This window comes from Neopsephotus bourkii, unplaced genomic scaffold (genome assembly GCF_033783945.1).
Source record: "Neopsephotus bourkii isolate Nb327-2 ecotype Australia unplaced genomic scaffold, CSIRO-AGI_Nbou_v1 NB_1292, whole genome shotgun sequence".
Taxonomy (NCBI): domain Eukaryota; kingdom Metazoa; phylum Chordata; class Aves; order Psittaciformes; family Psittacidae; genus Neopsephotus; species Neopsephotus bourkii.
This window is the reverse complement of record NW_026901776.1, coordinates 2,177,954-2,322,132: the sequence shown is the minus strand read 5'-3', so window position 1 is coordinate 2,322,132 and position 144,179 is coordinate 2,177,954. Positions and strand designations below refer to the sequence as shown.

General features: G+C 38.8%; 1 long non-coding RNA gene across 1 annotated transcript; it reads right to left on the bottom strand.

The window, feature by feature from the left end:
• Nucleotides 1-35,861: 35,861 nt before the first annotated feature.
• LOC133219011 (uncharacterized) lies at nt 35,862-91,113 on the bottom strand. The gene is made up of 4 exons (XR_009727327.1): nt 90,809-91,113; nt 48,882-48,971; nt 40,547-40,720; nt 35,862-36,138 (listed from the first exon to the last, which is right to left on the bottom strand). It is a non-coding gene; the product is annotated as an uncharacterized LOC133219011 (long non-coding RNA).
• Between the last annotated feature and the right edge of the window lie 53,066 nt (nt 91,114-144,179).

Sequence of the window (144,179 nt, the reverse complement as noted above, 5' to 3'; positions counted from 1 at the left end):
GAGCACCTCCCGTATGAAGACAGGCTGAGAAAGTTGTGGCTGTTCAGACTGGAGAAGAGAAGGCTGTGTGGAGACCTCATAGCAGCCTTCCATTATCTGAAGGGGGCTATAAGGATGCTGGGAAGGGACTCTTCATCAGGGACTGTAGTGATAGGACAAGGGGTAATGGGTTAAAACTTAAACAGGGGAAGTTTAGATTGGATATAAGGAGGAAATTCTTTCCTGCTAGGTTGGTGAGGCACCGGAATGGGTTGCCCAGGGAGGTTGTGAATGCTCCATCCCTGACGGTGTTCAAGGCGGGGCTGGACGAAGCCTTGGATTATATGGTTTAGTGTGAGGTGTCCCTGCCCATGGCGGGGGGGTTGGAACTAGATGATCTTAAGGTCCTTTCCAACCCTAACTATCCTATGAATGATTCTATGATTCTATGACTTGAGGCCATTACCTCTTGCCCTTCCACTTGTTACCTGGGAGATGAGACTGACCCCTACCTCACTACAACCTCCTTTCAAGTAATTGTACTGAGTGATAAAGTCACCCCTGAGACTTCTTTTCTCTGGACTAAATAACCCCAGTTTCTCAGCCACTCCTCATCAGACTTGTGCTCTGGACCCTTCACCAGTTTTGTTGCTCTTTTCTGGACCCCCTCCAGCAATTCAATATCCCTCTTGCTGTGAATGGCCCAGAACTGAGCACAGGATTCAAGGTGTGGCCTCACCAGTGCCAAGTACAGGGGTATATATATGTGTATGAATAGCCTCTTCTCAAACCACAAGTATTATTGTACATTTACTATTCATAATTATTTGGGGAACTGCTGGCAACCTCAGTTGAGACAAGTAAATTGCCTGTGACTGATTGCAATGAGTATTGTATATTCATAGCGAATTATGTGATCATCAAATCACTCTGTATGTGTTCATAGAGGAAGCCCCATCATTTCCTTTGGATTATCACTGAATATTGCAATTGTGTAGGTTTCTTACATGAATAATAAGAAAACCTTTCAGTTTTGCTGTTCTGTGAACTTGAACTAGAGTATGGAGGGCCTCTGACACTAGCAGAAAATTCAGCAGGTTTCACAAAAATTTTCTGAAATCCCATTATGCTACATTCATCCAGCTCTGGTCCCAGAAGAATGTTGTGCTTGCAGTGTCGTCCACAGAGCTGCCATCTGCACCAGCTGTTCTTCTACATGCAAACACTATTTCTGATTATGGCTCCATTTGCAGTGCTGTGTCTGCATCAAGGCATCCTTTGTAGTGATAAGAAATATGACAGGAAGAGTTACAAATACAAGGCACATAGAGGTAGAGAGGCAGGTAATCCAGGTAAGCTTTTGGTATGCATTAGCAATGCAACCAATCTTCAGTGAAAGACAAATACATTTTCTTCAGGAAGGCTCTGTTAGACCCTACCCACAGAATGTGTTTCCCACTGCTGTAGGAAATCTCTAGACTAAGTTGGCAATAAAACTTAGAAACCATAATCAGACAATACCTGTATCAGCTTTATAAAGAAGTCTTTTTGCTTTTCACATACAGCCAATTTCTAGCATACTTCAATGAATCTTGAAAGAAACATGGTAAAGGAAATATGAATCCTTTTTAAGACAAGTCATTTTTTATGCCATCTTTAGACCTCATCAGTGGATATGCCATGTGGATATCAAGGTAAAAATGCCTTTAAAATAAGCTGCAAAAAATATTTAGCCAGCACAAATATTTTTATCATGCCTGAAAAAATAACCGATTTGGGAGCAGGCAGGAGCAAACTATAATTACAGTGTGTAATTTAACATAATGCTAACAGACACTTGAGGAACTGGTAACAGTCTGCCAAAGATCATTTAAGAGTACATACAAATGCTAAAATCCACCTACAGTGTCGAATCAGGCTATAGTAGTTGCAACCTTGATGAACTAAAGGTGGTTTTATAACACTGTCAAGCCTAGTAATTACAGAAATCATCATTACATTTTGGGCTATTTTTAACAGATATTTTGAAAGCAATCAGTTTCTTGTGATATTTGAAGGAAAAACAACTTGAAAAGCAAAAGAGTGATAGGGAATTTCAAGAAAAACATCACATTGTCTCCACACTAAGACATAACACACCTTTCTGCATTTGGCATTACTTGCAATCCTGATTCCCATTTCAAAAAGAATATAATAGGATTTCAGAAGTGTAAAAGACGACTGACAAAGATGACCAAAGTTATGCAATAGTCTTCACAAGGGGAAGTATTTAAAGGATGGTTGCATTTTAATATGAAAAAAAGGAGACTGGTAGGGAATTCTGCAGTCCTTGGTGCCACGAAGCAGATGGATAGATAACAGACAATACCTGCTCACTGCCTGTCATCCACGCACTTGCATAACTAATTCTACATAAATAAATGTAGAAGCTTTTTCCACAGAGTTGAACTGAGCTTTCTTGCCACAGAATATTGAGGATGTCAAGAGTCTGCATAGTTTCAAAAGTGATTACAGCCAAAGCTGTTAAACACAAAGATCTACTTCTGGCCCAGCATATCCCTAAATTACAATTTGCTCTTTTCTACTAGTCTTCAGTCATCGGCCTTTCATTGCTCTAGGAGGGTCAAAGACTATTTAAATCCTAGCCACCACACAGTTCTCTTCTCATCCCCTGATAAAAGCCATCATCCCCATAATGTTCCATGTTCCTGCTCTGCACAACTATGTTGACCTTGTCCTTACTATTTCATAGAAAGCCTAAGCTTAATCTTATCTCCTCTGGTGAAGTTAACAACTTTTCCTTCCAAGAAAGGACTGTAGATATGTGACCTAAGAGAGGATGTTTAGAGTTGCATGGGAAAGACAGTTTCAGGGAAATCTGTGATAAGAAATGAATAGAGTATAGCATAATTTCTTAATGATTTGAAGTTTTTTTAAGCCTGTGTCTGAGAATGGGCTTGGATGTATGTGGTGCCGTTGTGATATGAAAATTTGGGCTGGTCGCTATATAGAGAGATGTATGTAAAATTAAAACTTTGGTTAAAAGATCTGCTTTGACTTCTGATTTCATCAAAAGTGGCATAGTGATGGCTTTAAGGAAAAAAAAAGAAAATTATTTAGTTACAGTATTTTATATTGTTTTCTTCAGGTTTATGTATTTGATTTAAGATTAGCTTAAGCCTCTTCCCAGAGTCCTCCTGCACAGAAGCCTTTAGAAATACATAAAAGAACTAAATCAAGATTCTCACATAGTTGTAAGGGCTTGTCAGAGTATCATGAATGGGGAACAGGACTTAGAGGTTGATTGTATGAATCGAGAAACTTTAAAATAAAAGGCTATCCTGAAATGTGAGACTTTTTACACTTACACCTATTAGTGATATGTAGAGCATATGCAATACACCAGAAACATTCAGACCAAATGACACAACAGTCTTAATTCGTTATGAGTAGCTACTTTTCTTTCTTTTTTCTTTTTTTTTGGAAAAGCATCAACAATATTAAATATAGAATAGATAGTATAAAATTGTTCTTTGGACAGGGAAAAAATAAGGGTGTATTTTTAGAACAGTTATTATTTGTCTTCTGTATATACATTATACAGAATCAATTATAAAACTACGCAACAAAAGTTCTCACTTAAAAATGAGCAGTGGCTGACAATTCTTGGGAAAATTTGCCTCAAATTAAAAATCACAGTAAGAGCTGGTCCTTCAAATGCTGTTAGTGGCATGACACTAAATGCTTCTACATAACGTAACTTGGCACACACAGCATTTAAGAGGAAAAAACTATTTCTTTTTGCACAAGGGATATTTCTGCAAGATTTTATTTTTTTTCTGCTTGGTTAAAAATTAATACTGAAATAATAACTGGCTGAAAGTTTATACACTGAAATAAAATTTTACTTCTGTCCCTGATATAAGGCCTACAAATTCATTCTGGGCGGAGTAGTCTTTTCACCATTTCACTTGCAAACTGAAGCCTTCTGCCATGGTAGATGCTTTTTGATGCATTGCAGTTAGGACACGAGGGTAAAATGGAAGAGAGACAAGTAAATTCAAGTTGGCTCCAAATTCTGACTTGCAGAAGTTTGATGAAAGAAGTGTTTCCTTGAATACTCTGTCTCTCTATAAAGCCTATATTTAGTTAAAAAAAAAAACCCAAACAGCTGCCTTTCATTTTGGCTTACTTAGTACCCCTGTGAAAACACTGACATGAGTTTCCAGGTCACTAGTCCCCTTCCATGGAGATAGTATGCAGCTACTTAAAGGTTGCCTGCCAGTGTCAAACAAATAGACTCATAAAGGGGCTTTCGTGTTCAGTTTTATCCTGAACTAAATAGTAATTTATTATAAGATAAGCAAACAGAAATATGGCAACTACTGGTAAAGCTGCATCTTGCCTATTAGGTTAATGAAAGCATGGTTCCTGCCTAGAGTAACGTATTAGCTGTTTGCTAGCAAAGGCAACACACAGACCTTTTTCAAAGCAGCTATTTAAGACCAGCTGCCACTTCCTATAAAACAGTGTTGAGTTCATTAAATGAGTCCAGACACCCATCTATCAGCTTGCCTTTACGTAACTCACAGACTGCTAAATCTAGAAGCAAGTTTTTTTTTGTTGTTCTTTGTAAGTGCTGCATGATGAGCTTGGAGACAGAAAGTCCAAAAGAGGTATATCTGAGCACTGAAAGTGGAATATATGTGGGTTGTTCAGAGCACAGTCTTGATTTATTATTTAATTCTTCCAGAAGACTTTTCTTTGGCAGCACTCTGGAAGCATTATCTAGCGTTTTAACCATTCTTGTGTTCATGCAGTCACCTACTTGTGTTGTTATATGGCCTTCCTCTCAGCTAGCATATACAGGAATCCATTAACACTAGCAATGACCTGAGTCTGAAAAAAATATGCAGGTATTTGACTCAGTCAACTTCAGGTAAGCAAATGACATGCATGCACACATAATACTAGGCTCATTTTAAATGGTACAACAAGTAGAAGAAAGCCTGTAGGTTTCAAGGCTCGAGACATGTATATAAACCACTTTCAAAGCTTACGGGTGCGTTAGCGAACAGTCGTAACACACTGGTGAAGAATTCAAAATCTGTGAGGTGCAGAGTATGAAAGCTTCCACTGGCACATGATACTGTTTATATGTCCTGACTGGATGTCACAAGCTTTTGAAATATGAAAACAAAGAACATCAACAAGACATTTATGACATTTACTGAATTTATTTACCTTTTTTAGAAGTGGTTTTGAACAGCCAACAGCCTAACCCCATGAGAAATGGGCATTATCTCAATATTTAGATACAAAAATATTTCAAAACGAATTTTTGTATCCTCTCACTCGGGGGAATTTAGTTCAGAGGAGGAACAGTCAGTCTGCTACTCGCAGATGTTCTTAAGAGCAGTTATAGAGTTGCAAAGTAAGAGTACAGCATCTCAAAAATTTAGGTTGGAGGTGTGGAGTGGTTTTTGAGCATTATTTTTTGCAACTAATTTGTTTATGTTTCATTTGACATGTAAATATTTTCCTTTACATTTAACATCACAGATTTGGATGCTTACAAGTTTCTGGTGTTTTTTATATATTGTTTCTTTCCATATCTGTTTTTCAAAGACTATCAGTGCAGTTATGAATGCACATGTAGAGTATAGCTTGTTTTTTTCTTCATCATGATGTGAAATTTTGAACTCATATTATTGATGGGTTAAGATATTAAACCTCTTAGAGAATCCATTCTGTCATCTTATTTGATTTTTAAATTATTTTTCCACACTAGCATTAAATATGATTTTAATCATCATAATTGTTAAAGAAAATATGATGTTCTAAAGTAAGGTAAAGATATACCTTGACAAATATTTTTCAACTTGATATGTAAATGACTGTAAGTGAGAAACTGCAAAATAAGCTGGAGAGTATCGAAAGGCTTATTTTCATATATTATACGGATATGGAAGAAAGCAGAAGTATAAAAAATTGAAAAGGTATGAAAAAATAAAGGTAATAGTTCTCTATTTTGACTGACGTGCCATTTTCAATGTATATGTTCTAATACACAAGATTTAATAAGTAAAGTTCTGTGGGGAAGGAGAACTTTTCCCTCATTCAGTTTTAAGTATATGAGTCAGAAAGTTTCCTGTTATGAAGTCTACAGCCTTTGAGGAACATGCATTCTTATTTCTTTTTTCAAGCAGAAAGTTTCTGGGAGATAAAAATGTTAAAATTAGTACACACTATCCAGATACATATTGAAGGAAATCTGGAGTTCATAAGACAGATAACATTAGCATATTCTCACTGTCATGGGCAAGATTATGTGATTCTTTACAGTTTAAAAAAAAACCCCAACTTTTATCTATAACTTTTGAAATGCCTGTTTTCCAGAACCCTGAACATATTTCTGGAAGTTATCCTGCTATTTTTGGTGTGAAGAATGCAGAATGACTTGTAAATAAATGGAAGGTGCCTTGAATCCACCTGTATATATCTCCAGTCCTAAAGTTAAATTACGTTTGCAAGTTTTGTTTACAATGCTATATCCTCTGGTGTACCACCTTTGTGATCAGCAGCTTTTCTCTCTCAAGTGACTGGCCAGCACAACAGAGAGCATGTCTATCCTGCATATCAAGTTGGAGCCTTTACATTACCCATATCAAATAAATTTCCTTTCTCATTTCCTTTCAGTTATTGGGTTGGTGTTTCTTTATGTTACTTAAATTCTTCTCCAGTACAGGTTTCCTAGAGACTGGACCTCTCCTTCAAACTCCCCAGAGCTAGAGCAAGCCATACTACCAATTTTCATTTCTCCTTGATAACTCTGATTTATCCATGTCCCCAGCTTTCTCCCATCCTAGGCTCCGAAGCAGCATGACTGAAGCTTGCCCCACAGAAGCTTTCTTTGGAGCATCCTACACCAGCTCTAGACACCCTCCTCTTGGAGCTGACCGACAAACAGAGGTACTGCCTGACACAGAGAGTGAGGGTAACAAAGATCCATCATTAAGGAAGACTAGGGTTGGTGCATCTTTCCTCAAACAGCATGTTTTGTGTGGCCAAGATACTGAATTCAGGTTATATTTATTAACAGTGAAAAGAATTCACTGTGTTTCCAAGCAGAGCTAACATCTAACAGATTTCTGGTAAATGTGGTAAGCTAAAAGCTTTTGCACAAGGTGCTGCAGAAAGTTTTTTCTTACATATGCCAAACAAGAGAGTGCAAGGATGGGCTAACATCGAGTGACTCTTTGCAAACTGACTTTTGCAGATTACAGATTTCTTCAAATATTTGCATGGGAGTAGCTGCTGCTCTTGGTTACTTTGCACCATCGTGCTCCATGCTTGATGACTTTATCTTTCCTATCTTTATCTTTTTTTCAATCTTAGTTCATGTTCACAGCTTTCTGTGGCCACAAACACAAGATTTAGTCATCTGCTTCCACAGTCTCTTTGCCAAAACCTCCAGCACATCTTTCTCTTTAGCGCTTCTACAAGTTCCTTTATTTTTCAATCTCAGTTAGAAGTACTGTAAGAAGCGCCTTTATAAGACAACCAAAAGTAAAATTAATGCTCTAAAGCATGAATATTCATCTAAATTACTTGCTTACATTTTAATTTTCCTATTAAAACATTCATTTTTTTTAATTAAGATGGCAAGAAATATTAGTTTACTGTTTCTTCAATTCTTAAGGTGCCATAACTACTCACAGCACCCTGACTATGTCAGAAAAGTCCACCCACAGTAAGAAGTGCACACACACTACACACTCAAGTTTGGCACGGTTTGCAGGTTTATTGGTTCAGGTGTATCTAACTCCAAAACATGCTTAAACTGGAGGTCCAGTGGCCTACAACTGCAGATAGATGGAAAGTATTATAAAAAAGATAAGCACATCCCAGGAAATTGAGTTTAGCTTCTCTGCTGGAGAAGAGGCATCCAGCTAAGGGCATGGGGAAATACAAAAGCAAAACTGCTCTATGGGGATTCATATTTCATCTGCTTGCAAAGGTTTTTTGCAGAGGTTTTGTGTGATGTACCTAGCAACCTCTGCTACTTCACAGCTTTATCGCATGTATCTGTGTGAAAAAAGTCTTAAACTGTGATGAAATGGATACATAAATCCAAAATGTTATGTGTAAGTCAGCAGTGGATTGTCATGTCTCCTTTCATGAAGTTAGTGAATGATCAGGTCATTTGTTTGGATCATATTATGTTGTTTTCTTAACATAAGATTGATCCTATCTTAGATGCAGATGTGGGCGGCTGCCTCTTTCTGACTCAGACTCTTCATCTCCCACCACTAGGCAGGAATAACTCAGCAGGCTGCACTTTCCTGAAGCAGATGACAGGACACCTCGTTACATATCAGAATAAACAGAAGCCTTTTCTAGAACATGCTTTTGAAAAAAGGTTAAGGTAACCCAGAAATCCTCCATTTTCCTCCAGCTGTTTTCTTTGTGCAGGTGAAGGAGGACCTGCAGCTGTCCTTGCCAACATGACCCCTGTGCTAATATTCTGACACTGAACTGATTCATTGTTATGGTCTATATAGCAAGGAAAATAATAGATAATAGAGCTCCTGTGTTAATGTACCAGCAGGATGCCAGAGGCTTAGGGTACCAAGTACTTAGCATTAGGCATTTTCACATTTTACAAAGGAGGACATATCACTGTGTACCAGTGCTTTTGAAATGCTGTCATGAACACCTTGCTTTTGACCTAACTTTATGAATCTGTGATTCAGCATCACAGGGACATAAAAAAATCAATTTGATGACTGTGTGAAGCCTTACAGCCTTCATAAGCTCTACTCTGCTCTCAACTATATGCTCTAAAACCTGGTCCTTGAGGGACAATAAGGTAAATTTAATGTCTTACTCCGGGAGTGGTTGCTATAAATTATAGTGATGACAGGATAATGCAAACAAGCCATCTGCTGGCACTGCCTGGGCTATATATAAGGCCTGTCTGCACTCGGATCCTGTACTAATGGAAGAGTAAAATAGGAAAATGGGATATGGTTGAAACATAAATTAACTGTTCCCATGGGTAAGGGGCAGCAGTAAGAAAGTGCAAATACAAACACACTGGCAAATGCAAAAGAGTTGCTTCCATTGCTAAGGCCTGTTGCATTTTGGTTTTGCTCCATTCAGCAATAGCTTTTTGTGTTGGTTAAACTTTGTAATGAATGGACAGTGAGGAAGGACTCCTGGATTTAAATGATTATGCAAATTTCTGTAAACAAAGCCTTTTTTGTTCCTCCCAAAAATGGGTATAAATTCTGAAAAAATTCCTTATTCCCTTTGACTTTGATTTAAATAGACACTTACAATTGCTTCTGCTTTCTTCTTTTTAATTTTTATGGGAAGGTAACTTGCATTTAAATTTCCAGCTCAAGATTATTTGAGAAGCAGGTTTCCCTCCTATACAGGATTAAACACGCAATGTGCGTTTTCTTAGTGAACAGCTTGAGAGGTTATAATAAGTAGATCTCCAGATTTCATTTGAGACACAGCTACCTATACAAGAAAAAAAAAAAAAAAAAGAAAAATTTACTTATTCTTTCTATATAGATACATAAATGGCCTTGAACACCGCCAGGAATGCAGCATTCACAGCTTCCTTAGGCAATCCATTCCAGTGCCTCACTACCCTTAAAGAATTTCTTCCTTGTATCTAACCTGAACTTCCTCTGTTTGAGTTTTAACCCGTTACCCCTTGTCCTACCACTACAGTCCCTAATGAAGAGTCCCTCCCCAGCATCCCTATACGCCCCCTTCAGATACTGGAAGTCTGTTATGAGGTCTCCACGCAGCCTTGTCTTCTCCAGCCTGAACAGCCCCAACTTTCTCAGCCTATCTTCATATGGGAGGTGCTCCAGTCCCCTGATCATCCTCGTGGCCCTCCTCTGGACTTGTTCCAACAGTCCCATGTCCTTTTTATGTTGAGGACACCAGAACTGTACACAATACTCCAGGTGGGGTCTCACGAGAGCAGAGTAGAGGGGCAGGATCACCTCCTTGGACCTGCTGGTCACACTCCTTTTGATGCAGCCCAGGATACGGTTGGCTTTCTGGGCTGCTGGTGCACACTGATGCTGGCTCATGTTAAGTTTCTCATCGACCAGCAATCCCAAGTCTTTCTCTGCAAGGCTGCTCTGAATCTATTCTCCTATCCTGTAGCTGTGCCTGGGATTGCCCTGACTCATGTGTACGACCTTGCACTTCGCTTTGGTGAACCTCATGTAGATGTCAACTGATTTGCTCCTATCCATCAGTTCTGTAGCCCCATCATAAAAGGCCACCAAATTGGTGAGGCAGGATTTCCTCTTAGTGAGGTTATGTTGGCTGTTACCAACCACCTCATTGTTTTTCATGTGTTTTAGCATGCTTTCCAGGAGTATGTGCTCTACGATCCTGGAGGCACAGATATGAGACTGACTGTCGTTTCCCAGGTTTTCCATTCTCTCCTTCTTGAATGTAGGGGTTGTATTTCCCTGATGTTTAAGTTTTCTATTATATATCATTATCTTTTGGGTATTGAATATTTTCTATAAAATATTATGTCAAGCCTTGGTTGAGGTGCTTTTCAGAAAAAAATAACATAAAAAAGTAAGTGGAGGAACTGCAGTTAAATGGGAACTTTTTAACTCTGCTTTTATTCTGGTAAATATAAGGCTTATTTTTGTTCTGAACATAACAATAGCAACTGAAGTAAAAGTGATGTATACATTACCCCTTTTATCTGCAACACATGCCTCTTACAAATGTGTATACATTACACTAAACCTGTATGGTTCAGTTCTTTAAAAGTAATTTTATTGGCTTTTAGACATTTTACCTTTATGAGACTTTTTTCCAGGACTTGTAATCTATGTAATAAAAAAAGAAATAATTATGCCAGCTGATGATTAATTAAAACAATAAACAGCTATTATTTTTTTCCTTCCAAGGTAATCAGGACTGAATTAAAATATGACGTGTTATATAGAATTAAGTACTGAAATACCTGAAAGTTAAAATTGTAAAGACAAAATTTATGATTATAGTAGTAGCATAACATGATATATGTCTAATTTTTCAAGAAAAATAAAAAAGGGTCTGAAAAGAATTTTAAGATTAAAAACATAATGAAGAATCAGAAAAAAGTCTATAACACTGAAAAACATAATGCTTGATTTCTTAGATCTACTGAAATTCCTATCTTCCAGATATAAATAGCTAACAGTTGCCAAAGAAAAAAATCAGAATAAGCAGTTCAGATGTGACAATTACACTACAGAAAACCAGGACCTCAGGTTTCCCAAAAAAATTACAAACTGCTCCAAAATTATGTATAAACCCTGATAGCATTCAGAAACATCTTTTTGCTTTTGTTCGGAATGCATTAATATGACAGATATGCAGATGGTTTTGTATTTTTTTTTCAACGTGGGTTCTGAATTGCAAATGTTCTACCTATTGACTCTGTGAGGGGAATATCCTATGATCTGAAACATCAAAATGTTAGAGTTGAAAAAACAGCAGGCAGTTTGTTACAAATTGCAGGTCAGTCCTCATAATATTTACTCCATAGAAATGAAGAAATATATAGAATCATACAATAGTTAGGGTTGGGAAGGACCTTAAGATCATCAAGTTCCAACCCCCCTGCCATGGGCAGGGACACCTCGCTCTAAACCATATCACCCAAGGACTCGTCCAACCTGGACTTGAACACTGCCAGGCATGGAGCATTCACAACCTCCCTGGGCAACCTATTCCAGTGCCTCACCACCCTAACAGGAAAGAATTTCCTCCTTATATCCAGTCTAAACTTCCCCTGTTTAAGTTTTAACCCATTACCCCTTGTCCTGTCACTACAGTCCCTAATGAAGAGTCCATCCCCAGCATCCCTATAGGCCCCCTTCAGATACTGCAAGGCTGCTATGAGGTCTCCACGCAGCCTTCTCTTCTCCAGGATGAAAAGCCCCAACTTTCTCAGCCTCCCTTCATACGGGAGATGCTCCAGTCCCCTGACCATCCTCGTGGCCCTCCTCTGGACTTGTTCCAAGAGATCCATGTCCTTTTTATGTTGAGGACACCAGAACTGCACACAATACTCCAAGTGAGGTCTCACGAGAGCAGAGTAGAGGGACAGGATCACCTCCTTGGACCTGCTGGTCACACTCATTTTGATGCAGCCCAGGATGTGGTTCGCTTCTGGGCTGCAAGCTCATGCTGTCGGCTCATGTTCATTTTCTCATGGACCATCACCCCCAAGTCCTTCTCCGCAGGGCTGCTCTGAGTCTCTTCTCTGCCCAACCTGTATCTGTGCCTGGGATTGGTCCGACGCAGCTGTAGGACTTTGCACTTGGCATGGTTAAACTTCATGAGGTTGGCGTCAGCCCACCTCACAAGCATGTCAAGGTCCCTCTGGATGGCATTCCTTCCCTCCAGTGTATCAACCGAATCAGACAGCTTGGTGTCATCGGCAAACTTGCTGAGGGCACAGTCAATCCCACTGTCCATGTCAGCGACGAAGATGTTAAACAAGACCGGTCCCAACACCCATCCCTGAGGGACACCACTTGTTACTGGTGTCCAGCTGGACATTGAGCCTTTGACCACAACTCTTTGTGTGCGGCCATCCAGCCAGTTCTTTATCCATCAAGTGGTTTATGCATCAAATTGATGCGGGTTTGTTGGTTTTTTTTCCCCCCATAGTGTTGCTTTGCCCACTCCACATAAATGACCTAAATTAATGAGTATTAACAGAGCATTTTCTTGCAAAAGATCCTCTGTTCCCCAGGTACGTTTGCTTGTATCCTGCCCGTTATAGTGTTAAGTGTTTAAAGTGAAGACTGCATGTGGAATCTTGCGACTCCGAAGTATGTAAGCAAATGCTCTTTTCTCCTTTTTTATTTGGGGATTTGGGGCTTGCCCATATACCACTCAAGTTGGGGTGCTGTGCAGTCAAAGTACTGCTAGGGAAAAAAGACAGTCTGGCTTATGGAGGTACCTTAGGTGGTTTATTTCTTTACCAATATAGATTATTGCTTTCTGAGGCAGGAAATGCTCTTGACACACAATTAGGAATAGCTCTGCCAAGACAGAAAACAGCGATAGTAAAACCTGATAGCTGGCACGCACAAGCCAATAGTCAGCTCTTTGTCAGGGTCACCCTGTTTGTCTTGACTTTGGGGATTTGCTGGTGATAGAAGAAAGAGTGACTCTAAGGAACATTTTAATGATGAATTTTCAACTGTCAGCAGTTTGTGCCTTCCCAGCTAGCTGCTAGGGCAAGCCAAGGTGTGGCAGGGTTCTTAACTCCTGCCTCTGGCTTTGGCAGTCATGTAACATTTTTAGAAATGTACTTGGTACCGACTTGTGCAAGACAGAAAAGGATGGAGAAGCCCTCAGAGGTCATGCCAGTGTGGTGCAAAGGGACAGGGAGTCTCTGGCCCCACTTATTCACAGGGGCCACAGCAGGGAATCTCCAAGGTCTCTCATCATCCTCTCTCTGAGCTTGTCATGCAGGTAGTGGTTGCACCCTTATCCATGACTGAGGGACAGGAGAACTCTCCCTGCCATCCCCCTGACACCATCCATTGTTGCTGCCCCTTCCTGGGTGTCTCTCCTGCCCTGCTTGACCAGGTGTCCCCAGGTGGAAGGAATGCTCACCTCTGCCACTGCCCTGATGGTGGCAGAGCTAATTACAGTGTGGTGGGGTATTTGCATGAGAACTTGAGGGGCAAAGAGGAACAGGGTGGCTTGCTAACTTAAAAAACAAAACAAAACAAAAAACAAACAAAACCCCCCACAATTTCTAATGTCTTCACATTGCCAATATAGAAATTGAACATTTCCTCACAAATTAAGAAAGAAAGAAATGTTAACAATATATACTGATAAAAAAAAATAATATTATGGACTATGACAGGTATTATGCTTATGTTTACTCTTATTCTCACATAAGCTGGAAAACACGTTATAAAGTGAAGCTATATCTCTGATATTTTACTCACTTTTTTTTAATGCAGATACCCTTATGGTAGTTTATTACAAATCATGCAGTAATCATTGCTTAGGAGTCCTCCCACTGGATTTGGAAACTTAATTTGTAAAATTAATTTGGCTTTTCAGTAGAAAAAAAATGGGTAGTTATTTCCCACTGCAGGTAGATAACCTATTAATGTTGAATTAAGCATCTTGTCAGAGGAAGAAAATATGAATTTTATAGGATTTACTGCTGAATTTACATGTAACAAATAGTGTTACCCTATAGCTCTATAATATGGAATTGCCACTGCTAACAAACTGCTGTAAGTGTTGTACTGTGCTTGCAAAACCTCAGATCTGCTCATTCCTGCTCTGCCTGAACTTTTACTGACCTGCCAGCAGCTTTACTTTAATGTGGTTTAGCTGTAACATTTTTCTTAATTGCCAGGTGTCTACAGCTAATTTGTTTTTCTTTGTTCTGTCTTGGTATGGTACCACCACGATTTAATGATGTCACACAGAAATACAGGTTGGTAAGATAGCATCCTTGGGAAATGGAGGCACCAAATGCAGCTAAATGGGGAAATGTGGCCAAGGCAGACACTGGAGGCCCCAAGGCTATAAACTGCTCAGCCATGGTTGGCTAAAGAAATGAAGACCTGGGAGTGGAAAAGAAAGATAACAGAGAAATAGTATCCAGCATAGCAAAAAAAGACTACACGTTGCAAGTTTGGATGTAACATGGGGCTGCAAAGAGCGAAGTATGAAAGCATGTTAGCAAACATAAGAGAAATGCCTTGAAACCATCAACATGAAGGTGGTGTTCCTCCTGCTGAAGGACTCCAGAAAACTTGTCATAAACCCCTCAATTTCTGGAGCAGAGAAAAGGAAAACAAAGCCCCAGGAAAAATGGTACAAACTAAGATGTGCGTGTATGCCATTGCTAATTCTATTTTTCTTCTTCTTTTTTTTTTTTTTTTCTGTAACATTTAGGTGTGGACTAAAGACAATTAGACTTTTTCAATTTTGATTATACAAGCAAGAAACTTTTGGCTTTATGTAAGGTGTGCCCATAAACAAGATTCTAATGTAACTGTAGGCATTGACTTTAGGGAATTTCCTCTCCTCGTTTATTTCTCCTTCATATGTATTAAACTCAGTCATAAATAAAGTGTGTGGTATAATTCTCAATTCATCCTTAGTTTCCAGCATGGTTATCTGGTCTGTAATATTTCACTATGATCGAAACTGATTATATTTAGCAGCAGCTCCTCCATAACCAAGCAATAGCCGCTAAATAATAAAAAGCATGAGTCATTTAACATTTACCCACCATTAGCCCTGACACCCCTAGGCACTAGCAGTCCCATTTGTGAGACGCTACACAAATATGAATGAACACTGACCCAGCTCTGAGTTTAGTTTCTAAATGGAGCCATACTTCATACGAAATAATCCTATTTCACCAAACAAGTCAAGCTTATTTCTGACTCCAAGTTATTATAGCAGTAGCACAGCTTCTGGGCCTCAAGGACGGTGTTAGTTTGTACTTCCCCACATTTTTTTTTCAGTTGCTGCAATGACTGCCACCAGCTGATCCAGCCATGTAGCTGTGATGTGGGCCACATCTTTGTTACTTGGATACAAACATCCTTTTTTCCTTTTTTCTAAATATAGCTGCAGCTACAAATGACCAACCATTAGCAGACTGAATATTTAGCAATTTCAATGAAATTGATCAGAGAAAATAAATAAGCTATACTTTAGTTTCTTACAGCGTGTCCGTAGCATCAGAGATGGAATATGGATTGAATGCCTCTCTTAAAAATCATGCTATATATTCCAGTCCCCTGTGGAGTTGTATGTTATTTGCTTTTAAAGAGGCAAATAAATCTAACAAAGTCATTGTATGGAAGATTAGAACCTATGATTCCACTAAAGAGTAATTCTTGAAACTGTCTGCTGTGATCCCTAAAATTACAGGAGATTTGGAAGGCTCTGTTGATTCTATGGCAGAACAATAGATGTCCTGTACTTAACTCCTTAATTGATTTTAATGATCCTGATGGACACCAGCCAAAGAGTTGGAACAAGCTGTAAGGTCAAACCAAAGTATTCCTTTTGTACATTTCCTCAATCACATCTTCTTATGTCATAAATTAATTTGAAAATGAAAATGATCAATTATAGCACTTCATAATTAGAGACACACATTCAGAAAAGCTAATGAGATGTATCTGAGATTTTCCATGCTCTTGTAGTAGAAGAAACTGAATGATCTATTCTGTGCCACAATGCACACATAATTTCCCTCAGCAATAAAAGAAAGCATGCTTAAATCCATTACATAGGGATTTGTTTTGGTCAATATATAATAAATATTTCACCAATGACGCATTTTCAGAAAAAAAAAAAAATTTATACTTCAAGCAAACTTTAACAGTTAAGATTCAGAAAACTAAAGGTTAACATTTTAACTGATAATCAGCTCATATGCAAACTCTCTCTGTGGCTAGGTACACTTAGACCAAGAAAAATGTGACAAAATCTGAATTATCATGCCTCTGTTCCACTGTGGATAACTACTACACTTTTTCAGGCAGGTTGCTTTTCTTTCCTCTGCCCTTTTCCTTCTCTGTCCCACACCCTGCTCTTTTCCTGTTTTCCCTCCTTGGTTCTCAACCCTGGTGTGAACCTCAGGGAGAACAGATTTGAAGGAGTCAGTGCGCCCCCCACATCCCTGGGGACAAATTGCTGCCCTGAACTGGTAAGGGTGCAATCTGTGGAACACTACAGAAACCTCAGAAACCTTCTCCTGCTCATGACAGTGATCTCTGCTATTGCGTGGACATACTCTTGACTTTCAGTATAATGTCTTGTTAAAGACATGTGCTTCAGATAATATTTTTACTTTGGTTTTCTCCCTTCCTCCCCATTCCTCTGTCCCTTCCCATTAATTGTCCCTTTCCATTCTCTCCTTATCACGCTTTTATCAATAATTAAAATACTTATAGTGAAGTGCAAACACTGAAGTTAAGTCAACAGGAATCTTTATGCCAACAGCACACATTACTCTCCCTCATGAGTCACCTTGGTTCAGGCACCTTTGCACCACATGGTAAAGAGACTTTCCAAGCAGGCTGTACACAGCACAAAGTGAGCACAGCAGTTATTTATTGGGTAACACATATGCAATAGACAGACAAGACCAAAACAGTGCCAGGCAAAGCACTAATATGCTTCTCAGGCCAGATGAAACACTTCTGCAGGTAGCTCTCACTCAAGGATGAACGGGTGAGCCTTTGCTGCAGCCTGAAGCATGCTGAGCCTTGGTCTTGCTGAGTTACCCTCTACAGGTTCCCTTTAACCCCATTTTCTCTTTGTTTTAATTTTTTTTAATTCACTTTTCTAGTTCGTTAATGCATTATTCCTTGAGTTACTACCTGTTACAGTCCCAGCAGCTGCAGCCATGGAACTTTGTACTTGCAGTGAGGCAGCTTTAGCTCCAGCACCTTCTCACACCATGCCTGCTTTCGTTGTCAGACTGAGCACAGGTCCCACAGTGGTGCTGCACTGACACCAGACTTTGAGTCAGAATGGCTGCACCCTTGGACAAATACACATATATCATAACTTGGCATTTTTCTTATACTATTTGACCTGCTTCCAAAAGTTTGGAAGCTGAACTAAATTTTAGGATTGATCCTTTTCTACAGGGTATTGAGATTAGTTTTGCACCTTCTGGAGGGAGGAGGCATCCCTGGGAGGAGGCATAGGTAGTCATAGGTAGCGTTACCAGTCTATACTGGATCTTTGTGGCCGGCACGGTCCTTTGAAGAGCTGTGCATAGCACATCTTCTGTGGTCTTTGGGGCTGTACAGCTGTCTGGGTAAGGGGAGGAGGGGGCCGTGGGAGAACGTAGCAGCATATCCTGTTACACATAAACCTGAAAACTATTTCAGTGAGTTCCTGCTGCTGGTAGCCCCATCCATGACCTGTAAAATCCTGTGAGGAGAAATCTTGTCATAACCACTTTTATTTATGTGGAAGACAGGAAAAAAAATCAAGCACCAGATCCTGAGCTGATGTAACTACAAAGGTTTGATGGTGCCACAACAATCTATATCAGCTCAAAGGCCTAAATCTAATAAATCAAGTGCTTTAAAAATGGTTGCTTAAAGTTAGATGAAATGAATTGGCTGCATGACCTTGCTAACGAGAACAAAACTGCCTTGTTTTCTAGAAGGAAGCGCTTGTATTTCAGCAACAAATCTTGACCCTTTTCAGCAGTTCATTTTCTGGTTTAACAATTTCAGAGCTATTCTTATTTTCACTTCCAACTGCTTATAGAAAGCTTTGAGACTGTAAAAAAGTTAGCAAGTTTTCATGTTCTTATACTCTACCAGTCTACTGCTTAAAACAAATCACTATTTCTGTGAGTTGACAGCCACTTGTAAATGTGGTACTGGAGTTCGACAGGTTAGAAAACCTATTTGTAGTAAAGAAACATGGACCAGAATGTATACAACAGAAGATTTTGTGAACTGGGTAAAACATGTAATAGTTATAGAAAAGTACTTGCAGTAAAAGCAAAACCATGAGACTTCGACATTTCTTTTATATTAGATGTGAGAGACATAGAAACATTTTAGGTTAGATAAACATTTTAAGATCCTAAAATGCATGTAAGTAAGGGCCAAGTGAAAATTCTGGGTGACCAAGCTATGACAAATAGCTAACATAAAGATGCATAGTTCCAATTAAACAAATAAATTCAGGACTCTGTACATCAAAATCATTTTTAGGAGTCCAAATTAATTTCATGATGAAAATGTTATAAGTCACACAGACAGGATATAGAAACAATTTATCTAGGCACATAAAATACAGATTTTATGTCATGGAAAAATGGATGATCACTATTAAGGGAGGCCACCTTGGTTGTCAGTGAGGGCCTTTTAGTCACAGGCATTTGTTTCTTGAATTATTTTTAACTGTGAGATTTATACTTTAACATCTGCTTTTTCTCTAAGATGACACATTTATGTCTTCCTCCTCAGTCAGATGTGGGGTTTCCTTTGTACTGTCTGGCTTGGGCAAAAAACTGTGCTGCTGGCAGGGACCCTGACCACCCAGCCTGACCTCTGCTTCAAATTGCTGCACCAAGGTCTCAAGGCAGATAACAACCTGATCTGGCCCAAGCTGATGGGGGTTTGGGGCAATTTTACTTTCTCTAAGCCTATGAAAGCAAAGCTTCAGTTTTAAGTTGTGAAATTCATGCAGATTTAAGAATATTATTGCACAGGATGCAAGTACCCTTTCCAGAGTGCAGTGTTTGTACAGTTTATGAACAGGAAAATGTTAACCAGTAGTTTTCATTTCAGGACAAAGAACAACAATTTTTGGTCTGTGTTCATTCTGAAAAAAAATTCAAAGAGTTTTATCCAAAATTATCCAAAAATTGCAACACTTGAGACAGTGCTACGATATGAAAAATTCAGCACAAATACTTAAAGTACTGGTAACATTAGGATGCACTTGACCACTGAGTGTCTTAGAGGTACTACCTACTGTTCTTTGGAAGTAACCATGCAACCATGGCAGGGTATGATAATGAGCATTAGCTCTTTGATCTTCATACTGCTGGAGTCTGGAGGTAAGATAAGGGACTTTCTTAGCAGCATGGAAAACACACCAGGTTGATCTAAAAATGATTAAAAAATTATATGGAGGCAAATAATTCAGGTGAGCTTTCAAAACTTGTGTACTTTTGGGCAAGATTTTTCCTGATTATTTCTCCAAATTCTTGTAAACATATTTTATTTTATTTTTTATTTTTATTTTATATTATATTTTTATTGTATAACTGGCAGTTTCATAAGGAATGCCATAACTGTAAAAAACTTCATGATTCTTATGTAGATGGGTTTTAAATGATTCAAATTGTTTTGATAGGTCAAGAAAGATGTTCTTTCCAACAGTGCTGTACCAGAAATATCAGAGCTGAAGAATAAAAAAAGAAGAAAAAAAACCACCCTGATAGAAAGTATAAAATGGGAACAGGAAGATGATAAATATATTCCTTGTTTCTAATCATATCTCTGACACAGGTTCTGCTTCTAAATTATTGACAAAAAAGAGTAACTGAGGTTGGAAGGGGTCTATGGAGGCCATCTGGTCCAACGTCCTGCCCAGAGCAGGATCAAACAAAAAGTTGGTTGGGGTTAGTCATGTCCTTGCCAAGTTGAGTTGACAATCTCTGCAAAATGAGAGATTCCCAAAAAATCTCTGATCAAATGGTTTGACCCACACTGAGATTTATTTATTTCTTACATCTGATTGAAATGTTCTTTGCAGAAATATGTGCCTGCTGCCACTCAGACTTTCAGGGTGCACCTCCAATAAATGTGGGGTTTTTTCTCACTTTCTCTATAACTACTCATGAAGTAGCAAAAGAAAGCAAAAAGTCTCTCTCCTCTCTCATCCCTTTACCACATTTACCAAACCACACTCTCTCAGCCTCCTCTCTTTAGAATCTTTAAGAGAGGGTTTGAAAATGCCACAGGCAGTGCACATAGATTGTGCATCAGACTTTTAACTGGGAGAGGTAAACCAGACAGTTTTCTTCTATTTTTTCCCCACCTTCCAGATTATTTTTTTACTTCTTCACTACCCACATTACTTATGCATCATACTTTCAAAAAAATATTATTTCAGGGAAAAGTATGAGTGAAGAAAACACATTTTAATAAAGAAAAAAGGAAGGCAAGAGACCACAGTAGAGCTTCTGTAGAGATCTGCTGGAGGTTAACATAATTTCTAATCCAAAAACTCTGGCTACCCTGGAGTCAAATTCACATATCATTAGTTTTTGAATCATTATTTAACAAATACCTTATCTTTAACCAAGTCTCTCCAAGCAGAATGAAGCAAAGGATATTTTCATGGAAAGTTTTCCAAACAGCAATTTGTTTCTTACTAGCCTGTTGCTAAAAGCTGCTTCTCCAAAGGGCCAGAAGCAAAGCGAGGGGACAAAAAGCCTAATTAGCAAGCTGAATGCAGCACTTGTCTGGCACTGTACCTCATCTGAAATTAGTGTGCACTAATTGCTGGATGAGATCACTTCAAGTCCTCTTATGTTTAATGTGAAACACATGAACTGACCTGGGAAGTGGGGATGGATCCAGACACCCCTCCCAGACAGAAATCTCATTGCCACATACCAGCAGTTTTCACCATTTGGAGTAAATAGCCCTCAAAAAGTGCTGTTTAAGCGATAGCTGCCTAAGACTACAAAAGGAACAGGAAAAACCATGAAATGATTGAACCTGGAAATGCAAAGCTCATAATGTGAAGTCTGGCCCAAGATAATGCTATTATACAAACTCCTTGGGACTGTGGGTAAGAACACACAGGAATGTAATCAGGTATCAATTTATGGGGTGTGTACTAAGTTACAGGGTGGAGGTTGCAGGGTTGTACAGAGATTCACTGCTCTGCTGCTTAGTAAGTGAGTTTGACTAATTTTTGTCAGGCATGTAAATATGTCATTTAGTAATTTACAGTAAAAATAACCTCAGAACAAATATAGATGTTTCCAAAGAGAGTTTTGAAGCCTGCAAAGTACACACTGCTTTATTTCAATAAAATAACAAGTCAGCGGTATGGCTAAGATTTCATCCACTTGTTCCAAGTCCATGAAGTGAAGAGTTGGGTATCCTCTCACATGGGCATTACATATGGGTACATCCTTCAGTCCAGTTTTGAAATTCATGCCCTGCCAGTCCATTTGAAATTCACTTCCTGACCAGCACTGGAAAGTCTTTGTTCTTCTGCCACTATACTCACTGCTTAACACTAGAACAGACTGATAAATTTATTTTATAGGGTCTAAATAATAACTTAGTCTTTAGTCTTGAGTTTTGGAGACATAGTATCACCTTGACCTTTAAGGGATACTTATGTTGAAGCTTAATAGTTATGTAAATGCTTGCACATGTATGTCCAGTGAAATCCAAATGCATCAGTTAGTGTCATCTGAAACACAAGCCTGGGCATAAAATCTACCTATTATAAGCAATGGGGGATTTAGAATAGAAATGGCCACCTTTAAAGAAAGTACATGGAACAGACTATAATTACTCAGGCAAGGGAGGAGCACACAGAAATACTGGAGCTTGAAGCTGACTGAGAGCTGCATTTTATATAACTTGCCTGAGAATTAAATGTGTGACAATAATAGAAGAGATGTGCAAGCTAGAAGAATCAGTAGTGGACATCTTGATGAATTTAAGACAGCAAAGTGTAACTTCAGCACTGCGGAGAATGTCCAGACAGTTACATTGTGTTGATATAAAGCCTTCTTAAAAAGGCTTAGAAGGAGAACAGATTAGGATATTGAACATTTTACACCAAAACATATACCGTTGTGACAAATCTCAGTCAAATCTGGACGGGAATAGCATGAATCAAAGTCAGTTTTTGTCTCCTCTTGTCTGTGAGAATGAAATTTGGAGCACTGAACTGGAACTTCTATTCTGTCAGCTGAATTTTTACACAAGTATTTCCTAAGCAGTGTTTTGTTGTGTCGCCCGATAGCTCTTTAACATTTAGTTGTATTCAAATTGTGTTGCTCTTCTTTCGTTGAATACTCCATTAAAAATCCTGTATTCTATTTTCATGTTGGCCTTTTTGGATGAAACCCTGTACTGTATTTAGGGCTACTTCATAAAAGTAATTGCGCAGATGTTTTTCTGTCTTCCAGTATAAAGAGACTCAACATCCTCACTGATTGGGATCACTGTTTCTGTAATAGGAAATTGTTTGTATTTGTCAAATTAAATATAAAATTTATCAAATGTAATTCAGAAAATAAATATGCTGTTGAATTGTCAACTCCTATGGAAAATATGTCTGTGAAGATGTCTTATCAACATCATAGAGCAACTTTTAAAAACAGTTTTGGTCTCTGGACCTAATTTGGATTTGGATCGGACACTATTACAGTTCTTAGAATAACTTATCCTGAGGCTCACATATCAAATAGATGCAATTAAAGGCATGCATCTCTGCAATAAGACACATTGTACAATCCAAGCCAAAAGCAAGAAACAATCAGTACACTTTCTGATGCCTTATGGTAAACTTAAAACTTACTGCAAAACACCTGTGAGATAGAGCTTGGTATCTGCTTGATAGCAGAATGATCATGCCGCAGACTATAGCATTTGAAGAAGTAGTTACCTATTTGTAACCAAGTGTGAAACAAATGTTGACTTTCTTCAAATATCAATAACAAACTCTATACAGTTTCAAGACAAAATTTCACCTCTAGCTTATTGCCAGCTCTGTCAAGAACTTCTTGTTTCAAACTTGAAGCGATTATATCTCAGAGGTCCCATTTCTAACCATAAACAAATACAACAATTTCAAACAATGTATTGAACTCTGACATTTCTAGTACTGCTATCTTTGTTAAAAAGAACCTAATATTACATGCGCATTTAAAAAATTTATACTTATATGTAAAATATAGACTTTAGAAAATACAAATAAAATAGGATAGAAATATTATCCTAAAGGTTCAATATTAATAGAATATATGTTGACATGCCATTATTTCTCTACAAATATGTTTTATGTGTTGTGTCCAGAAACTTCATGCAAATTTACTAGAAGGCTTCAAAGGGTGATTTCAACTGTATTTCAAGTGGGGTTTTTTCATTTGAATGGTGAGTGATAAAAATGCAACTCCTTGTTCTTACCAACTTTCTATAGAAAACAGTCAATTTCATAACAGAAATCACGTGTGTAACTTCCATTTGTCATAAATATTGTCTCTTGATTAATTTTTTTTTTGCTTTGAAAACAGAAGGGAGTTTAAAAACTAATCTTCCCTGTGTGCTGATTTCAAAATTATGAATGAGTTCCACTGTACAGAGAAGTTTGTTATAACATCTTTTGTGATCAAGATGGATTAAAATCATGGTGTTTGTAACTGATTTTATTTACTTCCAAAAGCAGGATTTGAGATTTTGTCTGTTGTGTAACAGATAATCTTCACAGCTAATCAATTTACCCATTTCATGTAGTTTGACAGAACTTCTGAAGCAGAAAAGGGGTACAATATTTCACACTTTAGGTGGGAATTCAGTCATAATAAGGCATAACTTTTGTTATACCTTCTTAACAAAAGACTATAAAAAATGACCGATGGTGTTACCAATCAGTCTCAGTGTAAATGATAGTGCTTTCACACTTCCAGAGTGCTTTCTGCTCTAAGAGAAACTTTAACTGTGAGAGTACTCTTGTAAAAGCAACACTGCCAGTAGGGACAACTATTATCCCTGTTACTGAGCTCTATGGCCAATTAAACAAATAAATATTTCTATGGAATCACAGAACAGATCTTTTGCATGCATTTGATTTTACTCTGAGTACTGGCATCGCTGCCACCATTGCCTTTCCAGGAAATCACTTCAGACATTCACAAACCGAAGATATTTTAATACAGAAGTAGAATGCTTCAGTAGGCAAAAAAGGGGAAATAATGTAACAAGGTTGTTTTCTTTTTCGGATATCTCAAGTGCAATTTTTACACCTCAGAATCTGCTATTTCTATAAATTTACGTGGTTTTGAAACTCTAAAGACTAAAAAGAGTTTATACCCGAGTCATATGTATAGTTAAGGTAACTATTAAGAAAACAGTAAACTATTTTCATAATTAAAACCAAAACTTCAGTAAAGATAACGGCATTAATCTGCAATGCAATATTCCCTCAGTTCTACCATGCTTATCAATGCTCGATACACTGTCAGAGTCTGATTCTCCAAGAAACTAAGAATTTTGGTACCCAGCCATCCAAACATTACACTTAATGCTTAATTTTAAGCATGGATAGCTCTCTGTAAATCAACTGTGGATTCAGCCCTTACAGGATTGGTAAGGGATTGCTTTTCAGATGACTCATGTTACTTATGTTACTGAAAATAAAGTTTCATGTTTTGCCTACCCTGTTCAAGACTGTCAAACTGTTACTGAAAAGAGCTAGAGTCACCTCTGATTGTTTGGGGGAGGTCAGTATCTTATATATTCCTAAGAAAACCCCATCTGATGGAAGAGATTATATGGGAAAGAGCATCCCAGTGTAAGTTTACACTTTGTACTTTCAGTTGTCCCTAAGACACAAGGATCCAGCACTCACTTCCTCGAGTCTATATAGCTGTGACTCTAGACACCGTAAGTGCTGGGGCTTGTTTCCGCACTCAAGCTGTTATGGAGCTTTGACCTGCACCTTTGAGAGTCAATGTACATAATTTGTGCCCAAAGTGATGACAGATAAGGAAAAGTCACTTCATGGGGAACTCTTTGGACCAGCAGGCTTATGGCGCAGATGGCCTTGACAGCTGCCTCTGTTATATCAGCTTGTCCCTATTTGCCCTATGAGCCTCTCTGTCAGTCCTGGGAGTCAGTGAGCTTCAGCTGTCCTCTCTGAGAAACATCCCATGTCAGAGGTCCCCAGCGAGGCTTGCAAATAATCTCAGCAGGCCATTTCTCACTGTTTTCCTCAGGTAGTGGAATAGGAGCACTTCCTTTCTGTAAATATTGACCCTTTAGGGCCCTTTATGTATCTTCTTTGGGTCCTTACTTTTGCAATCCCTGGGAAATGAAGTTAGTTATCTGTGAAGGGTCGTTGCTTCACAAAAAATAACTACAGCCCAGTGAGGCTATCTCAGTAGTTAATCGCTTGTAATTACCCTTAATTGTTCTGCATTGCTCATGGAAGTAGCCACAGAGGGCGACAAGGCAGTGGCAGTTTTTGTGACTGCTGTGAACTGTGCTGAGGGTAGGACAGGGACCCCCGTTGAAGACATAAGGGTTAGGGTGAGCAACAGAAAAACTACCCAGGCAATGAGAAACTGGGACAGGTTTCTTATTTCATTTTTATGTGCTTTTAGAGATACTGCTTGTTCTATAATGCCAGCCCTAAGGATGGTGATTTAGAGCAATAAGGTGTTGGCACTTTCTGAATATACCAGTTAGTAAAAATGCCAGTTCACACAAATACATATTTGTGAGATTTCAATGCAATAAACACTTATAACACAGACAGCATTATGTGGTATGCAAAAGAAGCCTCTTTACTCTGGGCAACACTTGCCAAAAAATAAAGCAATAATGGCTATGTATTACTTATGATCACTACTGGTGAATTACACTGTCTCCTTTTATATGTGTCATACAGTCATTATTCTGGCAAGATTCCTGTTTGGAAACAATGAGTCTCTTACATAAAAAAGGGGAAAGTGCACTTCCTGTAGAGGCACTTGCTTTCATAAGTTGTTACTAATTAAATATTTACTTTGTTCTCTAAAAGCCCACTTCAGTGTAACTTTGAAAAATAAAATGCCACAACCAGTTATTCCGGTTGAAGAACGTTGTTTCATGGTAAATAAAATTAAATTGTGCCAATAAAATTGACACTTCAATTTCCTAGTGAACAAGAACTATGTAGTCAACTAAAACAGAACAGATAAATATTGCCTTTATGCTCTGGAAAAGGCTATTTTTTTATCAGATGCTAATGGTGGAGGGAACAACACTACATTAGTTGATAAAATATGTGAATGATCACTAATATGCAATCAGAAGTCTATACCAAGCTGATTTAGCCTGCTGAGATTTATTTATTTCTCTCTTTACGTTTAGAGAGAGCACTGCTACAGAGCTGAAGTGTCCCTAAAAGTCTGCCAGAGCTACAAGTGAGAGAAATGAAACTCAGTCAGGAACCACTGCTTCCTTCTTTTCAGGTTTTTAGGAGGGTTATACTACAACAGCATTAAAAATTCATGTGACCAGGACTCACAAGCTGACACTGAGACTGATATAGGTATGAGACAGAAGATTTCTCTCATATGAAATGCCCTTTTCCTTAAGTACAGGGCAGACATCTCCAGCCTCTGTCCTGGTCCCAAGAATCCCATGGTTTGACAACAGATTATTGATTCTCACTGCCCAAGCAATGCTCTCTGGCAGTGCTAGTGTAGGCATATCCAGATTTACTGGACAATTGCATCAAAAGGAGTGTGACCAGCAGATCGAAGGAGGTGATCCTGCCCCTTTATTCTGCTCTTGTGAGACCTCACTTGGAGTATTGTGTGCAGTTCTGGTGTCCTCAACATAAAAAGGACATGGAACTGTTGGAACAAGTCCAGAGGAGGGCCATGAGAATGATCAGGGGACTGGAGCACCTCCCATATAAAGGCAGGCTGAGAAAGTCGGGACTGTTCAGCCTGGAGAAGAGAAGGCTGCGTGGAGACCTCATAGCAGCCTTCCAGTATCTGAAGGGGGCCTATAGGGATGCTGGGGAGGGACTCTTCATTAGGGACTGTAGTGATAGGACAAGGGGTAATGGGTTAAAACTTAAACAGGGGATGTTTAGATTGGATATAAGGAGGAAATTGTTTCCTGTTAGGGTGGTGAGGCACTGGAATAGTTTGCCCAGGGAAGTTGTGAATGCTGCATCCCTGGAAGTGTTCAAGGCCAGATTGGAGGAGGCCTTGGGTGATATGGTTTAGAGCGAGGTGTCCCTGCCCATGGCAGGGGGGTTGGAACTTGATGATCTTAAGGTCCTTTCCAACCCTAACTATTCTATGATTCTATGACTAATTTCTCGCAAACGACCCACTTTCAAAGCACCTAAGACTAAAAGCTAGACACAGACCATAAAATGCTTCACCATTTTAGTGCATCTTAACTTTTTAAACATTGAGATTTTTCGAAGTCACTTCTCCTTGCAGCTTCCTGACAAGTTTGAGATTTTCTTTGCCCCTGGGTAATCAGAATGCCCTGCATCAACCATATTTACCAACAGAATACAAGTGTTCTCCTTTTGTTTTTCTTTTCTCATTCCTGATTGCCCCTCAGAAGTCTAACAGAAAAGAATCAATGCAGGCAAACCTATATAAAACGTTTATGAAAATGAAACATTCATAAGCATTTATGAAAATGAAAGGCCATAACCTTCATACATGAGGTACTGTTTTCCTGCAGTTGGAGCTTATATGCAAAGACAAAAGCTTTGTCCCAGTGCAAGTGAAAAAGACCTTAAGGGAAGGTTGTGAGAAATTCATTTGCTGCTGGTAGTTTTAACCAGAAACTTACTAGCAGCCTCCATAGAGCTGAGATGCCTTACTGATATTCCCATATTTATTTTTTTTTCTGGATATCTTTAAATATCTTCAAAACTTGAAATGCAGTTTAATGCTGTTAAAATGGATATTGTCCCAAGATATACCCTCCTTGCCTCCTGGCTCAGAAGGCAAGAAATAAAATGGTATTTAATCTTTTAGGCCTGAGACTGTTCCATTTATATAGCTAAAACGTTTTTTCTTTTCTTGCATGTTCTGTGACAAATGTACATCATTAATGGGGTGTGGGAATTCTGATCTGTGCTGGATCTCATTAAGAATCTGTGTCAGTAAAGTGGTAGTTATAACCATGGTTTACCTTTCAAGTTATAACAAAACCCCACAAAATTCTTAATAAAAGAAAATTCTAGTATATTTGCCATTAGCAAGCTACCGTTTATAAAGGAGTAATAATGCCTGGAAAAGTAGAAACCTGTTTGACAACTTCAGTTTGCTTTACAGTACTTCATTGTTGTTCATATAAGACAAACAGAATTTTAGACAATCTTCTGTCTCAGCAGACAGGAACAAAGTGAGGCAGAGGTTTTTGCAATGGCTTAGAGGAAGTGTAAAGAAGACAAAAGCACAAGGGAAAACTTCAGGTAGCAATGTAAGTGAACTGAAAGGTTAATTATATCCCCTTTACAGCTTTTTTTTTTTTTTTTAAGTATGTTATATCAGTTTCTGTTTAGTTCCGCTTGAAATACAACATTGCAAACATGTATGCTAAAAGATTAATTTAGGACAAGATGACTTCTAACTTTCCTGCTGATTTGCAGGGCTGAGCACACTATGATCTAATTGAAAAGCAATACTTGATTTAGTACAAGAGCACAATAAACGGTTGTGTGGTTTTTTCCTTTTGTTTTAATCAGAATGTTTTGTTTGAAGATTTACAACAGGGTGAACTGCTGGAATTATCTGAAACTCATCTTTGCTGAGTTTCTGATGGCAAAACTCTTGAAGCTCAGGAAGCTGGTTTGATGGAGGGGGTGTTTCAGTGTAAAATTAGCAGCATGTTCTCATGGGAGCAGATCCTAACTGCAAAAGTGAGAACAGTTTGTGCTGTATTTCATTGGCCGAAGTTGATTCTTCATGCATTTTACTTCAAGTCCAATAGTTCTGGCAAAAACTACATACTTCAGTACTGTGTGTTCAGGTTTCTCTATTCCCAGATACTTGGATATTGTATAGAGGGGAAAGAGTCTCCAATATTCATAAAGTTAGTCTTAAGAGCAAGAAGCTGTTTACTCTGCAGAACTGTGATATAGAGTTTAACTTTCTACACTTTGTAAACAACATGACAAATTGTAAAACAGTCACAAATCATCACAGCTTCATTCCACTTACCATATTATTTTCTTTAAATTTGAGTTCATTCTTTGTCTTCTATATTTACAGGAAATTGCTCAATAAAGTTCCTTATAAAATGAAAAAAAAAACCAAACAAACAAAAAAAACAACAAAACCCCCCAAACCAAAACCAAAACAGAAGCTTTGTAGGATTTTTTCTTTTTTCTTTTTTTCTTTTTAACTGATATATGATAACGGTGTTTGTTTCATAGTGCTGGCAAACTACCTTATCACATGAGCTGCTTGTTGAACGCCATGGTTGTATCAGTCTGCTAGTTTCTGGACAAAACCATACAAGATTCACCAGCCATTCAGGTGAATTGTTATAATCTGTCTTTGCATTTGTGGGGTGTCATAAAGGGTAAGAAAGAAATGAAGCATCTTGTTTCCCTCCTGCTCGGTTAGGGAAAGATGACTTGCAGCAGTGTGTGCAAATTCCCCATCCTCTGTCCCCTGGCTTCAACCAATACAAGGACTTTAAGAAATGACAAAATAGTAACCTAAGAAAAATACCTATAATGAGAGCATATTATTTTCAATCTGACTGGGTTTTTTTTTTCAGAGAATAAAGGTAGTCTATGTTGTTGTTGTTTGTGACTTTCCAGAAACCTGGTGGCTAGAAAGCACATCAACTGAGTTTCTCTACCAAACTGCAGCACTTAGATCAAAGGGCCACTGGCAGATGTGGGATTTTGAGAGTCATCCTCAAAAACTCGGAAACACTGGCTACAGAAATATTTCCCAGGAAACTAAATACCATGCTGGGCATGCACCCTTGCGTTGCTGTTGCTGCTGCTTCATTCTTCTTGTGCTGAAATTCTAGTAAGCTTTCAAGAAGAGATTGCTGCATCTCAGCTGTCCTTTCCTGAAGCTAGTCATGTAGGTAGTATGCTATCCAGTAGTCAGGCTTGTAACAAGAGATACCTCTACTTGAATAGCAAAGCAACCTGGTTTTGTTACAAGCCTGCAGTCCCCTGAGGTAGCCAAATGGTGATTTTTCCAAACAGCTTTCATACAGATGTGGAAAATTGTAAAAAAGAGAGAATACACTTTCTTCAATCATTTTTAGCAGCTGAAGATGAAGAGAGGCTGTTTTGGGAGCTACTTAAAAAGGTACAAATAAGCTTTACTTTCAAAAATCAATGTATCAGCTTCCTGCAATTTGTTAATGGCTTTGTCTTCTAAGGGTAAAAGCACACCTAGCCTTTTAAGCTCCACCATACAAGTAGATGATGGGGTACCCTATGAGCAATCTCTTCATGAGTGAGGACTTGCACCCTCTCTAACATTCTGCAGAAGAATATATTTAATTGTGTTAGCAATCTAAGGAGAAGGAGGTGGAGTTTGTGACCAGTGGGTGCTGGTTCCCTAGATGTTACAGAAAAAAAAAAAGTTTATATACTGAGAACATGCTCAGAGAAGCTCAAACAGAAGAAATAAAGTCTGTTTAGGCAACAGAATCTTGAATTGAAAAGAAAATAAAAATCAAGCCCCAGAATTCAATGTCTGAAGTTCCTGCGAGCAAACCAAGAGCGACATGGGTACAGTGCTGGTGTGCCACAGTTAAAGCAGCATTGATATAGCACAGTGCTAATCAACGCTTCTTGTGGGGAGAAAAAAATAAAACAAAACCCCCCACACCCTCCAAACTCGATGAATAATAAAAATATATTCCAGCCTGCACTTCCCCAGGATTACTGGAATCAGTTTGTCCCCTCAAAAATACTCCTTCCTTTAAGGAGTATTTGATGAATGAAGTTAACCTTGTGTGCTCCTGCAGCTCCTGTCAGGATCATGCTACGCACTGTGCAAACAGAGCAAGAGACAATCTCTTCCCTCAGGGTTTTCCCTGCTCTTTGAAGGTAAAGTGTGGTGATTCGGGTTAGCAAACAAATGAAGAAAAGAAACAGTTAAGGATGATGAGCACTGGATAGCTGTTCATGTATCAGCAAGCTATATGGTAAAACTGATTAAAGGCTACTGAGGCTTTACCTCTTTCATTTGTCTGTAAAATCAGAAGAGATCATGATGGACACCTGGTTTGTCTTCCTTCTATACAAACTCCATTTCGCTCTGCTCCTGCAGTGAAAGGGATTATAGTTTCTTGTGATATTAATTATTGTTGCAGTTGTTAACCCCTAGAATGGGAATACTTTATTTAGTCCTTCCTCAGGGACTTTCTGGGCAAATCTCTTTTTAGACTAAATGTTCAAATTTAAGCACTTGACACCAGTAAAGAGAAGGTTTAAAAACTCTTCCCAGCTTATACCTAACACTGAAAATATTTATGTCTCTAAATTCTTGTAATACTACTAGTATCCAGTGATCATGAGAAGTTCAGTGGTGTCAAGCACCTGTATCAGCCTGCAGATCTGCACAGTCCAAAATTATGTTACCCCTCTGTGCAAATTGGGTTATACAAAAATACTTTTCAAGGAGTGTCCACTGGAAAATGAAACCTCTGGCTTCATTTTTAATGAAGTAGGTCTCCATTGTTAAGAGTATACAAGAGATGGTCTAAGAGGCTGAAAACTTCTTCAAGGAAATTCAGGACAAGTGCTTCAGACATCCCCGGCTAAGCATGTGCTGAGATGGATAATGGGGAACTTTCATTCCTTCTTATTGAAAAGTTTCAGTTTACATGCAATATTTAAGGAGTCATTGAGTCAGAAGACAAAACCTGGGGAGAGAGCAACACTGAAGTCTAATGACCATGCACCCCAGGGAGTGCATAGGAATTTCTTGTTCCAATTTTTTTAACTTTTTTTAAATACCAGAGGATAGAGGTACATAGGAACCAAGAGGGATAGAAATACCATTCTTCCTTATTTCACAGAGCTGTTAAGGATGTGTGCAATCTCTCTCACTTCTCCAGGTCATAAATCTGAAAGTGTGCCATTTAAAGTTGAAGACATCAAGGCTGAGATTGCAGAAATGCTCTCATTTCTCAAATGGCTAACAATCTGGCACTAAGAGTCACTCCTGAGAAGTATCTGGGCCTGAATATAAATTTCTAGCCATGTTTTCTATCCTGCTGGAGCTCTCCAATTATTTAGCAGCTGTAAAAAGGAGAGATGCATACTCTTTCTGCTTTTAAAATAAAGACACACCTCCTTGCTTGGACTAGGCCTTTGGCCTCTATTTTTAATATCAGGAAAGGGGTTTTTCTCCACCTTACTGAATGTGTCTTAAATATATATTTTAAATAAATGTAAGGTTCTTGGACACCATGGCAATAAGCCTACATGAATGATTCACATGAAACGATACTATTAAGCACTGATGAAGAATAGCAACTCTCGGAAGGATATCTCTATCAAATCAAAAGTTAAGTGGAGATCAATCTATTATTGTCCTGGCTAATCTTAGATTAGTACAATACAATAAGCATTGCACAACAAATACAGGATAAAACTTCCTTTAAAACAGTACAGAGTGTGGGTATATGTGCTGCTGTCTAGCCCTGTTGTCTTTGTAAAGAAATCTGAAGACCATGAGAGAATTCCTACCCCTTTGCATTATTTTCCCCAGAGGGAGCAGGAGGCGAGTGAGTGGGTGCAGACAACACAAGAGGAAAACGAGCAGGATATTATCTGGGAGAGAGCTGAGGGCCTGGAATTAATTTCAGTCCTTGACCTGGGTGAGACTAAATCTGTAGATAAAGGTTCACAAGTTTTCCACAGACATTTTAAAAAGAAAATAACTGGGGAAGAGGTTGGGCAGTGGGAACTGTAGAAGAGGAAAGATGAACTTACTTAGTCCTAATTTTATGGCTGTTGGTTTTATGTTTATGCCTGGTGTTCATAGAATTTAAGGCCAGAGGAGGCCTTCAAATTAATCTTTTGGGCCTTTTTCCCTATGTGCAATACTGGATTTTTCCCAATAATTCCAGCTTTAGACCTGCAACTGCTTTGAAGAAAGGACACAGGCTGACTGCCCTGTAAGTGCACTGTTGTGCTGTTTCCAAAGCAGAGTCCTGGCACTTGGTATCTTAGTCCAGGAGAATGGAGTGCCAAATCTCCTGCTGGTTTTGTTCTATATTACTGTATTTTATGCCATCAGTGACATTTCAGGTGAGAGTGAACATTACTTTCTTCTTTTCAAAGGCACCTGTTTTCAGACTGATGATGGCTGGAGAAGCACAGGCTGTTTTTTCCTCACCTGTCCTGCAGATGAGTGGGCAGCCTTTCAAAAAAAACAGGATCACACCATGCAAATAGGTTTCTCACAGCAGGATGGAAAATAGCATTTGAAAGTCAGTGTCTGTAGGCTGTTCTCACAGGTGCAGTAATATTTGCTCCAGCAATGTCAACCCTCACTGTGCAGAAGCCTCCCTTAGCCTGTGCTTCTGAATGGTTTTAAGCTATTACCACATGTCAAGCATATAACAGTTAACGAGTTGTTATAAGCACCACATGCTAAATCCATTCAGCTCTGACAGCTAGGGCAATAAAGGCTATACTTTGGAAGGGAGACTGATGCTGCCTTCTGGTCCTTGCAGCCCTTATTATCGAAATATGCTTATGATAGAAGTATTACATATGCAATTACCAGAAAAAGCATGTCCACAAACTATTTTTTAAAAGCTTTACTTGATTTCTTTTTTATATTACAGGATTGTAAGCATAAGATGGTGCTTAGGCTCTTCAGAAGGTTATTTATTATAGAAATTTGAATAGCTTCTTAAAGCTTTTGAAATAGATTACTCCATGACTGCTATGGTTAGGATAATGTCCTGCAGAAATCAACACTCATGTTTTTCAGTGAGCGTTTCTCCCCAAAGAATGTAAGAATGATAAGGATAAATCCTTCAAAACAAAAGGGAAATCTACATAATTTTCCTACATCACTGAGTTTTCAATAGAAAATATACTTGAAGAATTTAGGTATCTTGGTAGCAAGAACTCTTTGGAAGGCAGCTGTTTAACAGGCAGAATATGTGTAACCATTTTTTGGTAGGTATATGGAAAACTTTCTTATATACTTTTTTTTTCTATGTCATAAAACATTAAAACCTATAATATTTCATACGGTATGACTATTCCTTTCCAATACATAAGATTATGACCAGTGATATTTGAAATTCCAAGTACGTCTATTTACAATGCAGTTCCTTATTCTTTTGGAAAATCATGTCAATCTCTGTTATTTTGGTAAATCAACCTCTTTTCCTTCAACAAAGACAGCTTTTACTTAAATCAGTGAGATGCTTTTATTCTTCTGTAGCAGTAATGAGGTTTTCTGTGTACATTTGTGCATGTGGCCCTCCTCTGGACTTGAATTTTATATTCACTCAGATATCCCACATTTGATTTTTTGCAATCTCTTTGTAGCTGAATGAAGTTTGACAGTTTCAAGACTTAAGGTCTTATGGAAAAAGAAGTATGACAAAAGTAGATATGAGTGGAGGTTTGATCTCCAGGCTGAAGATACAAGGTCAATTTTAATATGCATCTGTCCTGGGTTCAGCAGTAGCAGTCATTTTTCTCCTTCTTGGTAGCTGGTGCACTGCTGTGTTTTGACTTTCAACCTGGGAACAGAGCTGATAACAATGATGTTTTGGTTTGGCAAAGGACTTTGTGAGCCTCATGCTCTGCCAGGGAGGAGGGGAAGCAGGGAGGAAGCAGAGAACAGGACACCTGATCCAAACTGACCAAAGAGGTATTCCATACCACAGCACGTCATGCCCAGGAAGTAACTGGGAGTTACCTGGAAGGTCTGGGAGACTGAAGGGTTGGAGGAGATATCAGTTGGTGCTTGGTTGGGCTGGGGGGCGAGTTATCGGTCAGCTGGTGGTGGTTTGTGTTATATTCTCTTCCCTTGTTATTTCCTTTATCATTACTATTATTGGTGGTAGCAGTAGTGATTTATGTTATATCTTAGTTACTAAACTGTTCTTATCTCAACCCATGGGAGTTGCATTCTTTTCAATACTCCTCTCCGTCCCTCCAGGAGCAGGGAGAGGGCAAGAAGGAGGGGGAGTGAGTGACAAAACTGTCTGTCTGGGTTTAAACCACGACAGCATCCTGAGACCCAAATAGTCAGCATTCTAGGGATTGAAAGAGGTGACCTGAGCCACCATAAAGATGGAATATGCTGTATTTGTTAGCCTTTGCTTATTTGGATCTGACTGAAAAATAAATCTAGTTACACAAAATATATTATTGAAGAAAAAATGGAGCATTTAAGCTTTCTCAGAAGTTATCCAGGATTTTATCTTTGAACATATGCTTCTCAACATCCCAGTATTTCTACCACTAACATATTTTTGCAAATAAGCAATATTGAACAAGAGCTTTCACCGTCAATAAAGAAAAATAAATACCCATTATCAGAATAGAATATAGAATAATAGAATCATAGAATGGTTAGGGTTGGATTCACCCTTATGTAGCAAAACAGCATTCAGATTCATGAAGGCCAGACTCATAATGTTTAAAAATGACACTTTCCAGCCATGATCACTCCACAACTGAGGAAACTGTAGTCTGCAGATGGTTCTCCTAATCCAAGATAAGTGGCATGTTGAGTTTCTTACATTTCAGTTTATGCAAAGGGATCAGTCTCTGGCACCTGAAGGAAAGGGGAAGCCTGGATCCAAGCTGTTCTGTTTCTGGTTAGTTCTGCAAAATCAACAGAAGCCTTGTATTTTCCCATCACAGAGGTGCAGGGACAGTACTACAGAGGTGACTTTTTCAAATATTTTTCACTGCTCTCTCAGTGATGCTGATATTCCAGTTCTAACGTGAGCTGATCATTCGCAGCATTACACTGCACCTGGGTTTGAGGACTGGGAGGGGGTAAGGTGGAAGGGGAAGAAACTTGCAAAATATGCCCATGGCAAAATAAACAAGATACACACTGTTACTCAACAAATAAGAGAAAAAAAGAAAAAGAAAAAGAAAATCTGTTTGGGTGATTTCTGGAGAAAAAAAGGTGCCAAAGGACTCGAGCTGTGTATTGCACTCAGTAAGGGGTGGAAAGAGTGCAGAAGAGTGGCAGAGGATGGGGAGGAACAGCAGGACAGCATTATACTGTCACCATAGTTTCTTTGCCTTCCAAAGGCTACAGACATAGTAAAGTATCTTTGTGCCTGAGCATGTCTCTGCTGTCTCTCTGAGGGTAAAACTACATTACCCCCCTTCCTTGTTTCATTAGGAACCCTGAATAACCCTTTGGTTACTCAGTCATCTCCTCACGCCACCCGTTCCTGCGACCAACTCAGGACTCACCACCAGATTCTTTGAGATGATTTTAGTATGATATCATCACAACTGTTGTGGTATCTGATGTTTTCTTTTTAACCACAAATCCTGGGTCCCTGCCAATCTAAACTTTCAGCTGAGAGGAAAATTTCCCTGTAGTTACAGAGAAAAGCTTAAAAATGTGACCTCAGTAAACCTTGCAGGTTTTGAAACAAGCTGATAAGGACAATTCTGTTGCATGAATTAAAAAAATAAAAAAATAAAAAATATTTTTAAACCAATCATTTCTGAGTGTTTGAGTCATTATTTAGATTGGGTTTTCTTGCCAGTACATATACTTTTACTTTTTTTGAAATTAAAGAGAATTTACTTTTGAGAGTGTGACTTGGTAATAGTACAACGTAATATATACCATATATTATATACAATATATATTTTTGTAAGACTATCATACATTTAACAGTAAAAACTTAACAATATAATACATTTAAAAATAAAAACCTCTCTCATGATATTTCTAAATGGAGGACTGCAACCGTGCTGTTGCAGAAGTAGCTTTGTTGTTAGAATTGCCCAGCAAAGCATATAACAAAGTCCTGTTGTGCAGAGGTTTCCAAAGACCTCATGAGTGACATGAGTGTTTTAAGAAAAATACTCTCATACTGCCCTGCTCACAAGAAGCTATCAATCAAGTGTGTTTACATGAAGAACTTCCTGGTTTATGTGAAGCAGTAGAGAAAGCTGTTCTTAGAGACTATGTCTGTAAGGCTAATAGAAAATTCACCTCAGCAGGAGAAAAACTGCTTCGATTTACCCTAGGAGCAAGGAAAACACTTCTAGAACTCTGATTGCTGTTAGTGAGATGGTTTGAGCTTTTGTATATTACAAAGCACTCCCTTGGGAAGCCAGGTGGGATCATTCACACATAGAGACACAAAACTGTCTGGCTTTCCTGTCCTCCATGACCTGGAGCAATTAAATAACTGGTCTTCTGTTTTCTACCTTCTGGAAAGCATCTGTAACCTTGTCTCCCAGTACACATTTCTAAACTGTACTATATATTCATTAGCTATTGCAGCAATTGTCAACTTCCTCAAACATCACAAGGGCTGTGAGGAATTCACCTGTTCTTATACGAGAGCCAGCTGTCACAGACAATATCCAAAGGAATATTTATATGGCAGCTTCACAGCATTCATTTTTCCTGCATCCTTTCCCTTAAAAATTCAGGAGATGTGATACCTGGAAAGGCTTAAGCAGGCAATAAGGGATCATTTCTTTTCCATGCTGGCTTTAAATATTGTGCTGGCATTTCCCCAGATAAATAAATAAAATTGCATGTGTCAAAGTTAGTGCTCATTTCAATTGATACTAGTGTGTAATATGAGAGAAAAATAATTTATGTTTTAGTTCCAAAGATTATTTTGGACTGGAAAAGGAACAGGGCTCTGTATCTTTAAGATAAGTTCTTGATTGAGGAATTATTCATTCTTTCTGTGGAAAAAGGACACTGATTATGAAATTAATGCCATCTTATGCAACCCAGTCAAGATCACTGAGTTATGCCTTATAAAGGTTTCTTTGTTTTTTTTGTAAAAAAGTGAGTTTTCTTATCCAGTGGTAAGAGCTAGAAATCTGTTCCTCACCAGAAATGTCAGTCCTCAAACCTAACATTTTCTCTGGAAGAAAGCTGGCTGGATGCTGAACCTCCTTAAACTCTGGATAAACGGACCTCAAGGTCAGAGCCTGTAGGGAGAAAGGCAAGACCAGGCAGGAACAGCTCCTCAGGGAGTTACTGTTTCCTTGTCATTTGTTGCAGTACAGCCATACAGGCTCTGGTAAGCAGCTGGTGAGACTGGAACATGTACCAGTGAGTTAAACTCGGGTGCAATTTCAAAACCTTGCCATGATGACTTTGGGCAGAAGGAAATGATAACCTGAGGTGCCATAGCGTGCCTGCTCACACGTGTTCTGGAAGTTGGTGTCTGATTCTGAGGCGACCTCAGTATAACATTTCACACAGGAATGCACTGCTCTTTTTATCTTCCTCCTTGCTGGCTGTGTTATCTTCAGGCTAGCCTCAGTCTTTAGTGAAATACTGCAGCCTACCAGCTCTCAGCGTGTGTTTAAAAGAGAGGCTAGGTCTTCATTATTTGAATAGGTGATTGTGCTTTTCTGTAATCAAAGCTAATAGAAGCAGCACTCTCTTAGGAGAAAGAAAAATGGCCTCATAAGATAGAGAGGCAGTTACTGGCAGATTTTTAAGAGTTCAGGATTCTCTAAACATATGCATCCTCAATAATAATCCACCCTCCTCTTCCTTTGGTTGCCTTGGGTACTTTGAATTCCCTTCTAACTGAGAGGATCTGGAGGAGGACAGTTCTGCAGCACCTTGTAGATGGATCATAAAAATTTTGCAGACTGCAAGTAGGGAATCTTCTCATTCTGCAATTGGTCACAGGAGCCACTTCTTGCATTTTTGACAATCCACTATTTCATTTTCGGACAAATTATTGTCAGAGGTTGTTGCTAACTTATTAGTAAATACTCTGTATGTGTGTATGTGTGTGTTTGTGTCTCAAAGACGCATATTTGCTGTACATATGTACAGAAATTCCCATTTTGTCATAATCTCAGGGTATAATAGTATTTGGCTCTGATATTACCCTCAAGCCTTAATACGTACATTTCAGAGGGGAATTTCAGGCCTTTGTGAGATGGATTCCTAGGAGGCAGGTAGGCCAAAAATTCTACTGTCAGAATAAATAAAGGTGTCCCCAAACCTCCACAATCACTGTTGCATGTGCCATTAGTGTTTCAGCCAAGGTGCAGATACTCTGGATTACCATTTAGCTCTTTCCAAGGACTTTCATTTTTAAAAGTAATTAGACATAAGCTTCAAGAAACCTCTTTTAACTTTATTTTTTGCTTAAGTGATAAAATACAGCAACCAACTTAAATGTTACTAGCCAACTCCTTGGCTAATCTTTGCTTACTGACATTTAGCATATTGTCCTCTCTCATTAAGAACTTCTAGCATCACTCTTCAATTTGTAGCCATCAGGAAAACATTCTGTAAGTTGAGCCATTTCTGTCCTTTTAACATCCCAATTTTTCTGTTGGTGTCTGCTCCTCACTTCTTTTTCCTGTTATAAACAAGTTTTCCTATCTAGAAGCTATCTGTTGTGTACATTTTTATACAGGAGAAAAGTGTTTTGCTGTAGCCATGCTTCTCTGGGTTTCAATGTGTGAAACATATTGAGGAACCATCAAGACCCATTCAAGCATTTAGAAAGAAGCCTAAGGGCTAACAAAAAGAGCTTTTAATGTCAGAGAAATCAGTCCTGGGCCTGTTTTTCTAGTCTTCACAGTTTTTTAAATGCCAGCCTATTACACTTACATGTTGGTAGCTGGATGACGGCCAAAACCATGGGGGGCCATGAGAGCAGATAGACTGTCATATTGTGAGGTGATCAACCAATTTATGTTCTGCCAGTGACTCACTAGTTTCAGAAGATAGTTTCTCTCTTAGATAACGAATAGGTCAGATATGAATCAGGAAAAAGCATTAAAGGCATCATCTTTTAGCAAAAAGCTTTATATTTCATTTGCAATCTGTATTAGAAATGTTTACTTTGGAAAGATGAGGGATAGTGATGCTTGAGCAGACTTCTGGTGCCTGTTGACTTGCCTTCAGCTGACTGAAGCTCAGTGTTATGAATGTATATCCATGTGTATAAATAGAGATGTATATAGATCATCTAATCTATTATATAAATGCAGTCTAATAGAACTATTCCTGCTTTTAAAAGGGACTAAAAATTACTTACCTTAAATTCTGTCTCTCCCTTTATTTTCCTCTGTTTGACTTTCCTTTACCTGTGCTACAGGACTCAGAAGTACAACAGATCCTAGCTGCACCAGTTCCTCAGGAACCTATGGTCATAACCTGTAAAAGCTTTATCATGTCTACAAGAAGAATGATCTAACAGGAGAGGCTCTGTGGACAGAAAAAGACTGTGTAAAGACCTTTGTCTGCACTATAATCTCTTTCCTCTAGACAAATTTAGTTTGACCCCATGAACTGATTGCTAATTAGCAGCTAGAATTTATTGTGATCCCAAAGTGCTTCTTCCAGTTCAGTTTTACCTAAAGGGAACAGAGTTCACGTCTCCTGAGACCTCTGTGATATGCAAACCAAGGTGCAGTGAGTAAGAACAATTGCAAAATTCCCTTGGAAATCATCTTCCTGAGCCAAACTAAGACAATCATGTGCATGTACTCTTAAACGCCTGATCTTAATAGAAGTGTTTGGCCTCTAGAATGATATACACAGCTCTGGTTTGGGTGTCTAGGGGTATCAAGAGATCAGCTGCTTTGCTTTCTTCTCCTAATGTAGGATTAACCATATTTTTTTCTGGTATTTTTCAGCTTGCTTGTAAAGACCTTAAAAAATGGGGACTCTTATCACCTCCCATGTAATGTATTCTAGTTTGTTCACTCTTGGATATTGCTTTACTTTACAGACCCTTCTAATAAAGATTAATCTGCATCTTCCTTTACATTGTTAAGTTCACTGTTTCTTATCCCATCCACCAGACACAAACATTTTAGTAATAACCGTTAGCATCCTTGAAGACACATTGCCTAAAGGGACTTTTATTTGCATATACACGCATACATATACAGGTGTGTATAAATTACATATAAAGCTCAAACAATGAACATAAAATTTGTGAACACTCCCATCCATCCAGTAAACAAGCAAATATGTGGAATATGGGAATTATTTCATTGCTTGTTGAAAATAATTATGTCTCCTAAATTTCAGTTATGTATCAATCATCAGCAAGGGTCTATGATTCCTTGCTGTGTTCCTAAGAAACTGCTCTTAATTTTGCATACCATTTTTTAATAAGTTTTTTGTTGAGAGTCATATTAAAAAAAAATAAATCCAAAACCAACCAAGCACTCCCCTCCCCCCAATAAAACAGTCTAAAAGCCAAAAAAACCCCAAAACACACTCAATTCTTATATTTGTGGCAGGTTTAGGTTTTTTGTTTGTGAGTGGGGGTTTTTGTTGGTTGGTTGGTTGGTTTGTTTTTTAATGTGATCTAGCCTTATTAGATATGATAAACAGAATGGCGTCTCAGGAGGAAGAGTGACAACCTAACTAACTGTTTTTCAAGTTTCTCCATGGCAGTGCTGGGTAATAGTGGGTTTCTAAACATCCTGATCTTTCTAGTGTATTACTCAGAAAATTGCACCACCTGCAGCAACACAGATTGGGGTAGACCGACATTGTGCTGGTTTATATAAATGCAAATCTTGGCATCATTTGTGTGTTTCAGTGGTTGACACAAAACTTGAAGCTGCTTGTGGGATCCATGGGAACAAATGAGCAGAGAACTCGGTGTTCAGACTCTAGCCCTTTGGTTCCTTTACTTCTTACACATGAAATAAAAAGAGGTTTGATATTGTTTTTAATACTTTAGACTGTGGTTTATTAAAATTATTTTTTCATTTACTAAAAGATGATTCAATAGGTCAGCTTATTATTGACCAGATTTAGTATTCTATATTGTTCCTCTAATGGCTTTTAATGCAATTAATTAATTTGTTCTGCTCTCTGCCAGGAAATGAACACAAGGGGTGAAAAATATTCTACTTGAAATTTGACTAATTAAAAGGAAATAATTTAGTGAGGTTATTTGTTTGTCATAGTTTATTATAGGGCAACGAGGGGAAGGCAATCCAAATAATGTCTAGCATATAACGCTTTACTGAAGGGTTTAGTTTCATCCATAATCCCTGTATTATTTCTATGCTATTATGTGTAACCAGTCCAACTATAGCAATTTCCCAACTGACTTCATTTTTATTTAACTGAATTGCAGACAACGCCATGAGCTGTGTATTTCTCAAAACAAATATGAATTTTGTTTAATACCATGCCTTACAGAGTTAAGCCGCTTCACAGATGGCTAAATAACTGGCTAAACCTGCATTATAATTCTGTGCCAAGTGATAACATTAGTAAGAGGAAACACAGTAAGTTTGCAGCTGATAATAATTACAGCAGCTAGGAGACCAAGTGTTTCCTCCTTTCATTGCTGTTACAAATCTAATACTCTTTTAACCTTGCGCATGGATGTAAACATAATGGCATGAGAGAATGTTGTTTTGTGTTGCTCTGTTATACTGTAAGCTTTAAATTTCTGGTATGAAGAAACCAATTGAGGTAGAAAGGCAAATTCAAGTTCAAAAATAAAAAAAAATATATTAGGATATATAATAAAAGTATATACTTCACCTCCTCTGGCAAGGTATTACTGTCAGAAACAAAACCATCTGGTTGTTCTACAAAGTGATTATTAGAATAAGCATAGGTATAAATATGAAAGTAACTAGTTCAGGAGTGACTAATAGTGATTATTTTACTTTAGTGTTGCTGTACACATTGCAATTCTTTATAACTTCAGCTGCTGCATCTTACCAGTTTCATTAGAACTGCTAGACTGAATTCCGCTATGAATGGTCTCCTGAATTATGATATCTTTAGAAATCTTTCATAATTTAAATCACTTTGCCTTCACTAGCATCACTTCAACAATCTGCATGCTGAAATGCTGCATATACTTATGGATGTAGCAATTTTCATGAAGTTTTTGTTTTGGTTTTGGTCATGTAAAAAATAAGAGAATTTGACTGACTTCTGAAGCATAGTCTCCTTTCTGTATCAAAATCTCAAATATGTCCCTTTATTTCTCCATTGGATATACAAAATAATCTGGGTATCCCTGGTACAGAACCATAATTTTTCATATACCAAAAGGTCATATGCTATACCTTTACCAATTTTTAACCTCCACATGAAGTCACATGTTGGTATTTCTAGTAATTTATTTTCCAACCAAGTTTAGAAATATGAAACTGAACCAAAAATTCCAAACCCTTTTTGGCTGGACAGGTGCCACTTCTGAGAACACAGTCAGGGAAACTAATTGCCATCCTATGTTTGAACTGTTTTATATCAGACATTAAAATGAGTTTGATAAAATCATCAGAAAGCCTGAAATATTCATAGCAGCTTCAGTTTTGTTGTGCCTTCCTTTGAAAATCCACTGTTCCTTATCATCCCTGCTTTAGCGGAGAAGCTCTGAAGTGTGATTCTTCATGCACTGTCTTGTCTAGAAGACCTTACCCATATAATTATAAAGGTAATTCAAGGAAAGCTAGTAATGCAAATTGTCTTTTGTTGTCAAAAGAACAATATGTATCCAATTTCCTTTTTCTAGCATGGATTATCTGCCACTTTTTTAAACCTTCAACCAGTAGATACCTCCAAAGGAGGCTATGATGGAGGCAAGATGACATGCAAGTTTCAAAAGCAGACACCCCTTATTTCAGAGAAGAAAAATTAACCTATTATTATATTCTTTCATCATGCGAAGGATGGACCATGAACACTGAATCTTGGGGTAACTTTCTTTTACCCTCTCATACTCTACCTGCCATTGCTTGGAATTTAGTAGCTCAATCAAACAACACCCCTTCAAGTGACCACAAAATTCTCATACAAACGTAGTTTAACATTTTTTTCTGTCTTGTAAATATTCTGGAAGCATTAGCTTGTTTGCTAGCTGACTGCAACAGTACGTTTCCAGACAAATGACTGGATTCTGTCCTTTGACTAAAGCAAGTCCATGAGCTCAGCCTAAACAGAGAAGAGCAGAAAGATTTTTCCCATCCCAATTACTGCTTCTTGGTCTAGTCAACAGCACTTTAGTGTCTCATCCACCTGTTCTTTCTGGCTTTGGGAGATGAAGTAATATATATGCATGGAAGAAGTTTTGACTGCACATTAATTGTGGCCTGACAGACTTTGGCTATTTCTGCTGAGCAGTCCTTGATGTTTTAAGTGTTAAAACGTTCCATATAATTTTCAGTATTAAATGACGAATTTTAAAATTGTAACAGAAAATATGATTAAATATGGTATGTAGAAGCAAGTGAGATTGGAATGGAAACATGGGGAAAATAACATCAGGGAGTCATCGAAGTCAGAGATGGGGAAAAATGCATTAGGTCTTTTTCTCAGTAGGGCGCAGCATGAGACCCTATCACAAAGCCTATCCAGTGCAAGGGGAGACTGCACTTAGACTTCAACAGATTCACGTTTGAACTGATTGCAAAAACAGTAATGCGCATAGGAGTAGATCTTCAGCATGCTTCCCAATATAGATACTAGTGTCAGCCCATAAATACTTGCTTAATCAATGATTCAGTTTGTGTACCATATCTGCTTGCCTCACTGCCGACGGTCATCTGCTAGTGCAATTCAGGAGCAAAAAGGAAGAGGACTTTTTATTTGAAAGTAGAAGAAAAATTGTTTGGGGCTCAGGTGGCAACAGTATCACTTTGGACAGGTCTGACTTGACTCTAGTTTTGAGACACTGCTTAAGGAATATTTTATTGATCTAGCAAAGAATATTCTGTTTTTAAAATGTGACTTTGCTGGTTACATGAACAAGTGAATGCTTTAATAGGGAGGATACGGATTTTTAGGGTTTATAAGAAGTGTTAGCTGCTAAGTGAAAACAGCTTTGAGTAAATTCAAGGCAATTTGAAGGAATTTATTAACCTTTCCGGATATGTTCCTACCAATGGAAGTGGGGTTTCCTACTACACATTTACCACAGGTATGTGTAGGCTTACATAAATAGGATGGATAAACATCCAAATACTGTACCTTAGTTTGTTTCACATGTGTATAGTGCAACTGATTGAAAGACCAGAGACATAAATTTCAAGATCACTTTTGAAATTTTGATTAGTCTCCATATTACATTAGGAAGTTCTGTCTCACCCCCTGCCTTCTGAAACTGAAAACAATTAAGAGGGGAAAGATACCAAGAGGTATGGGGGGCTACCTATCACGTAAGCCCAGACTCATACAGCTCAGAAATGCAAACACCTATTCTATCATGGAATTATTTCCTGAAACCCTGTGGCTGAGGTCATGCAAGAAACAGTATTTCTGAACAATATAGTGCTCTGGTATTATTTATCTAATCTAATTTATCTGGGAATTTAACTATTTGTTTCTCAATAACATTTGTACCTAGAGGTATGGAACTTGGTGTTTATGCAAGGCAGCTACACCCAGGTAAGAAACAAAAAAAGAGCAAAATGAAATGAAGATGCAGCATATTTTCTCATTACCCATATTTTGCAAGAAAATAAATCTAACCTTTGAAGCGTTTTCTTGGATTGTGCTACTGACCTCTAAGAGACAAAGCAACATTCTTTTCCCTTTTGTCATGACTGTTCAAAGTCTTCTACCCAAACAGAGCTAGTGTTGCCACTCTGTTAATATATATGCTAGGCCACATCCAGGCAGCTGTCACCAGTCTGAAAACTAACACAGACCTAATTAACACCGTAATGGGTTTTCCACTCTTTTACTCTCTGAGTGACAGTTTAATAAGGAGCTCACAGTGATCCTATAAATCAGAACCAACCCTCATCTTAACAAGGTACAGCTAAAGTGTTCAAAAAATTAATTCTAAGGATTTCAGTATGTAATATTTCCAGTGGATAAACATCATTTGTTTACGCTACCTTATTTTATTATCTATATTTGACTATCATGCCATGGTTGTGTGCTGGTTTAAGAAAGATGCAAGTATTTACGAAAGGAATGTTAAGTAGAAAGAGTTATAACTCTACAGTTTATAAAATTGTCTAATAACAGGAAAATGTTCCACAAAAATAGTTTTGCACAGAAGACAGCTATAGAATCGGAAGCCTTTAGACCATCAGTAATCCTCAATTTGACCTCAATTTAGTACTTAATACGTAAATTTAATATCTGTAAAACAGCTCCATTGGAATTAATTGGATCCCTGTGCTTCAAATGAAATAACTTGAAAGTAAGCCACTGAGCACATGCTTGTTGACTTTTAATAAGGTCCATTTATGCTTTTGGGCGAATTAGGAACTGATCCAATAAAGCAATTGTGAGCATACTTTGAAGTAGAGCAGGTGTTTAAAAACCTCATTGAATTTGGATTTTAAGGACACACAGGATTAAAAATTATAGTTTGCTTTTAATGCAGATTGAAATTATAATTCCTCAGTACTTTAATTCCAGGATAGAAAAATGCCACACTTTTCTCAGGCCTTTGAATCCTTGTTATGTTTTCTTTTTATTTGTCTTTAATGGATAAGATGCTGAAATGGGGTTTGATATGGAACATAAGCCAAAGTAAATCAGTCTGTCTAGTTCCCATTCCAAGACCTCTAAAGTAATTGAAAGATGTGACCAAAAGGATGCATGGTAAGGTAGGAGAAAACTTAAATACTTTTTAAAACTAAGATCTGAACAGGATTTATTAAGATTAATAAATTCCTTGTTTTTATGAAGATGTCTCTGCTTATATATAGCTAAGATAGTTTTCTCTTTATTTCCATAACAGGGAATACTTGAATTATTTTTGAGGTTGCTGCAGTCCCTAAATTGTTTTCATGGATTTGCCTGTTGTGCCCAGAAGCATTTAAATCTACAGATTATAGGCAGTTTAGCTGTCACTTGTAGTTCTAGAAATCAAAGAAACACTCTTTTATCTGTTGCTACTTAGCCTCCTTAAGAGACAAAATCACCCTGAGTTCAATACTCGGGTAGAGCAGGCATGCACACTTATACCCACAGAAGTTCATTGTGCTGAACAAGTAGAGACAAAATGACAGTACGGGGAAAGCAAATAAATTGAGTAGAATTAAGTTTATTGTGAAAGCATATGAGAATTACATGGGGGATTATTATCATTATTATTATTACCTTTATAGATAAATGCAGAGTGTCTCAGAAGATAGAGTTCTCAGCTATAGCTGATACTCATAACTGGCACTAAAATACAAATGAAGAGAAACTGAAATATAAGAGATTAAAGTGGCAAAGTCTCACAAAATACAGAATTAGCCAGTTAATATTCTTGATCACAAATGTTTGTTGCAATTGTAAGCCAGAGCACGTGATGTCATTCTGACCCTTTAAAACCCTTAAATGAGCAATCATCAGTAGAAATGTTTAATAACAGAAACAACTCATGAAAAATGGACATAGAGAGACACTGAGCACCCTGCAAGTTCTTCCAATTAGTAACAAAACTGTAGGGCATTTATAAGGGAGAAATTCTACATATTATTTCAACCAACAGCAAAGAGCTCTGAGGCCATCAACTTGAAAGATATCTTGGGTATGAGTGAACATGACATTGTAATTTCATGACCTTTCAAACAGAGTGCACAAATACGGGCAGAAATGAAAACCATGGTTTTCAGAAAGTAAGACTTCAGTGAAATCAGAGAATTGGAAGGAAAGTTCATTTCAAATGGCTTCTCTGAGGAGAAGGTGAAAAGAGGACTGAGAAACTGTAATTACGATGAAATATCTAGTTGACATTTTAAACACAGAGAAGAACTGCATAGAAAATGGACATCAGGTCAAATTACTGAGGATGGGTGCACACAGCACTGCGATTAAAGTTTGGGTTAGAAAAACAGAGTGACAAAAGGAAATTGATAGAGGAAATGAGCTGCAATAGTAAGGCACTTAGTAGGTATTCCAGAGGTAAGATGAAAACAAGAGAGGAAGTTAGTTTACCCCTGCAGAGATTGAAAATGATTGATATATGATGCTAAAAATTCCTAAGCATTTAATTACTTTCTTCGCTCTCTCTAAAAAGCTCTTTGCTATCAGATATTACAATAACTAAGATCAGGCATGAAGGATCAAGAATTCGGCGTGGTATAGCAAGAAACAAATTGATTCTTTACTTAATCAGATGTTTTCAAACTCCCTTCATCTGATGGCATTTTTTTTTTTTCTAGAGCATTGAAAGAATTAATTGAAAGAAGCTCAATGTTAGGCTTTCTCTGAGATGTTGTGACAGATGTATATGAAAAAAAAGCAAAAGGCAAAAGCGGTGCATTGTTTTATAAAGGAGATGCCAGGAAATTGCAGAAATCCTGACTTCTGCTTCTGAAAAACACATGCAGCCAATATCTGTGAACACATTGAACAAAGCAAAGGGATGAATGATCACCAACATTTGTGTTAAGAATTAATCATGCCAAACCAACTAATTTCCTCCTACCCAAGATAAAGGCCTTATGGATGGAGGAGAAATAGCAGATGTCATGTCACAGTTGCAGTACTGTTTTCAACAAGGGCTCTTGTATCTTTTCTAGAAGGAAACTGGAAAAACATGGTTTAGGTGAAAATGCCACAGGTAATTTGGAAATTGAGCTATTTCCACTATCCAAAGAGTGCTCATTAAGTATGAGTCATGGTTTAAGCCCAGTCAGCCATGCAGCTTGCTCACTCACTAACCCCTGCCCTTTCTCCCCTCCCCGAAGGATGGGGAGGAGAATGGAAAGAATGTAACTCCCACGGGTTGAGATAAGATCAGTCCAGTAACTAAGGTATAACACAAACCACTACTGCTACCACCAATGATAATAATGATAAGGGAAGTAACAAGGGAAGAGAATACAACCGCTTACCACCCACTGACCGATACCCAGCCCGACCTGAGCAGTGATCTCCCCTTGAGCAACTGCCCCCAGTTTTACACCCTGGGCATGACATGCTGTGGTATGGAATACCTCTTTGGTCAGTTTGGGTCAGGTGTCCTGTCTCTGATTACTCCCAGCTTCCCCTCCTCCCTGGAAGAACATGAGACTCAAAAAGTCCTTGGTCAGAGTAAACATTACTGAGCAGCAACTAAAAACATTGGTGTTATCAGTGCTGTTCCCAGGCCAAAAGTCAAAACCGCAGTACTGTACCAGCTACTAAGAAGGAGAAAAATGACTGCTACTGCTGGACACAGGACAGTATGAAGGGTAACCAAAGTGAGAAAATTGTAATTATTGTCATGATATTCAAAGAAAAAAAAATCTTGCTGTTTTTCTAGGGCAAGTTATTGTATATAGACAGGAATAAGCAAACTAAGTCATTGGCTGAAAAAGACCTGAATCACAAAGAGAACAAGGATGAATGTTCTTATGCTGCTGGGGGGGGGGGGAGCCAAAAAAAAAAAAATCCATGCAGAAAAATTATGACTACTGCATTTGAAGCAGATTTTCTCTAGTGTCTGCATTACTGTGATAAGATCTTAGCTGTAATATTACAGCCATCCTTGTATACCACAGCAAAAAAAATCTTTAATCAAATGGATATTGTTTGGGATGAGTACAGATGCAAAAAAACTGACCTGCAGATAAGTATCAAAAATACTGGATTTTTTTTAACATGAAGAAGACAAAAGTGAAGTGAGGTGTACATTTACTTCAAGCATGTAAAAGAAAAAAAAACCTCAAAGTAAGAATATGACATTCGGTTTTGTTTTTTTTTTTTTTTTGTCTATGACAGACTATATTAAAATATTTGGCTTAATTTGCAGATGCTTTTGTGCTTTACAAATGATAATGAACGCAGGAATACACTGACTAAAGTGGTTATTGCAGTATCTGTCACTGGAGGTCAGATGAACTTCTCCATCAGTGGATAAACTAGGTGTGGGAGTCTTCTTGCCTGGCTTTAGATGTATGTCTGAGCTATTTACCTTGTGCACTGTACATTCAACAAAATTAAATGGGCAAACTAAATGACCAATTAATCTGGTCTGTGGTAGACATTTAGTGTGGGAAGAGATTACTTTATCTCCGGGATTGTTCTAACACTTAGGAGGATGTAGACAGGGAGACAGATGCAGACATCTGTACTCCAAATACCTAAAGCGGGGAATTCACCTCCTCAAGCCATTCCCAGGCTTGTCAGTTTGAGTGGCTCTGGTATACCCACCAAGCAAGTCCACACAGGTACTAGTGATATTAATGAAGTATCAATATTTCAGGTTGGGTACCAGGCATACTGCGGTTCTGTTGCATAGTTTAATGTAAAATCCCAGCATGGATCATCACTGCAGCAGCAAGGGAAGAACACAGCGCCTATGCTCAGCTTTTGCTCCAATGTTCAGTCCAAGTTTTGAACTTACTTCTTGTGTAGTGATTACACATATATTACTGAGCCCACAATAAATCAAAATCCTACACAAAAAGGAGTTGTAAAAATACAATAAAAATCTAAAATTTAGTTTTCTGTCTATCTGCTTGCCTTTTTGGTTCACTTAGGGCTTAATAGGGATTCCTTTTATATCAAAGAAAATTCAGATAAAAACCTCACATTTGTGTCTTTTACAGTTTTCTACAAACAGCAAGATTGGACTAACTTTCAGTTTTATGGCTGTAGTTCAGTAGTTCTGAAATTTGTCCATGTTCTTACATTTTGTCTTTTTAGATTACTATAGTTTGTTTGGACATATATGTATTGGATTGGATTGCTAAGGTGAGTAGCTGAATTGCTGAGGTGAGCAGCTCGAGAGACGCCTTGAACACCGGAGCTGGGGGAGATCAGCGCCCAGGAGCCTCAACTCAGAGCTGCGAGAGCCACCGAGGGAGCCTCAAGCCCTCGACAGGACCTGCCCCGTAGCCGGCAGCTCAGCTGACGCGAGCAGGGACTCACAGGGGGCGGAGCCAGGAGGGGCGGCACCAGCCCTGAGTGGGTAAAAACCTGCCCCAGGGAGCGCGAGCTTCCAGGTGTGCAGTGAGGCAGTTTGCGCGGGCAGGCGAGCGGGATGGTGAGCACTCGCCGTATGACCAGGGCCCGGTCTGGGAGCTCTGCTCTGGCTGCCCCGGCAGTGGCCACCGTAGGCACCCAGACAGAGCAGATGAGAGGGGAGGCTGCAGTGCAGAGCTCGGGGTGTAGAGCGTGCCTGCACTGGTCTGGTGAGGGGAAGGTACACAGTGGGCAGGGCTGCACCCTCTGCGCCCTGGTGGAGGCCCTCCTGCAGCAGGTGGCTGAGCTGCGGGATGCTATTAATAGGCTACAAGATGTCAGGAAAGCTGGGAGGAAGCAGGAATGCTTGCTCCTTGCCCAAACTGTGCAGGGGCCTCAAGCGTCCCCTGTAGTTATTGGAGGAAAGAAGGAGGTTGTTAACCTGGGAAGCTGGGAAATAGTAACAACAACAACAACAACAACAACAAAAAACAACAGAAAAAGGAGGAAGAGGACAATTAAAAGCAGGGGGCTTCCTACAAAATCTGTTGTCCCCACCGAGAACCGCTTTGCTGTCCTGTAGGGGGCTAATGGGGAAATGCACTCGCACCAGAAACAGCCGGCTGATGTACTGGCAAAGAAGATCTGTACTGGTGCTGCCAGGAAAAAGCGGCGGGTCACAGTAGTAGGGGACTCTGAAAGGAACAGAAGCACTGATCTGTCAGCCTGATCCAGTCTCAAGGGAGGTGTGTTGCCTACCAGGGGCACGAATGAGAGACATTGCAGAGAGGCTGCCTGCTCTAGTAAGCCCCACGGACTATTACCCACTTCTGGTGATGCATGTGGGTGATAGGGATATAGACAGTAGTAGCCTGGGGAACATAAAGAAGGACTACAGAGCCCTGGAAGAGGTGGTTAGGGGCTCTGGAGCTCAGATTGTGTTTTCGTAAATTCTCCAGGATACGGGGGAGCACCTTAAAAAAGCTAGGAGGATTGACCAGGTTAATAAATGTTTAGAAGGGTGGTGTCATAGTCAGGGATTTGGGTGTCTCAAGCACAGGACCCAAGTTAGCAGGCCATGTCTACTGGGAGCTGGTGGAGCTGGTCTCAGTTTTGGTAGGAGGCTTGCCAGGCTGGTCAAGGAGGCTTTAAACTAGATGTGTTGGGGGAGGGGGGCATCATTCCATCCCAACACACCCAGTCAGTTGCCAGCACCTATAATAAATGCTCAGAGCAATGTAGAGATATTCCAGCTGCTCCAGGCAATGAGCCGGCTTTATTTGGAGCTCGGCTCAGATGCCTCTATACAAACGCCCGTAGCATGGGGAACAAACAAGAGGAATTAGAGATGTGTGCATGTCTACGGGGGTATGATATAATAGACAGCACAGAAGCATGGTGGGATGTCTCATATGACTGGAGTGTTGGAATAGAAGGTTACAGGCTCTTTAGAAAAGACAGGCCTGGCAGGCAGGGTGGAGTTGCTATTTATGTTAGGGATAGGCTGGAAAGTACGGAACTGTGCCTGGGAGCAGGTGATCAGTCAACAGAGAGTTTGTGGTTCAGGGCTAAAGGGAGAACAGCTATTTTTGTGGGGATCTGCTACAGACCGCCTGATCAAGGAGAACCTACAGATGAAGCACTCTACCGACAGATAAGAACAGCCTCACATTCACATGCCCTTGTTCTCATGGGGGACTTCAACCACCCTGATACCTGTTGGAGGGACGGTACACCCCGGCACAAGCAATCCAGGAGGTTCCTTGATTGCGTGGAAGATAACTTCCTTCTGCAAGCAATAGAGGAGCCAACAAGGAGAGGTGCCATGCTTGACCTCGTGCTCACCAACAGGGAAGGGCTTGTTGGAAATGTGATGCTCCAGGGCAGCCTTGGATGCAGCAATCATGAGATGGTCAAGTTCAATATCTTCAGGACAGTGAGAAGAGCATGTAGCAAGCTCACTCCCCTGAACTTCAGGAGAGCTGACTTTGGCCTCTTCAGAAACCTGCTTAGTAAGGTTCCATTGGACATAGCCCTAGAGGGCAGGGGGACCCAAGACTGTTGGCTGATATTCAAGGATCACCTGCTACAAGCTCAGGGGTGTTACATCCCAACTAAAAGGACGTACACAGGAGGGCCAGGAGACCTCCTTTGATGGATTAGGAGCTGCTGAGGAAAATTTGAGGGAGAAAAGAGGCTTATAAAAAGTGGAAGCAAGGACAGGTGGCCTGTGAAGAATACAGGGGTGTTCTCCAGGAAGCTAGGGACCAGGTTAGGAAAGCTAAGGCCCAGTTAGAATTAAACTTGGCTAGGGATGTTAAGGATAACAGGAAGGGATTCTATAGGTATGTAGTGAATAAAAGACAGACTAGGGACGATGTAGGTCCCCTGTGAAAGCTATTGGGAGAACTGGCTACCCTTGATTTGGAGAAGGCTGAGGTTCTGAATGACTTCTTTGCCTCAGTCTTCACTGGCAAAGGCTCTGACCACACCACCCATGTCTTGGAAGGCAAACACAGCGACTGTGAGAATGAAGAGCTTAGGCCCACTGTAGGAGAGGATCTGGTTCGAGACCACCTTAAGAACCTGAACATACACAAGTCCACGGGACCTGAAGAAATCCATCCATGGGTCCTGAAGGAGCTGGCAAATGAAGTTGCTAAGCCACTGTCCATTATATTTGAAAAATCATGGCAGTCAGGTGAAGTTCCCAACAACCGGTAAAAGGGAAATATAACCCCATTTTCAAGAAAGGGAAAATGGATGACCTGGAGAATTACAGAGCAGTCAGTCTCACCTCTGTGCCTGGCAAAATCTTGGAGCAGATTCTCCTGGACGGCATCCTAAGGCACATGAAAATCAACAAGGTGCTTGGAGACAGCCAGCATGGCTTCACTAAGGGGAAATCCTGCCTGACCAGTTTGGTGGCCTTCTGTGATGGGGCTACGGAACAAATGGACAGCGGTAGAGCAGTTGATGTCATCTACCTGGACTTGTGCAAAGCGTTTGACACTGTCCCGCATGATATCCTTGTCTCTAAATTAGAGACATCAACTTGATTGGTGCACCACTCGGTGGATAAAGAACTGGCTGGATGGCCGCACACAAAGAGTTGTGGTCAATGGCTCAGTGTCCGACTGGAGACCAGTAACGAGTGGTCAACGAGTGGTGTCCCTCAGGGATCAGTGTTGGGACCAGTCTTGTTCAACATCTTTGTGGGTGACATGGATAGTGGGATTGAGTGCGCCTTCAGCAAGTTTGCCAATGACACCAAGCTGTGTGGTTCAGTTGATACGCTGGAGGGTAGGAATGCCATCGCAAGGGACCTTGACATGCTTGTGAGGTGGGATGATGCCAACAAAGTAACCATGTCAAGTGCAAGGTCCTGCACCTGAGTCAGAGCAATCCCAGGCCCAGCTACAGGTTGGGCAGAGAAGAGATTCAGAGCAGCCCTGCAGAGAAGGACTTGGGGGTGTTTGTCCATGAGAAAATGAACATGAGCTGGCAGTGTGCGCTCGCAGCCCAGGAAGCCAACCGTATCCTGGGCTGCATCAAAAGGAGCGTGACCAGCATATCGAAGGAGGTGATCCTGCCCTTCTACTCTGCTCTCATGAGACCTCACTTGGAGTATTGTGTGCAGTTCTGGTGTCCTCAACATAAAAAGGTCATGGAACTGTTGGAACAAGTCCAGAGGAGGGCCATGAGGATGATCAGGGGACTGGAGCACCTCCTGTATGAAGACAGGCTGAGAAAGTTGTGTCTGTTCATCCTGGAGAAGAGAAGGCTGCGTGGAGACCTCCTAGCAGCCTTCTAGTATCTGAAGGGGGCCTATAGGGATACTGGGGATGGACTATTCATTAGGGACTAAGCTGACAGGACAAGGGGTAATGGGTTCAAACTTAAACAGAGGAAGTTTAGATTAGATATAAGAAAGAAATTCTTTACTGTGAGGGTGGTAAGGCACTGGAATGCGTTGCCCAGGGAGGTTGTGAATGCTCCATCCCTGGCGGTGTTCAAGGCCAGGTTGGACAAAGCCTTGGGTGATATGTTTTAGTGTTGAGGTGTCCCTTCCCATGGCAAGGGGAATGGAACTAGATGATCTTAAGGTCATTTCCAGCCCTAGTTATTCTATGATTCTATTCTATGACTCTGTGATTTCTGCACATCAGAATTCTTGGCATATATTAGAAAATTCAAGATCATTAAAAATATTGATTGGTATTCAAATGTTCAAGCTTTTCGCAGACTATCACAGACATTAGCTGTTTTCTTTGAAGTCCCTCTCCACATATGCCTTAAATTATAGGGTTTGTTCTGTTGAATGGTACACATAACTTTCATTAGCACCAGGGGGAATTACATCTCTACATCAAAGGAATAAAACTTGTATTTGCCTAGCAAGATTAGAGAAGATGTTTAGAAAGCTAAACTTAGGAGAGTGTCTTGACTTTTTTCTCACTATCCTCATCAGGACTGTAAGACTTCCCTTAATGTTTTACATTTTTATTTTTAGGGGCACTTGAAAAGTTCAGCTTTAATGTTTGGTCTTATATACTTGTAGCACAAGTGCATTGTAAAAACTTTAATTCATAGGAATATATATGCACATATATATACATATATATATATATATATATGGTAGAGTATCTCAGTTCTCCTAAGAGATAGGAATAGGTCTAAATGCCCAAAGGTGTATCAGGTGCAAAAAAGTTTTGGCCAGAAATGCAGCTGCTTCTCTGGGACTACTGCACAGTAGTCCTAGTCCTAAATCTTAGCTGTGCAGAGAAATGAAGCACCTGGAGCACAGAATTCCAGAAAGCTAAGCTTTGCATCCTTGATTTACTTTCTCCATAACTCAAAGGTCTTTAAGAGCTTAGTGTCATTTGTGTTTTCAGATGTCTACTTACTGTTGACTTCCAGGGTGAGTTAGATGCATTGCTTAAGCATGTTCTTTGGACAAACTGCAATGATACACTTGTTTTTACCTTTTCCTTTTCACTTGGTGCAAACAGTTGCCCACAATGGAAGATATTTATGCCACCTACTATAGGTACCTACATTTAGTGCAGTTCAGAGAGCATAAAGTTAGACATCTCTGCTTCCTAGACTGCCAGTGGAATAATTAAGCTACTCTGACAGATGTTTCCTTGAGCTAGATGACAGGAGCACAATGTATAGTCAGTGCCTGCCATAGTACAATCCTGCAGTTAAGACACCTGAAGGTATGGGATAATTGTATCCTTCTACTTGCTCCCAGGTTGTTGTCTCTTAATGAAATTCCACCTTTAAAATTAGCAATAGCATGCTCTGAATTTCACCCACAAGCAAGTTCTTATGTCTCCCAGCTGGTGAATAGTTCTGAAAGTCTGGGCAGTTAATGGTGTCTCAAAATAATAGATTATTTTCAGCTATATTCGTACAGCTGTTTATGGCATATAACCTGTGGTGACAGTAACAGCCTTTGTATCATACATGTGAGCTGAATCACAATGAGCAGCTCTAACACATCTGTTCTGACTTTCTCTATGGTTACACTGGCTTAAATCTCTTTGGTATTAAGTGTACCTTGAATGAAAACATATAATCACATCCTTTAAAGACTTCAAATAATGGAAAAAACACTATAGTCCTTGCTAAATACTTATTATTAACTCTTGTGGTTGACAATTGTGTCTTTTTTAATTATTTTTTTTTAATTTAACATCAATTTATAACCATGGGACACCAATTCTCCACTATCAAACTCCTGTTTCCTCAGTAGGCACTTAAAAGAGGTTATCAAATCACACCTTAATCTTTGCTAAGCTTTCAGACATAGTAGATGACTTGTCGTGCTCTGAAGTATCTTTCCAATCTGCAGCTGTTCTAGTGGCTTTTCCATGACATATTCTGAGTCTGCAATTGACCTTCTTAATCAGTAACTTCTGGTCTACACAGAGAATTCCTGTGTGGTATAACAGTGCCAAATATAGGCACTCTATCTTTACTCCTGCAAATTGTACATGCCCAGGATTATTTCCTGATGCTGAGTCCATCTGGCAAAGAACATTCTCCATTCATACTGTTAAAATTTCTTATCAATGAACTGTTTCGATGAACCCTTTCCCCCAAAAAATGTGATCATAGAAACCTATTGAGGGTAGTCCCAGCCTCCTTCCTGAAGTGGGAAGGCTGAAAGAAATAGAGACAAAGAGCATATACCACTTGAAGATCCTATATGGCCCTGATATTTTTAAGAGCTGTTCCTTTGGTCTGAGTACTCCAGTGGGATCTCCTATTCAGGTAGGCATCCTGTGGACATTAGGGTAACAGCTTCCTAAAACTGATATGAGGCCTCAGACTTCATCTTGTATTCACAGCTTGCTTCTTTCACTTTTATCCACAGATAATTTGTTCTATTTTCAGCAATAGAAAGGTATAAAGCTGGTCTGACAAGATCTGTTTTCCATAAACTCATGCCATTTGGCATAAATTACATTATTTTCCTTTAAATCCTTATTAATAAAGACTTTTATCGGTTTGTCCCCTCTTCAGGCTTTATGACAGGCTGACAGACATAATTAGTTTGATCATCCCATTTGTCTTTTTTAAATATTGGCTGCTCCATGAGTTATTGAAAATCATCATTAAATACTGTTAATGAGGGAATTTTCCTGAACTACTTAAGTGAAAGTTTTCAAATTGTCAGAAAATCCTCATTTTAACATGTCTAGCTCCTGTAACTGTTGTTAAAACCTTCCAAAGTTACTGATGCAATAGAAAATAGTTCATCATATGGTATGAATTAAGTTGTCATCTGACATCTTCTGTCATAATATCTATTTCTGAATGCTTTTGACTGTCATGTCATCAAAATTATAAGGTAGATCTTGTCAAGTCTCATTGATCAGTTAAATTTGATTTCTCAGCCAAAAGATGAGCCCTTTAATCAAGAAAAACTGTGACCAATATAACTCAAAGCTTCTTTTCTTCATTCTCTTGCAAACATTCTTTATCCTTAAATCTGTCTATAGATGTTCTTATGCTTTTCTAGAAAGTTCAACATTTTTCTGAGTTCCTATCATTAGTTTATTGCTATAGATATTCTCTTTGTTTGTATTTCTTTAAAAAAAATTATTATAGTTGGCTTTGCTTCCAGTTTAATATTGGTTTATTTTTTTAAGACAACAGCTTGTTTTATTTCATCAGTGTGACTTTTTTGGATGCGTATTAAAATGTTCTGAAACAGCTCAATTAAAAATGTTACAATTTAATTACGTACTCCAGATGAATTTGCTCTGTATTAATCCTTTATTGAAAATGGTCTTTCTAAAGCAAAAATAAAGTTTAGCATCATTTTTTATTTTATATTTTTTCTATATAACAAAACAAAGCATATAATGATCTCTTGTACCTCATAATGAGAATTCTCCTTTCTCCCGGTATTACCTTGTAATTAAACAATTGTTTTCTGGGAATCACATAAAATACTTGATGAACATCCCACAGATTTGCTGTTGGTAGCATTGAGCTGTAAGAACACATCATGGAAGCTGAAGTTCTTCACAATGATATTTAATACAGAAATTATAAAAATAAAACATTAGGTTAAAAGTTATGAGTGTCTAGGTTTTGTTTTCTGTCTGTTTCTTTGTTTCTTTGATTTTTTTAATGACATGTATTATTTTCGAGTAGGCCTAAAGTAGAAAATAAAACTTCTTTTTAACATTTATAATTTAATTTGCTGATTTTTTTTATTGTTAAGGCATGTTCCAAAAAAGCTAAAACTCATTTGTCCAGCAAAGTGAATTTTCAAAGGTACCCATTCATAATGTATTTATGACATTGCTGTCATAGTAGTGTTCCTTATTCTAAGGTTTAACTTTTCAGTTATGTGAAACTAAATAGGATTATTTACATACCAGGGTGGCAATTACTTGTTTACATTGGTATTATGAATTATTCATAAAATTTATTTCTTGAACAGAGGTGTATACAATAATAGTAACAGTCCAGCTATTTCTCACAGTATTCTCACTCTGAACAACTCTGTTTTGTTTCCAGAGAAAACTGATGTTGCAAGTTCATGATAGTCTCAACAAACGAGTAAAAGTTAAAATTGCAGTATGTGAGAGAGATGGAAAATAATTACAAAAGGAACATAAAACTTGCCTCCCAACTAAGCAAATACACATACTATACAGGATGGGCTTCTTGGCTGCCTCCCATGTTGAGCTTCCTTCTTTACTCGCTATAAATATATATCTTTAAGAAGGACGCAAATTTTGCTTCTGGTCTGCAACTAGCTTAAAAAAAAAAAAGATGTGTAACTGCCATCGTGTCACTTATAAGCTTTTGCTATTATGCCACTTACAGGATTCCTGTAAGAGGAGCAGAAAGTGCCTTGCCCCTGCCTGGTGGGGCCCTAGGAAGGTGTGTTTGCATGCACAAACTTGCTCAGGGAAAGACATCCACCTTCAAGATCCAAAACCAGAGTGGAGGGTGAATTTAGATACCAACTAAAGCAGCAGTCTGCTGGCATTCTGCTTGTGGAGCCCTGTTGATGTCTACTAGAAGTTAACAGCAGGGCTCTGCCTTGGTTTGACAGTTTTAAATGAAGACAGATGGCTTCATTTGTTCAGTCAACTCCATGGTAATACTAATTGCTTTTAAAGGCAACGGTGTTTTTCCTTTGAGAAAGAGTAACTTCCATCAACTTATATAAATCACATAATTTCAAGTATGACCATCTCTGTGAGAGAAAGTATGGACTGGAGATCTGTTAGTAAAGGGCATGCTTTGGATACACCCTTTTTGTTTTCTCTCTAAAACATATCAGTCGTGTATGAATAATTCTGTGAGACACCCTCAGTAACCTTGTTACTGAGTATAACTCAGTAACAGTATGGAAATACTGTATTTCCATAATATCAAAATCATTTTAGTAACTGAGGATATTTTATAGGTTTTTTTCCAAACAAGGAACTGGAAAATTATAAAAAGCTACAGTACATTGTGTTTGTAATTGTATATAATGAAGTTATACTAGAATACGTTTGTAAGTGGCAGAAAATTTATACTCAGTAATTTGCTTCATTGGTCTTTGACACTATCTTAGCTCCTACTAATTTGCACATCTTCATTCCTGACTCTCATGAGCACCAGTGAATACCAATTTACGGCATCAGCAAGGGTAATGCAAACCTGCAAGTGTAACATATCCTCACTCAAAGAGCAGTAACAAGACAAAACCATGCAATGTGATGATCAGGAATGAACTGGAAACCTCACCCACAGCAAGTGTAATTTGCTGTCTTTTGTTGTTAGCAAATGCTGCTTTTTTACAGGAAAAGTAGTTGGTGCGGGGTCATGCTGAGGTCACCTGTCATCAAACATCTCCCTCCTGCATCTACAGCCTGGGTGGCCAGCCTGGACACAGGGCTTCCTCAAGGGCTTTCAGCTGCCAACGGCCACTCAGCAATATTGTTATCTTTGGTATATTCTTCCAGGCTGGCAACAGACAAAACAAAGGAAGAGAGAACTAAACTATTAGGTGAGTTTATTTCAACAGAAGTGGCAAAGCTAGCCACCAAATGGAGTACACTGAAAACAGTCTTTACTAATGTCTATCATGTTACTAGAACTGGCATAATATTTGATATGCACCAAGCAAAAAAACAAATAACAACAAAAAAATGAGAGAGCAAGCTTGTGGCTGTTGCCCTAGTAAGCATGCATAACTGTCAATTTGAAGTGAATTGAAAAAGAAAAGAATAAAGAGTCAAATGCAAACAGACAGCTCACTTTCAAAATTAAATCAGTGCAAGATCTCATATGTGTCTTCAGGCACAAGCCTAGCACTGAAGTTTTTGTCAACCAGTTTTGTGAGAAAGGAAGAACTCCCGATTTAATTATCACTTCAGGTGAGATTGTTGAGTTCAGCTGTTAAACACAGATACACAGTGACATAAAATAATAAGATTCTGAAAATTGCTGAATGCTGGAGTACTTTGATACTCTCATTTACCAGGCAAAATGGTCTAAGAAATTACATTTTTACAATATATTTAGAATTTCAGAAAGAAAGTTTATTTTTTTAATGCGTTCCTGAAAGTACTGCTTAGGGACAAACCTAAGATTTGTCTAAAGTCTAAATTTCCTGACAACAGACTGCTTTGAAGAACTATTCATATCCCTATGCATATGACCTTGTCAGAGTCAGTTTTCCACCTTAAATACAGGCATTCGGGTCTGTTTAAGCACATATTTTCTTGACACTATGTGCCTCTAATTCCCTTTTCTATCTCCCATCTCATGCACTTTAGACCCTCATTTTCCTATATCTTCTCACATATGCATAGTGCATAGCTGTACTGAGGAAATACACAGGAAACTCAAGTTGGCAAATGGATACTGTTTTCTAAAGTCACTGATTTTGTTTATAAAGTAGATGTGAAAATAAATAATTTATCTTACATTTAGAAATGCATATCTCAATAACAGTGACAGTAATTATTGTAATGGTCTAAATAAACTTTTAAGTAATAATAAAAAACAATTTTAAAACTGTACTCACCTTTCATACCTTGCAACAACTAAATTTGCATGATTTTTTTTTTTTTTTTAGTAACTACTTTAGAGAGAACATTCCTCTAGTTAATTCTAGCCTATGATTTTCTCACTCTCCAAGACATAAAACCTATAGCTGAGTGACAAGGAAAGCAATGAGTAAGTGAAGGCTGGAAAACATGACAGAGCTTTTACTATTATAAAAAAAAAAAAAAAAGTCAAATGTTACAAATTCAAAACTTTAAGTCCAGTAGAGAAATAACATTACTAGTTCTTGGCATATGCACTTCCTTTCTAAAGTTAAAAATAAATCCAGTATTACTGCAACATAGGAAGATTGTTTTAAACACTTAAGTCTGTGCTCTTCAACTGAAGCATAAATCTCTGGTAATTCAAGCACTCAATGCAAAATTCCAGTTGGACCAAACACCTAAAGAGTAAAACTTGATCTATTGTTTCATAAATATTTGTGTCTAGAATATAATCTATATATTTTTAAGTGTAGCCAAAAATTACACTGTGGTGTCAGCTAAAACACTAAAGTTGTATATCAGACTTAAGCTCTATGAATTTGAAAATCTATGGGAAAATGCTTTAATCCTATAAATTCAGAACTTTATCTCATAATACTACAAAAGAGAGTTTGAGGTGAAAATTTTCTGAGTCCAAGGTCTAATTTGAGCATGTAGAGTTAACATTCTGTACCTTCTACATCCATAGAAGAACAATACAGAAAATCTGATCACAAGAAATTCCCAGTTGCATTAAAAATGCTTAAGAAAGGACTTAATCTGCTCATGATGGTTTGGATAAAGGTGATGAAGGAGGAAAGACATTTAAGATTACTTTTTCCACAGAAATGGGTATACTTTAACTGCAAAAATACCACAGCCCAAAGGTAAGAGAAGTCACATGCTCCTAAATGTGTGAGATTTCCGGATTGATCAACTGCAGCTGCCTATGATTATCCAGTCTTTAATAGTAATAAAATCAATTGCAGTGCAAACTGTCTTTTCAGTTTCATACCTTTTAAACTGACAGTAACAATTTTTGAGGCTAAATTGTGATCATAGCGAGCAGTAGAATTAACTCATAGTACATAATTTTGTGACAGTTCCTTTGCAACAAAGAGTAACAGCCTTGCGTGAGAAAAAGCCAAAAGATTTGTTTCTCATTATTTTGTTGCACTGTTAGAGATCTAATATTTAAAAAATATTCCTTAACTACTTACCTTATTTAAACCTGTACGTGAGTTGCCAGTACAAATTACTTATAATTTTATTGCATCAACAGAATAAGCAGATAGCATGCTCTCATCATTGAAAATTAACTGGAAGTATGTAAAAACCATGTAGTTACTAACTCTTCTGTCTCTTTCACGGTCACCCCCTTGTCGTGGGGAAAGAACTTGCGTGCCCTTGTGAAGTTGGGAGTTATGCTGGTGGTGGCTTATGCTTCCGGTAGGGTCTCCCATGCCAGTCAGCTCTCAAATGAAGGGTCAGACAAAGTGTGTCCATGGGCAGGATGGGCTCACTAGCCTTCAGGCAACCATCCTAGGAGAAGGACAACTCCAACTTCAAACCCGGGCAGATGGAGCTCGTGTAGCCCTGTAAGGCCATCCATCTAAGAGAAGGATACTCTAATTAAACCTACGACCTGAGGACTTTGCTGTCACCGTCCAAGCTCGCTAGGCCCTGGCAGATAAACCTCAGGTGTAAAGGGTGAGGCCAGTTCTGCGCACGCTGTGCCTCACCTAAAATAAATCCACTGCGCAGGCCCGAAGGGTTTACCCACACTTGCAAAGCCCTGCAGCGACAGGCGAGGGACGAAACGGCAGGTGATAAGGTGCACTGGAAGTCGCAGACCCAACCCTGCATGCAGGCGGTTCAGGACATTGGTCACTCAAGTCTGACCCAGGAGATGACAGTCTTGTTCGGCAGCATCCTGAATGACCAAGCAGCCTTTTTCAAGGACAGCACTGCTTGCTCCATATGGAGAGAGGCCTAGAAAAGGTGGCCTAACCAAAGCTCATCTTCCCCTCCACCTGGTTGGCTAGCCGCGGCCAACGGGCATCTTCTATTGCGGTCAATTAAAAACAAAGAGACAAAGGCATACACCTGCCTCCAAAGGTGTGTCCAGATTGACACTCGCATGTTGGAACATCAGAACCATGCTTGATACAGTGAACAGTGGGCGTCCTGAGCGCCGTTCTGCGCTAATTGCCCATGAATTGTCACGTCTTAACATCGATATCGCTGCACTCAGTGAAGTTCGCCTTCATGAGGAAGGTAGCCTCAAAGAACATGGTGCTGGCTATACACTCTACTGGTCAGGCAAACCCAAAACTGAAAGTCATCTTTCTGGAGTCGGCTTCATGATTAAAAACTCTATAGCCTCCAAACTTGAAAATCTGCCGATAGGTCATTCCGACCGTATTATCTCCTTACGTCTTGCACTGCACAATAAGCAACACGTTGTTCTTTTCAGCATATATGCTCCAACTCTGCAAGCTGACCCTGCAGAAAAAGAAAAATTCTACTCCGACCTGCGTCACCTCACTCAGAAAGTTCCTATAGAAGATAAGATCATAATCCTTGGTGACTTCAACGCCCGAGTAGGAAAGAACTTTGAAGCCTGGAAAGGAGTACTAGGCAAGCACGGTGTTGGCAACTGCAATGATAACGGTCGTCTCTTACTAGAGTTCTGTGCAGAGCAACAGCTTACCATCACCAACACTATCTTCCAGCAGAAAGACAGCTGGAAGACAACCTGGATGCATCCACGATCTAAACATTGGCACCTTATTGATTATGTTTTAGTGCGCCAGAGAAATATTCGTGATGTCTGCCAGACCAGAGTGATGCCTAGTGCAGAATGCCAAACAGACCACCGCCTTGTGCGTTGCAAACTTAATTTCCACTTCAAGCCCAAACCTAAGAGGGGCGGCATTCCAAGGAGGAGGCTCAATGTTGATAATCTTCAAATAGCTGCAGTGAGGGACAGCTTTCAGGCTAACCTTCAAACTAGGCTTGAAGACCAACTTATAGATTCTTCTCCTGAAGCGCTTTGGCAACATATCAAAAACAGCATCCTGCAGTCCTCCGTAGAATCCATTGGGTTCTCCTCAAAGAAAAACAAAGACTGGTTTGACGATAGCAACCAGGAGGTCCAGGAATTGCTGACAAAAAAGAGATCTGCTCATCAAGCACACCTCGCTCAGCCACTGTGCCATGTAAGAAAAGCAGCCTTTCGTCTTGCATGTAGCAAACTCCAACAGAAACTTAGAGACATCCAGAACAAGTAGTGGGTCAACCTAGCAGAAAAGTCTCAACTATGTGCAGATTTGGGTGACCACAGAGGATTCTATGAGGCTCTGAAGGCAGTGTATGGACCCACATTCCAGGTTCAAAGCCCCTTACTTGGTGCAGATGGCCAAACGCTTCTTACAGATAAAATCTCCATCCTGAATCGTTGGTCTGAACATTTTCAAACCCTCTTTAGTGCTAATCGCGTAGTCCAAGGTGAAGGAATCCAGCACATTCTGCAACATCCAGTGAAAAACGAATTGGATTTAGCCCCTACCATGGGAGAGACTCTTAAGGCCATACAGCAGGTGAAAACTGGCAAGGCAGCTGGGGTTGACGGAGTCCCACCTGAAATATGGAAGCATGGAGGCCAAGCACTCCACGCTAAATTTCATGAGCTAGTTGTGTGCTGTTGGGAACAAGGCAAAATACCGTCAGACTTTCGTGACGCAATCATCGTCACTCTGTATAAGAAAAAAGGTGCCAAGTCAGACTGCTCAAACTACCGTGGTATAACTCTGCTCTCCATTGCTGGTAAAATTCTTGCAAGAATACTATTGAACAGACTAGTACCTGCCATCGCAGAAGAACTTCTACCTGAAAGTCAGTGTGGTTTCAGGGCTAATAGAAGTACCACAGACATGGTATTTGTTCTCAGACAACTGCAAGAAAAGTGTAGAGAACAGAATAAGGGGTTATACGTAACTTTCGTTGACCTCACCAAAGCTTTTGACACTGTGAGCAGGAAAGGCTTGTGGCTGATCTTAGAACGATTAGGTTGTCCCCCCAAGTTCCTGAAAATGATTATTCTGTTACATGAGGATCAGCAAGGCCAAGTCAGGTATGGTGATGCACTCTCTGAGCCTTTCCCAATAACCAATGGTGTGAAACAAGGTTGCGTTCTCGCACGACCTTATTCACAATCTTCTTCAGCATGATGCTCCAAAGGGCTACAGCAGACCTCGACGAACAAGACGGCATTTATATTCGATATCGTACCGATGGTAGCCTATTCAATCTAAGGTGACTGAAGGCCCACACTAAGACCCTAAACCATCTTGTCCGTGAACTGCTCTTTGCTGATGATGCCGCCCTTGTTGCCCACACAGAAGCAGCTCTGCAGCGTTTAACATCTTGCTTTGCGGAGGCGGCTGAGGTTTTGGGGCTGGAAGTCAGCTTGAAGAAGACAGTAGTCCTCTACCAACCTGCACCCCAAGAAGATTATCGCCATCCCCCTATTACCATCGGCGAGTCAGAGCTTAAGACAGTTCAGCAGTTCAGCTATCTGGGAAGCATCATTTCCTCGGATGCCACGATCGACAAAGAGATAGACAACAGAATAGCAAAGGCATATAGAGCCTTTGGAAAACTCCATAAAAGAGTCTGGTGTAATAAACACCTGAAGAAAAGTACAAAGATCAGTGTCTACAGAGCCATTGTATTGTCTACTCTTTTATATGGGTCTGAATCATGGGTCATCTACCGTCATCACCTGCGACTCCTGGAACACTTTCATCAGCGCTACCTCCGTACAATTCTAAACATCCATTGGACTGACTATGTCTAATGTCACTGTCCTTGAACAGGCAGGGGTCACCAGCATCGAGGCCACATTGCTGAAACTGCAGCTGCGCTGGGCAGGGCACGTCTCTAGAATGAAGGATCACCGCCTCCCCAAGATCGCGTTTTACGGTGAACTTGCCACTGGTAGCCGCAAGAGAGGTGCCCCAAAGAAGAGATACAAGGACTCCCTGAAACAATACCTTAGCCTTGGCCATATTGACTACCATCAGTGGTCCACCTTGGCCTCCAATCGGGAGACTTGGAGGCACACCATACATAATGCCGCTGACTCCTTTGAGAGTTCACGAAGAACTAGTCTCGAGGAGAAAAGACAATGCAGGAAGAATCGTGTCCCACCTGTTCCACCCAAGGAGACCTTCTGCTGTGCTTTTTGTGGCCGGATTTGCCTATCCCACATTGGCCTTCTTAGTCATCAGCGCGCTTGTAGTAAGCGTGGGTAAATGCCCTTCCCAAATCTTCGTTCGCGAAGTCAAGCCATGATGATGCATGACTAACTCTTCTGATGAATCTTGGCCTCCAACTGACATCTCATTCATATACAAGCTACAGTCTTCTACTATGTGCATTTACAGTGACTTTTCTACAAACAAGACAGTGACTGAACTGTTGAGACATCATTGCAATTCCCAGATCTTCAGAAGAGTGACAGGATTTGTGGATGTGCTTTATCTGCTTTGCATTTCATTTATCTACATGGATTCAGAAACAAACACTGAGGGAAAGCTTTGTAAAAGCTTTCTTTCTCTATTTAGTGCTTACCTCCTGTTCTGAAATACTAAAAAGAAACACAAAAGGGACAGGAAAATTACTTGAGTGATGTCCATTCTCACCCAAGGAATCTTAAAACAGTTTATGTCCTTGTTTTAAATTCTTTTCAATGCCATAATTTCACTCTCCCTAAAACATAGACCAAAAAAAAAAAAAAAAAAGTAAAAGCAGCATAATCCAAGCATTTATTAAGGGCTGATCAAACAGCTATAAGAAAGCCTCTTGATAGTTTTGTGTTAAATAGCAAAGAAGACTAATGGTATCCTGGGCTGCCACCAAGTACAGGGAGAAGACCTTTCCTCTCTGCTTAGCACTGGTGAGGACATGCCTGAAATGCTGTGTCCAGGTCTGCGCTCCTCAGTACAAGAGATATATGGAGCTACTGGAGAGAGCCCAACAAAGGGCTATGAAGGGACTGAAGCACCTCTCCTATGAGGAAAGTGTGAGAGAACTGGAACTATTCAGCCTGGAGAAGAGAAGCCTCGGGAATCTCATCAATGCATGCAAATACCTTGGGTGTAAAGAACATGGAGCCAGGAATCAGGCTTTTTTTCAGTGGTGCCCAGTCACAGGACAAGAGGCAATGAGCACAAACGTAAAGGCAGTAGGTTCCATCTGACCATCAGGAAGCACTTTTTTACTGTTAGGATGACTGAGTGCTGGTGCAGATTGCCCACAGAGATTGTGGAGTATCCATCCTTGGAGATACTCAGAAGTTGTCTGGACATGATTATGGACAACCAGCTCTAAGTGACCATGCTTGAGCAGGGAGGTTGGAAGACATAAACTTCAGGGGTCCCATTCAACCTAGTTTAATTTCTATGAGTAAATCTTTAGAGGTAGAACTGAAATTTGCTATTTATTAAGGTTTATCAAATCCTTCTAACTCATCTAAGATTATAAACATGACAAATATTTTTCAAGTAGGGAAATAAAATACAGCCTTTCTGCAGTTCAGAAGTCAGGCAGAGGCCAACACTCAGTTTGCAAAGCAATTTGTGCTAGAGCCTGGAGCATCATGCATGCTTCTTCTAACATGAAGATGTCAAGAGGATTTGTGGAATCCATAAGAAAGGCATTAAAGAGTATTATCCACTTCACTTTATTAGCCTCAATCACTGTTACTCTTCTGGCAGTAGGTTGCATCTAATCCAAATGGAAGATGTGTCATACCATTAAGATGAATTAAACATATTGTATATGTGTACCATTTAGTAAAATAGAAGTAATTTCCTTACACAGGATGAGATTAGAAGTTTATTTTTCCTTTTTAATATCAACAGAAAAATGGCATTTCATTAAACTAATTGAAATCTGCATGAAACCACTGTAACCACTATTAATTATGCAGAAAACAAAGAACTGAAAAGCTACACATCTACCTTAGCATTTTCTATAACACCTAGGAAAAGGGGCCTGAAAAATATTCCAATAAAAATGTAGATCCTTGTTTTACAAATTATACAGAATATTCTTTTTTCTTATTTTAGAGGTTAATTTTGGTTTTAATGTAGAGTCTATACTGTTTCCTAAGGTTTATAAGGCTTATATACAGAGAAAATAATCTCTGTCTTTTCTCAAGATATTTGCAGTCCACTCAGTGAGCTAACAAGTGATTTAAATCAACACGAGCATCCTCAAAGCAAATTGAAGCTTTTACACTTCAAGTTTTGTATTACCATAATCAAGAAAGCAATTACATTCTGTTTGTCACTGAGGTTTTAAACACCACCTTTGGAAAGGTGTTTGAGAAATCTCACTGGTTGTGTATCTTAGAGCAGTCATCACCCAAGCATCTGGCCCCATGCTGGTGACACAGAGAGGCTCTGAGGTGAGCTGTAGGGTTTCTTTACTGTGGGACATGTGTCTACCCCCTTCACTTCACTTAAGTGAGAGCATGTCCCTGGTTCAAGCCTCCCTGTTTTATTCATCTTCACCAGAGTCAGCTGTGCAGTCAGGAGGAAGTTTGGTAATTACTGCAGCATGGGGAAGCTCACTGAGCCACACTGAGCTTGGTGCAAAATCTCTGCTGCATGCTTTTTCTTTCCCTTAATCAGTTCTCACCTCTTTTTGGTTCTTCATTAGACTCAGATTCTTATCAATTGATCATCTGCTGCCCATTACTTTCCTGGAAGGAAAATATGTCCCAGAAGACACACCACCATTACAAACCCAATAGGAAACCCTTTGAACTACTATTTCAGTGATATACTGTCAACTGGCATAGTGTCCTTTTTAAAGCTAGTTGGATCGACTTCAGCTCCAAAGAAATGATTGTTAGGAGTCTTTTCCTGTGTTATAAGGAAAAGCAAGCAGGAACATTTTAGTGCATAAACAACCTCAGAACCTTAGGGTGGTAGGAATTTATGTTTCTGCACATTTTCTAGATCTGGTAAATACAAGACAGTTTGCCCCTTGCTGTGAGAACCAACCTACTTACACTTTCTTAGGGCAGGCATGTAAAATCCTCTGGAAATAACAGGTGTGTTGTAAATTAACACTCAGGCTTTTTTCACTGTAAGTTTCCTCATCCATGGCCTTTGTTTTGTCTTCTGTCTTCTTCAGTCTTGGCTTTTTGCCTTTTTGGCTCACATACCTGCAAGCTTTCAGTGACGTAAGTGGTACATTTTTGTCTGAAGGTGCCTCATAGCTCTATACATAGCCATCATAGCAATTTTCCTTCAAGTTAGTTTACTACATCTTTAACATTTAACCTTTTATCTCTTATTCAATCTGGGTCCAAATATTTAAACCTCAAGATTATTTTGTAAATATAGCAAAAACTAATGGAGGTTTTTAAAGAATAAAACATGCTTTGCAGTTTTGCAACATTTGTACTGTAAATAATTGATATTTATAATCCCTATATCAATGGATAAGAACAGTAAAGCTGCTTATCTAATGGTTATATGAAAAATAAGCCTAATAAGACTTGCCAATATAACACAGCTGAGTGCCTTGGGTTCAGCAGTAGCAGTCATTTTTCTCCTTCTTAGTAGCTGGTGCAGTGTTGTATTTATGACTCTCAGCCTGAGAAAAACGCTGATAACAGTGATGTTTTTAGTTGCTGCTCAGTAATGTTTACTCTGACCAAGGAGTTTCTGAGTCTCATGTTCTGCCAGGGAGGAGGGGAAGCCGGGAGGAAGCAGAGACAGCACACCTGACCCAAACTGGCCAGGGAGGTATTCCATACCACAGCATGTCATACCCAGTATATAAACTGGGGGCAGTTGCCTGGAAGGGGAGATCACTGCTCGGCTTGGGCTGAGTATCGGTCGGTGGGTGGTGAGCAGTTGTATTCTCTTCCCTTGTTATTTCCCTTATCATTATTATTATTATTGGTGGTAGCAGTAGTGGTTTGTGTTATACCTTAGTTACTGGACTGCTCTTATCTCATCCCGTGGTAGTTACATTCTTTCAGTTTTCCTCCCCATCCCTCCAGCGGGGGAGTGGGGGGAGGAATGGGGGCGGGGAGTGAGTGAATGGCTACCTGGTTTCTGAGTGACAGGCTGTGCTTAAACCACGACACTGAGAAGACCTAAATTTACAGCATTTGCAGTCAGTTTCCTTCAAATAAGAGACTTTTTATTCTACAAAGACAGAAGTCTAAGATATGAATGACAATTTTTGAGAAATCCAAATGTGGTAAAACAGTAAAATAGACCATAATTTGCTTTTGTTTATGAAATAGTCCCATGAGTATTAATAATTTGGAGTTGTTGGCAAGGGTGCCTCTTCCTTCAGGGAAGAACATTTCTTGACAGCTCTCTATAACTATGTTCACAGAAATAGTTCACTGGAAAAGCAGACTTCTTGAATGTAGAAGTAACAATGGAGAGAATTTGTATCTATACTATTCCCCCCCCCCCATTTGTCTTCAACTTCCTTATCAAAACTTGTTCTTTGAAATTTAATTTTCAATGGGAATAGTTCGAAACTGATGCAGAGTAAACCCTGAAAATATTTATTACTGATTTTCATCTATTTTGCTGTGGTTTATTACTGCTTTCAGTCTTGCGTACAGTTAGGGGCTAGTGGCACTGTCACTCCAGTTTGAGTCTGTCAGGCAGTGAAAATGAGACAGATCACTTACAACTTCAGATGTTGTATGTAAAATAAGAGGCAAAACAATGTTCAAGAAGGTGAATCCATGCTCAGTTTTGAGGTGGGATATATTTATCACTTCAAAATATGATTTCACACAAGTGGAATACGTATACAAGGAGACATAATGTAGACTAACTTTTATGAGAAACAGTAGTGAATGACATGATGCTACTGCAATAGAGTGGACCTTCTCAGTGTTTTACACTCTGTAGTTAAATTTGTTAGATAAGAAAGCATATGGAGAATTGTGTCATGTATGCTTTCAAAACATCACACACTATCAGGTAGACTATACATGCCAAGTAAAGGAGATTTGTCATATACCCAATGCATTTGATTAATGTTATCTCTACCACTACCTCATTTCCTACAAGGATCATAATTTTACCTTTTCACACACTTGCTGGTTGACAGGTCACTCCACCAAGAAAACCAGGTCATAATAGCAATCCGTCTGTCTGGGATTGTCTACTAATGTAAGATTAGAGCTTATGAACAAATAATACAGAGATCTTTGGCTTAGTTTAGCTTCCCAGGAATCAGTGATCTAGAATTTTTGTGGCCTAGAATTTGAATTCAAATCATATTAGATAATAGCCACAGCTGAATCCACCTGAGGTGAATTGAAGTAGTAATTCTTTGTTCCTATGAGACTTGTGGTGTCTAAAACCTTCTTGTAAAAATAGGCTCTCCTGGGGGGAAGAAAAGGGCTTCCCGTTTGATTTCTGCTTGGTACGCAATCATAACACTCAGTTTGAGTAAGAAAATAAGTATTATCTTCTGTCTACGTTTTCCATAGCATTCATAGCTGTATAATTTCTTAGATCTCCCTTCAGATGAGATATTTTTTCCAAGCAGAAGTTTCAAGTGAATTATCCTCAATATAGAAGCATTCCCCCACTGTAAGGCTGTGGTAATCTTATTATTCATATTTATACTTTTTTCCTGGTTTGCTACATTGATTCTGAGAAATTTCAGTGGAAAAATGAAAACAATAGTCCATAAAACCTTATTAATAAAAATAGAAGCCCCCAAAGAAATTGCATCCATTGAGACATTTTTCTGGTGTCAAATACTGATGACACTTGTGGTAAATAGGACATTTTTTCAGATAACAAGCATACCTTACTTAATATATGCAAGAAACTCCTGATCTCCGGGAGTAGCAGTTGTATCTCCGAATACAACATTTAAGTGAACATAACATTTTAAATGGCCTAATCTACCTGTTTGAGGTAGCTGAAGTGACCCATGCCTTTGCAAAAGTCTGTTTAAACACAAAGTTTTTAAAATTAAAATTTCCTGACATCTCCAGTGGCTAGTTTTCAAATAAAAAAACAACCAAACCACATGAGAAATATAATTGACTAATTTTGCACAGAACTTCTCTGAAAGTAACAGCTGAATTTTACATTTTCTCAGTGTGTAGTTATCTAGACGAGAAACTAGCTACAATTCAGTCTTTGCTTCAGGAGATATAAGGCAATCACATGTGGAAACTGCTGACATGCAAATTATAAAGCAATAAAGGAAAACCACTGTAGAGCTACTTCAAATGTGAAATAGCCACCTAGGTATTCATTATGACAAAATACAGACTCATAAAAAACCCGAATAACTATTCCTTGAAATTAATTCTGCATGCATCTTCTTGTTTTCTGAGAAGGAAGATCACAAAAAGTAGAAGAGAAATGCAAAAAGAGGGTTTTGTAAAACATAAATGAAAAACACTTAATAATTCTTCTGGGATGTCTATTGCAGCACAATTAAATTTGAGAAATATTTTCATCTGACAAACACATACTTTTCTGTTGCTTTAAACTTCATTCTTTACTACTGCAACAATAAATATATTTATTGGAATAGATTACCATCTAAGAACAGAATTTGTAACAGGCTTTTTTAAATGTTCTCTCTTTGTAATTAAAAAATAATGAACTCACATCCATATCTTTCTCTATAACCTCATGGATGGCAGCTTCTCAGGTGTCGAGAAACTATAAGTGAGAAAAGTGTTGTTTTTCATGTGAGTCAGCCCTACCAAAGGGCTAATGTTTATAATTCATATGTATGAAGCAAGGTAATAAAATAAGAACCAATAGCATTTTGAATGTTTTTTTTTTTTTTTTTATTTGCTGGAGTCAGTCCTCTGGAACAAGAACTTCATAATTAATAGTACCTCAGTGGGATATTCTTTTCATCATTTCCATATTATTAATATGGTATTTCATTTTCCATCACTAAAGAAAAGAGCATTTTTCTTGTGTTCTGTCTTGCTTTAGCCACTAAGGCTATTTCATTCCATTTGAATAGGACAGTGAGTCAAAGATATGGAAATTTTTATATCTAGCTACTCCAGCTTGAATGCAAAATTCTTAAATATCATTGAAGAATAAGCTACTTTATTAGCACATTAACTTCATAGTCTTACAGTGCTACTTACTTGGTTTTCTTTGGAATAAAATAGTTCCTAAGAAAAATGCTGGTTTATTGAAAGTTAGTCATAGCAGCACCTTATATGATCACTCATCCTGACTTCTTATTTCAACCTTGGTTTTAGTATTTAATCCTGAAGTTCTACTGAGTCTAGTAACTTGTGATCTGATTTATGCAATCATCGCCTTTGAATGAATTACTCAGCAGGGTCTACCTAGCATAAACACTGAAGCTTATATATGAAATGGAATTGCCAGTAGACACAATACACCTTTATCCTTGATGACTCAAGAGATGCATACTTCATTATCTGATGACAAAAACACAAGATACTTCAAAAATTCTAAGGATGTATCCCATATGCTTTGTTAGATTTTTGCCACTAAAAAATTTTTAGATTTTTGCCACTAAAAGAAATAATTTCCTTCTAAAGACATTCCAGTACCAATGTAACGTTTTTTAACCTTATCAGAACAAGGCAAAAAGAAAACCAACAAAAAACTTTGATATAGTATCTTGTGTAACTCTCACTAAAATAAATGACAAAGCAAAATAGAGTAAAGCAGTGATAGAAGTACATAAGGGAATTATTAAGACTAAAAGTTTGAAAAGAGATTTATCATTGACTTCCAAAATAATTTATAGATGAACTTAAGTTTTAAATAAGGTATTTTCATGAAAAAGCTAATGGCTTAACATTCATAAAAAGTTAACTCTGTCCAAGTGTTCTTGAAAGCTTCTTTGAATGACTTTACATTCAGTAGTTTTTGCAATGTGAATGAAAAAATGGGTCTCTAGGCAAGTTCAAGTTAAAAGGACACAGGTACTTTGATAGGAAAGTTTCCAAAATAGTTTTCAGTACTTCATAGGAATAACCATATTTAAACACACAGTTTTCTGGTTTGCTTGGGTGGACAAAAGTTAATGTAATTAACTAGGGAAGAGGGTTTGGTTCACTGTGATATTCATTTTGGGAACAGAATTCCCATTTTATTTAACCAAGCTGAGATTTAACTCCTTGAATATGAATTTTAATTTCTGAATGGAATAAATCGGGAGCTAATTATGAAAAACAGTAAAATAATCAGAAAAATATATTTGAAAAATTGTCACAAAACAAACTATCCAGTTTCACATGATTTTCATCTGACAACATAATTTGCCTCACTTACGCTCAAAACTCAAATTCAGCCAACATTTCCCGGAAATTTGGCCTTTCTTGTGAGATTTCATCACTTTCAATTCTAACAAAACCAGCATGATTAAAAAAATATTCTGAAAGTTATAAATGATCAGTTAACAGTGTGTGAGTTTATGATGCAGATTCAGTTTAATTCCTGGAAAATGTTATGCATTTATATAAATTCAGCTCTGTGATCAATGAATTTACCAATCAAACCTATTCTTGCTTAAGTGTTTTCTAATAGTTAAAAAAAAATTATGGTGGCTGTAGATTTTGAATCGGTTAGATCAGTAGGATAAGTATAGTAGTACGGTGAGAAAACACTGAGGAACTCAGATTGAGTTAGACATCTTCAACTATGATGTACCATTTACAATATGTTTTGTAGAGAATGTTCCTATCTAAGGAAAAACATCAAGAATGCATATATAGCATCTTAATGAATTTTGCTCTCCTCTTTAACAGATGCTTTAGTCTGTGTCCTTTATAGTGTTCTTATAATCTTTCCTGTCTTTACAAAGATAATGTAAAGGTAGAATCATCTGCATTTATAGAACAACCATGAGCCCAATAGCAAAATCATAGAGAAATTAAAACTCTGATTTTTAGCTTGCAATTTTAATCATGTCATTTAATTATTTTTTTTTTCATGTAATGGTCTTACGTAACAAACATATTGTATACCCCAGGTGGATAGCTGCAGAGCTGCTCCTTTGAATCCCATGATACTAGGCCCATATGTTCTTAAATTTTCCTTGATCTGAATGGATGCCAGGTGCAGACACTACCTCTGTAACCTCATCATGCAGAGGGGGTTTTGCAGCATGGGTTCCCTGAAGAATCAGACCAGACTTTCAAACAGTTTCAACTTTTCCCCATGTGGCAGTGCTTTACAAGCACTCTGGGAATATACTTTTGCCTATTTCAGAAGTACCTGGTGGAAATACAAGTATCCTCCTGTTTGGAGCCCTTGTAATCAATCACCTGCTTAGCAGGCAAAAACGTGTATAGGGATAGAAAGAAAGAAATTCATTCTCAAGCTAGAAAGGATAGACATTCACTCTAATTTTCCTGTCCTTGATACCTCAACATTCCCAAATATGTTTTAGTTTCAGATCAAGTGAGTACTGGATCTTTTTGCCCAGAGTGCATCTTGAAATGTTTGTCTTTCAAAAAATTAATCTCTTTGCTTTCTCTGCTCAAACCTCCTTTTTTTCCCCACTTTAACATTCTTATAGCACCACTTAGTTTTTTCCTCTTTTTGTTTGGTCAGTAAAAGCAGTAAGAAGGGATTATAATTATGAAATTCATTCTTGCACTAAAGGTTGTGTCTCCTTCTACTATTAGGAAAACCACTGTAGCAATCAATCCTTGTGGTAAACGATTTTATTTTTCAATAGCATTACAAGCCCTGTTGGAAGGCTGTAATGCTAGCATTTTGCTCTAGTTTGTCTTAGGAAAGAAAGCAGCCTGTTCTGTTAAAAATAGCAGAAAATCAGAATGGTCAATGCTTATTTATACCCTGTTTTGTGAACAACAAAACATTTGATTTATAGCAGAGACTGTTGATTTTGGTGCCATTGTTCAGCAAAGATCCAAGGCCAGAGAACATCTTGTTTCTGAACCTCTTTCCAGTGGACATCAGTCATTTAGAGGTGATTTCAGCTTTGAGCAGCTTCAAAAAAAATTGCTTTGCTTTTCTGTATTTAAGTGTAAATGCTACTCCTGTGAAACACTTTTCAGGGTATTTATCAATTCCTATTTCATTAGGAGGAATCAAAATGCTATTGGAACTGGAAAACAAATAAATAGCAGAAAATAGTGCATTTCACTGTTATTTTCTACATTTTGGGTGAAAATAAGAATTTGTTGAGAAAAGCTACTGAATTATAGTTTGTTGCTACCTGGCTTTCCCATGTTGCCACTATCTTCTCAACTCTTTCTCTATAAAGACATTTACTTTCCTCTTAAGATATAGTTAATTAAAGTAAATAAAAATGTTATTAGCTTTTAAAATTAAATGTAGTTCTCCCATCTCTCCATTTTCTCCTGTTACCATCTTTTTGTTTAAATGTATGGCCTATCTCACCTGACTTTATCGAAAAGTCAGGCCTTCAGACAGTGGTGATACTTAAATAGTTTTTGTAGCTAACAGGGAGTGGAAGAGTGAGGTCTGGAGAATGCTCTCAAAGTTGCTCCTAATTAAACTGAGACCTAGTAAAGAGATGTTGCCCCTGAGAGCAGAGAAGGGAAAATGTCTGGACCAGCTGCTGTGAACCTCTATGGAAAAACAAAAGCTGAAGAGAAATCTTCAGGAACTGCCACCATCAAGGTAGGAAATTTATTTTATTGATTTTCTGTGAAGTGAATTTCAAAGGGTGCAGCTATAATTCCTGGCACTAATGATTCTTGTCTGTCTCTGAAAGGACTGCATAGCATACCCAATGCAAGAGAGATGCTTGTCACCTGCATAAAAGAAAATTCACAGTCAGTAAAATCATATAGTTGTATATTTTTGTGCAATCAGTGTTTTCACTGTATCTAACACAGTAAGGCATTGCAGACATTGGAAATACAATGAAAGCTGTTTTAAATATCACAGTAGCTGACTAAAACCTCTACTTGAGAGTAGAAGGCTTTGCAACACTTTAGACATTGCTGGATAAATTCACCTGGATTAAAATTATCTTCCAAGCTAAATCTATCTGGAAGGATATCTTTTGAATTTTCCCCTAAACTATAAATAAGTGCCAGTTCCAGAGCTCCCACTAGGTAAAGGAGTGTGGGGTCAGAAAAGTTCTGAGAGGCAGAGACTGTAAACATCTAAGTTCAAATCTCAGTATCACAGTATCACAGTATGTTAGAGATTGGAAGGGACCTCAAGAGATCATCTAGTCCAATCCCCCTGCCGGAGCAGGAACACCTAGATAAGGTTACACAGGAACATGTCCAGGTGGGCTTTGAATGTCTCCAAAGGAGGAGATTCCACAACCTCCCTGGGCAGCCTGTTCCAGTGTTCCGTCACCCTCACTGAGAAGAAGTTTCTTCTCAGGTTTAAGTGGAACCTCTTGTGTTCCAATTTATACCCATTTCCCCTTGTCCTATCATTGTTTGCCACTGAGAAGAGCCTGGCTCCATCCTCGTGACACTCCCCCTTTATATATTTATATACACTAATAAGGTCACCCCTCAATCTCCTCTTCTCCAAACTATAGAGACCCAGCTCCCTCAGCCTCTCCTCATAAGGGAGATGCTCCACTCCCTTAATGATCTTAGTTGCCCTGCGCTGGACTCTCTCCAGCAGGTCCCTGTCCTTCTTAAACTGAGGGGCCCAGAACTGGACACAATATTCCAGATGAGGTCTCACCAGGGCTGAGTAGAGGGGAAGGAGAACCTCTCTTGACCTACTAACCACCCCCCTTCTAATACAACCCAGGATGCCATTGGCCTTCTTGGCCACAAGGGCACAGTGTCGGCTCATGGTCATCCTGTCGTCCACTAGGACCCCCAGGTCCCTCTCCCCTACACTGCTCTCTAACAGGTCATTCCCCAATCTATACTGGAACCTGGGGTTGTTCCTGCCCAGATGCAGGACTCTACACTTTCCCTTGTTATATTTCATCAAGTTATTCCCCGCCCAACTCTCCAGCCTGTCCAGGTCTCTCTGGATGGCAGCACAGCCTTCTGGCGTGTCGGCCACCCCTCCCAGCTTAGTGTCATCAGCAAACTTGCTGATAGTTCACTCAATTCCCTCATCAAATTGTTGATGAATATATTAAATAATACTGGTCCCAGTACCGACCCTTGAGGCACTCCACTAGATACAGGCCTCCAACTAGACTCCGCCCCATAGACTACAACTCTCTGGCTTCTCTCCTTCAGCCAGTTCACAGTCCACCTCACAACCCAATCATCCAGACCACACTTCCTCAATTTAGCCGCAAGGATGCTGTGGGAGACCGTGTCAAATGCTTTGCTGAAGTCAAGGTAGACCACATCCACCGCTCTGCCATCATCCATCCACCGTGTTATTTCCTCATAAAAGGCTATGAGGTTGGTCAAGCATGACTTCCCCTTGGTGAAGCCATGTTGACTGCCCCTCATAACCCTCTTATCCTTGATATGCCTTAAGATGGCACCAAGGATAAGGTGTTCCATCACTTTCCCAGGAACGGAGGTGAGGCTAACCGGTCTATAGTTACCCGGGTCCTCCTTCTTGCCCTTTTTGAAGACAGGAGTGACATTTGCTTTCCTCCAGTCCTCAGGCACCTCTCCCGTTTCCCAAGACTTGGTAAAGATGATGGAGAGTGGTCTAGCAATGACCTCAGCCAGTTCCCTCAGCACCCGCGGGTGCATCCCATCTGGACCCATGGATTTATGGATGTCCAGATTGCTCAACTGGTCTTTAACCCATTCCTCATCGACTAAGGCAGACCGCTCCGTTGACCTATCTTCATCAGAGGTCTCAGCGGTACAGGGCTCTTCAGGACTGCCTCCGGCAGAGTAGACAGAGACAAAGAAGGCATTCAGTAACTCTGCCATCTCTGTATCTTCTGTCACCAGGGCACCCGTCCCGTTCATCAGCGGGCCTACATTGCCTCTGGTGTTAGTTTTACCTGCCATGTATTTGAAAAAGCTCTTTCTGCTGTCCTTGACCCCTCTCGCCAGCTTTAATTCCAAGGAGGCCTTAGTCATCCTAGCAGCTTTCCTACATCCTCTAGCAGCAGCCTTATATTCTTCCCAAGTGGCCAGCCCTTCCTTCCATGACCTGTAAACTCTCCTCTTCCACTTGAGCATACCGAGCAATTCCCTATTTAGCCACGCAGGTCTCCTGACCCTCTTCCTTGACTTCCTACGTGTCGGGATGCTCTGATCTTGAGCTTGGAAGAAGCAGTCCTTGAACGTCAACCAACTATCTTGGGCCCCTTTACCTTCAAGCAGCCTAGCCCACGGGATTTCCCCTAGCAATCGCTTGAAGAGGCCAAAGTTTGCCCTGCTAAAGTCCAGGGTTGCGATTCTACTTGCTATTCTACTGACCCTACCACACAAGATCCTGAATTCTACCATCTCGTGGTCGCTGCAACCAAGGCAGCCCTCAACCTTCACTCCTTCAACCAGACCCTCCTTGTTAGTGAGGATGAGATCCAGCAGCGCTCCTCTCCTGGTTGGCTCATCCACCATTTGCATGAGGAAGTTATCATCCATACACTGGAGGAACCTCCTGGACTGCGGCTGGGTTGCCGAGTAGTCCTTCCAGCAAACATCAGGGAAGTTAAAATCCCCCACGACGACCACGGCCTGTGACTGTGAGGCCGTTCTCAGCTGCCTATAGAAGGCCTCGTCAACTTCCTCACCCTGATCCGGTGGCCTGTAACAGACCCCCACAACAGTATCGCCCCTGCCAGCCTGCCCCTTAATTCTCACCCACAGACTCTCAACTCGCTCGTCATCTGTCCCTGGACAGAACTCAACGCATTGTAGCTGCTCTCGCACGTAAAGAGCAACCCCACCACCCCGCCTGGCTGGCCTGTCTTTCCTGAAAAGGACATAGCCCTCCATGACTATATTCCAGTCATGTGAGCTGTCCCACCACGTCTCTGTAATTGCCACCAGATCATAATCTCCTGACTTAACACAGGTTTCTAGCTCCTCCTGCTTATTTCCCATGCTGCGCGCATTGGTGTACAGACATTTCAGGGAGCGAGCTGAGCACACCGATTTCACCCTAGGATTACAGGAGGCCTCCCAGTCATCGTCAGTTCTGGAGCGCTGTCCCACTGAGGCAATCCCAGATACAACCCCATCCCCCTTCGAATCTAGTTTAAAGCTCTCCAAATGAGCCCTGCTAATTCGTGCCCCAGCATCCTTTTGCCTCTGTGCGATAAACCTTTCCCACATGCCATTGTCCAGACTGGTGCCCTATAAAACCAGCTGTTATTAAAGAATCCAAAGCCCTGCCTGCAGCACCAGCCTCGAAGCCAATCGTTTATGGACTGAATTTTCCCATTCAGTCCCACATCATCGATGGAAGGAGTGAGGAGAAGATCACTTGAGCCCCAGAGTCTTTCATCATCCGCCCCAAGGCCCTATAGTCTTTCTTCATCTCCCTCAGACTGCGGGAAGCAACTTCCCCCTCACCCGTCTGGAAGACCAGCAGCGGGTAGTAGTCTGTCGGGCGCACCAGGTTGGGGAGCGCCCTGGTGATATCCCTGATCCGGGCTCCAGGCAGACTACACACTTCCCTATGATGAGGGTCAACTCTGCATATCGGGCCCTCTGTTCCTTTCAGAATGGAATCACCTACTACAATGACCCTTCTTTCTTTCTTACCAGAGGCAGTCTTGAGGTGTGAAGTCAACTGCTTTTTCCTATGTGGCCCTGTAGGCGGGCCTTGCACCACATCCTCACCTACCTCTCCTTCCAGATCCAGGGCCTCAAACCTATTACAGAGGGACACCTGGGGAACCGGGGCAGGAAGGGAGGAGGGCTGCCCACGACGCCGAACCGGAACTTGCTTCCAACCCTCCTCATCTTTTTGGTCCCCTACCTCTGGGCGACAGCTACATGACAGGGGCTGTCTCAGGCCATCCCCCTCTGTCTGAGAGGGCAGGGGGTCCATCCTCTTTTGGGGGGTATCTCCCTGGAGCCGTTCCAACCGGTCAGCCAGGGAGTTACTCCAGCAGTCGATCTCCCTTTCACACTCCCTGATGCTCCTCAGCATCTCAACCTCCTCCTTAAGTTCAGCCACCAAGCTAAGCAGATCTTCCACCTGCTCACACCTCACACAGGTGGAATGCTGTCCTCCCTCCCCTGGCAGCAGCAGGCTCTGGCACTCCCTGCATCCAGAGACCTGAACAGCCACGGTTAGGGTCGGGGTCTCTGTCTGAGTTGCTACAGCCCTCTTACTGCTAGCTCTCTTTCTGGAGACGACCATACTGGTCAGCACAAAGACCTACCTGTTCTTCCCTGCACCTGGTGGGCAGTCGCTGACCTCTCAAAGGCTTTTTCAAGTCAAGGGGCAGGGGAGTGGTCGCCGTTCGCCGTGGGAACACCCCCCGCCATGTCAGTTGCTCTCTCGCAAGGGCTGCTGGAACTTCGGGAATCCGGAAGTGTTGGGAAATGTCGGGAAGCGGGATGGCTCCGCGCTACCCCCTCTGTTTTTCCTGATCTTGGTAGAAGCTCGCGGTCGCTGTAGCGTGCCGGCTGCAGCTCTAGCTAGGCTAGCTCCAATCAGCTGACTGATGCTGCCTTAGACATAGCTTCCCTTCTTATAAGCAGCTGCAGGCATCTGAGCTTCCTGTCTCTGCCACAAGTCTCAGGAGCAGTGGTCAGGAGAGGTCACATATTTCAATGGAAGGGGGGTTAATGGTACACTCTTGCCACTGCTGAGGTGTCTAGCAGCATTTCAGTCAGAAATTATCTTCAAAGTCATCTTCAATGTAACTGATCATTGACACACCAAGCACTGACTGTTTATCAAATGGTACCACACCAGGATCAATTTTCCTTTTCCCTTTCTATCAGCTGAGACAACATAGAATGATAGAATAGTTACGGTTGGAAAGGACCTAAAGATCATTCAATTGCAACCCCCCCTGCCATGGGCAGGGACACCTCCCACTGAACCATGTCACCCAAGGCTCTGTCCAACCTGGCCTTGAACACTGCCACGCATGGAGCATTCACAACTTCCCTGGGCAACCCATTACACTGCCTCACCACCCCAACAGGGAGGAATTTCCTCCTTATATCCAATCTAAACTTCCCCTGTGTAAGTTTTAACCCATTACCCCTTGTCCTACCACTACAGTCCCTAATGAAAAGTCCCTTCCCAGCATCCCTATAGGCCCCCTTCAGATACTGGAAGGCTGCTATGAGGTCTCCACGCAGCCTTCTCTTCTCCTGGCTGAACAGCCCCAACTTTCTCAGCCTGTCTTCATACGGGAGGTGCTCCAGTCCCCTGATCATCCTCATGGCTCTACTCTGGACTTGTTCCAACAGTTCTATGTCCTTTTTATGTTGAGGACACCAGAACTGCACACAGTACCCTAGGTGAGGTCTCATGAGAGCAATTTACTCATGCATTCTTGCTAAATTAGAACTGCTAAGACCTTCCTGTTGTGTTTTCAGACTGTATCTGACCACATGAGATTCCAGCACTGCATTTCTTGCAGGAGAATTCTGACATATTTCTTGCTCTCCCTTCCATTGCATTCTCTCTCTAAAACAATGAAAAAGATACACAGAATAAAGAAAGTTGTAATAATAAAGGATTTCCTTCACTAAACTCTTTGCTAGTGTTTTGTGTTAATTTTATAGATAATGGAGCTGGGCCACTACTGATGGTCCAAGAGATATCATCCTGTACTTCTTGTACCACTTTGCCTAAACTGGGTTTGGAGCACAACAAAGATTTTATTATTCAAATGCCTATCTTATTGTTCTGGACAAAAGTGACTTAGCCTTCACTGTCACTGACAGTTTCATGCAGTTATGTACTCATTCAAAAGGTCAGATTTACAGATTTTAGTTCAGAAAGCTTAAAATGCTGAATAAAATCTGCAAATAACTCTTCCTTATCCACAGACATGCCTGGAATCCTTCTGAGGCCCTTCAATATGTCTTTCATTCTACAAGGCATAGGTTTTTGTCTTTTAGTGTAGAAGTGCTGCACATAGAAATGGCTATTCCTTTATCTTCTAGATGGGTGAAGTACATACACAGATATCCTGCTTCATCTTCATAGCCCTCCTCAGTTAACAAAGGATCAAATACATTATTTGTATGAACGACCCATTTGTATGAAGGATCAGTTGCTCACCTTCTACTCTGTTATAGATAAATATCAGACAGCAAGACTACAGCACCTCTGACTCCTGTAGGTCAATTAAACTAAGGGAAACATGTAAAGTTGTTGGCTAATGAAAAAATGAAAAAATGCTGCAATATGTGGCAATAAAAGGGGTATGCTACAAAATGAAGTTTTGAGTTAAGTAGTTAAGGGAATGGTAAAGATTATTCTTATTTCCCATGACAGCCTGAGATTGCAGCCCTTCCCTCTATCCTGTCCTTTTGAATTACAGTGACTGATGCTTTTGATAAAGTACAAAACAGAGAAAGATAAGGACCTTTAGTACAAAACCAGCTTATTCAAAAATAGCTAACCATCCTTTGGTTAGTATGTTCTTATATCTACCATGGCATCAGGTTCCCTGTTTATCTAGTGACAAGTTACTTTCCATTTCTCCTATTAACACTAATGAACTTTGTATGAATGCACATTTACTTGAACTGATAATGGCATTTCTGGAAGATGTGAGCACCTATTTTTAATATTCATTTTTGAACGGAAACGTACCTGACTACCTTTAATTCCTAGGAAAGCTGAAACTATTCCTTTCAGATTTAGAACTAGTCACCCACTGATCTATATCCCAATAGAAGGACCAGAATAACATAGAAAATACACCTGTCTGAAGGCAACTTTTTCATATTTCAAAAAGGAACACTTATATTTTATAACACAAACTTCATTTTTCCCCTTGAAGAAGATCTTTTCTATCCTGGATATTATTGCATTGTAAGTACACAGCTAGGAGAGCTTGTTAAAAGGTAGATACTGCAGAGAAAAATGAGCGACTTTCATTATTTGCTCAGCAAGATATGTGGAAATGCAACATCATACCACTTTTCAGACAATGTAAAGCACTCCATGCTTGCTGCAATTCTTTCATCAGCTTGCCCCACACTTTTCTGAAATGGCTTCTTTGTCACTGCAAGGAAATACTGCTTCTTTAAAAATAGCTACAGTAAGGACTGCAGGCAGAGGAAAGCCATGAATATTACCCAAAAAGTATTTCTCATGTTTAATCTTCTGGGCAGAAAATCAAAGAAAAGAACAAAGGATTATAGTATATGAAAATGATCTTGACTTTCCTATCACATTAATATCAGATTAAGCAAATAATGACAGATTTGTAACCTAATGAAATTACATAATTTGCAGGAAGGAACTAATCACTCTGTGAAACAGCTTATGTGTTTGTAATGTAGCTATCTTCCCATTTTGACTAGGATAGTGTCACTTTATTACAGAGCCAGGAATCCATCACTTTTGACAGATGCCAAGGGCTTGCTTTGAGAGATCACAGAATCATAGAATCATAGAATAGTTAGGGTTGGAAAGGACCTTAAAATCATCTAGTTCCAATCCCCCTGCCATGGGCAGAGATGCCTCACATTAGACCATGTTGCCTAAGGCTCTGTCCAACCTGGCCTTGAACACTGCCAGCGATGGAGCATTTACCACTTCTTTGGTAAATGAAGTGCTCCAGTGCTTGAAAATTTGCAGCCTGATGAACAAATTCACCCATGCTGAGCAGTCACTCTGTTCACAAGGGCATGCCCTCTAAGGTTGATATGAAATAATGGTCCAATATGCATAGATGTTTACAGAGATCTCTCAGTGCCTTAAAATTAAGTGTTTTACAAGATCATCTTTTACCTTGAGAATCCAACATTGCTGTTATAGTTCTAACTGCACTTTCACTGTGTGAAGGTTTATTGCAGTTCCCTTCTGGGATAACGTTTCTTTGTCTCACACTTTGAGAAGGAAAGTATTAAGCTGTTCTTGTACTTCACCTCCTGGAAGGACTCAGGGACATTATGAAGACAAATCCTTTACTATTGGCTCTGGTCTGACAGCCACAGATGTAAATTCTTCTTCAACACTCACTGTTGGATTTATTAATTTTATTTTAAAGTTGAATAATTTTCTTATAAAAAGAAAATGATTTTTATAAGAATGAAGAAACCCCTAATGCCTGAGTGATTCTCATGATGTCTGCTTCCAGTTTTGCAGTTTAAATATAAATGGAGTGAGAAAAAAATTAAAATGTGTTGTTACCTTCTGAAATCTGAGTTTTGACTTATGTGAAATGAGCTTTCAATCTAAAAGCAGAAGTAGTTACCTTTGCTTTTAGGTACCATGAGTAAAAATAACAGCAAAGATTCAGCAACATAGACAGGAAAAATGTTAATCCAGAGTGCCTAGCAGGGTTTCCCAAACTGCAGTACGTCCACGAAGCCATGAAAGCACCCTCTGCATGATGACGTATCCAAGTGCTTCTGGTAAAATTTGTTTTTTTTTCAGAGAAGATGTGTTCAGGGAATGTATTTTCAGTATTTAACAGTATCAAAATAAGGTAGTAGCATCTCAAAGTCAGCATGTCTTAATAATGTAAGAAGACATGTACTAGTCTCATCAACAGCAGTTTTCCATAACTTATAGTTACTGAAAGTTTCTTGAGAAAGAAATCCAAACTGGTGTTGTGTGAAACCTTCTCTATGTAAGTTTTATACAGATCTTAGAGGGAAAAAACCCAACCATAAGCAATTAGAAAAACTGTTGGAAAAAATTGTGCATGGTTAAAGCTTGAATGCTGGAGTTCAAGTCACATCTTTACATTTCTAATGATATTTTCAGAGGGAGAATCCTTCCAGCTGGTACCAGGTATTTCCCCTTCCCATAAACAATTATGTTTGCCAGAAATATGAACCTGTCCATCTTGAAATCAGTTAGGAACTGAAGAAGCAGTTAAGAGAAAAGGAAAAAATATGATTAGAGTATAGATTACCCTCCAAAAGATGAAATCTGCTTGGAATACTCGAGATCTAAGATTAGCTCTTTTCATATGTATTTTGCTTCCCAAAAGGCAGGGGATGACACCACTGTATCCAAGGCTTTAGGTATTATTTTTTCAGTTTTTTCATTATGAATACTCCATATATAACTGTATGCATTTGTATGTATATTTTAGGAAAATTAGCTTAGGATATACATGCAAAAATATTTAGAATAGTCCCTTAGAAATTATTTTTTATGAAAACTGTGAAAGGCTCATGTGAAAAACCTCCATAACTTAGAGAGCCTATGACTAAAGGTAAGAAGAATGACTCTGAAATTGGGCTTTTCATGGATAGTCAATAGCTCTGTGGCTTTTTTTAGTAAATAGGGGACTATATACATACGTATGAGCAACCTTGTGACAGTGACTCATAGAACTAAACTGAGACATATCATGGACCTGGAGTCTCACTGGGCTGCGAGCACAGGCACAGCCAAAGGCTGATGGTGTCAACGCGCTCTTTCAGCTTGTTTTCCCTGCATTTCACAGGTCTATTGTCCCTTCTTTCTGCCCAGGGCACCAAATCTTTATGGCAAAACCAGGTACACTACTCCCAGCTTGTCCCTCTTTCATCTCTCCTACTTCAGGCTCTTGGCATGATTTCTAAACCCAGAGGTGTGTCTGGGGCTTGGGTTAGGTGAAAGTGGCCAGAAAGAGCTGCAGACTGTAGTTCCCCCTTGATGTTTGTTGCTCTTACTTTCTGAAATAAGCTTTATGAACTTCTGGCTTATGCAGGGCCTTCTCCCAGCAGGGTCTCGGGTTACCTGAAATAAATCTGCTCATCTGCTGCTTTTCTCTCTCTACCCAAAAGCCTCCCATTCTAGATATAAATACTTTACGGTAAATCTACTCCCCTTTGCCATTTGTCTAGTGATTTACCAATACTCATTTTTTAATGAGTACATTTAAATGACTTTAAAAAGATGTGCCTTGTTTCAAGTTTAATTTGCCCTGGGTTTGGTCTGCAACAGTCCTTGCTGCTCCCCTCTAATGGATTAGAGAGCCTTCACTTTCCAGTGTTTGCTCTTAAAGGTACTTATGTCCAGCATTCAACTAACTTTTCAGACTTCTTTCTGTTAATTTAAACTGACTAAACTCTACATACCTTCCTGAAGGGACTTTCTATATACCTCAACTCATTTTAGCATCTCTCTTTGGCACCTCTTCATATTTTCCACCTTTTCATATATGTTAGCAAAAATCCTACATTCCCATATGATGGTCCATTACAGAAGCAAAAATCACTTCTTTCCTTCTATTAGCTCTTTTTCTCTATATTTATCTAAGGATCGCATTAGGTCTTCTTGACCCAGCATGAGAATGGTACCTCTAATTGAGTTGTCTATCCTCTGTGAATCCCTACCTCATTTTCTCTGAGACATCCTTTTCCAGGACACCTACCTTACTGCTCTGTTTGTATGATTTCCATTCTTTTTTTTTGTCAATTGTGTAAAACTCCTCATTTGGCTGTATTACAGGGAGGTTTTATCAAACAATTCAGACTATTGTACTGAACAATACAAGACCCACCAGTGCTGCAATGCAGTAAGATCTTCTATGATGTTTGATAAGGTCTTTCTACAGAAACTTCCCTCAGGATGTCCTGGGAAAAGCTGGCTTTTTATCATGCTTTCAGACTGGCTCTACTGTGCCCACCTCATTCTCAGAATAATTGCAATACAGCATGCCAGCAGCTAGATAAAATGAGCATTTGACACTTACTTAGCCATTAATCGATATTTGTACAAATTGTATCTCTTACTTGACATTTCTTTGCCTTTCTTCCAAGTTTAAAAGAAACTCCTAAAACAACAACACAACAAATTTACTTATCAGTTACTAAACAAAAAGAGATTAAAGATAGCGGTGTGTGTAAACACCTACCCGTTTTTAAAATATCCACAATGCTTCTGAGGAAAACTAACAAAAAGCTGGATATTCCTCAAGAAAACACAGCCCAGCAGTCATTACTATCCTCACAACTAATTTGTAGGACTCTGCATAAACACAAGGGAGTATAGGCATATTTACTTTTTTCACTACATATTTTATATATGTCTGTGTATATTTTACATATATACATGTGGCAATTGCTTTTACACATAGTAGGTATTTAATAAAGTTAACAAAACCCTTGTCCTTAACAGCTTTTCTTTTCAGAATTTTGCCCAAAACCAAAGCAGCAAATGTCCTTTTAAGTGTGGACACGCACTGAAGTGAGTGCTTCTGTAGTATTTTAAACACTTTTCACATACTTTTATTGAAAGAAGCTTACAGGATCCAGAGAGATTTAATTAAGTTCTAACTGTACAGCATAGATTGCTCTCACCAAGTAGCCTGGCCCTCTGCTGATTGCTCCTTTTCTGCTTCTGCTCTGTTCACCAGCTTTTAGTTTGCTAAAGAAAAAAAGCATAAAGTGTTGGATTTTCTTATACACTTAAAAAATAATTAGACCATGTATATCTGTACATGTCTTATGCAATAGCCTTGGAGGCAAAGAACTCTCCTTGAGCCCTCTGGGATCTTCACCTACAAAAACCCCACCCATGCTGAATGGCTGGTAGTTTAAATGTGCTCTAGATCACCTCCTTCTTCTATCTCTGTTTTTCCAGTATAAACCACATTTCTGCTGCTGAACTGTGGCAGAAACCAGTGTATAATTTTAAGCTGTGCTATTAAACAAGAAAAAAAAGCTTCCTCTAGCTTACTGTTTTTATAATTGGTTATATAAATATAAATTTGAAGTACACACAAAGAACGTATAGGAAGATGTCTTTCTGATCACTGTTTTAATAGAAAATAGTTAATATGTGAAAATTACAGGTTCATTTCAGACTTTTGAAGAGAGGGTTATTTTTTTCATAGCCACCCTTCTCTGTTTTACACACAAAATATTTTAAGATCAGGTTCTTTGTTTTCAAAACTGATTTTACCACTGTGCTAGTGGGAGAGGTTCTACTTTGAATGGGGAAGCCTGAAGTGAATATCTATTAAAAAAGTTAAATAAAAATTAATTATTTACAATTAAAATTTCAATAACAACAATAGTACTAATAATAATTGCAACAACTGAAAAAAATGTATGTCTAGTTTTGGGGGCCTTGGCACTATATTTGAAAATCATGTGTTCATGCTTTCTGAACACTGTAGAAAGCAGTGAAGAGGTACAAGAAACAGTCATGATTCAGAAAGATCTGAATCTCTGTCATGGATTTAAATATAAATTATTTTGTCCTCAAGGTTTAATCATAAAAATTGAGAAGGAAAAATTACATTATTCCACCTGGTTTATGGTTAGTCTGGGCTGAAGAAAGTATAACACTTACGCAGGGTCACCTCTGTGGTAGCAGGGAATCAGTGGTCTGCTGATGCTTGGAGAAAAACAAAAGCTGTTTCACTTATATTGGATACCTCTGGAACTCTGCACGACAGAAAAATGTATGGGTCAGGCACCAATAGATACAGACTTTTGTAAAAATACTTTAGACTCTCAGGGGAGTCTTCACTGATCCAGTGACAATTACACTTTTTTCCTTTTGTTTATGATCTTGCTAGAAGTTTGTAGTACTACCATTGCTAGGTTATGAAACACACTAGTATAAAAAATGGTGCACTAGCATAAAATGTGTTAGCCCTGAATGGCCACCACCCTTTGACCTTTAAAAACAGTCATATGTTGATAGTACTATTTTTCAGATATTGAATGGGACTTCGTAGAGAACAGCTATTCTAGATCAATTTTTGTTCATGAGTAAATTAGCTTAATTGCAGCCTGGATTCATAGCCACAGGAAAATTCACATACCCTCCTTTAATTCCAATTAGCTTCCAAGGTAAGGGCAACTTACCTGGTCCAAAAGTGTATCCACATGGCAGCTCCTTGCTCTCATTCCCATTCTTACACGTTTAATGGATCAATTTAGTCTCTTTTCAAAAATAGGATGTCAGAAATACGAGATGACAAAAGTATAACCTGTTTCTGAAATCTGAGAGTCACACTTTAGTTTGGGCTGGAAAATGGAAGAAGCAAGGGAAAGGAAGACAAGCTTAGTAGTCACTGAAGTATATAGGAGAATGATACATAATGCATGCTTTAACACAGTGCTTTGTCTCCTTTGAAATTCTTTTCAGATATGATTTTAAAATGCCTGTTATCCACTTGTAAAGCAGAACCTTTGAAAACCTTTCAGCCTAAGCCTTGGGAAGACCTTGCCCTCAGTGCATATTGTCAGCGTAAGATCTCTAACAGTTTCCCTGTAGCCCTGTCAAGGTCCAACTATGAACCATTTTGGATTATGACTCTGTAAGTGTTTTAATATGAATCTGAAGAGTAATGCTTTAACTACTCACCTATTACCCTAACAAGCAAATAATTCTGTCTTTCATAACTCTAATTTCTATTTTTTTCCTTAGAGTGCTAGCCCAAGTTAATTTCTGACAAAGAAGGAGACAAAAGGAAGTAGAAGAAGAGAAAGTACAGTCAGAATACATTTTTCTCAGGGCTCTGATGTATGCATTAGTAGTTGCATTATTCAGTCATTCTTTCCCACTTGAAACTTAGATACAAGTTTCCAGCTTTCTACCAAGAGATAAAATATTCTTTTCCTTTAAAATTCTGATAAAATCCTGCTCTCTTCCAAATCGGGAGTTTCGGTATTTTATGTTATCTCCTATATGTTCACCCTTCCTTGCAAATTTACAGTATATTTTTAGAAGATTTTATTTATTTTTTCATGGTTTTGCATTTTTTTTTGTCTTTAGTAAGATTACAATGAATTTGAGGGTAATGTGTATGTAACATATATCAGTACTTTTGACAGTAGAACAGAAGAGATGTTTTCAAAGGGTTTGGCTACCATCTGAGTCAGAAAATAATGCTATAAAATATGACAGTGAAATGAAAACATAGAATACATATCTGTAGAGCACATGGATCATTTATCATGTCTTGGCCATATATCTGTAGAAAACAAGATGGGTGTGTCAATATGAAGAAAAATATGTTAATAATCAGGATTTGCTTTTAATACACTTGTCATCTCAATTAATTTTTTCATGATGAGTTTGTTTTTTTCACACATTTCTGTCACAAATATACAACCAGAATATAACTGTTGCAAATAACATCTGTTTGTATTTCCTTTATGTGCTTTATGTTGATCAAGAAACCAAACAAGTAATTTTCAAGATGCACATGCTTCTGTTTTTTTTAACCTGGGGGAAAAAAAAAATAATCTGTCATCTTTGGAAAATTTTATGTCTAGGCTGGTTTAGTCTAAAAATTCAAATGTTGCTGTGTTTTGTGGATTATTTTTGCTTCATTCTATGACTATTTTTCATCATATACGGAGTTATAGTATCACTTAATGAAATAATAAGCCTAACCGCCTTTTTTTTTTTTTGTCAAATACTAGAGTTGAACAACCCAGACAATTTTAATTTAATCACATGAGAAAAGTCTCAAAAAACATAAAAGGCGCACAGAAAAAGGAATATGTTCCCAACTGACTTTGCTTTCTTTACTTTTTTTTCCTTTTTTTTTTTTCTTTAAAATCAACATTTCTTTTCCAAATAGCTGTATCTAAGCCCCTTTTGGGGCAGATTTTTTTCCCTCTTTTCCTGATGGAAAACAGTAAATTTTGTGGTGTTGTAGTGAGACTCTACAATCTTGTCCTGGGTTCAGCAGTTGCGGTCATTTTTCTCTTTCTTGGTAGCTGGTGCAGTGCTGTGTTTTGACTTTCAGCTGGGAACAGAGCTGAAAACAATGATGTTTTGGTTTGGCCAAGGGCTTTGTGAGCCTCATGCTCTGCCAGGGAGGAGGGAAGCCAGGAGGAAGCAGAGACAGGACACCTGACCCAAACTGACCAAAGAGGTATTCCATACCACAGCACATCATGCCCAGGATGTAACTGGGAGTTCCCCGGAAGGGCTAGGAGGGCTGCAGGGTTGGAGGACGTATCGGTTGGTGCTTGGTCAGGCTTGGGGGGTTGGGGGGGGGGAGTTATCGGTCGGCGGGTGCTGAGGTGTTGTATTCTCTTCCCTTGTTATTTCCCTTATCATTACTATTATTGGTGGTAGCAGCAGTGATTTGTGTTATACCTTAGTTACTAAACCGTTCTTATCTCAACCCATGGGAGTTGCATTCTTTGTGATTCTCCTCTCCGTCTCTCCAGGAGTAGGGGGAGAGCAAGAAGGAGGGGGGAGTGGGTGAACAAGCTGTCTGGCTGGGGTTAAACCACGACAAATCTGTAGATAACTTTTTTCCTGATTAGATCGTCCCTTGCTCACAGTTTCAAACAGAGAAAAGTGGAGTATGCAGGTGAAAATGATTAGGGTGTGGGACTCAGTAGCAAAGTTTTTGACCATCAGACCAGACTTAAATTATACAGGAAATTATATTAACTATTGCACTCAATTTATACTAAGTTTGTGACGTCTTCCCTGCCTAAGATTTCCAAGCAGAGGACTGCATCCATTTTTTTGTATCAATGAATAAATTTCATTACAAGGACAGAAGAATGTAGCAATGGTGGGAATGGCACAACTTTTCTGGAATTACAACAGAAGCAGGGCAATGCCACCAGCCTCTAGCAGGTCCCCATTACTGTTGGCTTGATGCTTCAGCAAAAGCCACTGGATGTGGTTTTGGAAATGCTATTCTGAGAGTTAATTATTTGTTGTCTGACAACAGAGGATATTCAAATAAACTTCAAATATCCATCTGTTTCTGTGCAAAAATAATTATCAAGTCACTTCACTGCTTCTCATATTTATTCAGTTTTTGAGATTCATTCCTACCTCTGATCATCCCATGACACCAACCTCCATCTTTTGTTTTCAAACACGTCTGCTCTTCCACTGATGATACTATACATGACTGGGAAGATTTGTCTTTTTAAACACCTGCAAAGTAGGATGTTTCTCCTCTTCGTAATCCCCTCTGAAATGCATGTTTCCTTCCAGGATGCCTATAAAAGTGTAACAATGTCTAAGCATCTGCTTATTTCATTTATCAATAGTATCTATTTGTTGCCTTTTCTCTGTATTTTACAGAAGTAAACACAGAATATTCCATCTCATCCTGTTGTTCTTTATTTTGTGATTTCTGGACAAATGCATTACACAAGAGATCTACAAACCTTATCACTGTTTTTGACAGTATTTCTTCTAAGGTCATCTCATCTCTTTGACTCCATTTTTTTCTCTTGTTTATATTGTGTAGTAAAGTTTTCTTAGCTTAAGAACAGTGTTTGAGCTCTGCAAATGAATATTGCAGTGTCAAATGTAAACATTTATGATTCCATGGCTGAAATAGCAGAACGTAAACGTAACAAAACTTAGCACAGTATATAATAGTATCTATTATACCTTAAATGTATGATCTTAGTAGAAACTTGTGTCTGAGTTACAAACAAACAGTGTATAATGCAGGACAGATGAATACTTTTCTCTCCCCTGCACCTTCACTTTGCAGAATTATTCATGCAATTATTTTTCTGTTGGCTACAGTGGGTGGATGAAGGTAATCTGAAATATGCCCAAGAAATCACATCAGCCTTCAGCAGAATTAAAACTAACACAAGCAGCAACCATTCTTGTAAAGGTAGAAATACTCTGCTTCCAAAATGAGACTGGATTCCATAACATGGAAACATCACCTGCACCTTGACCTAGAATCTGTATGTGATTTCCTTTTGCCTTCAGAAGCATGAAGGTAGTAGGTAAAGGAAAGTTAGCATGAGAGATTATGTTCATTTCATGTTTCTGAGACCCAGGAAAATTATGAAGGAACTGCTGTGATTCAATCATTTCTGAGATTAGGAGGAGTAGAACAGAATTTTGAACACTTCTCCCACTTACACACATGTCTGAATATATTCATTAATAGAGCATGTTCCAGTAGAAATAGAAAATATAGCAGAAATGAAATAAGAAGTTTTAAAAAATATTGTTTACTTTGATGATTTTTAAAACTATGAAAAAAATTGGGGAATCTTTGAATGTCAGCATTAAAGCCAACAACACACATTTATTCACTTTCCTTGTGAGAGGTTGCTATGCCACAATCTTAAGTATTTCAGTAACCTTTTCCATTATTCCACATAAATATTCCACTACATTGCAGATTCTTTTTAAAAACGCTGCCCAATATCACTGGCAATTATTATGTTATAAAAAATCTATTGTTTTATTTTGGCTCCCTCACCTGACGTATGTCTTTTACTATGCCCCATCTACATTCTGTTATTTGCACAGTGGTATTTTATGGCACTCATCAGAGCATCTGATGATGGGATTCACACACAGAGCTATATTTCACAACATCCTTGTGATGTGAAGTCTTACTGTTGTCCCTACTAAGCATTTGGAACTACATCACAGAGAAATAAAGCAAGTTTTCCAAGAATACAGTCCCCAGGCAACCACCTTGAAAGGATTTTGTTTAAATGTGCATTCTTAATTTTCTGCATTGTGCAGGACACAGCTGGTGCTTGTCTCACAGCAAGTAGGCTCTGGTTCCAAAAGCAAGGTGACTACATGACACCTGAGTTTGAAATCCTTTGCAGGCTCCAAGGGATAGCATGGTTGGCAGGTGGACCCTTAAAAAATGCAGCTGGCAATCTTAAGAAAGACTTTTTTCAGACTCTTTGAAGTGAGAGAGATTATTCAGATAAAAGAAGTCTTGAGCTGGATAGCATTCTCTCTTGCATACAAGTATGCATGTGTATGAATGAGCAGATAGAGACCCGTGTAGGCTGTGAGCAAGCTGCCCTTAACTTACTGCCTCTGGATTCAGGGGGCTGACAAATTGCATGTCAACAATCTTCCAAAATTGACTGCAGATTTTGGTGATTTTTGTCTTGTTTGTGGGCTCACATTTCAAACAGCTTTAGACACCCACTTCACTGAAAAATAGTCCTTAAAGTACTGAAAATCTTCAGGCAGCCTTGCAAGAACAAGCTAGTAAACACACATGCTAGTATCACTGCTCAGTCCTGGGAAAAGACTGAAAATCTTTGTAATGGAAACACCCTGAAACACAATCTAAATGCCTCTGTGAGTCACTGAAGGAGACAGCTGGTCACACTGACGTGGCAACACATTTCATTCATTTCTGTGTAAACACACTGCTACAACAGCCTTCAGACACAGATTCTTGAAGGCTGGGTCTGGCAACCGGCACTTTATTGAGGCTGCTGTTGTCAAATAGCACAGGTCATGTGCCGTTTGCTATGAAATCCCAGCCTGCTTCTGCTGCATGAGTTACCAGCTTCATATGCCGCTATGCAATGATGGAGCTGTTTGCACAGGAATTTTGCAGATTCAAAACAATTAATATTAATTCTACTGGTATTGTGTGATCTATAGATGATATCCATTTATGCAGCACTTTCCCCCTACATTGTCCCTTCATAAAAACCTTAAAATATAAGGAATATTTATAAACATATAGTTTTTAGTGATTTAACTTTATTAGCACATTTTTTTTTATTCCCCAGCATCACAGTATTATATCACAATTCAGTTTCCACAAGTCCAGTTATGTTGGAAATTGCTGTGGTCTAGGGTCACCCTGACTGACAGGAAAAAAACATCTTCAAGGACAGTGTAAAATTTCATACCACCAATAAGAATAAAGTCAAATATCATCAAATTAACTGCTGCCTGATGAAACAGGGAATACTTGCTTTGTGTGATGTATATGGCATATATATAATATTACAGTTAATCAAAAATTTCTAACATGACAAACCCATGGAAATCTTTACTCTGACTGTAACATCAAAGAGACAGTACTCAAACCTCTAGCAGAGGACATGGGTTTCACTCAGGTGATTTCACAAGCTTTTGCTTGCAGCCTTGATTTTACAGAAAGGCAAGGAAGGAAGAACATGTAGAAGCAAAAGTAATTTCAAATTAGACACAGTGGCTGGTGAAGCAATGAACAAAGAGATAAAACCCACACAGACATTTCAGATGGCAAAAGTGCATCTTGGGCTCTATGGAAACATTCTGTCATACTGCTAAACCCTGCAGTGATGGGAGAGCTTCACCACAGCTCATGAGCAGCAGGGCTGAACTCATTACATCCAGTAAGCAGGCAGAATCATTATCCTGAACGTGTGCCAGCCCACAAGTATTTGCAAACTAATATCTTGAAGAAAATAATAATCACTGATTGTAATTGCCCTTCAAAATTACACTTATCATTGGCAGACACTGATTAACTTTCATTTTCTAGCTTATTTGAAAATCAGTAGCAGACAATGCTTCTTGCTAATTTCATAGGAGGATAGCAGGAACATTTTACACAACCTCTTGCCACAACTGTCTACATGAGCTGAAAAATAGCTGTTACGCACTTGGAATTTTCCTAAATTTTATGCTAGCATTGAATTTTGGTTTTGTACACATAGATTTTAAATTCCAGGACTTAGGTTAAAACTAAAAATCAATAAACCCTATTTGAACATAACATAGGTGTTCCACTTCAGTAATCTTCATATCAATGCTATCCTGACCTGAGATAGGATGATTCCACTTCAGGAAATTTGTTTCATGCAAAACCCTCAAAATGAGCTTAGATAAGACCTTCTCTCCATACATTTTTAGTGGATGTCTGCTTCAAGTACAGAGAAAAGGTATCTTACCAGTGGTGCAATTTCAAAAACATGATATTCCCATTTATACTCAAATCTTGTCCACATGTTTTTTGAAGATTTAAGGTCCATCAACATAGTGCAGCTGCGTGCTTTATGACAATAGCAGATCTTCTTAATAAAATGTATTCCTTAATTTGTCTATTGATAGACTGACTTCAAATCAAAGTCTGCTAAAGAGTAGTATAAAGAACATCCTTTCTTGCCAATGCACTTAATTTTCATCTAATATTTTAAGCATCCATCAGCATGGTGATATTAACTTTTAAAACTATTCTGTTTGTGAGTTTCTTTTATTTATTTATTTTAAATTGTACTATAGCAAAGTGAGATGCTGAATGAAGCTATAAGATGGCCCTGCATTTTCACATGGCATGGTTTAGTATGAGGTGTCCCTGCCCACAGCAGGGGGTTTGGAACAGGATGATCTTAAGGTCCTTTCCAACCCTAACTATTCTATAGTTCTATCTGGGTGTGGTTAAGCTACATTGCTGACCCATCATTGTCACCTTCATCTCAAACATTTAGCACCTCACTGATACAATTTATGCTTTATGTCTATCATATTAGACAAGTAGGAGATTTCTGAACTATATGCTTTCCATATCTTAGGGCAGCAAAAGGTTGATTTGCTTTTTTCCTTGAATACACTTGCAGATAATTATCTTATTCCCTTAAGCCACCCCTGGACACCATTCTGTGGGGCATCAACTTAAGTCTAGGTCATTTACTGAAAGGCATTCCCATTGCAAACTGCATTTCAATGCTGCTATTGAATTCAGTGAACCTGTTCACATAATAATCTACTACTCAGTGCAAGTAATGATTGCAGAATCCATGCTATGACAGTCTTATTGAAGAAAATCTTATGTACAGAAGCTTTTAACATCACAGAAGAAGCAGCGAGACAGTTACATTATGTTTCTTTATCTCTACTAATATTAAGTCACCTCTCGTTTCCTTGAAGTGCCTAAGGAACATTCTTACACACTGGTCTGCAAGCTTTTTTTATGAAGATAACATTCTGAGGTAATGTCACAAAATCCTGTACTTGTTTTCAAAGTAAGTTTGCATTCATATTCTTCTGCTCCAGCCAGTCTCTGAGAGCTTTCACACACCTTGAAAAATTCGAAGCAGCTGAAACCTATTCATGTTTCTTCTGGCTTTCAGATGCATAGCTAAAACGATCCAAAGATTCAAAGCAACCCAACTCTACCTATGTAGGGTTGTTTGTTTAATAATTTAGGAGCTTGAAGTTTTTTTCTTCCAAAAGATTTTCGCCCTGAAGGAATTTAAGACCCGTAAACCAAATTTGACTATTTAATAGCTCCTTTAATGACTATTAATTATTTAAAATAGCTAATATCTTTAAAGTATTTATCTTACCCTCTCACTCTTGTGGAAGAAGTAGAACATTCTGATGATTCATTCTTATTCATCTGCAGTAGATAGTTTAGCTGCACCCATTTCCATAAAAATATTATCTGTGGAATTGTATTCATTATTTCAGATGGTGTCTCTAGTTTCAACAGAATTTGCTATTCTGCGTGTTGTCCATCTTATTTTATGCCTGATTTTCATCTGTAGGGTGAATAATGTTTTGTAATCACAAAGCCAACAAAAATGAGTAGAGCAGAGGTAGTGCTTTCAGTTAGTTCTGATTTTAATTTGTTGCATTGCGCACTTCTTTCAAATGCTGCTATTGGCAAAACTAGTTCATGCACTAAGGGGCATTTCATTCTGTTGCAAACAATGGAGTAGTGAAAGGCAAAAGTAATAGGAAAAACAGAGTGGGATAGTAGCAGAACACACAGAAGCCAGAAAAGTAGCAGCTAGAATAACCAGGAAAAAAAGAAGAAATAATATTCATTGCCCACTGTCTTCATCTCTTAACTCTGAAAAGAGTTTCGTTTTTTCTTTCCTTCCCCACAATCATATAAAATGTTAATTTTTGCAATTTTCTTTTCTCATCTTGCTATTCCATCTACTATTCTATTCCCCTTGTTTTTTCCTTCATTCTCTCCTTGGTGGTGATAAATCTCAATGTAATTACTTCGATCACTTTTAGAGTCATTATTTCCATCATTAATAATCTTACCATTTCTTTGTGCTTTATTGTTGCATCTGAGCAAGTAATGAAGGGGTCAGAAAAATTCTGTAGCGTCAGTATCCTTGTCACTTCTGTCTTTCAGATCTCAGGAATACGGACTGCTCTATACTAGGATAGCAAAAGAAGTCACTGACTTATTAAAATGGATAGTTTTAAATCAGGTGCTGTTTTTTGACCAGTATGAAAAGGGACTGTAGACTACATCATAACTCTTGTGGAGTTATGATGGAGTTAGAACCTCAATTACTCATGATATCATCAGCCTTATAGTTAGCAAGAAATAAACAAGTCAGAGAAACAAAGTTATCTTTCCACCTAAAATGCAGGTAAGTTTGTTCTTTTCCCACACTGGGACTGAACACACTTGTTGGAAAAGTATTTCAAATTCAGGAATGGCAAGTTCACTGTTCAATTCAGAGAATATTTGGCTCAAAAATGGGATACTATAACCAGGATTCTCACACATATTTGCTTTGAAATTTAAAGACCGAGTATTTGCTCTTGTGCAAATATTAGGCATTTAAATATCCAGAATGCTCTCTGACATATTTTTATACAGTCATTACATTAATTTTGAGAATTTAACTGTTAAGAATGAGGTCCCTCTTTTCTTCTTTTCTTTTTTTTTGTGTTTTTTTTTTTTTGTTTGTTTGTTTGTTTTGGTGTGGGTTTTTTTTTGTTTTGGTGTGGGGTTTTTTTGTGTGTAGGGTTTTTTTTTCTTTTGGACCAAGAAATAAAGTATGTACTAGGTTTTTAAATTATGTGTAAAAAGTCTGCTTTAAATTAAAGTGATGCTAACACTCTGCATCACTGCAGTGATAAAACAACACCTTCATCTCCCTGGACGCATTATGATTAAAATACTTCCCTGGAAACAGTGCTTGTTCAAATGGTTCATATCTTTCTCTACTTGAGATTTTTCCATTTACAGTACAATCATTTCTAATAGATGAAGTAGTCACTTTGCTCTTGAGAGTATTCAGAGGAAGGCAATCCAAAACAGCAGCACAGAATCCCTTTAATAAAGTCAGTCTCATTGCTTAGTGTCTACTGTTTGCTCAGGTCAATTATTTGGAACCCCAGTTTCTATACAGGCTAGCTCACAGAATCAAGAGTGGTTTCTGAATGTGAAACACACATCAAGCTTTCCAGTGTTATTCCAACTATAGCAACTGGAGAGGGTGCATAGAAAAGAACAGCTCTCACAGCCATATCTGAAGGAGGAGTACGAATTTTCACGGCTGCTACTCCTAGATGCAACAAAATCACACACTTGAATCTGTCCCTGTGTTAATAGCCAGTAGGTCACAAATACATTTATCATGGAGTAAGACAGTAACACGACAGTCATTGATTTTCTGAAATTCTTGTAGGTATCAGCAGCTGATAATCTTGTGCAATGGACATTTTTCATTCACCAAGACATATATTTTTGTTTCAATGACTGTTGATTATTTATGCTTCCTAATAAGTAATAAACTTGCTCTTCAAAGCTATAACAGAAAGGTCAAGGGCAAAAGGGCATTTGGCATTTCTATGGTATTTGCTTTTATTGTAAAAGTAAATATGGTACAAGTCAGTCCCATGGAAGCAATGCATAACAGGAACACACCGCAGGCAAGGCGTATGGACTTACAAGAATCTGAAATAATTTGCTCTAAAAGTCAAATACATGGTATTGGAAAGAATAACAATGGAATAATACAGCTTTGCCCATATCAAGAAAACCAAAATGGGCTGGCATAATATTTAACATTGTCAAATACTGTTTCTATCACTGTCTCCTTTAAAAGCATATATATCCTTGAAGATATCTCCATTTCTGCCATAACATAATTCATGACCAATGTAGGCTGGCAGTATAAAGCTATATGAGCTTGGGATAAATAAGCAAAAAAGGTCAACATGATTTTCTGCAGAGAACTGTTATAAGATAAAGCTGGGATGCAACATTTCTACTCTACACATACAGGTTGTGTCATTCTTAGCATAACGTGAAGATGAAGTGAGGTCACAGTGCTCAGAAAGAGAGAAGAGAGTGGGAATTAACATGGGAGGATTATGAGAGTTAAACATGTACTAAGGAGGTTAAGCATGCACTTTCGTTTTTAAGAGGGTGAAGGCAAAGAGCATAGGAATGAAATAGCAAGAGATCATCATCATCAGGAGAAACACACACATTCAAATATTTCATAAATTCCAGAGGATGGAAAAAAAACCTTTTGGAAAGACTGAAGAATTGCTTTTCACAACACTACCAAAATATAGTAGTAAACACCATGATAAACCCTGGGTTAGTGGAGAATCATAGAATCATAGAATAGTTAGGGTTGGAAAGGACCTTAAGATCATCTAGTTCCAGCCCCCTGCCATGGGCAGGGACACCTCACACTAAGCCATGTCACCCAAGGCTCTGACCAACTGTCCTTGAACACCGCCAGGGATGGAGCATTCACAACTTCCCTGGGCAACCCATTCCAGTGTCTCAGCGCCCTAAATGAATGGTGGAGTAAAAAAAAAAAAGTATTCTTCCAAGATGTGGCATGTTTGCTTAATGGTCTTGGAGCCATGAAATGCTGAAATGCCCTCACAGTTCCACGAGAAGTATGTATAGCCCATTCTTGTCTAAACCTTGGTGGGAAACAGTGAGAGGCAGAGGAAGGAAGCCCAAGCCTGGTGCAGACAGTGGTGTTCGAAACCACATGGCAGTGAATGCTCTGTGGATCTAATCATCTCACTGCTGCAGGTAGCAATTGTGGGACTTACTGCATGACGAGAAAAACCTCTGAGATTCTCTATTCTATTCTTTACTTTTTAATTGTATATTAATTTATTTGTCTAGCCAATTTATAAACATGTAAAATGTATGCACTTTAAGCACACCACAGTTGCTGCAATGGTAGGGTTTTATCACCAGTTACTGACATGTCATAATAAGGAAAGATAAGAACACACTCAAAATGAAACTGTCAGCCCCATGTTGAATAATTATCAGCTTTACCATACTCAGAACATAAAGTTATATATAAAACGTAGAAAGTCCTAGGCACATCCTAACTCTAATGTTGAGGACTTCAGTCAGGAGGAGCAAGAGTAACAGTATGCATCATTACCAATTTCTATTATGTCAGGCAATGAGGAACGATTTAGGTAAGTAAATACTGCTTGCTTCAAAATAAAGGAAGCTCTTCATTCCTTCCTTCAACTTTATCTGTATATAAATTTTAAAGCAGGAATAAAAGGGCTATACAAATTATCACAGAATACTCACATTTATATGCAAATTAAAACATCTGCACAGTTCTTTAAATCTGCCCATCTTCTAAAGCAGAACAGCAATTTCAGTGGCTGTTCAAATGTAAGGGCTTTTTGGTTATGTTTTTAAATCAGAACATAATTCCAATAGCTTCTCTTGTGCAGAGTTTGAGCTTTTGTGGGACTTCTCTGAAGAGAAATTTAGATGCACTTTACTTAGAATTCTTTGGCTTTTTTAAAAAAAGGAGATCTACACTTTATGTTATATTATGTAGGGATCCACTTCAAGTTAAGATTCTTGAAGTACTCAGCTCAAGAAAAGGGGTTTAATAACTAGGAAAGTATTTCAAATTATCTCAGACTACAACACCCCCCCCCCTTTAGAATATTTCTCCGTTCCCTTACTCTTAAAATTTGAGTAAATGTGTTGATGAGCACTTGAAATATGAAGACTTCATAATCCAGTAATTTGCCTCATAACTTTGCTTTTCATATCAGGGTTTTCTATTTTGGAGACAGAAAGTTAAAGAAAGAAAAGATATTTTCATACTAACTGCCAGTTCTCTCTCCCTAGATAAGTGAGAATGACTTTTACCTAACTCAGAACTGTTCTGCTGACACTTTCCTTTAAAAAAAATACTCGTATTGACTTTTTCTTCATGGGTTTCCATTGAAGAATTTCTTCCCATCAGCAAAACTGAAAAGCATATAGATAATTCCCCTTGAAATTTAATCAAGTTTAACAAACAGTCAGTATTATAATTTTACTCTTGGCTTCTACTATTAAATAGCAATTTATGGATTTGGAGAAGGCTGAGGTTCTGAATGACTTCTTTGCCTCATTCTTCACTGGCAAAGGCTCTGACCACACCACCCAAGTCTTGGAAGGCAGACGCAGGGACAGTGAGAATGAAGACCGTAGGCCCACTGTAGGAGATGGTCTGGTTGGAGACCATCTTAAGAACCTGAACGTGCGCAAGTCTGACGTTACCTGATGAAACCCATCCGCGGGTCCTGAAGGAGCTGGCAAGTGAAGTTGTTAAGCCACTGTCCATCATATCTGAAAAATTGTGGCAGTCAGGTGAAGTTCCCGATGACTGAAAAAGGGAAATATAACCCCCATTTTCAAGAAGGGGAAAATGGATGACCTGGGGAGTTACAGACCAGTCAGTCTCACCTCCATGCCTGGCAAAATCTTGGAGCAGATTCTCCTGGAAGGCATGCTAAGGAACATGAGAATCAACAAGGTGCTTGGTGACAGCCAGCATGGCTTCACTAAGGGGAAATCCTGCCTGACCAATTTGGAGGCCTTCTAAGATGGGCCTACAGGACTGATGGACAGGGGCAGAGCAGTTGATGTCATCTACCTGGACTTGTGTAAAGCGTTCGACACTGTTCCACACGACATCCTAAATTGGAGAGACATCAATTTGATAGGTGGACGACTCAGTGGATAAAGAACTGGCTGGATGGCCACACACAAAGATTTGTGTTCAATTGCTTAATGTCTGGCTAGAGACCAATAACGAGTGGTGTCCCTCAGGGATCAGTGTTGGGACCGGTCTTGTTCAACACCTTTGTGGGTGACATGGACAGTGGGATTGAGTGCACCCTCAGCAAGTTTGCCAATGACACCAATCTGTGTGGTTCGGTTGGTACACTGGAGGGAAGGAATACCATCCGGAGGGACCTTGACACGCTTGTGATGGCCCTGCATTTTCACATGGCATGGTTTAGTGTGAGGTGTCCCTGCCCATGGGAGGGGGGTTGGAACTTGATGATCTTAAAGTCCTTTCCAACCCTGACTATTCTATGATTCTATGGGACAAAGTCTGTACCAATGATGGTTCTCCACTGAAGTCAAAAGTTTAGAATTGCGGAAGAAATATATCTATAAGTCTTTTTGTGGTCCTAAAGGTACTGCTGAGCTCATGTATCCTAACATTTCTCCTTTACAACCTGTAAACATGACTGTCAGCTCCTTCAGACAAGTTATGTATCAGATAATTGCTTTCTTCATACATGCACTTACTTTCAGTATGAACCTTGCCAGTTAACTTTACTAGTGACTTATATCTTTAAAATTAGGCAGAATCAAGTGTTCAGCATGTCTATTGGGATTAAGCACATCAGTTTTCACCCACACATATTGCCTTGCATGCATTCATATATGCACAATATATATTTAATGCTTCTTTGACTTATGGAGTCCAAATTTCATTGGTCAAAATTAATTATTTCAGATTATTACTAGAGATTTTTCCTAATTAAAGTAAATAAATAAATAATTATCTTAAGTTAGTATGAGACAGCAAAGGCTGCAACAGTCCCAGTGAAAAATCCTGTGAAAAAGAGTTCCAGTATTTTCATTCTGGAGCCAGAAAGTTAAAGAAAGAAAATACTGTTGCTTTCATGACAAGTGTCAAGCCTGGTGTTTCCTTACCCATACGCCTGACAAGAGCATATTTGATGTAAAGAACTTGTGAAGAAAGTCAAGTGAGCCCCAGCTAGAAAATTAGAAATCAAAGGTCACTAACATGTACATGTGTTTTTTTGATGTAAACTATTATCTTAAACTAGTATATAGTGTGTATGTACTGTTCTGTGCTCTGCTGAACGGAGACCTACATAAGCCTTTATTTCTAGATCAGTTTCCTTTTTTAATTGGAACAGGAATTTTCCATTCTCTAAGTCCACAGACATAGGTCCCTTTACAGGAGAAAAATAAGACACTTCCTCACCCCACAATACCAGCTCCATGACTGCCAGGTACATTTATACAGTAAAAAGCAATGAAAATGGTTTAAAAGACAAAGGTAATATTTTTCACACAATAGGCAGACACAGGTATAGAGAGGTTGTGGAGGACTCGGCTTTTTAAGTGTTTTCAGAATTGCACAGCCTAAGCTTTTATGCTTCTGTTGGTGCTAAAAAAAAAATATTAAAAAATCTTGAAAATGCCATGAGTCAAATTCTTTGCTGGAACAATCTGTTGTGTTCTGAATTCTGAGGAATGTGTGTTCCTGTGCTGAAGAGGTCAAACTGGAATCATTATTTTGACTTACAGAAAGGAACGGGCATGAGGAGTTTTTTCTAGATGCACAGATTGTTTTCTTGTTTACTCTGCTTTTGCAATGACAATTACATGGCTTGTATTTGATTTGAAGGCTACCACACAATAATTTTAGCTTTTATCACAACAGACCTCCATTTAGCAAGAAATAAATACAGTTTTTCATCGGGTTAGTTCTGGTTCAAGCAGTATCATTCACACATGCCATGTATAGTTCTTTCGCATGAGCTGATCTGAAGTAATTTAATTGGACATCTCTCTGAACTGGCACATAACAGAACTGCATATCACCATACGGTCTGCCAAGCATCCTTGTTTGTAAATACATTCTGTAATCAAGTAAGATCACTGCAACTGAAAATAAAAAAGCACAAAGGAAATGTGTCCAAAATGATAGAGAAAGCCAGGCATGATCTCAAGAAAGGTATTTAGCTCTTTCATGCCCAAGTTTTGCCAGTCCCCACTATGGTGCAACTGTCATCACTTTCTCAAACAAGCAGCAAGATTTCTTATTGGTGGAGTCTGCAACATCCAGTGCACACCTACATTTTTTGTCTTCCCAGGACCATGCATTTCCTTTGGATGTGAAAGCATTATTTAATTAGAAGCTGAAATTATAATCTCAAACCACTTCTCAGGGTTCCCTGAGAACACACATTGTAGGTGCTAAATATAGAAAACACAGAAAGCATACTTTACTGCACATAGGGGCTTTGTGGTCTTCCCAGCAATCACTTTTTCAAACATACGAGATAGAAACCCTTACATCATAACAACAGAGAGCCATGTGATTAGATACAAGATAGAAACCTTTACAGAAGAACAACAAAGAGCCATGTGATTAGAAACTGTAGATGTCTGATGATGTTGATAGCATGTGGGTCTACTACCACCTGCAGCTCCAGCTTGTGTCCTTCACCTGACAATGTTTTCTCCTCATGCATATGCAACTCAAGTAGCAGCTGAATTGTGCTAATACAGATTAGGATGATGAGTTTACATGTTTGTTTTTCCTCAAATAATGTTAGTATTATATTTTGCATATGAAACAAAATACTTGCCAAAAATGACAGATTTTTGGTCTTTCTGCTTTGCAGTGTGCTGCTTTAATAGAAAGCAGTTACAGCTGGCAGTGGAGAACAAGCAAGAGATCTAGACTAAAGGATGTGGGTGAATTTTAAATATGAAATACATAGCTGTTTTGATTTTGTCTGTCACAGACACAGAGATGCATCCAGAAAGCATAAACTAGGTTGTATTTTCCTGAACTCTGACAATTTAGCTGTATGTAAGATTTCCAGTTGCTGCTGTGTGAGCCCTGGGCTCTGTTTGTCAGAGTATGTGGTGTCTGTAGCATACCTACACAAATAGTCTCAGCTGAAAGCATACATCAAAGTCTGAGACTTAGAAGCACAACCTAGTGCTGCTCAAAGCACAAAATTTCATATAAGGTCATCAACTTTGCTGCCAAGGATACCAATTTCACAGTTGCTATTAGCCTGTGGAAAATTCAAATGCTGTATTCTATCTATAGGTGAATAAACAAGTCATTTGCTGAGTGCTGTTTGCAATTGTCTTCCACCTTTGTCATGAAATGAAATTCATGATAAATAAAAATGCAACATATAAACACAAACTACATAGGCTGAAGCATTAAAAGTGTTTCAGTCAAATACCTATGTTTAAGTCTATTGAAAAAGGTAAACTATATGGCGCATCAATAAACTGAGAATGCATAAATTACAACTACTAAAAAAAAAACCACAAAACCAAAAAACTTTCCTTTATTATTCTTCACCCCAGGCAACAAAAAATCAAAGATTTAACAAAAGCATTTTAAGATCAATTTTCACTGCAAATAAATCACAGAATAAAGAATGTAATTTCTTTCTGCCACACAGATTTAAATGTTAAAAAAGAAAGTCACAGACTTTGAGCTGGATAAGGACAGATCTGGTAAGCCTGTGTGTGTTAGCTGCAGTAGTATCTGTAATTCTTCATTTGCTTGTTTTTTTTCCAGTTGCAGGAAACAGAATTCTGTGTAACCTATTGTGTTCTACAGCTTATTCAAACATAAGCTGTTAAACTGGTTTGTAGATTCATACTGTTTAATCACAACAGCAAAACTCCCAGTATAAAGTCTAGGACGATCATATTGAAGGAATACTTCAATCTATTTCAGTCACTATTGGACCTTCCTTCTTCAGTGTTCTACAATATTAAAAATCACATTTGTGGTAGTTTGAACCTAAGCAGCAACTAAATACCATGCAGCCAAAACCAGCATTGTTTCTACATTTCACAGGCACCACTCCACCCAATCTACTTTTATATCAGATATAAGCCAACAACAACAAAGAGGGATCTTAATACGTACATTTCCATGATATCAGCCTTACCAGCTCACTCTTCAAAAGGTAAAATGTCAAGCTGTTATTTTATAGTTTCACATGTTTTCATCCTTTGATTTCAATATAACTATCAAACCATCACACTAAAGGGGGAAATAACACACTATGGAGAAAGACACACAAATTTCTGATGTAATTTCACTTTGCTTCGTCAGCTGATACTACGAGATTAAAGCTGTGCCTAAAGGCTGATAAACTACAGATTACAGGGATGTGACTTTTAACATGGGTAAAAGCACAGGTGTTTGCAGAGTTCAGTGAGAGGCACTGAGTACATGGCATAGCTAGACAAGTGTCAGACCAGACATACAATTAACTAGAGACTAAGTATCTAGTCTCGAAAAGTACTAAAATCAAACTACTAAATACAAAAATTAGAAAAGTTATTGAGGAAACACCTTTTTGTGTATAGGTTTTTGCATAATGCACTCTACACTGGTAGTTTGTTTCTGAAACAATTATTGATCTATCAAAAGAAAGTCAGCAGCCGATATCAATTTGTACAAGGAATGATTTTCATGCAACATAAATATCTTTTGACAAAGATAGCAACGCTCATGAAGAAGACAGATAGAACAGTATGACTACGATTTCCACCTAATATGCATCACACATCTCTAAGTAAGACATAGAAGCAATTTAAATACTGTGCTAATTAAAAAATAAATAAATAAATAAATAATGGACAATACCATAACTACCCCTAAGTTTTCTATGGAATCTGACACCTGCTCTGCTCTTACAATTAAGCAGTTATCAAGTCATCACATGTAATACACTTAAACATATTTATTTAACCAAAAATGAAAGAAAAAGAAACCTAGAAACCTTTTTAAGCCACACATTAGTGCACGTTTTTCACTTCAGCTTCCAATTTCTAGCTCATTGTAACAGATACTAGACATTGTCATATTACATAGCTTGTAATAGATAGGAAAACAATGAAAAAATGCAATTAGAGGGACTCAGAAGTGTAATCTTCCTAAAATTATTATGAAACATAAAATCATAATGCAGTACAGTTGCATCATGCTATACTACTGCTGTTTTGGAGGGAAGGGGTTGAGAGGAAGGGTTGACAGAAATAAACATATCAATCTGCAAGTGACATAGCTAGTAAAAAGCAGTCTCTGGTGCACTATCCTAAGGTGTCGAAGCTTTTGTTTGAGAAGACAAAATGCTGCCTCCCTAAGCAAATTATTACCACTTTTGCACTGGAGATTATTGCCCTGTCAAATCTGCCAGCAACATTACATGTTCCCTTCTGTAATCTCCTGGTGACAAAGAAATGTGGTGAGAAAGGGGAAAAAAGGAAAAAGCAAAGCAAACCAAAACAATGAAAAACAAAAAGAGCAAAAGTAAGCATCAACCTCTGTCTTGAAAGCCCTCAGAATCACACAAAACTCTTTGACAGAATGGGGGTATGGTAACTGTCACACACACTTTTGCCAATGGATGTGATGATGCTGTGATGATTAGTGACAAGGAGGAGGTTGCAATGAGGGTGCAGGCACATGAAGTAGTGTTTTATGCTGCTGCAGAGCAATTGCAGACAGAGATCAGTGAACTTTGCTGAAGTGGCACCAGTGCCTCACCAGTGTACTTGGAAAGGCTGTTAATAGCTCTTGCATAATCTCCATGATCTGGATACTAAAACACCTGGTTCCAAGCTTGGGCATGGGTAATGGGCACTGAATGGGAGCTGACAGGTAAGACTGAGGTCACATTGCACAACAAACCTCACACCACCATTTGCCTTTCCTTTCCGGCTTGAGTTCACAATAGTAACGGTATTTTCTGTGGAGGATATATAGTTCCAAGGTAGCACTGGTAAAGAATGTTGTTTTTCACTTCTTCACTTCAGCTGACATAGAAGTACTTTGTTCATGCGCAGCATTTTTTTGTGATCCAAGCCTTTTTCACCTCAGGAGTTAGTCACTGTACTGCAGCCTTATAAAGCCTTGAAACAGATATCTGGAAAAATGCAGGCAACTCCTTGATACATCGAGTTTAGTGGAAAAAACTGATATGTCCATGATCTTTAATCACTAGTTATTTCTGGTCCCCAGGTTTTTGGGTGGTATACAGGAATACAGTATTAATTGTGAATGCCATACTGCTTTGAAAAGTTTTATCTTCCTCTAGGGAGCATTCACTTTTGTCATCTTATGCAGGCTGCAGAGCTGAATTAGCAAGGAAATCACCAACTGCTCAGAATTAGGACAACAGCTAAAGCATCTTAAAACCTATCCTTAAGGACTGTAAAGCAGTCTGAGAGAAAGACTGAGATATTTGCTTTGAAGTACCTGTTACTTTGATTTTATCAATGTAACATTGATTTTCAATGTAACATTGATATTCATTATCAAAATATGAAGTTACTTTATATGTTGCATGTAAAGAAACTAAAAATAAATATTCATTCCTAAATAACTTTAAGAATGTGTTTTTATTTTTATGATAATTTTTCATTTAAGTGGCATTACTCTTCATGTTGCCTCTTAAAAATAGACCAAAAAAGATGCATGGATATATTAAAAATGTTACTTTATGTAGTATAGATACCAAGATTTTAGTGAGGAAATGTTTAACTTAATATCTGAGTCTGTAGGTCTGGCAAAAGTATTAATATACAATTAAAAAATTAACAGCAGTTTATTCAATCTGACCATTGTGATTAATTTTAAAATGTCTGCTGGATCTTATATTTGTTATGGATTGTGAATCTGTCAGGGATATTCAATGCTACATACAACTTGGAAGACTTAGCTCAGATCATACCTGCCACTGTTCAATGTAACTTTTACCTTCAGGCCCATAAACTACACCTGGGGCAGACATAAGGATCTGTCTAGAGGCACATAATGATGGTGATATCCAGGCTGTAGACTTCAAGAAAAGGAGTAGCAGCAGCACAATGTGTATATGTTGGTTTAATATGTAGTCTGGGTCCCTTGGATTGTATTCTTCCCATTATTTACTAGCTTCAAAGGTATGTTAAATCAAATGGGTTTTAGATGTGTGAATCCAGTAAAAAGAGAGAAAGAAAAACAGACATTTCAGTGAATAATTTATGCTTCTAGTATCAAATAAGCACTCTACCTGCCTCTCAGGCATCTGCGTACACAAAGGTTGTTCCTCTAATTCACCAGTGAACACTTGTTTACTTACATTTCCATACAGTCATTCTCAATCAGTTCATCATGTGTAAACTTTTGTTTCCTAAAACAACCAAAGTTTCCAGGTTGGTTAAAAGCAAACAAGCAAGCAAAGTATTTCACCTTTCTGATGTATATTGGTGAGTTGGAGTTGTTATATCAAATATATTGTAATATTTAAAATGTTTGATAAAAATATTACTGTCTGTTTCTAATGGTTCATGTCTAAATGGTCTAATTGAAACACTGGGTAAGAAATCATAAAGCTTTCCATTTCTATTACTGTTATGAAACAAATATATTTTATTTTCACCACTGAGTCTTTCGAAAAGTTTCTGTGCTCTAATTGCTAATATACTTGGCGGATAACAAAGAGGATTTTGTCTTCTGTTGCAAATTTCATAGATACATAATGCCAATGAGTTTCTATTATATTCTAATTAGAAAACATCTGTTCTTGCGTGTCCATATCAAGTGGATCAGTCTGCTTTATTCTGGTGTAGTGGCTGCGATTTCAAGCGGAGATTTCTATGAATTAGGTCTTTTTTACACTGCATATTTGCTAGGGTTGCAACCAGTGACCCTTCACATTGTGTAACAGTGCAAGATCATTGAACAGGTGATTGAAGTCAGTGGTACTTCTCCTGAGGCTCATTTTTCTCCTGCTCAAATGACAACACATTTTTTTGCTTGCATATGAAAATGTTTTTCATAGCTTGTATGTCATTTTCTATGACTTTTTCCACAATATTATTCACTAGTATAAATTCTGTAATGACTAGATATACACATAATTTGCACATTCTTTTCAGGCTTTCTGGAGTATATATACTATATATTGTGGAAACTGCACACTGCCTCATTTCTTATGCCTTTTCTAGGTAGAAGCAACTCACAGTAATGGACACCTGACCTTTGTGCACATAGCTATCTTCCTGGAAAAATTACTTTTAAAGCCTCAAGATCTTTTCATTGCAGGAGTGTAAAGTCAAATAAAAACAAAAATAGAGAGAAAATTCTTTCTCAGTATGTTAATGTAGTTTCTAAACCAGTTTTTCTTTCCCTTTGATGTTGCAGGGATTTTTATTTCATAGAAGACTAAACAGTTATACTTGTGTTAGATAGTTCTGTGCTGCAGCTGAACACTAGACCTAAGGCAGAGATAAGGTAATCTATCTTTCTGGTATTTTGGGAAGGTGTGACTCAGGGCTATCTGGTATTAAGTCAGTTACATCAGACCATTTTTTTTTCTTTTGATGAATCACTTCAATAGAACTCTTAAAGCATTTTAGTTACATCTAGACACCTGGGCAAAACTACTCTTAGTTTCTTTTTCTTCATTTCCACTAGGAAAGCATCAATGACCTCTTTTTCATTTTCTTTTCTACAGATTCTTCATGCCACAAATTCCTCAAATGCTTTCAGCAACAGCTGAAAAACTGTGTTTATTTTTATGTTATAATCTTTTTTTCCTTTTTTTTTTTTTTTTTTTTCCCCACAGAGTTTAGTAGTAGTAGAAATTCTTCAGGATGAAGACCAGGCTGGCAGACTTAAAGGGCTTCCTGAGTATATTTATGCTTTGATAAGGTCACTTCTGAGGTTGACAAGATCAGAGAAAGCACAGTATGGAATGTAAAAAATCAATCTAATTCATTTCAACCTCCATGCTGTAACAATGCAGACAGAACTAGATACTTCGAAGTGTCACATACTGATGAAAAAGGAAGGCTGAATGCCCCTTAGATATTAATCAGATCCAAAGAAGAAAAAAGAGCAACAATGAAGGTTACCTACCTTGATTTCGACTAATTAACCTTCCATCTCCTGTTTTCTTTTTCTTTTATCCCACTGGATTTCCCCTTTCTCTCCCTTTGTTATCCAGGATTGTTCCTACTATTTACATATTCTATCCTGTTTGTTTTCACTTCTTTCCTAAACCACCTTGTCTAAAATGGATCAGCCATCTGACTATATATAAGTTGCCCTCTCTCAAAGCAGTTACTGCTTTTCATTCTCCAAAGACCTATTCTTATTTCTCAATAAAGAAAAAGGCATTTTAACTACCCATCACACTTACATGTTGCTCATCTATAGCTGACAAGTCTAATATTCACTTAGAGGTGCACAAAATCCTCTATTTTTCTGCTCTTGACACTATTTTAATGAAAGCTCTTCTGAATTATTATGTTCATTATCTCCCCCATTTAGAAAGAGCTTTGCTCTGATTCATTGTCTCTGAGGAAGTGAGCACTGTCAGCCAACATATCAGGCATGTGAGGCAAGCACATACGCTGTGCAGTCTCCACTCAAGTCTTACAGTTATCCCTCATGGCATGTTAGACACAAAATTAGAGAATCCTGACCTCCTTACTGTCTCCTTGTGATTGCTGCCAGATCTCCAATGCCAACAGCATTGTGCTGATGTCTGCTCTGGACTTGCAGCGTTATATTAAATGGTGTTCTTTCTTGGACATTCAAGAATCAGATCTTGAAACAGTTTTCCACAGAGTATTAAGATAAAATTAAACCAGCTAGAAGGTACTACAGGCAAAAAAAAAAAGCGCTGAGAAGTCAATGAGATTACAAAAAGAAAAAGTTCAGTATTTACCACAATGATAATTTCACATCTATGTGAAAACATGCAGCAGAGCAACAAAGGCAGTATTATAACAAGTGATTGAGACTTGCTCTTCCAGCCAGCAGACTTTTAAAAAATCAAGACAGAAAAATGTAGAATACTTCAATAGCATAAACAGCTTCTACTCTCAGGCCTTGCTTATATTAGATAAAGCATTTTTTGAACAATCTGGTTTGTAAAAACCATTCTGGGCATGCTTCATGCCTAAATGATCCTATGCTCCATTAAACATATTGCTCATATGCTACAAGTCCAATACACTTGAGTTTCTAAAACTGAAGTGCAATGCCTAAAATAAACTGCAACTCAAGTCTTGCAAGTGAGAAATAAAAATGCTAAGATGTGATAATTTTTTTGGTCTGTTTTAGGTATATGACACTAATGTCAGCAAACTGGATTGTTTTATTTCTATTATTAACTGAAAGGGCTTGCAAAATGCCAGGATCACTGTGTAGTAGAGGGAAACCCATCAGGAGATGATAAGGAAGGGAGGTAAAATGTTCTCTATTATATTACTCTAGATTCAGATTTCTTAATTACTGCAACACAATGTTTTTAGTTCCAGACATAGATTCACACTGAACTTCAGGTGATATTTTCCTAACAGCTCTTTCTAAAAATCAGGGAAAATACAGGATTCATGGAAGACTAGAATCTTTTGAACAACAGAATATTGATTTCACTGATGGTAAAGAAACTAATTTGTGTTGTACGTGATAACCTCAGATGAGCCAAAGGCCAGCTAAGACTTAAAATGCCTAGTTCATGGACTTTCATAATGCAGAGCCTGCCAGTGCTCCTCTACTCCCTCTAAGTAAGTCTGTTATCTAAGAGAAGCTATTGACAGCTGTAATCTGAATATAAGCAAACATAAGCCTATCTCCCTCTTGAGCTTTGGGTTTTCTCCAAGAATCCCTCAGTTGCAGCTGATGATGAGTGTCCCTTAAACCTCCTTCCTGTGTCCCAGCCATCACCTGAAGCTGCACTGCTCATAAAGACTTGTTAGATTTTGCATCATATTTTTCTTTTTCCTCGGGAGAATCCTTGGCGCCACAAGCAATGAAGAGAATTTTTGACCTCAAAGTGCAAGTTTTCTAGTTGTATGTTTGAACTGACTTTGAAAGTAGAAGAAATATTAGCAGTTGAATTGTATTACAGACAAGAGAAACTGCCACGTATCTACTGGACAAGCCATGCTACTTGTACAATAAATGCTCTACCAGTTTGAATAGTATTTTCATTTCCTACTTCTTATTTTGTTAAAGCTTTATAAAACTTAAAAAACATTCCTGAACATTCCTCTATGTGTGTAACTTTGTATTGGAAATCCTTATGACTTATTAGAATATCATCCAGCAGTTTGTGTTTTGCAGTTCAGTGTGTGTGGTCTGTTTATATGTCTCAGTAAGATCAGAGTTAACAAATCAGTTTCTTACATTAGAGTGCATAATGGTTGCCTCAATATCACCACACAAATTATCAGAAATAAAGCATTTGATGAACGTAGGAAGTTGCTTACATTCAGAGTTTCATGTCATAACAGTTATAAAGATTTCACTCCAATTTCATAAATTAGACAACTCCACTGGGGAAATCTAAGGAAGGCTTTGAAGTCAGAGCTGATCAATGCAGAAAACCTCATCCCAGGTCCCTAACCCCACCAGACTTCTCAGACTTGGTTATTGTATTTGTATCTTGGCACAGATCAAGTCAGGCCACAAGGCAATCAGCTCCTGGTTGACATCTGACAGGTTTTTCAGCAGTCCCCTGTGGTGTCTCTGAAAGATTTAGTCTAATGGCTATTTTCTGGACTGCTTCTGACAAAGACAGTGTAACTATCGCTGAGTACTGAGCCAGGATATGCTATCACCTGGCTCCTAGTGGTTACAGCTCAGGGAGAGGCAGCATTTGTGCCCCACGCCAGCTGATGACACTTCCCTGAGGTGAAGCAATGAGGGTGTAACAGATTCAGAATCTGAGAACGCATTTATCACTTGGGATTTGGTATCCCGTTTAGCTGTTCAAAGCTGGTACTAGCAGTTGAATACACGTTTTTACAACCACCACTTTGTGCTTTGAAGTTTTTACACATTTTTGTAAATTTTATCTTTCTCAATATTTATTTACTATGCTACTAAAAATTGAAACATTATGTCCTTCTTTGTTTCCAGAAATACACTTCACAGAAAAATAGAAACATTTGGCACATCTGAGTAGTGTAAAAGTACCTTGTTAAGATACAGAGTTAGTTTAACGTTCAAAGACAACTAATAACTGTTCCTGTAAGAATGGTTTTGCTATGATATACATTAAAGGCTGAGAAATAGCTCATGAGCATATCAATAAAAATTATATATGTATTAAAATCATGGCAGCTTTCAAATCTATTTCTCCAAGTCAATATGTTGTTGACGTAAAATTTATTTTTCCATTCAAGCAAAAATAGTTTCTTTCCCAGCTCTCAAAGTTAATGTGACTGTTTAGATTTGTTCCCTGTGAATGCATATGAGATTTTATACTCTGTGTAAAAAAACACTATATTCTTTTTCTGTATATAGATCAGAGGGAAAAATATGTGAAACACTATGAAAAAAAGAAACTTATGTTGCGTGTAACAGTGCTCTTTTTTTACAGTATTTAGTGGTTTATAGCTAAGGATATTAATATCAACGCAAAATGTTATCTCTATTTTACAGGTCAGGAAACAAAATAAGGAGGTCAAACAAACCAATGTCAGGATCAAGGTTAGATGTCACTGCCTTCAGACTGTGCTTTAGTGATTAAATGTTGCCACATGTGATTTTCAGCTCCAGTTTTTTTACATCTATCTAATTTTCTGAAGAAAAAGTAAGTAATGTTTGCAAATGAAAACTGAATTGCTTAACATCAGCCACTGGATGTGAGATATGTAACACATAACTGTTATGGAGTTGCACTTGTCGAGTACCAGACTTATCTTGGCTAATTTGCCTTGGCGAATAATACTTTGTTAATAGTAATGGTAACAGCTAAAATTCTTCTATTCTCGTAGTTTGGTATTCCAAATGCATTAAAATACAGTGATTTATAAGTACTGTTCTGCACATTATGTTTTTGCTTAAATGTTGTTCCCTTGAAAGTACCCTTTCAAGGGAAATACTCGACTGAAAGCACCTAACTCTGCGTTTTCAAATATGTAATTGAAGTACTACGGATTAATCATGTTATTCAATGAGTGTTAAGGAAGTAAGATGAACAAAAAACAAGTCAGAACTCACCTATAGGCAGCAACTATGAAACAGTGTGCTATTGCTGTGAAGTCGCAGCTAGCAAGATAGTGACATTGAAAATGTTAAGTCTTCACTTTTATCCTTTAAAAACATTGGGTTTTTATACGTAGTCACTCATTTTTTTCCCGTGTTGCTTCTTGATACAGTTTTGGAGATTGGTCCTATTTTACAAATCAAATTTGTTTAATTTTAGTTAACCTTAAAGTACAAAGGCATTAGAAATATATTTGTTAAAAGTGAAATACATTTTTTTTTACTGCTTCCCTCTGATTTTATAAAACAGAGGCAGTGAACTAAAGCTGTGTTTTAAAAGTGAAGGAGGGTTATCACATTTCATAGATGTGTTAAATCTTTGCAGATGCTAATATATTTTGGTGTATTTAGCAATTTAAAGGAAGTCCCTGGCTTGTCAGGTGAACATTCTCTTGAAAGCTGTGACTCTATTTCACAGGTAATATGGGCTCTCATCTACTACTCGTATCTCCCTACTACTGATATAGACAATATGATATAATTTTTAAATTCATATTACTTATTTGCTTGAAGAATGAGCTAAATACCACTTCTGATTTCATGAGGTCTACAACATGTATCTGAATACGGCAAAAATAAGAGAAATAGTTTTCCAATAATTTTCCACTTTCCCACAGTCTCCTGTAAAAAAAAGAGGTTAATTTTCCACCGCCAGAGTAACTGATAAGAAAAAAGACAATGTAGAAAATTCATGAGATAAATGTCAAGATGAGCATAGAAAAGAGCAGAAGCATTGAGGACAAAGTAACACTGGCACGGCTTTGTTGGGCAATTGATCATCCTTGTACTCAATTGGTAAGCTTCTTCGAGGTGACAATCACTAATAACAGCTTGAGAAACTAGCAGCTTCTAGTTTTGGATAAAAATCATGACTGTCAAAATGACTGAAATTACCGTTGCCAATGCTGTGTTAGTCCAGCACTGCCACAGAGCCAGGCAGCTGCCCAATTTTTCTTTCTTCTATCTTGAGCTATATGTTTGTGTGTGTGAATGTTAGGAGATGTTAGTCTCCTTTCTCCACAGAGAGGTAGGAAAACAAAAAAGGAGGACTAGAAGCAGTTGCTGCCACGTTTTGTGGGAGACCAATAAGGAAGAAATCATGGAAGTGATGCTGCAGGGCTATTGAGCAACCGCAGTCCTTCAAGGAACACAATTCTGCAGATATTTATCTTTTTTTTTTCCTGTCTGATATATCTAGCCAGCTAGATTCAGAAATTGTTGAAGCAGGTTAGGCTGCTCACAGAGAACACCTGGGAGAGCCGATGCTCAGCTCCAGTGGATAATTATTATAAAATATTTAAACATGCCCTGACACCTACATAAATGCTGTAACCCTCGTGCAGGCCTTTTATTCTCTCTTCATGGCCAGATTAATAGTCAATTATTTCACTCAGAGTAGAATATCTTTAGCTCCCTTTTGTCAGAGAAAGAAATTAAACCTTTTCTTTATGCCTCCTGGCTGAGTGTGTTAACCACAAGACAAGTTGCTTACAATAGCCAGTTCCTTGGGCTGTGCTGCATAAAGGGAGTCTGAGAGCCACATGTAGCTCCAGAACAATGTTTCAAGCTGAAAATCCCAATCAGGAAGAATTACTCCTGTGCCTCTGAAGCAGCATAATTACAAGTCCGTGACATTTGATTCCTTCTTCATTTCCCACTCATTAACTCCCTGTGAATTCCTCTAGAGCCTAGATATCTAATTTAAGACTGAGTAATGGCATGGCTGAGAGTAAGATGACTTAACCCTGGATACTATACTGCCCATAGCCTTTCATGGACCTCATCTGTGGTGTGATAATGGGCTCCCAGGAATGAGATCTGGACCCTTGGCCTCCAAGGGAACACTTCAGTTCCTGGCTGTGCACCTCGTATGTATGAACCAATGATTACCACACTTCCTTCAGCCAGGCATAAATTTAAATGGAAGAAACAGAAAAATGGAAAAAAAAAGAAAGGAAAAAACAGAGTCTTACTGTGAAAATAAATAAGTAGCTGGAACACCAAATGCATTGATTCACTCACATGTTGTGAAATGTGAGAAGTAAAGATAACCAAAGCAGAAGCTCGCATTACTCCTTTCAGTAATTTCTGATAACTTTATTTTGAAATTTTATATATGTAACCTAGTTTCTCTAATGCCATCACATGGTAATTTATTTTGTTAAATAATGGCATGCAATGCATTTTGCACTGAAGGAGAGAAAATGTGAGTAGTTCAAACCCTCAAATTTTAGTGGTCTTTAAACTAGGTAAGAACTTGGCAAAACCTGTCAACAACAGTACATAGACCATACGCTACTGACAGAACATTTTATTTCCCTATTTATTAACAAACAGTATATGTTACCTCATATATTGCTATTTTTCAGATTTCTTTTGATCTCATGCTGTAAAATCCAGCATCTATATCACCAGTGTATTGGAGAGAGCACAGCAAATGGATTCAAGACATATATTGAATTTCTTTACTCTTATTTTGCTTTTATCTAGTCGATATCTAGGTGTGTTTCCTGTGAAAGAGGTTTTTCGTTATATCATAATAAAAAGATCAGTTTTTAAGATGGGTCCTTTACCTGTAAATGTTCATTTTAGTGTTTCCTGTAAAGAAAAAGTCTGAATTTTTATTATCTGACAATACCTAACAAGAAAGTATTGATATGAATTACTGAAACAGCATTTATAGCATCCTATTTCTTCAACTTTATTCCACACAGCTTTCTGTACACTTCAGTCCAATAGTCTGATTGTTGGAGTAGTATGATGAGAACTGACAAATTTTTATGCTGTATTGTATAATAGAATAGTTTCATGAAGTATTTTAAAATAAAAACAGGCAGAATGGGAGAAAGAAACAAGTGTCATAATTTGTTAATGTAATGAAGTTTAGTAGTGGCCAGGGTTAAGAGAGGATAAAATTCGTAGTTTCATAGAGCATAGAATCATAGAATAGTTAGGGTTGGAAAGGACCTTAAGATCATCAAGTTCCAACCCCCCTGCCATTGCCAGGGATACCTTACGCTAGTCATATAAGCCTAGTGAAGATGGACTAAAATTTACTAGCCCTCCTGAAGTTCAAAAGAAAAGTTATTGTTCAAAGCCTAAGAGCAGTGTTCAAAGGCTGTGAGACACAATGTGTGAGGGGCTATGAGTGTCACAGTGACTTGGAGAAGAGTTCTGAACTCAGACAAGGAGGCTTTCAGTGTCCAAGATATTTGGGTGAACCACTTCTGCTTCTGTTTAGATGAACTCTTTTATACATCAGCAATATGACCAGACACTTATGACTGGCCTTCTTCAGTTACTTTCTCCAAGCCCTTTCCTTGGAGAGCTCTGATCTGTTCTCAGGAGCCTCCACTAACAGCTAAGGTGGGTTGTGGGAGCTGGGAGGAGTATGGAAATTGAACAACTAGTACGCTTGGTATTTTTAATCAAATATAATAATGGTCCTGGATGACAAATCTAGTGCTCAAGTGCTTGGAAATGCCAGTTACAGGTTACTTTTAAAATTTGGACTGTATGACAGTGCACAAACCATATATATCACAATATATGAAGCAAAGATACCAGAAAAAGAAAAACAACACCTCGGGAGCACCACTGCAAGGCTCACAACGGGACCTGCAGCCAACAGCTAACACTACTTAAAAAAAGACAGAGGTGCCTTTTCTGGAAAGCTAAGTAGATGTTTAAGTACTGGAGGCCACTCAAGAAGCCCTGCAGAGAAAGGTAGGTGATTTTCCAGCAAAATCCTCCTTAGCTCCATAAGTGTAACAATTTTAGGTTTATAATCTTATGATTTCTTACATTATGATTTCCTATACTCAAATTCAAAGAGAGATCTGATTGCACATTGATTAAACAAATAAAATAGTTAACCTAAAATTAATTTGGTTATGTTATAATTGAAACTATAATAACATTAAAGCAGAATTTCCTACTTGGGCAAGGCTTTAATAAAAGCATATGGGAACTGGCATCTGGTCAAATTCATACAGTTGGTATATTAAGTCCATTGCAGTTTTATCTGACTACAGATTTCTCTTGGCATAAGCCACTGATAGCAACTTTAGTAGCTGGAGAGTTGTATATTATGAGGATTTTCTAGGTACAGTGCCTTGTAAGGCACACATTTAGCAAGAAACAAATGTTAAAAGTTAAAAAATTAAAACTGTGGATACTACTTACTCCAATGGGAGCTTTTAAGCAAGAAGTGAAACGCTTTGACAGTATCTTTGCCATTTCTTCAGTTTTAGGGCTGTGTTTTCTCCATGGTCACCCTTTTGACCAATGAAATGAGTTTATAAAAAAGGAGAGAAAGATAATTTATGGCGTCCAGCTTTAAATATTTCCAAGTAATGAAGAAAAACAGATGATTGTAGAAAGCTTGAGTGGTCCTTACATATAGTTCTTAATTATGAGAAAATAGAAAAAAATGTATGCTTTATTTAGCTATGTTCTTGCTCATGCATGTAACTGAAAGGATTGAATTTAAAGACTAATTTTATTTTCTAGGACAACTTTATTAAGCTAGTCAGGAGCATTATGAACAACTGAAGGTTATATGATGAAATGAGATTTTGTGGACATGTTCACACACTTGTCTTTGTGACTAAAAGATGTTTTATTCGGATTTTATTTTTTTTTTCTGAGGAAAGATTACATTTGCATATTTTATGAATCATGTCACCTCTGATTTAGAGGCTTATTAAATTCTGCCCTCAAACATCTGAAGACTTGGGGAGAATAGAATATAAAATATACATAAACATGTACAATAGGGTCTCATTCAGTTTGAGAATCTTTAAATTGTCCTATAATATATAGCATTGTACTTTTTGTTTCATATTTTTATATCATGAGATTAAAAATAAAACCAATTATATTATTGTGAATATCTGTAAAAAGGTAATTGTTAAGTTCACTAACTCCATTGGAGGGACAAAATATATACAGTTTCCAGCTATGAGCTGCATTTATATGAACATGGGAGATTTATAGGAAAAAAACTGTGGTCTATCTTTCAGTATATAAGTGAAATGTAAGCTTTTAGAAGAAACATTTTCAACTCTTTTTATTTGATTAAACAGAACAGACTTCAAGATGTGAAGAAGCTAGATGCTGTTAAAATATATTATTTGAATGCAATTCTAATACATTTTGTTGCAATTGTTTGACTTTGAAAGCAGTGTCAGATTAACTGTAAGGAAGAAAGCCAGGTGGACAGACTGGTCCAATAAATAGTGCACTGTACAGGGACTTAATAACTGCTGTCATTGCTCTTTATGTTATATTGTTATAACTCAGAAGGATCTGAAGCTTTCCCAATGTAAGGAAAACAAGAGTATCCATCGCTATGAACTAGCAATCAAGGAGGAGTATAAAGTTGTGAGCAAGGGAAAAAAAGAATAGTTTTTGGCAGACCATAAGTGTTAATGAAGCACAGATCTGTCAGGGGGGAGCTTCAAATATAGTAGGATCAGTTTTCTCTGCTCTGGGTTCATGATTCAGTTCTGTAATATCAATACTTTATCAGAATTTAAAAAATTATGCATAAAATAATAAGTTTGAGCCTATAATAAGGGCAACTAAGAGTCACAGATACCATGAAAGTAATGTCCTTGGAGAAAGAGGAATATTATTTGTGGACAGTATATGCTTATTTGACAAAATAACAAGACCAAAGGACACTGTGGACCTAGTCCTAGGAATCAAGCCAGGTAAAATAAACAGTATTAAACCTGGCTGGCATTCAGAATCCAATCACAACATTAGCAAACTTAAAGTGCGCCAGAGAGTATACTGGGAGGTGACACTTATAAGGCATTTTAAAACCAGGCCTTTGTGAATGTAGTTCACAATATCAAATCCAGAAACTCTGAGAGCATGCAGATCTCTTCACAAACAAGGGCTGGCACACCATTTCTTACAGAATTCACCACTGATTAATAAATCACAGAAAATCCATTTATCTCTAATATATAGGAGGTCATGCCAGCCACCAAAACACCTTTTTTCATAGCATACACAGAAAAATATTGTTTAAAAGGATTCCATCACCTGAAATGGTGGAAAATGAAGAATGGAAAGACACAGGAAAGGGATGAAAAAAATTTAATTAAGAACCTAATCTCCTCTGAGCTGTGACCTTATGATAAATGTTTCAAAACCTAGCAATATAGAAGAATCCTATTTTAATATCAGATTTGATAGTAGAAGCAGAGATTCAAAGGGTAAAATTTTTCTAATACATATTTTTTAGTAAAACTTAAAATTATATTCTCATCATGTTTTACCTTTCTGCCAGGTTTACAGTGTTTTAATTTATATTAATGATACCATTTTTGAGGCCGTAATGTATAATTGGCATCATAGGATAGCTTATTTTGGTCTGGTGACTTTTCAAATTGAAAGAGCCCCTCATGGAAGAACCCCTGGTAAAACAAACTGTTTTGTTTGCTTGTTTTCCATTCTTTGTAATAAAAATTTGTGGCAAACAGATGAATCTCCAGTTGCACAAAAACATTCAGACACTTGATTACAGTCAATTACTTGCTTTAAAGAAATCTGGCAAATGGAAGATATTAATGTGATAGTTTGAAAATTGATATACTCTGATCATGCCAGTGAAGATTTAGAATCAAAGGCATCAAATAAGCTAATAGAGCTAAGCCAAGTGTGACTAAGTGGGATTGAACATGGTAGAGTGACAACCTAATAACTTTTGAAAGGCATAAAAGAGATGGTAAACAAAGCAGTTAGACAAATTACAAACAAGGACAACCAATAAACATTCTTCTAAGTAGATGATCCAGAATATAATGGGATTTTTAAAGATATATATATATATTTATTTTTTTTTAGTGAAGAAGAAGAAGAATGGCATTGGATGTGATTTACAGGCTGGGAGAAGACCTATGGTTAGGAAATACTCCACTCCCAGAAGTATCAATAGAGACTAGTGATATTCAAATGCATGTAGGAAAAGACCAACAGATATTTTAACAGGACGAGTTCTTCTGAGGTGTTTTTAATAATCCATAATTTTAGTGTCCTTAATGGGAACTCAGGTTGCTAATCAACTGGGGGAAGAAATCTAGGAAATTAAAGATAATAATGGTGTGTCCTCCCAAAGCCAGGCATCCAGAGAGACTACGTGAGCAGGGCAAGAGCAGACAGTATTTATGTGAATGAGGTCAATGAATGTATGTAACACCTTGAAAATTTACCCTAGGATACATTAAAGAAAAAGTCAAAGCTAAGCAGAATGAACAACAAGCATATTTGGAAAGCCATAAAAGACAAAAGGGAAGATAAACAAACATCTCTTACATAACAAATCAAGATGGGAAAACTGGAAGGATTCTCAATCACTCAGCTTAAATAGTCAAAAAACTACTGGAAGACATTATTAAGTAATCACATCGTAATTGCTGAGATAATGAAGAAACAAAATAAAACAACCACCCACCATGAGGCAGTTGAGCCCAAATCAAGCTAAAATAAATTAATTCTGGTTTGTTTTTTGTTTTTTTTTGTAGCATATATAAGAAACAAACAGTTGATTCTACTATACACATGCTGTTTTCATAAACAGCTGAAGGAAGTAGAAGATATGCATAAGACCAATGTGAGCTGAAACTAGAAGCAATTAAAAGTATATTCAGAGAACAGCTGTCAGTTACACACAAGTAAGAACCATCAGGAGGGACCCAAACTTAGGCTTTCCAGACTTAGGTTTAATTTAACATCTTCACTGAAAACTTAGGAGATGATAAAGAAACATGCTTATCAAATTTGCAAATGATAACAGCCTAGGAAAGGTGGCAGGCTGGGGGCAAGGATTAAAAGTTTACTTTTATCCTTGTTAAGCCGGAAAATTACTCAAAATCAACACACTGAAATTCAGAAGAGGTAAGTGTAAATCACTGTAACCAGAAAGGGGAAATCAAATGCCTACATGTAAAATTCAAAAATCTGACTAAACAGCAGTTAAATAAGAAAAGTGTAGGAGTTATGTTGGACAACAGACCAAGAATGGTCTACAGTGTGATGCTATTTTAAATAAGGCAAATCTTGTTATGCAATATACTAACAAGAATGTTTTCTGCAAAACACAAGCAATATTTATCTGTTTATTAAGTTCTGACGATGTCTAAACTGGAACACTGTGCTGGGTTCAAATACTCTTCTCCAGTACAAGGTTAAAGTTCCATGGAAAGTAACAGAATCCTCAAATATTTTAATTTAGCTTTATTTAATCTAAAAAAGGGAAGATTGATGACAGATTTTCAAAACACAAGAGTCTGTTACAAGGAAGGCTACATTCTCAATTTTTTTAGGTCAGATATTAGGGAAATCTTTTAAAGCCATAAATTCATATTAGTATAGAAATCTGTCAGCTAAAGAGATTATGTAATCTCATTTACTAAAGCTTTTAAAGAAAATATAGATTTTTTTAAGATACTGTAGATTTATGTGTGCTGCCTCAGCACAGACGCTAGGTGGGAATGACTCCTTCTGGTACAATATATTTCTATTATGCTATGGCATAGCCTTATATTCCTGAATACCACTCTATACCTCTTTACTAAATTGACAGGTTTATATATCAAACCATATCTGGAGAAAATATTACCAATAGTAAAGAGATAATTAAGAAGTTGCCAAGTAATTTGCATAACATGAATTAAATAAGTTGCATTTTAGGCTGAATAGTCCCTTTCTATTGTTATTCATTACCCCTGGTGAATTCACTGGCAATTACTTAAGCAACCTACATGATATTGTAGCTCTAGACTAAATAAGGTTATTATCATGAGAGAAAACTGCCTCTACATTATCTTTTTATTGAGAAACAAAGCCACTACAGTGGCTAGACACAAAATCTCATCCCTGATGGATTGCAAGGCAGGTTAAAATCACATGTTGTCTATACATGTTGAAGTGAATGTGAAACTGGTCAGAGCAAGTTGGTTAAATATTATGCACTTGATGCCAAGTCACTGTAATATGTTTTCTTGTTGCGCACAAAATATTGAAATTAAAGAGTGACTAGTATTAAGAATTATTTACCCAAATATATATTTCCTAAGAATCTGTCATCTATTCTTTGTTTGAATGTTGTAGTCTTTCCTGAATTTTTAATGCGGTCCAGTAATCCTCACCTCTGAACCACTTTCAAGGGCTATAGATAATCCTACTCTGCTCCTGGCTCTAATTAATGAGTAGTTCCAGAGCTGGTCTTTTATTTTATTTCTTTTTTTTAGGAGGGAGGGAAGGGACCACACAGGGTAATGCTCTGATCTAACTGCGAACCATCTGCTCCATTCTTCCAAATATTTACAAGCAGTTTTTCAAACCTGGAGAAAAAAATTGGGTAAGAAGCAAAACAAAAGATAAGAACACACAGATACTACAGTGATTCAGGCCAAAGAGGTATAAAATGTTTTCTCTGTTAACATTTTGCCCTCTAAAAAGTTTAGGAAAAAATGCATGATCGTATAATCTGATTTACTACAATCATCTGATGTGCTGAACCTGTGATGTGGGAACTTTGTAATTATTTAAGCCTTACTTATTTAACTTTATTTATTTAACCCTGATTTGACTGCTGACACATGGCGTACAAGGAGGAAATGAGACCGAAAAGGATCTGGCTTATTGGAAGGGACTGGTTTATTTCTTAAAAATACTACCTTTATGGCTGATGGAGAGGTCTGAAACAAAACATGACTGGAAGAAACTGGAAGCATGAGTTACCTAGCTACCATAGGACTGAGAAGTAATTCTGCCCCTTTTCTGTTGATCAAGATCTGCTGGTGTGATTGAAGAACTTGCCCAAAGACGCTAATAAATCTGTGGGCAAAGGAAAGTGATGTCCAAGTCAGAGTGGGTATTTTCCCAAGCAGATAGAAGCTCACAACAAAGAGCAAATTTCTGATTACTTAGGACAGTGATTGTAAACTGTTGTTTTCTTGGATTGGTCTTAAAAGAGGTGAGTGTGGTCTTGTGTGCTATGGTAGGGATTTGCAAATGGGAGAAAAGTGTGAACAATAGCTATCTAAAGTAATAACTTTGGGATACCTTAGAGTGATAGCTCTATGTACTTAGTGTGAAGAGGCTAATAAACAAAGGAGCTTGATTTCAAAGGCAAGAGCGTATCTGAAGCCTGGCTGCTGTGTTTCACCTGGAGCCAGTCCTCAATCCCAATCAGTTAGACATATAAAATGAGGAAGATTAGATATTAATATTTGGTGTTTGAGGCATAGCAGTGGTTTTATTTCTAAGTTTGTGTTAAGGATCAATAACGACATGGGAGAAGTATTGCTTTTTGGAGTTGGGCAGTTTTTGAGAGTGGTCATCAAGGCTCAAACGGAACCTGTGGAGCTACTGACTTTTGGATCTAAGTGAATGACTGACTTTCCAGTTCATGTTCAGACCCACAATGCCAAAATCACAGCTAATGACAGAAGTTAAGGGAGTGAGCCTTTGGTGTTTTTGTTTGTTTGTTTGTTTGGGCACTTTTTTGTGTTTGTGTGTGTGTCCATCCTGTATTTTAGGGCAAGATACTTAAAGTGGATTCAATCTTGATCACCAATAAATTACAGTTTTAGTAGGAAAAGTATTCTGGACCTTTGGGGAAAGCAGGGAGGAGGAGAGACAAGGAGAGAGAGAGAAGGGAGAGTGTTTAGCTATGAGGTTGCAATAGTTACAAAGTTGCACTAAACAAAAATAGATCACATATCTTAACAATTATTTCCAATATGTTAGTATTACTCAGATCATAAATATGCAGAGCAAGTAAAGTTTTTTAAAAGTAGCAATGAGATAATCTTCCTCAAATCTCCCTCAAGAATACTATGAAGGCATATCATTCTTGGTGTCCTTTTTCATCAGGCACTTCTGTTCTTGTACAGGCAGATTTTTTTTTTGGTATGTGTAGCTATGGTAGGTGTGGTAGCTACTCAGACTCTGACCGCAACAGACAGTGCAGCTACTCCAGCTCCAAGCACATCAGCTACACCAACCCCAGTGTTTTAAATCACGGTCTTAAACCACTACAGTATGGCACGGCATGACAGTACAGCAGCTTATAGTAAGGTGACTAGTACTGGAGGAATTTGGACAGTGCTGGAGGTGGGTTTCTAGCCGTCACAGTCTTTCACCAGCAAATGTTGGCCCTAAGAAGGAAGAGGAAATGATGGACTAAGATCAGACTGGAAAGAGAGGGGTGAAATGGCAACCTGCTTAAAAAAGTTTGCCATGTTCAAAGATGTACAGTTCACTGCCTCCAGATATTTCTATAATATCAAAGACCAGTTAGATCACATGACATCCATCTTTTCTTTCTCATAAGAAACCCAATTTTTCATTTCTTTTTTCTTATTTGTAAACCAAACCTGATTGGTAATGAAATACTTATTTCTCATAAGTATTCGAAAGTGTTAAATTGGTGAGTAGTTTTCTCTGTTGCCTTTCTCCTAGAGCATTTCTTGTGACAATTTCTTTTAGCAGAGCTGTATCCATTGGTTGGTATCAAATGGAATGTGGGCAGAATTAAACTATCATAATCTTCCATTTCTGTTTTTATGGGGGATAACAAATGCATTTACTATGTGCTTCTCCTTTTTCTGGAGGAAGGGAAAGACTGAGAGCAAGCAGACATTCAAAGATATTTTTTCAGAGTGAGTGATGATCATTTAGTGCTGCTGTAAGTTATGACACAGTTTTATCCCTGTGGCTTCCATACAACATTCCCACCATTTTACAGATGTTTCTACTTGCTTTTTGGAAAGGTAAATAACAATTTGGATTCAGGGCTAAATCAAAGCTAAACTTTTCCCAAGTAAAGAACTTCAGATGTTACAGAGAATAGCTTTCATAAACATGTGTGGGCTATTGTCTCTTAAAAATTGTGAAGAAACAGCCAAATTCTTGTTCCATTTCTGAGTGGTAGGGAGTGAGCTTTTTCAGCCCCTTCAAGGAAAATACATAATGCTGTGTAAGCTCTGACTAGGTATTTGCCTATTCTGGCAGCTGCATTGAAATAGACTTAAAAGGCATGTTTCCAGGCATGTATACACTGAGAGAGGGAACGAACAAGACTCCAGGCGAAAAAGCTAAGACCACCTACAGTATAAACTACAAGCTTATCACTAACAGGGTTTTATGTAACAGCTGGATCATTCTCACCTTATTGTATTTTCCTGCCACTTGATAAATTTCCAGCTGAATCACTGGAAAAGAGCATCTTTCTGTTTGGCTTCTTTAAGGAAGTTTCTGTCTAATTTTGCTAATTAGTCTCACAGGATGCTATGGTTATGAAAAAAATGTAGTAGCATTTCTAATTGCTTGTTTTCCTGACATGTCAAGATGGGAAAATACCAGAATCCACTTGCTGAATTTTCATTCATTGAAACTCCATTGAAGAAGATTGGACCAAAGCCAGCACTCCAAACCCAATCCTTTGTTAAATGCTTCATCCCCAGCAGCAGACATACTTAGAATCTGGTACCAAAAGCTGGTCCTCTTTGTGTGCATGGCTATCTCAAAGGCCTGACAAAGCTTACCTTGACCAGACAGTGCCAAAGCAAGTCCATGCTGGGCAGCAGTGATCACACTGTGATCAGAAAGCCTTTGCTTTTGGGGTCTTCTACATGGTGCTGCCTTTGGAGATGAAGTCCTGACTGTCTGAGACAGAAAGTAATGACTAGGACTGATTCTGGGCTTCCTCCAGACCTGGTGTTTTTATAGCCTCAAATATGCAAACATTGTTGTGTCCATATCGTTGATGTGAGCTTCTGGAGGTAGGTCTTGTGTTTCACGAGTATTTAACTGAGACAATCCCATGGCAAGATGCTTCTGGGATTCTTGAGGGAATCTGCAGCTGTAACTGTTCCTGCACAGCCTGTTGGGGATCCCCCTACCTGCCCACAGCCCAGAACTCCATGTCAGCCCCCTGATACCATCAGCTCCTGTTCCAGCAGTGCTGAAGTAGGGTCAGTCTCCAGCTCCCAACAGCCCTGCCCTGCCTGGCTATTGGCACAGGTGTGGCATTTCACAACACGGACTCAAGTTGATAAGACTCAAATCCTCATTTATTACCACCAAGCCCTTTTTATCCCCTTGTTCAGTACTTTCCCAACCTGCACATACGTACAATGTTCAATTTCATTGGCCCCTGTAAAACCTTCCAGGTAAATAGTCCAATCACAATGCTACAGACCCTCTCACAACCCCCACATCCTCTGGCCTCCAACTGAGATTCCCACCACAACTACATCCTGGCCCATCCTCCCAAGGCTTGCTTGTTTACTTTCCCTGTCCTTCAAGATTCCAACTCATCACTCCAGGGCATGTTAAGCACCAAGGCCTCAGAGCTGATTCCCAAACTCTTTTTCATGCAAATCTTATTGCCTTCACTCCTCACACACAGGTGGTCCACTAATCCTGGTCCACCCATGGGCCCACTTCCCTGTCTGACCTTGGCTGGACCCCAGGGAAGTGTCCAATGCCTGGGGCTGGGGCTGGCAGGAGGACAACGTGATGGATGCCAAGAGCTGCAGCTTCAGGTCACTGAAGTCAGTGGTCTTCACGTAAGGATACAATTCTCATGAGTGACAGAGCCCTCCAAGAAAATCCTCCAGGCTATCCAGATAAGCCCATATACTGTGTCATAAACTGAAATACCCAGCGGTTTTGTGTCTACTGGGTTTAGATTGTACTGGGTGAAATGTTGGGCTGGTAAGGAAAGGACTCTGTTGAATAACCTGTACCCTAGAAAGTGTCCTGAAAGTGTGAGTGACAGAGCAAGCTAACTGGTCAGCCACTGAACCATCCTGAGTGGTCTTCTGAGCTAAAACTGTATCAATAGCATGCAAACCAGTCAAGTAACGGAGCAGAGAACAGTGCTCAGCTAGGAATGGAGGTGGAAGAAGCAGGGCTTAGATGGTACTTGGGTAGAGTGGGGATCCCTATACGTGAGAGGGGGATTTTTGGGCGCCAAACTCATTCATCTAACTCCCCAGAAGCTTTTGAAAAGCTTCAGGCTCAGAAGCACTTATATTACTTCTGCCTTTCAGGCTGTTTCTAGACTCATTTTTAAGTTTGCAGATTAATAATCACTTATTTAAGCAAAATGTAACACTCCAGAAGAATTGTTTCAACTGTGAAACTTCTGCAATAAGTCAAGCAACCGAAACAAAATATGGAATGAAGCTCTACTCAAAAACCAAAAACAATATTTGCTGAAAATCATGAAAGTAAACGATTTCTCTCTTTGTTACCTTGAAGAAGACCAGAAACAAGCTTTACAAATATTTAATACAGCTTATAAATAAATTACACAGGCAAAAACTAAACACCAGTTTAGTTCTTTTGGGCGGGGGCAATTTCACTGTGAAAAAAAAATCCTATATTTTGCTGTACATTCACCTTTTTCTGACAGAAATAAAAAGTCTGTCTTTCATATCTTGTTTTCTTTCAAGTTTGTATCAGAGTTATCGAAACTTCACAGGAAAGGGGAAATTAATAGAAACTTTTCTGTTAGTTATCCTGTCCAATGCCGCAAGGAAAAAATCTAAGAAGCTGGCAGAGAAAACAATTGATCTGTGACAGTGGCATTATTACTTAGGAAAAAGCCCTAACCCTAGAGTCAAAGAACGAGTGTATGAAATGAAATGAAAGGCTGTTATTTAGTGTATCATGCTAGAACTATAAGACCCTTGCTAAGGACACATAGTACCCTAAATCTCAAATAAAGCTTAAGTTTCTTTTTCATTTTCTTATTTCCCCTTTTAGATTAGTTAACTTTTACTTGAGAATCAAGGCATTTCCATTTAATTGCTTTTCCCCGTAGTTCTTAAAGTTCATGTTGACTTCACTCAAGTTTGGAGTGTCTTTCTCCTCTTCTCAGAAGCAGGTCAACACTGCCATCATGACCACAGGAGAGTTTATAATCAGTTGAAGTGCACCACAAAAGCATGTTTATACATAGTGGCAATAATCAGATTCACCATGTTTGCAGGACTTTTGAGTGGAACTGTGATGTCTACAGCAACCAGAAAGAGGAGTTAATATCTATGCAAGCATGCTTGAAACAACATGTGTACAGAGGAGACCAATATCCTCAAAATATTAATGCCAGTATTCTGATTCAAACAAGTATTCTTTTCTCAGTATTACAATGCAATGACTGTATGTTCAGTAGTTGGAGCCAGTTTCACACCAACTTGTTTGTCTTCAGTTAGGTCACTAAACCTGTGTGACCTGTTAAACTGCAGGAACTCATTGCCTCCATTGTATTAGATGTTTATTCTCATGGGTTTTATACAACTACTTTGTATTAATAACTATGAGTCTGTCATCAAATCTGGCTGCTGATCTAGGTCTGGGTGGGAACTCACACACAGAAGTCGGGGTGGAAAAGAAACCCAGCCACAACTTCAGTTAACATGGCCTCTGCACTTCTGAAGTCACCTCCTTCCACCTGCACCTGCACTTCTGAAGTCAACTCCTTCCTCCTCCACCTTTGAATACTTGCTGTATTCAAAGCTCCCAACTTTCTTCTGAAATACTGTGTGACTCCAAAACACTTTTCTGGAGAAGCAATAAAAAAAAATAAACCCCCCCCAAAACCCTCAAAACTTGTCAAACAAATTATGAGAGTGAAAATGTAGAAAGTCCTTTAGTCATCAACATTTGCAGAAACAGGGTGGCTGTATTTAACAAACATTGCCTTTAGCTCTTTTTTATAGCCAGGTATTTAAAGTCTGAATTTCAGCTTCTGAAGGAAGTTATGGAAACTCAGAAAATGTTTTTCTGGACTTAAATGTTTTGTGTAATTGTTTTCTGCTTGTGATTCAGAGTATAACCTCCTCATGCCCTGAACCATTCAAGGCCAGGTTTGATGGGGTTCTGAGGAACCTGCTCTAGTTGAAAATGCCCCTGAAGGGGGGTTGGACTAAATGACCTTTAAAGGTACCTTCCAACCAAAACTAGTTAACTATTCTATACTTCTCTATCTATGCCAGTAAGATAAAATATTATCCTTATGAAATATCCCATATGACAAATTAACTGCTGTTTGGCATAATGTTAAACAGAACTGATGGCAGTGCCATTACCTCTAGTGTGTTTTTTCTGCTGGATTTCAAAATGCTTCACTGAGGAAGTCAGTGCTGTTTTACAAATGGGGAAACTGGGGTAAAGAGAATGAAGTGATCTGGCTAAATTTGAAACTCTCACATTTTAACCAATCTCTCTTTGTGGAACTATAATTTTTTAATATATTCTTCACTTGAAATCTTTTACTTTGAAGGGAGAATAGTGTTAGGAAAAAAACCCCATGAGGCAGATTACTGTGGCATGATTTTACTTTTATTACTTTAAAAACATAAAAATACATCTAAGTGGGGGGTAAATTTAAGTGACCCAAGCAAAAACAACTTGTGCATCACATATTGTATTACTAGTCTACAAGACTGGATTTAGCTTTCATGCAACCTCAGGTTTCATTGATGGTGAGTTAGATTATCTAAATAGATTTCTGCCCACAGCACTCATGTCTGTAAATCAGCTCTGACCAGACCTGACAAAAAAATTACTATCAAATTTCTCTAAGTGAAGAATTATAACTTTGATAACCTCAGCTCTGATTCCTAGAAAAGGCTGTTGCTATCAGGAAACCTGCACTCATTTAGAGTACATTACTGAATGGGATTTGTCAAGAGGCCAAAATCTTACGGGGCAGCTCCTGTGATACAATGGCTGTGATGCAAAATAAAGCAACAGCCTCCTCTGTTCCAGTGCCACTCTCTCCCCACTTCCACTACCTTCTATAAAGCACGCTTCAACAGGGCAGGAGCTGGTGGGTCACTAACCTTTTGTCAGATTCCTTGGTGGTCACCAGTAGGTTTTGAAGGCTTGATGCTTTGTCTGCTCCAGCAGGAAGGAGTGAGAGGATCTCTTTTGCTTGGTTGAGAGAATGAAAAGGAAAAGATATGTTAGCAGTAGGATCAGAAAGCAGCTTGTGCTCTTTTAAAAGGCTTAATATTTTTTGGGTGCTTTGAATGACTGGTCACAATTCCAACTGAAATCACAGGACTGATTTCATTGTCACAATTCCAACTGAAATCCCTGAGAAATCAGTCATCCTGCTGCCTTTGGAGCCACATGTGCTGTTTGTTTGACCTCTTCAGATAACAAAAGCTTAACACTTTTCTTTGAAATAATTTCCAGTCCTGTCATACTGCATACTGAGGAATATCTCAGCTACAGATTACAAACAAAACACCTTTTCAGTTCACTTTTAAGGTTGCCTTGGCCTTTCCAAGAGATTGAAGTCAGTGATACAAACTCAGGAAATTAATCAAAGTACAGACCAGGCTTCTCTAGAGGTGGCAATAGGCATAGGGAGCTCCCTGCAGAGGAGTGCAGACACTGCCTTAGCTATCATCATACTGGAGACTGATTAGCTGTATCTGTGTGATAGCAACACAATTGTAATCTGAAGAGATATTGGAACTGTTTCAGTGGATGAAGCAGAGCTGTAATTATGCTGCAGTTGTGGTATAAAGAGTTTCTGTTTTCTGAGATTTTGATGTAAGTCAGTGGAAGCACGGGTGAGACCAAGTCATTGCAGCACAGGAACTTCTAGAGATGTGCAGTGATGTGCAAGCTGTGCAAGTGTGAGACAGAAGGGGTTTCTCCACTGCCAAGAGAGAGTGTTCTGGGAATAATGGTGCCTGGGCAGAAGCATAGCAATATGTAGAAGTCTGTGAATTAGAGAGGATAGAATGTAAGAAGGAACCACAGTACTTGGAAACTTATCTGTCATTTATTTCCAACAGAAGACACAGTGTATGACTGCAAAACAAATACAAGTGGATTACCATCCAGGAGACCTTTTAGTTTATAAAGTACATATGGGTTGTTTTGAGGGTGTGATACAAGCTCTTCAGAGCATGTGTGTGAGGGTCATGCTGATCAATGACTCAGATACAGCAAGGGAAGGATTTCACTGACAGCTACCCTCCCTGTATGACCCAATTTTCTGATTTGAGTCACAGAGGACACATTTCTGTCACAACCCTGGCATTGCAGAGCAAACGCAGTTCTGCCTCAATTAAGTACTTTGCAAAGAAGGTTTCAATTGCTGGGAGCACTGAAGTCTTGCTAAAAGTTCTGCTAAGTTGAAAGAGAAACAATTACTGACAAACATCTGGGTTCAAAGGTTTAGTTCACTTTTAAGAGGAATTTCTATTTCCAGACATTTAGCACTTGTAAAACAAACAAATGGGCTTCAAGATTTCTCTTCAAGTTTACCAAGCAAGGACTTTCTCATGATACTTTATTCCTTCTTTTCCAGTGAATTTCAGAACAAATCTGAGAGGATGAGCATGTGAAAATTAAAATAGCAAAGGAGGAAATAAAGTTCTGTCCAAACATTCCAGAAAGTAATGCCATAGCAGTCATTAGCATATCATAATCTCTGCTCCTTATTCACAGTGGGAACGTAGAAGTGTGAATTTAATTTTGATTTCTTAGTTATTCCTGAGTTTTCCAATAGTTATAATTCTACATATGGCGCTTTTTTTTTTCACTGGTGTTTCTAAAATCACACTGTGTTGTCAACACAAATTTGGATCTCAGGCTCTGAGGTGTAGGACCCTGCCGTTTCCCTTTGGTTGCTGCAAAATTTGAAAGTGGGCATCCATGACATCTGGAAGGTGTTCATTTTGGTAACATTATTACAACATGGTTTTCGTATATAGTGGGAACAGAAATTTGTTCAGTATCTTTATTTTCTTGGAGAATTCTTCTCATTTTAATTTTGGACTTTCATTTGAACATTTTAATTTGCAAAAATGAAAACATTTTGCATAGGAGCCTGTTCTAAATTTGAATAATAATTATTAGTTTATGCCAATACCAGTAAAATAGATGTCTCTTACATTCACTTCTATCCTCTTTTCAATAGAAAAAGTCATAATGTCTTCCCATTAAATATACAGGGGAGGTAATTTGCACCTTCAAAACATTCATTGGTAGAAATAAAGTATGTAAGTTTGTTTCCTGTAGCTTGAAAGTAATAGTGCCTTTCAAAATCAAAATCAGAAGAGCAGAAATAATGAACTTGCTTTCTAGTCATGGTTGACAAAGTTTTTGGGAGACATTCATCTCAGGAAACTAAGATTTGATTCCTCTTACAAGCAATATCACTAAGAATTTATTTCACTTTAACACCTTGAAAATAGAGGCTTTTTGTATTTTATTCAGCATCTGCTCAGGAAAGAGAGCATAGGACTGTATTATATAGTTACATAAAATGCACTTAAAGCTATCTTGAAAACTGAGATGCTTTTTTTATGATTTTCTTTTTGGGGAATCATTTTATTCTATATAGCCAGGAATCTGGCGGAATAAAGGAAAGGAAGCATTAGTAGTTAAACCGTTGGCTGCATTAGAAAACAACTACTTTAACAATTTGTTTATCTAGCTCGCCTGGCCATCTGTCTCATCCAGAGAATCTCCAAGGAAATGATTGAAAATAAGAAGGAAGCTATAAACCACTGAATGCAAAGCCTTAGGCTCAGGGCCTTAAATCACTACACGAGGCTCTGAACTGAGAGTTGGCTCTGACCCATCAGCCAGGGCTATTGTTACTGCCCTTGTCAAATCTAATTGAAAGCAGATATATAGACTGCAACGCTTTATACTGCAATACTCCTCAGAAGAACAGAAAAGGGTTGTATCAAATGTGCATCTTATATTTTCAATATTTTCATAGAGAGTACCTGCTGAAATGGTGAAGCTTTCCATTTTTCTTTGTTTAATAACTCATTTCTGCCATCTTTGTCAAAAGAAGTTGTTTGAGCAACAGCCTTGCTAAAGACTATGGCTATTATTCTTACTTCAGCTGTAGGATGCTATTAATAGGCTACAAGATGTCAGGGTAGCTGAGAGGAAGCAGGAATGCTTACTCCCGGCCCAAACTGTGCAGACTCTTCAAGCTTCCCCTGTAGCTCGTGGAGGAAAAAAAAAAGGTTGTTAACCTTCGAAGCTGGGAATTGGTGATAAAAAAAAAAAAAAAAAACCCAACAAAAAAAGGAGGAAAAGGACAATTAAAAGCAAGGGACTTCCTCCTACATCTGTTGTCCCCATGCAGAACCGCTTTGCTGTCCTGCAGGGGGCTCATGAGGAAACACACTTGAGCCAGGAACATCTGGCTGATGCACTGGTAAAGAAGATCTCTACTGGTGCTGCCAGGAAAAAGCAGCGGGTCACAGTAGTAGGGGATTCTGCTTTGAAAGGGACAGAAGCACTCGTTTGTCGGCCTGACCTGTTCTCAAGGGAGGTGTGTTGCCTACCAGGGGCACGGATCAGGGATGTGGCAGAGAGGCTGCCTACTCTAGTAAGCCCCACAGACTATTACTGGTTATACATGTGGGTGCTAGGGATATAGATAGTAGTACCCTGGGGAACATAAAGAAGGACTACAGAGCCCTGGGAGAGGTGGTTAGGGGCTCTGGAGCTCAGATTGTCTTTTCATAAATTCTCCAGGATACAGGGGAGGACCTAAAAAAAGCTAGGAGGATTGGTCAGGTTAATAAATGGTTAAAAAGGTGGTGTCATAGTCAGGGGTTTGGGTGTCTTGAACATGGGACCCAAGTTTGTAGGCCAGGTCTAGCAGGGGCTGGTGGAGCTTGTCCGATAAGAGCAGTTTTGGTAGGAGGCTTGCCAGACTGGTCAAGGAGGCTTTAAACTAGATGTGTTGAGGGAGAGAGGCATCATTCCATCCCAACACACCCAGTCAGTTGCCAGCACCTATAATAAATGCTTTGAGCAATGTAGAGATATTCTGGCTGCTCCAGGCAATGAGCCGGCTTCATTTGTAGCTCGGCTCAGATGCCTCTGTACAAACGCCCGTAGCATGGGGAACAAACAAGAGGAATTAGAGATGTGTGCACATCTACTGGGGTATGATATAATAGGCATTGCAGAAACATGGTGGGATGGCTCCTATGACTTGAGTGTTGGAATGGAACGTTACAGACTCTTCAGACAAGACAGGCTTGGCAGGCGCAGAGAGGGAGTTGCCCTTTATGTTAGGGATAGGCTGGAGAGTATGGAACTCTGTCTAGGGACAGGTGAGCAGTTAACAGAGAGTTTGTGGATCAGGGTTAAAGGGAAAACAGCAATGGGAGACATTACTGTGGGGATCTCTTACAGACCGCCTGATCAAGGAGAACCTGCGGATGAAGTAGTCTATAGACAGATAGGAACAGCCTCATGCTCACAGGCCCTCGTTCTCATGGGTGACTTCAACCACCCTGACATCTGTTGGAATGATGGCACCACCCGGCACAAGCAATCCGGGAGGTTCCTTGATTGTGTGGAAGACAACTTCCTTCTGCAAGTAATAGAGGAGCCGACAAGGAGAGGTGCCATGCTTGACCTCATGCTCACCAACAGGGAAGGGCTTGTTGGAAATGTGGCACTCCAGGGCAGCCTTGGATGCAGCGATCACAAGATGGTTGAATTTGAGATCCTTAGGACAGTGAGATGAGCGTGCAGCAAGCTCACTGCCCTGGACTTCAAGAGAGAAGACTTTGGCCTCTTCAGGAACCTGCTTAGTAAGGTTCCATGGGATATAGCCTTAGAGGGCAGGGAGGCCCAAGACTCTTGGTTGGTCTTCAAGGATCACCTGCTACAAGCTCAGGAGTGTTGCATCCCAACTAGAAGGAAGTTCAGCAGAAGGCTCAGGAGACCTTGGATGGATAAGGAGCTGCTGAGGAAAATTCAAATAAAAAAGGAGTCTTATAGAAAGTGGAAGCAAGGACAGGCGGCCTGGGAAGAGTACAAGGATGTTGTCTGGGAAGCTAGGGACCAGGTTAGGAAAGCTAAGGCCCAGTTAGAATTAAACTTGGCTAGGGATATTAAGGATAACAGGAAGGGATTCTACAGGTACATAGCAAATAAAAAACAGATTAGGGAGAACGTAGGCCCCCTCAGGAAGCTCTGAGGAGAACTGGTTACACAGGATTTGGAGAAGTCTGAGGTTCTGAATGACTTCTTTGCCTTGGTCTTCACTGGAAAAGGCTCTGACCGCACCACCCAAGTCTTGGAAGGCAGACGCAGGGACTGTGAGAATGAAGACTGTAGGAGAGGATCTGGTTCAAAACCATCTTAAAAATCTGAATGTGCGCAAGTCCATGGGTCCTGATGAAATCCATCTGCGGGTCCTGCAGGAGCTGGTGAATGAAGTTGCTAAGCCGCTGGCCGTCATATTTGAAAAATCATGGCAGTCAGGTGAAGTTCCCAATGACTGGAAAGAGGGAAATATAACCCCCATTCTCAAGAAGGGGAAAATGGATGACCCGGGGAATTACAGACCAGTCAGTCTCACCTCTATGCCTGGCAAAATCTTGGAGCAGATTCTCCTGGAAGGCATGCTAAGGCACATGAAAACCAACAAGGTGCTTGGTGGCAGCCAGCATGGCTTCACCAAGGGAAAATCCTGCCTGACCAACTTGGTGGCCTTTTATAATGGAGCTACAGAACTGATGGACAGGGGTAGAGCAGCTGATGTCATCTACCTGGATTTGTGTAAAGCGTTCGACACTGTCCCACACGACATCCTTGTCTCTAAATTGGAGAGACATCAATTTGATGAATGGACCACTCGGTGGATAAATAACTTACTGGATGGCTGCACACAAAGAGTTGTGGTCAGTGGCTCAGTGTCTGGCTGGAGACCTGTAACGAGTGGTGTCCCTCAGGGATCGGTGCTGGGACCGGTCTTGTTCAACATCTTCATTGCTGACATGGACAGTGGGATTGAGTGTGCCCTCAGCAAGTTTGCCGATGACACCAAGCTGTGTGGTTCAGTTGATATGCTGGAGGGAAGGAATGCCATCCAGAGGGACCTTGACATGCTTGTGAGGTGGGCTGATGCCAACCTCATGAAGTTTAACAATGACAAGTGCAAGGTCCTACACCTGGGTTGGAGCAATCCCAGGCACAGCTACAGGCTGGGCAGAGAAATCAGAGCAGCCATGTGGGGAAGGACTTGGGGGTGTTGGTCCATGAGAAAATGAACATGAGCCAGTAGTGTGCGCTTGCAGCCCAGAAAGCCAACCGTATCCTGGGCTGCATCAAAAGGAGTGTGACCAGCAGGTCCAAGGAGGTGATCCTGCCCCTTTACTCTGCTCTCATGAGACCTCACTTGGAGTATTGTGTGCAGTTCTGGTGTCCTCAACATAAAAAGGACATAGAACTGTTGGAACAAGTCCAGAGGAGGGCCACGAGGATATCAGGGGACTGGAGCACCTCCCATATAATGATAGGCTGAGAAAGTTGGGTCTGTTCAGCCTGGAGAAGAGAAGGATGCATGGAGACCTCCTAGCAGCCTTCCAGTATCTGAAGGGGGCATATAGGAATGCTGGGGAGGGACTCTTCATTAGGGACTGTAGTCATAGGACAAGGGGTAATGGATTAAAACTTAAACAGGGGAAGTTTAGATTAGATATAAGGAGGAAATTCTTTCCTGTTTGGGTGGTGAGGCACTAGAATAGGTTGTCCAGGGAGGTTGTGAATGCTCCATCCCTGGCAGTGTTCAAGGCCAGGGTGGACGAGGCCTTGGGTGATATGGTTTAGAGCGAGTTGTTCCTGCCCATGGCAGGGGGGTTTGGAACTTGATGATCTTAAGGTCCTTTCCAACCCTAACTATTCTATGATTCTATGAATTTCAACTGCTCAGTGCTTTCTCAGAAGGGAATACCTTTCTCTCAGCAGACAAGAACCCAAATAAAGACAAGAAAACAAAGGCAGTGCCACCAATTCAGGTTTCATATCACTTTGCAGCACACTTAGGGGATAAATTGAATGTAGTTACACTTGGGTTAAAATAGAACTTATACTGTTCCTAGCTATTGTCTCTACTAATCCCCAAACCTGTGATAAGCAAGTGTCAGAATCTGAATAACATAGTGATGCCTGTGGTGTCCAGGCTGTGCAATTTGATTTTATACATGTAGTCACTGATGTTGCAAACTTATAGATAGCAATAAATGTATTTTCCACACTGTTTTGTTTTGTTTTTAATGGATGAACTCATTACAGTATTTAGATTTTCCTTCTTGGTAAATGAAAAAAAAAATAAAAGGAAAGCAAGTGTACAGAGACTGTTAGATAGAATTTTGGACTTTTTTCTCTTCTGGGATAAAAATTTATTTTACAGTAAATAGAATGTAATTTTATTTTGCATGTGTGTTTGGAAATGAGAAAAGTAGTTCTTTAAAATTAAACCACATTTCAAACTCTTGGAATTTCACCTTCTTTCCTCCTGATTGCAGTTAGATGCAATGCATTTCACCTGATTGTTATCAGGTGAGATCTAGGAAAGCTTGAAAATGTGAAGAATAGAGGGATAATGAATAAACAATTAACATTTTCCTGCAACTGTCATTTATTCTGTTCAGGGGATCAAGAGCAGGTATGCTCCAGAAAAGTCACGATGGCATAAACGAAGTTTACTTGAGAACTAATCATGTTCAGAAGGGCAGATTTACACAGAGTAGTCACTGGTGAAAGAAAAATACTTTGCATAAATTAACTGGTTCCAAATGCTTGGTATCCTAAACTGTTTCCTAAATGACAAAGCAAGGTGTGTGCTGAATGACATAGACAATTATGAATTTTTCAGTAATGTTACCCAAAACTAAACTTTTTTGAACATAGTATTTCCAGCCTTTGTTCAAGAGCAGAGAGGAAAACCATATTTTTTTGAGAGAAAGAATGGGGTGTAGTTTAAAACTATCACTCAAGGTCATTGTTGTAATATATAAAAAAAAAAAATAAAAAAAATAAAAAACAACAGAAAAATGAGAAAAATATGTCAAATATCTCCCAAGCACTCATTCTGCTTGTTTTGGAATGAGGAGGGGAAAATACATCTACACATCATTTTTCATGTCTTGTGGGTAGTTTGGAAAATTAATGTCTATGGAGTGTATGCATGCTCCCTAAGTCATCCTGCTTTTAACCTAATGGAAGTTTTAGTAGTGTTTAGGTATTCATTAATTTTAAAGGGCAAAAAATATTTTCTTATGATCAGAGTTAAAGAGGTGCACAGGTGTGTAAGGATGCCACGCAGTGATAGGAGCGTATTGAGAACTGAAGAAAAGCAGTATTAAACTAAACAGTATGAAGTCATGGGTACAACCAGGAACTGTGGATGAAATGCCAGCTTATGATGATAGGACATAGTAGTCAAAATGATTCCTCACAACAAATCATTTATATAGTAGCTGACTAAAAGTAAACAAAGCCCTGAATATACTCAGTATAGCTGATGCATACCATAGCTCTGAGGGCATGCATTGAAACAACTAACCTGTGGACAAATTTGTTTAAACTTGACTTTCACCCATGCTGAGATTTCGGTGTATCAGTACTCTGTGTGGCTTGTTTAGACTTGTCCATGGAAGAAAGTTCAAGTTCCTGAACCTTGTGCAAGCTCCTGAAAGATGTTGCATTCAGTACTGTCATATATATAGCCTAAGCTGTTATTAACCAACAAAGACTATTCCTTTTCAAGGAAGCTGATATACTGAGTTGTCTTAGTTGAGAAGAACAGGGCTAAATTATGTCACCTTTTCCTGAAAGCGACACAGGGCGATGATCTGGGGGAGTTTGGTTTTCTAGGTCTTTTCAGAAATTATCATTGCTCACAGGCTCTGCACTAGCAAAGACCTTTTTCCCTTCAACTGGATATATTTTTTTTTATATTTTTAACTCTGTCCAGTCTTATATGATTTAAAGAAATTTCACCTTTAACTTTATAGAATGGTCTTACGATATCAGAAATCCTGGCCCCATGCTCTAAGCAGTACAATTCCTGGAAGCCCTATCTTCTGCTGCCAGTACTTTCTGGGAACACTACATATGCCCTGCTGACTCACATCACTTTAGATAGGAAAGACCTGATGTATTTTCCCTCCAGGGCAGAAGTGTTTCTATACAACATACTATTACAAAGGTCAAAGGGAATGTTAATGTCAAACAGTTTGTCTCATATTGTGACAAAATAGATAATTTAATTCTGCGTTGTACAGAAATTTCAAAAACTAGAGGACAGTTTTAGGGAAACTTTGTGTTTAAAGATTTGGGGTGAAAAACTAGCATGCCTTCTGATAAAAGGGTGACAGCTAGTCTAATTTATTAAGATAAACAAGAGAACTACTTCCACATAATTGCTGAATGAGAGCCTGGGGAGTCAGACTTTCTGCTGTGAGCTTGAGCTCACTATTTGAATCATTTTTATATTCTATAGATTACATGTGTGATGACAGGGAGGATCATGGAACGAGTATACCAGTCAAACATTGCTTTTCGCAATATATTAAAACACATTTTTCAGCAGGGATAACTATCATTCTCATCAGGTCTCTCCAGGAGTACCTGGGAGCTACAGCAAACACCACCTGGACTCTCCAGAACTACGGTTATGAAGGAATCATAGTTGACTGAAAACAGCTTTTGCTATGTAGATCTTTCCATGCCACTAGCTCTTAGCTTATGCTCACATTTATTTCTCCTGATATCTGTG